Here is a 141,337-nt window from a genome sequence, read left to right as displayed (position 1 = left end):
GTTTATTGGAACAGTTAGCCAAACTTCCTCAATGGGGCTGTCATTCACTTCATCATCACCTACATCAACAAATCGGAAACAGTTCGGATTAAAATGCCAGAATTACTTGGCCCCTCACCGTCCACGATGTTAGTCATGAAATTTTCCGGACAACTTGATATAATTAATCATTGGATACACAATGCATATATACATATATTCTTAAATTAAAATTTAGGAAAATAGTTACAAAAAGACAATAAGCCGTCCATTTCTTGCCATTTTATTAGTGTCTTTCGAGTTTTTTTTTTTAATTTTTTTAATTATTTATTTATGTTTAAATAAAGGTCTGTAACCCTTTCACTTTAGTGTATATCCCAGAAAATTTACGTTTTTGTGGATAAATTTGTTGAGAAAAAAATATACAGAGATCATAAGGGGCACTACTTGGCTAGGTTTACCAACCGATGACATCAATGTCCGATTGAAGCTTGCCGGGCAACTTTGCTTCAGAGACTCCATCGAAGCCATTGAAGCCGCCCACCATCTTTATCGCTTTCTCTCTGGTCTCTTTTCCCCCTCCTTTTTCTCGATCGAAACTTACTTCAAACCCCTCAATGGCTACAAGAAAATGGCACTCTTTATATACAAATTCCTTATTGTTTACTTTGTTAGCTTGTTAGGAGACAGACTGTTGTTCTTCAAAATAAGGAAATGCTAGGTGTTTCGGCCTACTAACCATCTGCTGAAGTCTCTGCAGATTGTTAGTCAATTCACATAAAACCATGTATCTAAATTTGGAAAAAAGTTTTAATCTGACGAAAACCCTCTTAGTGTTAATTACACTAGTTTTTTTTTTTTTTTTTTTTTTTTTTTTAAATTAGAGATATGTTAGGATTACATGTAGATGAGGCTTTGAAAAAAAAAACAACAAAATTTGGTTGTGTGAAATTATATTTCTGCCCCATATATTCTTATTTATGTTATATTTTAATTAGAGGGTTAAACTGGTAATTTCATAAGATTTTGGTTGACAATGAGTGTTTTATTAATTAGTAGAGATTAATACCTCCTTGAGGTTTTTTGAATTTTCACAAAATTTTTTTAGATTTGAAACATTACACCAACATCCCTTCATATTTTAATACACTTTCACAAATACCCATTTGGTCGAAAATTTGTCTATAAAAAGACAAATTTACCCTTATACTTAATTACTCAATAAGTTAAAAACTTTTATAAATAATAAGAAAAAGAAAATCAATTAATGACACACCCCGACCTGGAATGTCCACTAAGACTCTGAATCAAGTTGTGTTGGCTGACAACTGAAGGTGACAAAGCCATAAAGCGTAGTGATGTGGAAAATGTGAATAAATTTAAACCTGAATGTGCCTAAATATAAGAGTGCACTGGTGAGCGGGAATGAACCCATTTCACACGTGACGTCAGAGCATAAGTAAAGTATAGTAGAGTGGATTGAGAATTATACCCTCAGAGATATCCACTTATACTGAGATTTTCCAAGAGTCCTCGTTGATAAGAAAGCTTTGCTACTAAGACCTGGAGGAGCGAAAAACAAGGGTGAGTGGGCCTAAAAATAAAGTTTTATAAAAACCTTTTTGAAAACATCGTAACCCCTCGCCGTAAAACAAGTATAGTTTCTAAAATATACTTACTATGTATAGTATAAAAATACTTACCGTAGCTTGCAAAAACTCAAGAATTCATTATAGCACAATATCTCATAAATAAAAGCGTGACAACCATTATTTGAAATCTCAACAGTAGTATAATAAAATCAGATGCTCATCAATCTATTCTAGCACACAAGTCGGAATCGCCTAATGCAACTTGTACGATTGAACTGATGCTCATCAATCTATGCTAGCATAAGAGTCGGAGTCACCTAATACGACTTGTACGACATGACTGGGTGTAATAATAACATACGCTCTAGTCCTATAATCACATGAAGACTGACGTTATTCGTGGTCACCTGTGAGTCGGAGTTGTCTAATGCAACCTGTACGACAGGACTGGCACCTACTTGGATCCAACGTGAGCATACGGTGCGGATGTGAACATACACGTGAAAGACTGGCCCTGGCCCTGGGTGAGTACTAACACCAGGGTGCAGCAATGATGAGCAGACTACATAAATACAAACATGCCACAGTGATTTGACTATTCTAGTCAATATCATACTATTCATGACCATAAATATAATTAAGGCATCCCCTTATAGTGAGCTTACTTGAGCATCTCGTAGGATTATTTCATCATTTCCCAACAATAAGGCATTTCTTATAAACATAAGTTTAATCATGGCAATCACGTAGAGAATTTATTAATAATTGTATATATGGAAACTAACCAATATATATATATATATATATATAAATGAGGTGTTGTCCACAATGAGGGATTTATTCTTGAGACGGTCGGTCTCCTCACCTGTGCGCCCAATCTGTAAAAATCAGGAGGAATCAGTTATACATATGCTTTTTTTTTTGTCCTGGGGTGGCACCAATATGGTTTGGTGGTCAGCTCAGCCTTCAGATTATTAGTGGTGGAGCTTCTTCCTTTCTCAGCTGGATCCATGGTATGATTAACGTGGGCTTCCACCAACAAGATAGATCGAGGATCCTCTCAGTTATTGCTTTTTCTTGCTGGTACATCTGGAAGGTTAGGTGTAATTATGTCTTTACTGTTATGGCTGTTGTCCTTTCCTAGGTGATGCATGTTATTTCTTTCTTTGTTGCTTCATTTTGGGAGGCAAAGGCTCCACGCTCCCAAATTGCTACATCTATCACTGCTTCTACCAGACCTGTTCCTCGTTGGTGTCCCCCTACCGACCCCTAAATCAAAATCAACGTGGATGCTAACTGGTCCCCGGTGGATGGTAGGGCTTGTTTGGCTGCGGTGTTGCGTGATCATCAGGGCCAATTTGTGGCGGCTTAGAAGCTCGTTATTTTTGGCTCTATCGGTGGCGTTCGCGAAGGCGATGTCGATGCTTAAGGGGTGCGAGTTGGCAGCCAACCTTGGTATTGGTTGGGTTGTTGCGGAATTGAATTCTTTAAAGGTAGTCTTTTCTTTGAATTCAGCTGGGAAATGTTCCCTATATTTCAAAATATCTTAAGAGTGGGGACCTTTCTTCAGGGCTGTCACTGTGGGTTCCAAGACGGGCCAACCAGACAACGGACCTTTTGGCATCGAGGAAGAACATGGAGATCTGCAATAAAACTTAGGTCAGACGACCCCCATCTTCATTGATTCACATTCTCAACAAGGATGACCTTCCTTGCCCTTCGTAAGTGTTGTGTGTTGTGGTGTGTTGGGACGACGCTTGGCCTTTGTGGCAGCGTTTCTTGGCTGTTGTCCCTTACATTGCCCTTCTTCTATTTTGCTTTGCTTGTCCCCCCAGTGGACTTTCCTTGTATTGTTGGCTTTTTCCCTAGTTATGCATATTTCCAGTCTCTCAAAAAAAAAAAAAAAAAAACCCCACTCACAAATCATGTCGTCGAGTCGAACCTACCTCGTAGCGTCGAAAGTCATTGCGATGCATTTTGCCTAGAAACAAAACCATTTAACATAACTATTTATCGTATTAACGTATAACGCATTTTTCGTACAAAGTAAAACTATTAAAGAAACTATTTTAAAACGGTCGAATTTCGAAAAACGAAGGGTGGATTCGGGTTCGGCACGTCGAGGAACCTAAGGAGGGACCTCGGGTTCCTCACAGCACCACTGCATGCGCTGCCTTAAGGTTGGTGTTGGCCGGAAAAATGGCTTGAAAGTGGCCAAATGGTCATGGTTTAAGTTTTCCAGAATTTAAGGTATTTCATCCCAACTTTGAAGGAAAATTTCTAGTTCGCTCCTAACCATTTTTAGTCTTCTACCTATATATTTGAAGCTCGTAATGAGGGGAACAAGATCATACCATCATGAGGTCAAAACACGGTTGGAGCCGGTTGGAAAAGTGCTCCAAAAATGGCTGGTCAGTTACCAAAAAACTGGGGAAAAAACCTCCCGGTGTGTGTTATGCAGCTCTGTATTTACAAAGATGATAGAGATAAGGTGAGTTTGAAAGAGAGGGGGAGTGAAATGATAGATAGAGAAACGGAATGGGATGGCAGAAAAGAGAGAGAGAGAGAGACACACACACAGACAGAGACAGAGTTCAAAAAAAAGAAGGAGACACGGGATAGGTGGAGTGGAGAGTTGAGGTGCGGGACCCATGACCAGAAATATTACTAAAGAAATAAAATATCTCATAAAATTACTAAAATAATATAATAATTATGAGAAATATATAAAATGTAAAATAGTAATTATATGCAAAAGTATTTTTCGACTTTGTAGTTCCGTAAAACATCTGCCGTAGTTCTGATTTCGGTTTGCATGCACTTACGCATTTGTACCGTCGAGTACTTTGAGAATAAGGTAAAATAGAAACTTGTACACATCACGAAATGACGGTCAACAAAAGCCAACTATCTCGCTTCTAGGGCATTTTCGTCCTTTCACTCTTCTAAAATTAATAAAATCATAAAAGTAGGGATGGGTTGTTTCAATTAAAAATAACATTAAACATTAGGAAAAACAATGAAACATTGATAGAATCCATCCATCATCTCTGAATATTTTGTCTTGACATTCAACTCCGTAAACAGATTGTTCGATCTATTTTCAATTGTAAGAATTCTTTTAAGAGAACAATTAAGATATTGTGACACGCTCGACCCTGATATTCTTCAAACACCAAGGTAGGCACGTGCTAGCCAACACCCGAAGGTGACGAAGCCATATTAGGATGCATGAGAACTAAAAACAATTAACCAACATAAATAAAACTTGTAAATTTAATTATAATGAATATGCAATTGTGGAACGTGTTTAGAGTATACAACTAATCCGAGACACTAAAAATGAATAATATAAAATTGAATGAACAAAAGGAAGGGTCTTATACCGAGAGGACTCGAAGATGTCGATGCGGGAGTGCCTTGACATCGGGATTGTACGTCTTGATTCTAAGTCTTGAGGGGGCGCAAAACAAAACATGAGTGGACCAAGTTGATATATAAATAGTACTAACATAGTTAATCTTTAATAACGTACTAACCCCCAAAGTTTATGAAAACTCATATAGCATAATAAGTAATAGGTTATTCGAAAACCCTAGCATGCCATGAAACCTTTTGTAAAACATATATCATATAATGTGCTAAGTAGTGATATTAGTATCACCCAACGGCATATAGAACACTTCATTTAGAACATTTCATTTAGAACACTTCATTCGCCCGTAGGTTCCTACATCAGTCCCTCCCCCCGCGAAGGCATATAAGTATCAATTGCCCGTAGGCTTCTACAACACCCCCTCCCGACGAAGGCATATATAAGTATCAATCGCCCGTAGGCTCTTACAGCACCTACCCGAAGACATATATAAGTATCAAAATTACAATATATAACTATAATAAGGTAATTTAAAATACTTGTACTGAAAACCAAAACGAAAATGAAAGTGGGTCTCGCCCAAGCATACGTAACGTCATGTACTTCGAGAAAATTTTTTGGGTCGAGCCCTAACAATGACTACTCAGTAACATCTATCGTAGACGGGTCTACCTGCCCACTTGCTTAACAAACCCAACGAATAAGTTATCGATACAACAGTCGGCCACTCGCAATATCGACCACACATTTGTTGTCTCGATAAGCAAGCAGTAATTTCCCAAGGGTGCACAATTTTCCATTTTGCCTCGCAACTTCAGAGTGTGCAAAGATCGTTCGATTCTCTCTTCGATCGCGCTTTCGTACTGTTCCATAACGCACCGATCAAATCTACTAGAAGTGTTTCGACATCCACGCACTCATGAACAAAAAGGTCATGTAGTGAAGTAATGGAAAGATGCGTTGAGACAAACACATATCGTTGGAAAAGAACTACTAGAGTACGATATGATGTTTATGAATTGTAGCAAGATAATATGAGATAATTACTCATTTCTGCACGAAGATAGTGATTGGTGATGCAATCCGCTGACCACCTATACTACAACCTTCATCAAACTCTTACTAAGAGACGGCTCAAACCTCACCCCCACTTGGAACTCTTTCTGGTAAGTCTGGTAAACTTGTGAAAAGGATACGCTCCTAACGGTCCTGTTCGAATCGATATAAGCTGGGCACACACTTCAGGCAAAGAGAAAACAAAGAGTCGATGGGCATTCTTTCTTGTTTAAAATTAAGAAAAGAAGTCCCTTAATACTACTATTTAGTGGTATTATTTTTCACTTGTGAGAGGTCTTAGATTCTATTCTCGCTAAAGGTAAATCTGAATCACATTATTATGGTTAGTCCACTGTGAAGCTTAGCTTATTCGTCCACTCCATTAGTGTAGATATCGTTTGTTTAACAATAAATAAATAAATAAATAAGAAAAAAAAAGATACTACTAGAAACCCAAAATCAAATTGGTTTGCACATTTTTGTGGTGCAAAGCATATCTAGTAATCTCAGCAGGCTCACCATTCAGGGCTGCTGATGGTTTCAGCCAATCTATCAGCCTCATATCTTTTGGACACCGTTAAGGTTATGCAAGTGGATGTCTGTTTCTATGATGACTAGTTTTTCCTAGTTTGTATCGACTTCACTGTACTTATAGTTTTTTATTGGAGCCTTTTTGGCTCACCCCTTGACCTTTGTACTTACTTTGCCTGCGTTAAGTTTAACCTTTCAGGGTTTTTTTTTTTTAGTTTTTTATTTTTTTTTGGTGCCAATTGGAATCGAAAATAAATCTCACCCCTATTTTTAACAGACCTTTAGGGCACTTCCACCGGAAGCAAAAAAGGCCGGCACCTAGTGGAAAAAACAGGCTGAGACTCAGCCAATCCACTCCAGTTCATGGAATAGATTGGCACCCAGCCCAAGCCAGTCCACATGCCAGCCTAAAATCGATAAAGGAAGAAGGCGGCTCATCTAATGCCATGCTAACGTCATGGCTACCGTCTCTCTCATCTGGAACCCCATCCCGATCCTTGGAACCCCATCAACCCCCTTCCCCTGATAAATCCATAAATTCAACACCATGTCCCCTTTCCAAATCGTGATCTTCCTGCAACTGGAAATTTTTTTTCCATTTTGTATATTTTGGATGAATTTTTTAATATGTAGGTGTTGATTTTGGGGGGTTTAAAGTGTGCGCAGGTCCAGGATGGTGGGTGTCCATATTCAGAGTAGGGTAGATTCGACAGCGTGGTGTACAAGGAGAAGAAAAAAGTGGGAAAAGTGGGAAGAACAAGAAGAAGATGAAGACGGGAGTCAGAGAGAAGAAGAAGAAGGGAGTCAGAGAGAAGAAGTCAGAAATTAAAAAACAAAATTATTATTTTATAATAAAAATTAATAATATTTTAATAAAATTGACTAGGCTATTTTTTGTTAGGGGTGGAGATACTTTGGCCTATTACTGTTCACTGAGATCTATTATTGTTCACTTGAGTGGATAAATGAGTTGGGTGCTGGCGCAAAGTCTTTAGGGGTGGAATTGCTCTTATAGGACGTTCTATTTTTGAGCTAAATTTGTTGACAGCATTCATCATAGGTGATTAATTCCTAATTTTTTTATTCATCACAATGGTCATCATATAAGTACCCTATAACCACGGGATATTATTAATCTAATTTGGCCTAATCTATTTCTAAATGACACGCGTTTAATTATTCATTCATTGTTCAAGTGGAAGGTTGAATTTAGTAGAAGGGAGATGAACAAGGTGGCACACAAGCTAGCACGTATGAGCTTGAGTTATGGTAACATTGTGACTTGGTTTGAGAAACTCTCTTATGTAATCCTTGATCTTCTCTTTGAGGACAACAATTCCTAATTAATTATGTTGGTGCGGGACACTCTTTTTCCCTTGGATCGGGTTGAAAACCCCGACAAGATTTTGATCGAGGCTATTTGTTTGCACCCTACTCATTTATGTACGTATTTCATTTGTTATTAATGAAGATATCGTACATTTTCTATAAAAATAAATAAATATTGCTTTGTGAATTAAGTAGTATAAGTACAAGACGGTAAAGCATATTCTATGGTAAATTTGGTAAATCTGGTGTTGGCGGGATGAAGAGCCCTCGTGTTGTTTTGGAGTTTTACTGTTTTAAATTCATTGTCTCTACATTGCGTACAATATCCTACAAAAAATTGAACCAAACGCTCACAAAATAGTGTAATTGGCATTGCAAGAGAATATAGCTCAGTTGTTTAGAGTAATCACCCTCCCACCCAAAGTTTCATGTTTGGTTCTCTTCTCCCAAAATCGCTCATATAAAGGAAATGAATAAATATAACCGTGCAAGATTTGGGAGACAAGAAAGCAATTAAAAGGACAAAATAATATGACCCCACGAAAAAAAAAAAGAGGAATCTAAGACTTTGTTTTTGGCAGAACGAGGAAGATTTGTTATGGTCTCTCTTGTCAACACGTAATTATCATAAAAAATGGAAGGTCTCTATAGTAGTTTAGATATGTTGAGTAAGCCAATTAATCAAATCTAACATTTTTTTTTATATGCAGAAAAATGACACAATCAAAAGTCACAGACTCCCACCAACTCCATATTTCAGTGGAGGGTTATCTGGCCAGAACAATTGTAATACTTTATAGTTAGGAGTGGCCAAACAGGTCTTGGACCTGCCGGTCGGGCCGCTTATATCTTTCCAGTTTATTTGTCAAAGTTTCAATCGAACTTTCGGGGGGTTTTTGGAACTTTTTATGTTTTGAAGCCTTTGGGTTGGGAAGTTTTGGAGTGAAGATAATTGAAACCATAAAGAAACCAAAAATATGGGTAAAATTCTACACATGGAAAGACAGTGAACCCTAAACCCTTATTTTCAAGCTCAATATATTTGCTGTTTTTATCATGCGAAACACATCAAAAATCAAAGTTCTCAATCATGTTTACAACAACAAACGCATCACAACTTGCTGTTTTTATGCGAAACACATCCAAAAGTCAATACATTTGCTGGTTTTATTCATGAACCAAGCTCAACACACTTTATGATTGCAAGAAACACAAAAAAAATACAAAAGAAAATGCACACAGCATGCAACCCACCAAAAAATCTTCAAGAAACAACACAATCTCACCTGCGGTGAAACAATAATGGCCTCACGCCAATTGTTGGAAAATATTAGTATTTTGGTTTATTTGAATGTTTGGTTTTCTGGACTTAGCCCGTTAGCATTAGGGTTTCGGTTTCTTATCTTTTAGGATTAGGGTTAGTTTATTATAAATAGCATGTTTGTTATTCAGTTGAGAACAAGTTTGTCACGATGTAGCCTCTTGAGATTTTGTAGTCATTTCGGCATTCTTGTTTGTTTAATAATATTTTTATTATTTTGTAATCTCGTTCGTCGTGCACTCTGATATTTAACTAACCATCAATAACCAATGGGTTTGTGCCTTAAAATTTGTTGATAATAATTGACAAACAATGGGAGCAACAAAAGCTTGTTAATAATAATTAACAAACAATGGCAGCAACCTAACAACAGAACTAACAGCACATTAAGCATCTACAAACCATTAACATTATTTCCCCAAATTAATTTTATTGATAGCAATTTTACAGATGGTCTGCTAAGCATCTGCAAACCATTAACAGTACACCAACTAAAGACATAGCGATTACACATTCCACTGTTATCGTGGTCATACATAGTCAAAGGATGCCACAATTACATAGCCAAATCCAGTCCCGATGTGCACAAAAAAAATGTAACAACAGTCATGAAACCACCGTAAATAAATATACATCAAAAGCCAAAGGGCCAAGTGCTCTGTCCAACGATCCAAGTTTCTGAAAATCTCAAACACAGCAAATCCATTATACTACTACAAAATAGAGCTTTCATGACACTTACTAAATTTTTTAATGACATTTTTTTATTAAAAACGTTATTAAAATAAATTGATGACACAACTAAAAAAACCAACGGGAAGGATTTATAAAAAAGAAGAGCGTCGCGTGAATTCCTCAAAACTTCCTAAGCCCTCACGACTCATTCACTCCACTACCCAACCCACTCCCAGCCAACTCCCAGATAAAGAATGAAATATCAATGCTCTCTTTCTCCTCAAGACGGAAGACTCATTGTCTTTCTATCTCTCCCTCTCTTTCTCTCTCTCTCTGGGACGCCCATAGTCTTCATCACACAGTCTTCATCGAGAGTACTCACTGTCTTTCTATCTCTCCCTCTCTTTCTCTCTCTCTGGGACGCCCACAGTCTTCATCAACCAGATTGATTGTTTTCCCCAAATTTCACTCAAAACCTAATTGTGTATGGTAAGTTTGTTGGAATGGTTATGGGTTTTCTAGAAAATAATTTCTATATTAATCTCTTTTGTGAAGTTGTATTGATTAGTCTGAGCTATGTGGCTGGACAGATTTTAGTTTAACCTTGTCATTTGCTAAACTAGTTGTTGTACAAATTGTAGTTTAGCCTTGTCATTTGCTATGTTGGATAACGAGATTGATCATTGTTTTTTTTTTTTTTTTTTTAACACTTTGTGATCCCCTTAATACCAATTCTGAATTAGATTAACTATTACTTTTATCCTTTTTCTTTTTTTTTTAATCTTTAGATTGTGTGTTCTTGTGGGAGTTGGTGTTTATAGCACACCACATGTTTGATAAAACTCCTCATAAGCTCTGCTTCTGTTTTATGTCTTTAGCCTGCAACAGTTTATATATTGTGCCCTCATGCAATCTCGTTATATGTTTTATTCTAATATCAATCAATATAACTGTTTTAGAATGGATAAATCTTGGATGTCTATGGATAGAAGAACAATCTTGATGGATTGTTTGGATTTGTAGATCCTGGCAGAATCCCTCAAAAGGCTAGCAGAAAGGAACAAAGATCAAATGCACTGGCTCTTAGATTACAGAACTGCAAAAAAGGACAATTAATTTTTGCTCCGTATAACAAAGGGTTATTAGTACAATGTGTTTTGAATTTTTTGTTCCTAACAAATCAGTAGTTGACCATTGTGTAATAAAGAATGCAATTATTTATGTTTTGTAGGTTTCATTGGTTGTTGGCTATTATTGACCCCTATGAGGAATTAGTGTATTATATGGACTCACTTAATTGGATACAGATAGATCCTGGAATGAAGGACATTGTTGAACGGTAAGTATTTGGATATACGTTTGTCCTTATTTCATGCATTTCAAGATATGAATATATTCATGTGTTCTTATCCTCTATGTGCAGATCACTGAAGATGTTTAAAGCTCAAAAGGGAATAAAGGGTCGAAAAAAATATCAATTGGAAAGTAGTAAAGGTAAGGAACATTGTGTTTTGACTTTAAATTAATCTGACTAACTTATATTTTATACTTTGTTATTTGTATATGCAATGCCCTTTGCAAGAAGGAACTGTAGAATGTGGATATTAAGTGATGAAATACATGAAGGAAACCATTGATGATCCGAACTGCTCAATTATTACCAAGGTTAGTACTACTATTACAAAGAGCACTTAAACGGGTGTATTCGCTACTATCTTATTAGTATTAGTTCTTTGTATGTAATTTATAGTTCAGGCAAATTAATTTACAACTAACGGTGGTTTTTACTCAAATCATTGGCAACCCATGAAGGAAATCGGCATAACTATACTAAATTACTTGAATGTTCACATTATTGATGATGAGATGGATTGTTGTTAGCATGATCTGTAGTGTTTAATTAAAATTAATTACAATAGAAATTGGAACTTTTGAATCTTCCAAAAGATGCCCAATTGGATTTTAGCTCATCAAAACCATCATGGGTATTCGTGTATTGAGTTGATTCAAGTCATCAATGGGTTTGTTTTTGTTTTCCTTGTCTGGATTCGGATTCTAATTCTTGATTTATTTTTTGTCTTCAATAAAATTGTAATGCTAGTCTATCTTTAGTTTACGTTTGAATGTGATAAATATATAGGTTCAAATCTGATTTTGTTAAGCCATGTTGTGTTTGAGCTTGGTGTTATTTGCCATCAAGATGAGGCCTTTAAAGTTTAAATCTTTTGCTGGACCGCTTCATGTTTTATTAGCTCTATACCGAGTGAAAAAAAACACATTAGCGAAAAATACGAGTAGAGAACCCTTGTTCTTTCTGGGCTAGTTGATGCTAATTGACCATCTCCTTATTAGTTAAATGATTGAAATTAGTTTTTGTCGTGACATGTTCTCTTTTGGTTGTGATTTGTTGCAGTTCAAAGAAAAAGCTACATACACTCAACAGGAAATTGATGCATTAAGAATAGAGTGGGCTGAGTATGTTGATGACTTCATCCCAATAGATGAAACACTAGATTAGCTAGTTTGTGAAATTTAAATTAAGTGAACTAGTTTTAGTTTAGTAGGAAACTCTACACATTATATTGTCTTTTGTAATACTTTGGTAGTGGATGAATTACAAATTTATGAAGCAATATTGTTTAATTTGGGGTAAATATCTTGCTTCTTGGATGAATTATGTAAGTCTTCTCATATATGCCAACATACATATTTTAGGACATGTATTGAATCATTTATGACACGCTTTGTGTGTCATTGGTAATATTCAATGACGTTGCAGTGCTATAGTACATGACGTTATACATATGTCATGTTTACTATACCATGACGCTCATTCATTTGTTTATGACATATATTCTGCATCTCAAATTGAAATAGATGACACGCTTTTTTAATTCAATGACGCTTGTTATGTGTCTCTAAAAGCTATGCATGACACTGTGCGTGTGTCATGATTAGTATACCATGACGCTCATTCCTATGTTTATGACACTTATTTCGTGTCTTAAATGGTCATAGATGACACAAGTTCTTAATTCAATGACGCTTGTTAGGCGTCCTTAAAAGTAATACATGATACTCTTTCAATGTCATAAAAAATATCTTTAATGACACCCACAAAGATGACACTAAACCCTTGCGTCATTAAACTTTTAACATGACCCATAAAATGTGTCATGTATGTAAAAATTTGTAGTAGTGTAGCACTAACGCACAGAACAGCAACGAAAATAATAGCTCATAAACAGTGTTGAAAATCCATTAGCACTAATCACACACTGCTGGTAGCATAGCTACACCAATTAAATGACAAAGATTAAAAACCACAAACCCAGCCATTTTCTCCTGTTAACTCAGCAACCACAATTTCCTACCAAAAAGAACTTAGCTCAATAGATTTGTTAGGAAACGATTCACAATCATTGCGAACTACAGATTACGCAACCGAAACAGAACCAGACTAAAGAAGAGCACTTTGAGTAAAGAAAACAAAGTGAAATCTGTTTTTCATGCAAAGAATTTCTTCGCTCTCCGCTCAACAGTTTTCTAAAGCGACCTCAATCACTTCTTTTCTGATAAAAAAAAATTATGGCCCCCGCTTAATTTAAAACCACATGCAGAAACCTGCTCTAATTCGTACATCACACACATCATACACATTTTAAAACAAAAAAAAAAACAATCATAAAACAACCAACAGAGTGATAGCATAAAAATCTCAAGCATGTGCCATCATCTGTGAATGAACAAAAATCAGATGCAATGTATTTTAGAGGAATAGATAACTGAGCATTTCATTCACAGGGTTACCACCACAACAACAAAGAATAGGGCCAAGAACAAAAAGGGGCAAAATACATGCAGTGTGATTTTCTGCATAGAGGCTATAACACTGAAAGACCAACACAGAGGAAGAAAAGAGGAAGAATAAGAGAAATGGAGAGCAAGTGGTAGCCAAAAAAGGAAGGTACCTTGTCCCTGTGTTAATGCGACAAGAACGAAGATGGTGGATGCAGAACGCTCATCCTTCTTCCCTTGTAGCTTTGTAGAAAGCAATGGATTCTTTTCCGCTCCCAAACAATTTTAATACTTCGTTAATGTGCAGAAAAAATGACACAATCAAAAGTCACAGATTCCCACCAACTCCATATCAAGTGGACGTTTGTCTGGCCAAAACAATTGTAATACCTTATTGGGTGGACAAACGGGACTTGGTCCTGCACCGTTGACTTCCCATTTCTCTCACAACTCCCACTCTCAGTCTGTCTCTCTCACTCAGACATCGGCTTTCTGTCTCTCGACTCGACTTGGACTCTGGACTATCAGACCCAAATTCGCAGCGCAGAGCTCCGTCCGTCCCTCCAACCACCACCATCATGTTTTCTCAACTGGAGCACTCCTGACCACCATCTGTGTTCCGAATCTTCAGTTTTAAGGTATTCAAGAATTAGGGGCTTTGAGTTCTTGACCTCTGTTCCAAATATTGTTTTTGTTTTCATCTTGGTAGAATTTAGGGGAGAACGAATTTAATGATTAACTTGCTGCTGAGCTTGTGCTCCGAACCACTTGCTGCTGACCCATAAATTTACTGCTCAAACCCGCGCGTAAATTTTCCTATGTATTATTTTCTTTGTTTGATTTTTTCTTTTCACGATTCTATTCACTATTTCTAATGACTCTCTCACTCTAGTTTAATACCCAAAACTCTATTTTTCTATATTGTTTTCTTCCTTTTTTCCTATCCCATTTTTTTTCTCGATTTGGTGTGATTCTTCGGCTCCAAGATTCTGGGGGGTCGTTTATATTTTTTCAGTTCCGTTGTCAAAGTTTCAATCAAGTTTTCGGGGGTTTAAGAAATTTTTTATTTTGTGAAGGAGTGATAATTTTAGATTTGGCGGGATATCCAGTTGGAGAAGCACTTGAGTAGGGGTTGGGAGAGGGAGAGGGAGGTGAACACAAAGATGGAAGAGTGGGAGATTGATTTGGCAAAGTTGGATATAAGACATGATATTGCTCATGGAGCCTATGGCACCGTGTATCGCGGTGCATATAACCGCCAAGATGTTGCAGGTACTTTGATTTCTCTGAAGGCTTCAATTCGTTTTCAATTCTTTTTCGTTGTTGCAATTTTGGTGATGTGCAGGATTTGTTTGCATGCCTGAAGTTTTCCATGTTTGAGACTTTAAAACATAGTTTAGTGGTCAATGGGTTTAGCATGCTGAACTCAGATTTCAAACTTTCGTTGTTATTAGACTTAGGGGTTTATTTCATTGCAGAAAAGAATACATGTGATTGTTTGCCTAAGTATAGATACAAATTTACAACTACATAAATTTTTTTGATTGAATGTAAGAAAGCGGTGTTATTTGATTGAATAATGAACTCCCAACCATAGGTGACCCTGCATTTAATTTTTTTGTCAATTTCTTCTCATGGCCTGTGTATTCTTGATATTATAGTGAATATATTTGATTGGGGGGAGGATGGTGTTGCCACAGCAGCTGAAACTGCTGCTCTTCGGGCATCATTTCAGCAAAAGGTTGCTGTTTGGCATAAGTTTGACCACCCAAATTTTCCCAAGGTAAATTTAGTAATATTGGTTCTTCATCTCAGTTTGCATCCTATAAAGTCACGATAGCTTCAGATAGAAATTTTGATACTGTTTAAATGTCATTTTTCAGGTTTATGTGATGTTCATGTGCTGTTATCTTCTCCTATGGTTGAGATTTATCTATTTAAACTGTAACCATTATATTTGTGACAGTTTTTCGGAGCTTCAATGGGAACTTCTGGCCTAAAAATCCCTGTTAAAAACACATCAAGTGATTGCCATAATTCTCCTACTTCAAGAGCTTGTTGTGTTGTCGCTGAGTTTGTTCCTGCTACTGGGACGCTAAAGAGATTTTTGATCAGGAATAGAAGAAACAAACTTGCCTTTAAGGTTGTGATTCAACTTGCTTTGGATCTCTCCAAAGGGTGAGTTGGGTTCATTTTTGGTGCTTGATTTAATTCTGTTTTTTCGTTGGGTTTCAAACTAAAGGATTTCATCCTTGGTGTTCCATTCTCTCAGTTTGAGCTATCTTCACTCGAAGAAAATTTTACACCGTGAGGTCATGCCGGAAAATATGTTGGTTGATAATCATGGAACATTGAAAATTGTTGATTTTGGCGTTACTCTAATAGAAGCTCGTAAATCAAGGAACATGACTGGGGAGACCGGTACCCTTGGGTACATGGCCCCAGAGGTACCTACTTTTTTGTAAATTATTGCCAAATCTAGTTCTAAACACATTTGAAGCGAGTGACATTCTTTTATTTATAGATTCCCCTTGCTGCAAATTGGATTAGAATTCTAACATCAAGGTTTTTGTAGTTCCTTTATGGCAAGCCATACAACAGGAAATGCGATGTCTATAGTTTTGGTATTTGCTTGTGGGAAATCTATTGCTGCGACATGCCGTATCCTAATCTAAGTTTTGCTGATGTCTCATCTGCAGTAGTGCGACAGGTTGGTTTGTCGTTGCACATACTGCTTTAATTTCTTTACGAGATTTTACTGTAAATTTGTTTTGAAGTAGTGGAACTGATGTAGCAAAACTTGTTTGTCTTTGGCTTTTAAGTAATGTTGATCGCCAAATGTTAGTCCTAATATTTTATGCTTGGATGGCAGAATTTACGACCAGAAATCCCCAGATGTTGTCCAAGCACATTGGCTAGCGTCATGCGAAAATGTTGGGATGCAGACCCGGATAAACGCCCTGAAATGGAAGAGGTAGTGAAAATGTTGTATGCAATAGATACTAGCAAGGGAGGCGGCATGATACCTGAAGACCAGTCTACCGGCTGTTTCTGTTTCTGCACACCTCGTGGTCCGTGACGTTCTTTGTTCGTGTAATATACTTTTATAGATCGTGCAGTGCATATTAAGACCAGTTACCATTTCAGTGTTAGACTGCAGACAGCAGGCAGTCTTTGAATTATCAGATCACATCTCTGAATAATGCACCAACAGCATTTTTGAAAACCCATATTGCTTGTGGCTCCTTCATTCTTATTGTAAATTAGTTTGGAAATCAAGTTTTTACTGCAATTGTGCTTTATTGATTTGTTGCAACCCTAAAGAAAAATGCCTTGTAGTTTTATTATGTTATTTTTACTGTCATGGTTTGGTAATATCTTGATGAGGCAGTTATTCTCTAAACAAGACATTTTTTTCTTTATTAGGTAACAGAATGTCGATCTGATGTAGATAAGATGTCGATCATAATGGTCATTAACATGTATGTTTTATCGTGTAAATATTGGCATTAACACTGTAAAATCAGTCTATTAAGGAAGAATAGACGCCGTGCAAAGGGTAAGTGGAGGGGCAATTCTTTCTAGTTCAAAATTAAGAAAAGAAAGGATATTACTAGAAACCCAAAATCAAATTGGTTTGCACATTTTTGTGGTGCAAAGCGTATCTACCAAATGTTCCTCTAGAAATCCCAAAGGACACCGCCCCCCACTTTTGGGTTTGGTGGGTAGGCGGCACCCGTCCCGCTCTCTAGTGGTAGTGGGTGGAGAGATTTTATTATAGTCAAAATTCAGCACACAAATATATAAATATTAGTTTGGGTTAATCTCTGTTTATTGACTTAAAGTTTCATGGTTTTCAACATTTGGTACATGAAGTTTTTTTTCATTCCATAGTCATACCTTAAGTCTTAAATTTGGAACAGTTTCATACCTCTGTTAGTCAAACTGTTAAGTCTACCGTTAACTGATGACGTGGTGCCCATGTGGACAATGACTGGGCGCCACGTATCATCCATGTGGAAATTTAAAAAAAATAAATAAATAAATAACCCTTATTCCCCAAATCCCACCCTCCCCTCTCTTCCTTTGGCACCCAGTGCTTTCCCTCCCTCTTCGACTCTGCACATCCACCCTCTTCCTCCTCCCTCCTCCGCACCTAGTGCTTCCCCTTCCTCTTTGACTCATGCACTTCCACTCTCTTCTCACCATCACAAAACTATAAAAAATAAAATAAAATAAAAAAAACCACATCCCAAACCATTATAACAACAACTAGTAGGAAAATTGAACCAAACACCCTCACAAAATAGGATAATGTTAGGGAAATCAAATTTTGTAAATCAAATGATGTGAATGTTGATGATTGGATTATTACTTAAATGTTGATTAACGTGTTTTTTTTTATTAGTGATACATCATTTGGTTTGTAAATATAATTTAAAATTTTAGTCTGTCTAACATTATTCCACAAAATTAATATAATCAGTGTTCCAGTAGAATATAGCTTAGTTGTTTACAAATAGTCATCCTTTCATCCGAAGTTTCATGTTTGGTACACATCTCCCGAAATCTCTCATACAAAGGAAGGAAACGAAAAAAAAATATAACCGTGCATGACTTGGGAGATAAGAAAGCAATTAAAAACGATAAAACAATATGACCCCACGAAAATTAAAGATAAAGAAAAAAGAGGAATCTAAGACTGTTTTAGGCAGAAAGAGGAAGATTTGTTACTGTCTTTCATTTCAAGTCAACGCCTAATTATCGAAAATTGAAGAGCTCTAAAGTAGTCTAGATCTGTTGATTTTCCATGTCCTTTCATCTTCATCATCATCTGAAAACTTGAACGCAGTAAGTTCCTCTTGCAACTATATATGCCAAATCCATTATTTATAGATTAATTATTTCATTTTTCTTCAAGTTTGTATACTTAATTATTTCATCAATAATCTGCTATAGATTAATTATTTCATTTTTCTTCAGGTTTGTATACTTAATTATTTCATCAATAACCAGCTATACAATTTGTGCAATTTTCAGCCTGCCTTAATTATTCCATCATTCACTCTGGATTTGTTGATCGTAAGTGCAAACTGATCCATGCAAACAAGTGCCGTCATGACCTGACAGACTTCCTTGCTACAGATCATATCCAATATTCGTGCAAGTTTCGAGTCTTGAAGCGTAGGATTGCAAGAATCCCTACAGTTACGGGTAATCCCAAAACTGACCCATTTATCCGTTCAACATGTTAAAATTTATAAAAAGAATATATACTATTATATGAATTTTGCAATATTGAGTTTTTCTTTGTCCTGGTCTTTCAAATTTATTTGGTGTGTTTTTTGTATTTTGTTATTGAGTAATATATATGATGTTTTTTTGACAAACAATAGTGTTGTCGGTAAAATTGTTAGTTGTTAGGGGGAGGAGATCGGTGGGCATTGAACCCATAATGGAATGCAAAGGCATGGTTGTTTTCCGACATTGCTATATAGAGCGCCATTATATGGTGTGTTTTATTGTGCTTTAGACGTACAGTATCAAGTTGTTAGATTATTTTGTATATAATAAGGAAAATAATATTTCCATAAAACGTAATAGTGACTGTATACATAATGGCGGTACGGTTATCAAATTTATGATGTAGGCAACCTTGATCTGAATCCACCATGTTGCCATCCCAAGTCTCAAATTGGTACCCCTAGATATGCTTACTAGGAGTCCATTGATTGATTATTTCACTTCTACTATAAATTTGTTTATGATTGCGCAGGCATTAATAATCAGTTCTTATAATTTTAATTTGTGCAGTTGTGAATATTTCTGAGTCTCAAGAGATCAAGCTTCCACATTTGCAAGGAACTAGGCTTTGACTGTTACTCTTCCTTTCTTGAGTTCTGCACCTCAATATTGCTCAAGAACGGTTCGCTGTTTCTTTGATTGCTTGGAGGTCTGTTCACGCTTAATATGGCACTGGGAGAGGTTTTTCTTTCGGCGTTTCTACAGATGCTGCTCGACAGGTTGACCCCTCGCGAGATTCTCAACTACTTCGTAAACTTCCGGGGTGTCAGAAAGAAGCTGGAGAAGTGGAGGACCACGTTATCTACAATCGGAGCGGTGCTGAGTGATGCTGAGGAAAGGCAACTGACTGAGGGTGTTGTAAAACTGTGGCTCGATGATCTTAGAGATTTGGCTTATGATATCGAAGACATGTTGGACAAATTTGCGACACAAATATTGAAGCGCATGATAGAGGGACGTGAACAAGCCAACACAAGCAACAAGATATGGAGATCATTTCATAAAGTTAAATTGAGGTTTGATATGAACTTCGAAATGAAGAAGATTACAGAGCGATTGCAAGACATATCTGAACGGAAAGAACAGTTTGGCTTGAAAGATACTGGGACGTCTGCTAAGGAATCACGAAGTTTACAAAGTTCAGGCGTGTTAGATGAAAAGCTTGTTGTTGGAAGAGATGATGACAAAAGGGAGATTATCGAATTGTTGTCAAGAAAATATGAGCATGCAGGTACTGTCAATTTTGGTGTAGTAGCTATAGTTGGCATGCCCGGAGTCGGGAAGACGACACTTGCTCAACTTGTATTCAACCACAAAGATGATGCCATGAAGGAGTTCGAGCCAAAGGTGTGGGTATCTGTGTCTGATGACTTCGATGTTCTGCGAGTGACAAAGGCAATTCTTGAATCAATCACATCCCGACCCGTTGAAGTCGAGGAGTTCAGTAAAATGCAGCATGATTTGAGTGAGCAGTTAAGAGGAAAAAAGTTTTTAATCGTTTTAGATGATATTTGGAACAAAGGTGACTATGATCTATACGATCTCTGGACAAGACTTCAATCCCCTTTTGGCGTCGGAGCTGGAGGAAGTAAGATACTTGTGACAACCCGTGATGTGAATGTTGCAAAGTTTATGGGAGCCGCTGGAGTCCATAATTTGGAGTGCATGGGAGATGATGATTGTTTGGAAATATTTGAGCGACATGCATTCGGGGAACCTAACGATGGAAAACCAGTAAATTATGAGTTAATTCGAAGAAAAATTGTCGAAAAATGTCGTGGATTACCATTAGCTGCAAGGACTCTCGGTGGCCTTTTACGTTGCAAAGAAAAAGATGAGTGGGAAGAAATATTGAACAACAAATTGTGGAATATAGCAGATAAGAGTGGCATTCTCCCCGTACTAAAATTGAGCTATCACTATCTTCCATCAAATTTGAAGAGGTGTTTTGCCTATTGCTCAATACTTCCAAACGACTATGAATTTAGGGAGAAGCAACTCGTCCTTTTGTGGATGGCAGAGGGTTTGATTCAACAAAAGCCTGAAGACAATAAACAAATGGAGGATTTGGGCCGCGACTACTTTCGAGAGCTATTATCAAGGTCGTTGTTTCAAGAATCAAGCAAAAACAATTCACGATTTGTAATGCATGACCTCGTTAATGATTTAGCACAATGGGCAGCAGGAGAAATATGTTCTAGGTTGGAAGATAAGCAAGGTGATAACTTGCAACGCACCTGCTTTCGAAGGGCTCGCCATTCGTCTTTCATTGCTGGTCAATTTGATGGAGTCATGAGATTTGAGGACTTTCGTAAAGTTGAACATCTGCGAACATTCCTGCCACTTTCGCTTTCAGATTCCAGGTGGTGGAGTAAATATTTGTCTCATAAGGTTATTTTTGAGTTACTACCACAGTTGCAATACTTACGAGTGCTCTCTTTGAATGGCTACAAAATAACTGAGCTGCCAAACTCAATCGGTGATTTGAGGTTGTTACAGTATCTTGACCTTTCCTACACAGATATAACCAGTTTGCCTGAATCAACAAGCACTCTTTACAGCTTGCAAACTTTGATATTGGAAGGTTGTTCTAAATTGAAGTCATTGCCTGCGAACATGAGTAATCTAATTAATTTGCGCCATCTAAACAACTCGGATGCATATTCATTGGGAGGAATGCCTCCACAACTGGGTAGATTGGTGAATCTCCAATCATTGTCTAATTTTGTGGTCAGTGGTGGCAGTGATGGATCCAGGATAAGGGAGATAGAGTTCCTATTGCATCTCCGCGGGACATTGTGCATCTCAAGATTGGAGAATGTGATTGATGTCGACGATGCTCGGAGGGCCAACTTAAAATGCAAGGAGAGGCTTGATTCGTTGGTCCTAGAATGGTCTCATTCAAGCGACACAAGAGAAATGGAATCTGTTGTGCTTGACATGTTACAGCCTCATACAAAGCTCAAGGAGCTCACCATCAAGAGTTATGCCGGAAAGGAATTTTCATCGTGGGTTGCAGTTTCTTTGTTCTCTAATATGGTGCTTGTGCGGTTAGAGGAGTGTAACAATTGTTTATCGTTGCCACCTCTCGGACAATTGCCTCATCTCAAAGAACTTTATATTAGAGGAATGAATGCAGTGGAAAGTGTTGGTGCTGAGTTTTATGGAGAGTGCATCTCGCCTTTTCCGCTATTAGAGACTCTTGAGTTTATGGATATGCAGCATTGGAAGGAATGGCTTCCTTTCCAACTAGATCATGGAAGTGGTGTTTTCCCTTGCCTGAAAACGCTCTTCGTAAAAAAATGTTCAAAACTGGAGGGTAAGTTGCCGGAGAACCTCAATTCTTTAGTAAAGCTTGGAATTGTTAAATGTGAACAATTAGTGGTTTCAATTGCCAACTACAAACAACTTCGTCAGTTAAACATTGACTGTTGTAAAGTGTTGGTGCATACAGCTGCTAAGGTTGAGTTTGAGTTGTTAGAGTCCTTGTGCCTTTCAAATATTTCGGAGCTGATGTCTCTGCAAACAAGGGAATTGTTCCAAAAGGGATTAACCAAGGTTAGAGATTTGAAGATTAATGGATGTGAGGAGCTGATGTCTTCATTGAAGAATGAGGGTAGATTTTTGCAGCAGTTGACTTCTCTTAGCCGTTTGGAAATTGAAGACAACTCTCTTCTAGTTGAAGAATTGGGAAAAGAAGCAGAGGAGTTGCTGCAATTGCAAATACTGGAGTGCAAGCTTGAATGTCTGGAGTTAAAGAAGTGCGACAATCTTTTGAAGCTACCAAAAGGGTTAAATCAGTTGTCGTCTCTTCAAGAGCTTTGCATACACAAATGTCCACGTCTAGTTTCTCTTCCGGATGTTAGTCTGCCACCTTCTCTTAAAGACATCAAGATTACAGAGTGCCCTTCATTGATATATTTGGCAAAATTCCAGATTCCCCAAAATCTCAGAAGAATACAGATACGAGACTGTAAAAGTTTGAAATCACTAGTAGATGAGGAGGTTGTTGGTTCTTCTCCGTTGTCTTCTTCTCACATTTGTCTTGAGTACTTGAAAATCCAGGAATGTCAATCTCTGACGTCGTTATCATTGAGCGGCCAGCTTCTTAGGACGCTTAAACACCTTGAGATATACGATTGTTTACAGCTGGAGTTAATCGAAGAGGAAGGGTTATCCCGCTACAACACTAATCACTGTCTTGAATATATAAGGATCTGGAAGTGCCAAAATCTGAAATACTTACCCAATGGCTTATGCCACCTCATCAATCTTCAGACGTTGGATATTTATTACTGTGGAAGTCTTGTTTCTATCCCCAGACTGAGTGGGGGGAGAAGAGCCTCCAACCTGAGAGAGATCAAGATAACTGATTGCGACAAATTGGAGGTGTTACCCGAAGCCATGCACAGTCTCAACTCTCTTGAGGAATTGACCATCGACTACCGTGAAGGTTTGAGTTGCTTCTTTCCCGCCAACCTCACATCACTTACAATTTCGAAGGTCAAGAGCTGTAAGTCATTGTGGGGGTTGGAGTGGGGATTGCACAGACTCACCTCTCTTAGAAAATTGTGGATCTACGGCAATGACCCGGATATGGTATCGTTTCCACCCGACGTGGTCCAGACGGATACGCTTCTCCCCAAATCTCTCACTGAACTATTAATTTGTGGTTTCCCGAATCTGATGAAACTTAGCAAGGGCTTTCAATCCCTAACGTCTCTTCAATCTCTGCATCTCTCCAGTTGTCCACAGCTAGCATCCATTCCAGAAGAGGGTCTTCCTCCTTCACTTACACAACTTCTCATCTCTGGGTGTGTTGTGCTAGAAGAGAGATGCGAACGAGGAAAAGGACGCTACTGGCACAAAATATCCCACATCCCTTACATAGCGTAGAGAGATTTTAAGATGATGTGAAGCTGATGGTCGATTCAATCCCAGTCTCCAGGTCCAGGTATCATCTTCTCAATAGTATAATTAAAGTAATCCACAATATTCCTCAAGTTGGTAAAATGTTTTAAGTTTTTTTTATTTGTGTCCTCAAGATTTTGGGGTTTCAGGACTGACTGTTTGGGAGGCATTCGTTTGGGATTTGGCTGACAAACTACAGTAGGGCTGGTTTTGTGTTTGCATTGAAAGCAATTCTTTGAAGACAACCATGCCTGTTTCTAGGCCAAGGTTTCTTCTCCTGCGCTGCTCGCAACTCTAGTGTATGAGCTCTCCGGATTTGTAATATAACTGTGGTACTCTTTTCTAAGTTGGAGTTTTTCCCACTGGGTATTCTCCGATCAAGATTTTAACGAGGCCACTTAAACCTAAACTTTTGTAATTCCTCCCTATGATGGATGTTTATGGGATCACCGTTTTCCTATCCCAGTTTATTTTATTTTTAGCAATTTGTGACTTGTGAGCGAGTACTGCATTTAATTTAATGGGTCGAGAATTAGGCAATTAACAAGGAAATGGAAAGGTAAGGGGCTTATTGCTCAAGTGGGTAAAAGAGTGTTTTTACTCTTGCACCTCAGGTTTTATTGTCGAATACCCCTTCCGCATTGTTACTTGTATAAGAAATAATAATAGTAAAAAATAGATCATTCTCTTGCTTCCATATCTTTCCCTGATTACCTCCCTGCTAATGACTTGCCGAATTGGGCGAGAATGGATCATATAGTTGTCCTCCTCCTCCAAGATCAGATGCCGACTTTCCAGAGGCAAATGTGAGGCTGTTGCTGAACTGTTGATTAGGAGCCCGTGGGATCTCGTGTCGAGTTGAGTGAGCAGGAGAGTTTTGTTGAATTTGAATATGATTCCTTGGCCTGGGAGGCAGAGGACTGGGAAAATTGGCAATTTGGTGACGTGGATTGAAGTTATCCGGTCTCATTGTATACCATGAAAAAAAAAGTGAGATTCTACCATAAAAGCAATTAGCAGTATGGGAGTAAACCGACTTATAAGCTTAGGCAATGCCTCTCCTCCAATTGATATGGGATTTGTTCTCAACATAGCGCCCGAGGTTAAGCAATACCTTGATGAAGTTTTACTGTTATCATCGCCAGCAAACAAATTCTCAACATAGCGTCCGAAGTTAAGCAATACCTTGATGAAGTTTTACTGTTATCATCGCCAGCCAACAACAATAAAAAGAAAGCAGCTAGAAGGAGACATTCGAGATGATCCCACGTTCTCTTCCTTCACCTAGAGAAATTACCCAGAAGCTTGTTGGCGAAAGTTGAATAAAAAAAGGTGTACGGTCCTCCAGATTAGTTGGCCTTGTCGTCGAAACTCAAAATTAAGGTTAGCTAAATGCCAATTAGCTGATAACAGGTGGGAAACTCATACAAAGTCACATAAAATGGTGCGTTACAATGCATGTGTCAGTTAGCAAATAGCTGATACAAAATACCCATCAAATTCCAAAGTTCAAAATTCTCAAATGGTACGAAGCCACACAAATTAAATTCCAAATTCATTTTCGAACTACGTCAGTTTGATCCCGCTAAGAGTGCGTAGGCAATCTAGAGACTCAATTTAGATGCAATTTCCCTACAAAGTCAAAATCGAATCCCTAGTTCAGCCAAGTTCACTCAAATAAATCCAGAGCATTCAAAAAAACCAAATACCAAATCTTTCTTTTTCAGTGGGTCATTCACTCATTGAAAATCCCGAACCAATTCATCCATTAACTACACCGGTTTGATCTCGCCAATGGTACATAGGTAATCTAGTACCATACTACAGATACAATCACAAAAACAAAATACCAAATCAAATCTATGGTGTATATAAACCAAATTCACTCCAACACATCCAAATTGTTCAAATAAACCAGATACCAAATCTTTTTTTTTCTTCAGTGGATGTTCGCTCACTAAAAATCTCAAATCAAAACATCTGAGGACTACGAGTCACTTAATCTCTCCAAAAAGGGTACATGGACAATCTAGGGCTCAACCTAAGGGTCCACAGCTGGAGTTATAGCGTAGGACAAGTTCTTCCGCGACAATACTAATAACTGTCTTGAATATATTAGGATCTAGAAGTGCCAAATTCTGAAATCCTTACCAGATGGCTTATGCCACCTCATCAATCTTCAAACATTGGATATATATCACTGTGGAAGTTTTGTTTCCATCCCAACACTGAGTGGGGGGAGAAGAGCCTCCAACTTGAGAGAGGTCGAGATCACCGATTGTGACAAATTGAAGGCGTTGCCCAAAAACATGCACAATTTCAACTCTCTTGAGGAATTGATGATTGACTACTGTGAAGGTTTGAGTTGCTCCTTTCCCCCCAAACTCACATCACTTACAATTTGGAAGGTGAAGAGCTGTAAGTCATTCTGGGAGTCGGAGTGGGGATTGCACAAACTCACCTCTCTTAGTTGTGGATCTACGGCAATGATCCGGATACGGTGTCGTTTCCACCCGACATTGTCTAGATGGAGATGCTCCTCCCCAAATCTCTCACTGATCTCCGAATACATGGCTTCCCGAATCTGAAGAAACTGAGCAGCAAGGGCTTCAATTCCTCACTTCCCTTCAATCTCTAAGCCTTTTCAAATGTCCAAAGCTGGCATCCATTCCAGAGGAGTGTCTACATACTTCAGTGAAAATATCCATTCCAGAGGAGTAACTTCACTTAGGCAACTTTGGATCTATGGGTGTCCTGTGCTAAAGAGAGATGCCAAAATATCCCACATCCCTTACATAGACATAGTTGGGAAAAGGATTTGAAGCTGATGGTTTATTCGATCCAATTCTCCAGGTCCAGGTATCATCTTCTCAAGGAATGTTTTATTATTATTAATCATCTTTATTCTCGTAATCAAAGTAATCCACAATATTTCTCAAGTTGTTAAAATGTTTTAAAGATTTTGGGTTTCAGGAGGCCTTCGTTAATTTGGCTGACACAGTGGGGGACAAGGTTTGTTATGTGCTTCTAAGGTTTTGGATTATTTCTCATATTGCCAATTGGTTTTATGGTGGAACCTCAATTTTATCATGGTATCAGAGCAAAGTTGTCTACGTGTAAAACTCAATGGCCACACATGCTCCACGTCACCCAGTTGTTGTCCACGTGTAGGCTTGAAAATCCACCACACGTGCGGGGGTGTGTTGAGAGTTGTCCCACATTGGTGAGAGACAAGATTTGCTATGTGCTTATATGGTCTTGAACTACTCCTCATATTGCCAATTGGTTTTATGGTGAAATCTCAATTTCATCACTTTCTTGCTTTGAGAGCGATTCTTTGAAGACAATCTTTCTAGGCCAAGGTTTACTTCTCCCACTTTTTTCGTAAATCCTGAGAATAATCCAACATACTTTAAACTCATGCAAGGTTCGTCCTCCCATCAATGTGGGATTTATTTTCAATATAGCGTCCGAGGTTTAGCATACCTTGATGAAGCTTTACTGTTATCGTCGTTCATTTAGGACTTGAAAACGACTCGTACTGTAGCTGCGAAGTTGTGATCTTGCCGGAAGTTTCAATCCTTGAGGAATTTGTACCTTTCTTTTCGCTAGGAGATGAAAGGACATCGCTTGTACTAGGCATTATGCCTTACACAGAAATTTTGATTGTTACAAAATGTTTGATGTTGCAATTTGATCAGTTCTGGAATAAACATTTCACCATAACAGTGTGTGATCCGCTGCACTTTGATATTTTTGTGCAAATTGTTGAGTGCATCATCTATTCTAAGTGCCGTGGCACCACCAACATTGCTTTCCTTGACTGAATGTTATGTCTTTTCATGTGAAGCTTTACACTTCTATAGGTCGAGAAAAACATGCATATCCCGGTATCATAGCTATAACTAGAAAAATTGCCCGCGCTTCGCTACGGGTTTTGGAACTATTATCCACAACAGGCATGAATAATTTGCATAGAAAGGTGCACTACAAAGTATTAGTCAGCTCATGCAATACATACAAATTTTCAAGCTATTATCCACAACAGGCATGAATAAAGTGCACAAAAAAATATTAGTCAGCTCATGCATAACATACAAATTTTCAAGCTTTGAATTGCCTTGTTCGCAAGTCAGTATTCTGTTCTGTTTACAACCATTGAACTTATTATGTGAATCCAAAGTGGAAAAGCCAGGAACACATTCACAAACCCAAATCAAACTCACCAAATCTGACATTAAAGAATAAATTATATAAAATGACATATTGAAAGAAACTCAAAAGAGATTAGAAAGAAAAAGAGATTGCACCGGAGGAAGTGGGAAAGCGAGGAGAGACGCAGGTGTAGAGGTCAATGGAGAAAGCCACTGCTAAGAAACCCAAGCTTAAAGAAGCCATCTTTGATGCACGGAACAACATGCTAGGCAATACAGAAAACAAATGGAACAAAACTTTAACCAAACAAAAGGAATAAGCAATTATTAAAATATTAGATACATTAGATGAAACAATTTAATAAAACTCCAGGAATTATTTGTTAAGACACGTGAAATTCCCTATTTAAGATTCTAGATAGAATGGAAAAAACGTAATTGAACTAACGATTAAGAATTGAAGTTACTTTTGTTAACATAATAACATTTATTTGCAAGGGATTGATATCGTTTATATTTTATTGCATCAATGTATATAGGGCTTGTCACTTTATAATGAGTTACACTACAGTCTCCTTCGATTTTACATGTATATATTTTGGTGAGAGATACAAATAAGGATAACTTGGTACGAAAACACAATACGACATCTTTTAACATAAAAAATTAAAAGCGAAAACAAAAATGGCAAAGATAAAAATCAAAATCCAATTAAATAATCAAAGAAAACAATAGAAATATCCATCAAGAATTTCAAAAAAATAAATTAAAAAAGGGGAATTATACCAAATCCTTGGACGAACACACAAATATAGCCCCGAAATCCTAGAAGTAGATGACTCCTTTTACCCCAAAGGCTCAAAAGTGAAGAAAGAAGACGACTTGTTTGCACAACGACAAATTATTTAAGCATTTTTAAGCAAATCCAGAATGACACATCTTTCTCTAACAATAAAACGCAATTGTATTGTCTCTCTTTCTAGAAAATATAAAAAGTTTCAAATTCATGCACACAGAGAGAGTACTTTAAATTTTTTTTTATATAACATGAGACGTGGATAATATTATTTATCCAAAAAAATATGTAAATTTTCTTTGTTAAGTTCTTCGATTTAAAAATCTCAATTTCACAAACATGGCAGAATTTTAATGATCTACAATATACAGAAAAACAGTATTATCCAGCATAGAATAGAGCAGAAGAAACTATAAAAAAAATATCTAGCATTACATCTTCAGTATATTTATGAAACACAGATTTGATGTGTGTGTAAGTAAATCTTTTAGGGTTGTCAATGGGCTAAAAAAATATATTGGAAAATAATCAAAAGAAAACACTTTTAGTTGGCTATAAATATTTACCAAGGTCTGTTCAGCAATAAAACTCAGTTCATGTGGAATTGGGGGAAAGAAAAGGTTCAAAACTCTAATCATCCAAATAGAACCTATTATGTTAAAATGGTTCTTGAATAAGGCCAGCAGTGGTATTTGCAAATAAACAACGATGTTAACTCTCATGTATACGTTCACCGATTAGATTCGATTGAATACCATTTTCTCGGGATGTAGAGCTCGGTGATGATTGACTCCTCGTTTTGCATCTTGTCGATTAAGATAATAACCTAGAAACCAAAATCAAACAAACATAGAAACATATATGAGAAATTACACGAATCAGCAAGGATTTTAAAGATTCGGAATGTAATGAAGAGAGGAAAACATGCTTATATGGCTAATATCATCAAAGAAATTGCAAAAAACAACAAATGGGGAAAATTGCAGAACATGTGCATTTCCTAAAACTCCCATCATCTTTTCCATTCCAAATTTTTTTGGGCATACAAAATGAAGCTTATGGAATAAAGAGTAAGATTATTACCTTTGCCAGACCCAAAGTGGTTGCAAAAGCTTGAAAAACCACATGCCAATCCTACCAAAGTCGAATCGACAACCGAAAGGAAACCCATTAAACCCACATTCCAATTCAACCAAAATTCAAACTTCACCTCAAATTAGATCAACAGAAAGAGAAATAGGGGAAAACCCAAATGCCATAGGATAGAAAAACAGGGGAGAGGGAGAAAGGGAGCGAGGGAGAGAGGGAGAAAAAGGGAGATTAAAATGAGTGAGTGGGCAAAATTTGAAAGCTTCGGTGAACTCGTGGCTCCCTTACAACTCGTTGCATCAATAGGATTAGAAGATTCTGGAAATAAAAAAATTACCGAACGACCATAAATTCAATTAAATAAAATTTTAAGAATTTCGTAAAATCCTGGAACGAATGCTCACAAAAGATGAATAACATATAAATTTAAACAACAAAAAAATTGAAAAATACCTCAACAGAACAGATGGGCAATGGTTATAAACTATTGGCCTGGAAATAGTTGACAAACCACAACCCCATGTCCATGATGTGAACACTATCGATGTCATCACCTGAAAAGGTATGTAATATATGTTTGTTAATTTCTACAACTAAAATAAAAAACCAACATACTTACTCATGTGTTATGTTTTGTGAAAATCCAAATGAAAATGCATTAAAAAAAATAATAATAATTATACAGTAGCAACTCTTCATAGAATTCTTCTTCTATTTCCTCCACTTTTTGACCATGATGTTTGCTTCCATATATTAGGTAAACAACACATGAATACATTTAGGATAGAAAATAAACGTTTATTTTAACCATGCACCAATCAGCTAAATTTCACAGTAAGCACAACATTTTCATTCCCTACTTAACAGTGAATTAACTATCTACCACTGCCAGATAAATAAGCATTGCTCTTAAAATGATACTTATTAAACTTAACCTTCTTCTTAATTAACACGAAACCGCAGATAATCACCCAAACCAAACTGTTATTCAGTATATAAAGCAAATTACAAACACTTGGAACAAACATTTCAAATTATAAGATCTAATTATGCAATTTCAACTCAATTTTACTCCGACACAATCAAATTTCACACAACTAAACATGAAACGCATCGAATTTGAGGGCTTAAGAGCAGCATTACGTGCAAAAACTGAAATTTCAATCACCTCGGTTGATCAGAAGCAGAAGGAAGAATGCTGAGCAATCTGGCACACCTAAAGGAGCTCAGAATCTTCTCGCCGACCTTTGACAAATCCATCGCACCCCCTTAATCGGGGACCAAAAACGAAACCTCAGAGCTCTCACTGCCCTCGCTCAAATCGCCATTGAACACAAACGGATTCGCCAAAACACTGCCGAAAGGAGACAGATTCAGCTGCATTTCAATTCGAACCATGGAAACCGACTAACCCAATTTTCAATCACTTAAAAGTAGATCAAGTGAGAGAGAAAGTATACTGTCCTAATAAAAAAAATCAGGCAATCATGATTTTCTATCAGAGCAACCAGGAAGAGAATAAAATCCCCAAGAGCAGAGAAAGAACTCACCGAAATTTAATCGAATGGAGAGAACGAACCATTGATGAGGAAAGTGGCAAACCAAGGAGAGGGGCGACGTATGAGTGAGTTTTGGGCTGTGGGTTTCGGATCTCTCGTTCAAGGGAAATGGGGAGGATTCTAGGGTTTGGGGAAGCAAAGAGCGGGGAGAAATAAGGAGGAGCCATCCGGATACCCAAAAAACGAAACGATTTCTAGGGTTTGATGGGGTGTTCAGGCTGTCGGACTTGCTGGGGAATGTTTTTTTTTCGAAGCTATGGCTGCAAAATGGAGGCGCGGCTAGGTTTTTTTTTTTTTTTTTTTTTTCTTTCATTCATTTGCAGAAAGGTGAGAGAGAGAGCAAAGAGTTGCAAAGGTTGGAGAAAATGAAACAATGGCACAAACGTAATTAACTCAAACTTGAGGGCCCACATCCCCTCTCCAAATCCCACGCACAGCCGTCGATTCCACGAATGCATCCCGATGTAATGGTCAGCCCAACACATGCATAGCAGGGCACCCAAATCCCACGGACAAATTACCCTCCTATCTTTTCATAATTACCCTCCAACCCAACCCTAAAACAAATGGCTTTCTTGAAAATAAGGTGAAATCGGGGGGGATTTTTTTTACTGTAGCCATGAACAGGCCAATTCCCCTCCAACTTTAGAATGGATAATATCTGCCTCTCATCGTGTGACTCTTTTATGTCTTTGTTTCATGTAAAGTTTTCCTCCGTTCAGAACTTTTAAGCTATAGGCCTTCAAAAGAGTGTATAGCAAACTATGGAAGCATAAAGCATCTCCAAACTTGTCATGCCAAGCAACTTACTATTTTCCAATTTTCAAATTTTATCAGGTCGAGCTTGTTTCAATTTTCAAATTTAAACATATTTTCAATTTTCAAATTTTATTAGCTTCTCCGATTGATTCAATTTACTGATTCCTAACCATAATCCCTCTTTCTCAAATCCTAAATTTTCTTCTAGTTCTTATGCCTCTCTTACGATCCAAAACATTGGAAGCAAAGCATGGTACCGATCAAACTTAAGCGTGCTAATTACCTTTCATGGCGTGCTCTCTTCGTTCTGATTTTCAGGCGTTACAAACTTCTTGGAATCATTGATAGATCCAACTCATGTCATGCACCTCTTCTACTAGATCACTCTCTCAATCCACGTTTGAGGTGTGGTACGAAAAATATCAGAATCTCTTGATATGGTTGAATTCTTCTCTCTCTAAAGAAATTATTCCCTTCATTGTTGGAGCTTCAGTGTCTGATAGTGACTTAATTGCAGCCACTCTTTATGGATTTGAATCCTTTATTGATTTAGTCATGCTTCGTCTCTCGTCTACCTCTCTCGATAAATTGCATTTGCATGGTCTTTTACTCACCAAGGAACTCTTTATGGCTCGTCAAAAGCAAGCAGTCTCTTCATCTGCAACTGAGCATTCTCATGCATTCTTTGTGCAGTCTCAGGCACCATTGCTTCCTATGCCATCTACACTAGTCCTTGCTGCCCAGACTCAGCCTTTTCAGCACTCGTTTCGATATAATAATCGTTTCAACCGAAATAGGATGCGGTTAAAAATTATTTAAAATTAAATATAAACAATATCTAATAAAAATTGATCGTACGATATATGATAATCAGACACGATTAATTGATCATCGGCATCCTACAAAAAGATTCGGAGAGGATCCTTGTCCGTTTCAACCGGCACTAGAGAAGCTCTCGAGGCCTTACAATAAGGCCGGCCCATGGTAATTATGAAAGGCCCATTTGCATCATCTCATGTCCCCCTCTGTCTGCTAAACCCTGAACTCCAAACTCTGCGTACTGTTGCTCACACTAAACCCCCAAAACCCTAAATTTAACAGTCACAGAGAACGAAGGGAGAGGGTGGAGGGAGAAGAGAGAGAGAGAGAGAGAGAGAGAGATTGAAAGTGGCCGGTGAAGGTGAAGGAAGAAACGATGTCGTCCAGTACCGAAGATACGACGTCGAGTTCAGAGTCCGAAGCAGCAGACTCTGCGAAGGCGAACTCCACGCTGGAGTTCATAGAGAAGCTCTCAGATGTGCCAATGGGGCGGCTGCCCCCAAACATCGAATTCCAGAGGACACGTGTCGAGTGCAAGGCTGATGCTCCCATTCATGTAACAAGTTTTTCATCCCTTTTTTGCATTTTTCAATTTTTGTTTTCTGAAATGAGAAATCTGTACGTGCCCATGATTTTGTTTCTGCCCTTTTTTTTTCGTTTTCGGAGTTTTTGCTTTTAGTTTTGAGAAACTTTGACCGTTCTGAGTAGAAATTTGGGTTCTTTTGGATGTTGGTTTTTGTTGATGGTCATGTTTGGTTGCTAAGAAAATGTGGGAAAGTAAATTTCTTTTTTGATTTCGGAGTTTTTCTCTAATTGGGTTACCAGAAAACATAAGCTAGAACCGTGTTTATGCATAGATGTAAATTTTTCGAAGAAGAAAATAAATCTTTTTTACCAAGATTGTTTCTTTGAAAAAATTGTGGAAGTGGCGAGACCGAAGTGAGCAATCTGCCTAAGTGGCATAGACCTGCATATGTAGATATTAGTTATAAGTCTGTTTCATTTTTCTGAATGTGAGAGTGAGGAAATGCATTGATGAGTTTTTAGTGTTCTTATTTCTTACATGTTTTAACTTTTGGTGTTTACAGACTGATACTTTTCAGTATAATGGTGCTTATGCATCAATGGGAGTCGATAATAACTTATTGGATAGCTTCTGTGACAACTTTAAAGTTGAAGTTATTAATCTTACGGAGGATGAGATGGAGTTTGATATGATTGGCATTGATCCAGCACTTGCCAACGCATTCCGGAGAATCCTCATAGCTGAGGTTTGATTATATTCATGAATACTTGAGTATACGTGATTAAATTATGCTTTGTCACTGGTTAATATTGCATGGAGTTCATATATAAGTTCTATATTAAGAATACCATTTTCATGGGCCCAAGTGTCATCTTCTTTGTATTGACATAGTGATTCCTGCTTAAGCATCATGCATTAGCTATCAAGAAAATGAATTTGTATCCGTATACTTCAGCGTTTTGTTTTCAACTTGTTACTTCTATAAGGTTGAATGGTTGCATGGTTAATTTCTCATGTTTACGTAACAAGTTTGTATCATTGTTTCCAAGAACAAAACTTGTGTAAATGAGTTACTTTATAATGTACATCAACGGGAGGGAGAAGTTTTATGCTATTCAATCCCCCCCTCCTAAATATTTTTCCCGCTTTAAAATCTACATAAGATGGAAGTTTGTATGTACTTCTCTTGTTTCCTTGGATTAAGGCTAGGTGTGTTTATGAGAGTTCCTCTTCAGTTGGCAGTATGTATTACCAACGGTGATCTAAACATGTTTTAATATACAAGTGCAGGTTCCCACAATGGCTATTGAAAAAGTTCTTATTGCAGACAATACATCAGTAATCCAAGATGAAGTACTTGCCCACAGGTTGGGTCTCATTCCGATCAAGGTTGACCCCAGATCATTTGAATTTACAGGTACTATGGTTTGGTATTTCCATTCTTTTATATAAACCAAATTCATATTTTGTTTATTTCCTATACATATTTGAGTCACTGAGTTCTTTCCTGTCATGTTTTACTTTGTAGGAAATAATACACCACATGAGAAGAACACCATTGTTTTTAAGCTCCATGTACAATGTAAACGAGGGGGGCAGCGTATTTCAGGTATAGTACTGTGTCTTAGATTATCAGTAAGTTTTATAGATCTATCTTTCTTCAAGGCTATTGGTGGGAATTTTTATATTGGTTATGATGACTTTGCAACCTTTTATGCAGTAAAGTCAAAAGAATTGATTTGGTTGCCAAATGGGAGTGAGTTTCCATTGGAATCACAAGATACCAAGTCAGAGTCGTCATCAAAACAAAAAACATATACATCATTTACTTGCAGTCAGGATTCCTTGCCAGAATTTTCCGACAATCCAATTGCCCCCACGAGTCGAGATATTATAATTGCTAGACTAGGCCCTGGTCAGGTAAACGCGCTATTTGTTTTGTATAGTTATGGTCATTGCTCAGAAATCATAGATTGCATTTTTCACTCTGCAACTTAAGCACATTCCTAAATTTTGTGGAGCAATCGTCTTCAAATAGTGTTTCGTTATGCAGCATTATACCCAACTACCATCTTATCAGTTTCAGTATTTATTCTATCTAGTAGTCAATAATGTTTACTGTTGAATTTACTTTTAAGTGACGTTAGTTTACCACTTTTTAGGTAATTGAACTGGAAGCACATGCTGTTAAGGGCATTGGTAAAACACATGCAAAATGGTCTCCAGTTGCCCCCGTTTGGTATAGGATGCTTCCTGAGGTAAGGGGATGTTGTTTCAGTGATTCGGAAAACACTCTGAAGATTATGTCAAAGTAATCATAAAAAGATTTTGATTGCTTATTAGGTTATAATATCGCAAGATATTGAAGATGAGATGGCTGAGAAACTTGTGGCAACTTGCCCAGTTAAAGTATACGATATTGAAGATATTGGCAACGGTTAGTGATTATCCTTTTATGGCAAAAAAATGAAACAATCATGTGGGTTTGTCCCAATATTTGGATTTTAAAAAATGTTGTTATGTCTGCACTTGCTTAGTTACAGTTTGCCTTGTTTTGTCAATTCTGGAGCGACTTTGATTGATAATTTGACTGGTTAGCAGGCAAGAAAAGGGCAACTGTAGCCAGGCCACGAGTTTGCACACTGTGCAGGGAGTGCATCAGAGAAGGGAAGGGTTGGGAGAATTCTATCTCTCTGCAGCGTAAGAAGGATCATTTCATTTGTAAGTGATTTCTTCTGTGTTTGGAACTATAAATTTCTCTTGCTTTCTCATTGCTGACGGTGTCCTAGAATTGTAGCTTTAGTCCTCATGACACAACTATATAAATTTCAGTCTGAAATATCTGGTAAGCTCAGACTTCGATCATTGTCAGTTACAAGCTTACCAGCTATCTTCAATGTAGATGCTTACGCGTAAGGTTTATATAGGAACAATAAGTTTTAACATAGCAACAAATTCTTTCACTGAATGTTTTTTAGAGTTCTAACGCTCTCTCGCTCTCTGATTTGCACAGTTAAAATTGAATCGACTGGGGTATTGCCTCCCGAAGTCTTATTTACTGAAGCTGTGAAGATTCTGGAAGACAAGTGTGATCGTGTTATTTCTGATCTTTCTTGAAGCTCTGGTTTTTGTGTAGAAAGAAAATGAGGCTAGAAAGAACAGTGAAACATCTAGTTTTGATAGCGTATATGTTTATTGAGCTCATGAATCCACATCCCAATGTGAAGCGAAATTCTTAATTTGCGGTAAGAGCGGCATTTTTCTTCGTGTATGTGTTTTGGTTTGCCCATCAAAGTATTCTACGGCTGCGGGAAATGATTTCTACACTGTTTTTTCCTTATGCGCACTTTTGTTAATATATAGCCCTTGATTCTCCTTTTTTAATTCGATCCGAAGGCTAGAATTCAGTTCTCTATGGCCCTCCCATATGATGATGCGACTTTCCTCATAGCGCAATAAATCAAACTTTTTTACCTAACCTAATTGTAAACCATTTCCTTCCCCAAAACTCACCAATTAGATTAATTCTAAGGGGTTTTTGGTGTACAATTATAGGAGAACACTATTTAGGTTTTTACAAGGATCTACTCCCTAAACTATTGTCCGACACAAAACATCTCGTTGCAAAAGCTGTTTACATATAATGTCAAATTCTACGCGTGTACCGGTCATATATGTCATATCTGATCATATTTGCGGTTAGATGGTCTGTATATCAAGGGCACGTTTGGAAGTGCTTTTGAAATGACTAAAAGTGTTATAGTGAAAATGGCTTTGGAACCAATCCTTAGTAAAAATACAAGTGAATCCTGAAAAACACTTGAAGTGCTTCTTGCAGAAAGCACTTCAAGTCCTTTTGGAACCAAAAAATATTTTCTATAAAAATATTTTCAGTTATTTTAAAAACACTTTCAAACAAATCCTAAATAAATCCACGTACCATAGCCTGAGTCCCAAATTCTGATTTGTCTGAAAATAGTAATGATTCCATGCATACAAGAGATTATGAAAAACTCGATTCATCTTACATATGAAGTTTGGGGGAAGGATGATTGTCGCAATAAGTGGACATGTTTGTGAAAGGATGTGAAAAGAGGTGAAGCATCAAATCTTTTGTGGAAACATAAAACGTTAGATGTTGGGTGTTGGGTATGTTTCGTAAGACATTTCCAGACAGTTTGCTGTTGGAGAGCACGAGAAGCCACTCTTTGTTCCGTCTTCAACTGTTTGCATTAATTACTTGTTTCTTTTCTCCAATCCAGATTCTCTCTAGATCTTGTAGTCATGAGGCGACAAACCGAGTAATCTAGACTACTTATTTCAAATTTTACGGTCTCCATTAGTCAGTAATATAGACTACTTATTTCAAATTTTACGGCTCCCATTAGTCAATTATACTGACCTACCTCACAAAAACCAAAAGCCAGATTTTTTCTCTTTTGAACGGTCTGGATCACGCGGTTAGTCAGCTCCATACTGATTCTCTGTTCTCCTCACTTTTTGTTATATCGAGTACAATTATTGCTGTTTCTTTTGCTTGAAGCTCGCCTTTTTTTATTTTTTTTACAAGACGATATTCTAAGTTAATCTTTGTCTAGAGAATACGGACTTGAACTTGATAGCAAAGCACCAGGCACAACTGATCGAACCCAAACCTCCTTCACTCCCATTCAGAGCATCATCGATGCAAACGAGAGTTTGTACATGCGGGAGGTTAACATTTTTGCGCAAAGCATGCAAGATCCACGAAGAAATATAAGATTGGTGGATTGTACACAGTGATACGCTCAGAATGTACAAAAGTTGGAACCGTATATCGTATAAATGAAGTGATTATCCGTATATTAATGGTATATGATCCAACTTATACACATATTCGCACTACTTCAGAGAATACAACGAAAAAAATGTTGAGCAGAAGGGAGGGGGGAGGGGGCTCAAGCTAATTCCTTTTACCCCTATGTTTTCTAGGTCCAACTACCTCCCATCCATCTTCTGCTTCGGCCGCTTGCTTGGGCTTTGGCTCATTGCCTGATACGCGTACGGGATTTAAGTTTGAATGAGCCTCTGATATGTCTACTATCATGTTCGAGGAATCATCATTTCCCATGCTATGATCTCTATCATCTTTATCTTCATCGCCATCGTCATCGTCATCATCATCATTTGCAACCTGGCATGAGTGACAGAGAATTAAGAGATTTTAGCAAGGCATATCATTCAAAAGTATCATCCTCACTCCGCCACTTATGGCTCTAGAGGAAAACTTTCAAGACAACATCCACTAGTTCTCTTCAATAAATTTGAAAAAAGCATGCTGGACAGGAGAAGTTTATATCAAAAAATTTAAAGGCAGAGGGTTTTAAATGAAGCTTTACCTGTCTAACATGTGGAACAGCAACTTTTCGTTGATTGGCTTCCCTTAGGCTTTCAATCGACTTGAAATTACAATCTCAACATTCTTCATACATAATCATAGCTTTTCAGCTACCTGTGTAAATCCAAAGAAAAAGAAACCACAAACACCATAAAGATAGAAACCATTACTAAAAGTAAAGGTTGCATCCCTACTCCCTAGTACCATCTACTTTATAGAAACAATAATGAACCGTAAATTGTCCGTCTATCTCCAATGGCCGGAGATGCAGCTGATTCTTAGTTGCCAACTTAAATGTAGTTGATGCTAAAAGGTTTCAGTTTTTAAAAGTCAAATAGTCAGCCAAGTGTGGGTGGTCTGGAACACACACATTACAAACCTTTGCAATGGTGGCCCATTCAAAGCAATGCCAACACAATCCATAGAGGAAGCAAAGTACTTTTGAGTTTCCCACCAGAAGCATAACATATTAAATCTTCTCCATTTCATCATACTCCATCAAGATACTATCAAGTGTTCTCCGAAAAGATGAGGTTAAGTATAAAAGGAACACCTCCTCAATGCTGCCATCCTCTGTCACAGTGTTGAGAGAAAGCGTAGCTTCATTCAGCGTATCTTCCAAATCATCTACGTAAAAAGGCTCTGGGGAGAATGAACACGTACTTGTGAGATTTCGTTACAACAACGACTGGCAAAAATATTCACATCATTTGTTAATCATTCTGCTTGGCTAGAACAATAGAAATCTTCATTCAAAAGACACAGAAAAAATTATTAGTTCGGTATACAATTCGGTATGTTGAAAAATTGCTAATTTGACTATAACTACCAATTAGGCTCCACTCAATTACTAGTTTTACTTAACGCACTGTATCATATTCCTACAAATAATTTATAAGACAAAGCAAACCTCACCAAAACTGAACTAAAAACGCAAAATTTGATACGAAAAAAGAATATTTCAGCACAAAATTGAAGTTTTTAGTGATAAAGGTTCTTACTTTCACTACAAATCCCCTATTGAATCCTAAGCCAACCTCATAAGAACAATGCTTCACAAAATATTACGAAAACACAATAATTATATAATAATTCCCTACAAAATAAGCAGCAAATCAAAATTCAAGCTCAATTCTTTACACACAAAAAAAAATTGGAAAATCTGATGAGTCGAGCTAGAGGAGATGAGGGAATCAAAGTACCTGTGGAGTGATTGAACCAGGAGAATATATCGGTGACGAGTTGCTCCGCTTTGCGGCACGAGTCACGCCCGCCCCACTCGTTTTGGACGGCCAATTGGGGCGCCGACCACCGAGACAGAGCCAATCCTATGCCTTCTTGGAGTATGGGCCCCGCCTCCGCCGATAGCTTTCTCTCAGGCTCCATTTTCGGAATCTCCGTCAGGTCAAAACCCTAACCCTAAACCTGAAAAGTGAAGAAGATGAGGTTTATAATGAAGGGGACTGTTTGGTTTGCTGGACTGTTGTACTCTTGACGCGGTTTGAGGAGGTTCTAGCTGGGAAGAATCCCCTCCAGAACTCTTCCACCAAAACCTACCAATCAATTAATTCAGTCTTTTGAAATTTGATCAACGATTAAAATTATTATAACTTTTAAAGAAGTCTCATTTTTGTAGCTGTTAGATCAAATTTCAAGAACCCGAACTAATTAATTGATGAGCTTGGGTGGGAGGGGGATCTCTCCCCGTTCTAGCTCTCTATTTTTTAGGAGATAGGAGTGGGAAAGCTTACAGAAACTTTTGAGAAATGTTAAGGGAGGTATCTTAAAGTGAAATTTTTTATGTAACCTTTGTTTTATTATAGTTTAACGGCAATTTTATGTCGATATTAAAAACATTGTGTTAAAAATATGAATTGTTAGAGAGTTTATAGAAAATCACATTTTTTAGAGAATTTCTTCAACATTTCTCATAACTTTTTTCAGGAATGATACGAATCAAACCTCATTCCTAGGATCACGAACCTAAGACCACCAAACCTCAATATGAAGTGGTTATCAATATTGTAATTAAATATTTTAAAGGGAAATTGGAGAAATGATAATTTGTTGACATTTGGTTGCAAAATATCAGTATGTCATTGTTGTATGATCGTTATGTCATTGTTATGTCGTCGCTATCAACTTCTTTTTTTTTTTTTGCACAAACAATATTATTTACACTAAAGGATAGGAGATGGGCTTACCCTTATAATGGGCTAATAATAATTTGGTTCAAATTTACATTCGGCGAGAATCGAACCTAAGACCTCTCACTTACAAGTGAAGATGAATATCACTATATCGTAGTACAAAATGACTTAACTTATTAAAAATGATCATTTCTACAACCTCCAATATTAATTATTTTTGCTAATTGTCTAAATTAAATATATTGAGAAAATAATTATTTAAACAATTGAAACTTAAAAAATAAATTTTTTGATTAATTATTTTTTGTTGTATATAAAATATAACTTATAAACTAATTTGATAAGAAAATAAGGAGTTTGAGGTACACAATTTGAATTAGACAAGTCAAATATGGTAATAATGCAATCTTACAACATTCTCCAAATATGGTATCGTAAATTTATACATTTACCTTTTCTTTTTTTTTTTTGGTTTTCATTCATTTTTAAAAGTGAGTAACTTTTGTGATGGTTATGAGGTTGAATGAGTTGTTTCAATATAATTTTATTTCAAATAACTCAATATATAAAGATGATAATTCAAATTTAAATACAAAGAGCGAACACACTATAAGAGATCTAACTCAAATTTATTTGTTTTAATATAGTTTAGAGTCCAAATGTTGACCCTTCCTTCATGATCCAACTACTGTTGTTTATATGCATAAAGAAGCACTAATCATAAAATTTGGTCACTTTGATCCCACCTCTCCAAATTTCCAACATGTTAATAATCAATCACACACCTGTATTTCACCCGGCACGTTTTAAGTTCGATTTTTTACTCTTAAGAATCACATGAATGGTGATCTGAATATGCTGAAATATCTCTGTGGATCTTGTCAACTTCTGAACAGTAGAATGTTATGATAAAATCACCAACTTTTTTTGAAAAAATAATAATAATAATAATCAAATCCCTAACCATGCAATTGGATCATGATCCCGTCAACTAGCACTCTCGCGGACCATTTGCCCCAAAAATATTAATCAACGCCCAAATTTACAAAAACATCTTATTTAAAGTGGCATAAAGCAGGGGACACGCCTGGTCAATTGGTCATTTTCCAAGTCCTCAAAACCCTTAAATAATTAGACAAGCTCAAACTCCCAAAGCATGAGGGACAGGGTGGAGCCTTGGTGGGGCCCATAAATTGATTCAGACACTTGTATTTGTGACAAAATACATCGTAATAATTGAATTCCAAAAAGAAGAAAACTTAATAATTAGCAAAAAAGAGAGAATTTATTTTGCTACAACGATGTATGACTCGTTTGTAAATGTTTTAAAATGATTAAAAGCATCTTGGGTAAAATTAATTTTAGATTTCAAAAACTCTTTAAGTAGTTTGTCGAAGAAGCAGCATGTATGTGATTCTTGTAAGAACAAACACTTAAACACTTAAAGTGCTTTTACATGATTTGATTGAATTTTTACTAAGTATTTGCTTTTAAAATATATTTTTAAAACGTTTTTAATTATTTTAAAAACATTTCCAAACGAGTCTATATTATATATTAAAGGGTGAAGAATCTGAACTAAATCAAATAGTTCACATAAAATAACAATTTGGGATCAACCTCGCCTAATTATAAAAGAAAATCAAGCTTATATAAAAAATTAGACTGTAATAATAAAAGACAGAGAAAAACAACTTAATAACAAACAATAAAATACACATTATTGCTAGCCTATTGTGTAACTAAGAAAAACAACTTAATAACAAACAATAAAATACATATTATTGTTGGCCTATTGTGTAACTAAGTCCACACCCTCTCTTATACATAATATCGTTTGTTTAAAAAATAACAAAAAAAAAAAAACAAAACCTAACTTTAGCAGTATTGCTTTGACCCCAATTCTCTCTCTGTCAAAGACTCAATGCCTCAATACATGGATGGTCATGGTAGTAGAGCCCCCCCCCCCCAGACCCAACTCTCTGTGTCTTTCTAATCTGACTCACTACTGAACCTTCTCTCTCTCTCTCTCTCTCTCTCTCCACACATTTCAGGAAAAAGGAGTTCTCACACATTGCTCTCTCTCTCCCTTTATCTCCCCCAACAGTTGTGAGTGCTCTTTTCCCTCTTACTTTCCTTTCCACTCTGTTAAAGCAAAACCAAAGCAAGAAATCCTTTCAAGGTTCTGATTTTTGGTGGAAGGCTCTCTCTCTCCTCTCCATCTCTCTCTCTCTCTCTCTCTCTCTCTCTCTCAAGCCGAGGTATCTATCTTTTTTGGGTTTCCTTTTCTGTTCACTTTTAACTGGTCCTGATTTGTTTGGTGATTTTTGCTTCTCTATTGCACTCTTATCATGTTTTTTTAGCATCTGGGTCTTTTGGATCCAAAGTGTTGGGTCCCTGATTGAGATCTGTATGAATCTCTTTCCTTTGCTTCTTATCTTTTGCTATAGATTATGGGTTTTGTGTGTATTTATAGATAATTGATAGATACACAATTACATACATTCAGTTGAGTTTTTTCCTTAGCTTCCCCATGGCTCGTTGATCCATGGCATTTTTTATGTTGAAAGTTTTGTGCTTTTGGAAAAAGGATTGGCATTTTTGAGGTAGATAACTGTGACTCTTGTACTTTTGATTCAGTTTTGACCGATCACTTGTTGGGGTTTTAGATTGTTTTGTAGCTTGATGCTTCTGGGTTGCATGCAGCTCTGTGCTTTGATGCCCATTTCTTGAGTTCTTTATGAGGGTTTTTACAGTTTCTGCTTACTGTTTATGAAATGTTATATTCTGGTCTGCTGGAACAAAAAGCTAGTCTGAAACTCTTGAACATAGGTCTTGCTTATAGAATTCCAGTTTCTTCGACTTTTTTGTGTGTTATTCATTTGGAATAATTTGAGTGATTGTCTTTTTGGGTTTTGTAGCTTGAGATTAGGTTGTGTTGATGTAGTAATGATTTCGATGTCTTTATTTTCGGGCTGAAATGTTATCACTATAGTTTTATTATTTATAGATAGGATTGGATAGTGTTCCTTGTACTGTATTATATTTATTGTTTCATAGTGGTGAACTCTTTGTTTGTGTGTAGAAATTAACTTGCAATTGATGGACTTGAAGATGAATTTGATCGAGAGTGTCAATGGAGGGAATCAGTTGGTGAGGTTGGGGGATGAGTAATGGATTTGTTCAATTTGATCTTTTATATCAAGTGTAAATTATGTCGATGGCCTCTAAATCCGGTGCCAGAAGTTCTTCCCCAGAGACTCAGAGGAAATTAATTGCTAGTCAAACAACAGAAAGAAATTTTCGCAGACCTTCACCTCTTCCTTCACCTCTTCCGATTACAAAGACAAGCAAATCAGAGCCAGTCACTCCAAAAAAACTTCCTAGGCATGTGCAACAAGATGCGCCAAAGCAAGTTTCTACAGAAACTACTGAAGAGAAGAACTACAAGATTCCTTATCAGAAGGAGTCTGCCAAAACTTTAGCAGATCAGTTAGGTTCAGCTTTATCACTGGGTGATGCAAAGCAGGTGCCAGCTGATGTGGATCCTGTTGCGAGTGAGACTAGGAATTTTCCAGGAGGCGGTGATCAAAAAAAGAAAACATCAGCAAATGGAATCTGCCCAACTTCAGCGAAAGCAAGTGATGATAGGACCAGCAGTATTGCCAAGACAAGTGGAAATGCCAAGATGAGTGGTCGAGCTGATTTTGTTGAGAGTGGGAAGAGCAGTATCTGTAGAGGTAGTACTAGCAGTGACATCAGTGATGAAAGTACTTGTAGCAGCTTTAGTAGCGCTATCAACAAACCTCACAAAGCAAATGACATACATTGGGAAGCTATTCAGGCTGTCCGATCAAGGGACGGTGTATTTGGTTTAGGCCATTTCAGACTTCTGAAGAAGCTGGGCTGTGGGGATATTGGAAGTGTCTATCTTTCAGAGTTGACTGGAACAAAATGTTATTTTGCAATGAAAGTTATGGACAAAGCATCTTTGGCTAACCGTAAAAAACTTCTTCGTGCTCAGACTGAGAGAGAAATACTTCAATGTTTAGACCATCCTTTCCTTCCAACCCTATATACCCATTTTGAGACAGAGAAGTATTCATGTCTGGTAATGGAGTTCTGCCCTGGAGGCGACTTGCACACACTCAGGCAGAGGCAACCCGGAAAGCATTTTACTGAGCAAGCAGTGAAGTAAGTATTCTCCTGTACTCCATTAGTTCAACTGTGGCAAATGATCTTGTTCTCTATTGTCAGTTTGAGCATGTGTGTTTTATATAGTCATTTATTTTTGTTTTGAATTTCCTTTTGCCACCCTGCTTCTTGGTTTATTATTATGTCATCGGCAGGTGCATACCAATACAATTCATACTGTGACATAAAAGGTTTTATATCTCTTGCTATTGAATGATCTGATTTCATTACAATGCTAAATAAAGCTTACACAGACGTTGAACCCCTATCACGTCAGTTTTAGTTGTTGCTGGGATCTACCTACTTGCAGGCTGATCATCGGGTGCTTCCTATTGTTTTGATGTAGACCTTTGCAAACGTAAACCACCAGTTTTTCCCATTTAATGTTGTAGAATGAATACAAGCTGCCAAGCATGTTTCTTTCTCAGTTATATTAGCAAAGAAATACTGTCACTCTATCATGTTGTAATTTGACTTTGACGATTCTTGGTATTATATTTGTCCTCCAATATGCAGGTTCTATGTAGCTGAGGTTCTCCTTGCACTGGAATATCTTCACATGCTTGGGATTGTTTATCGTGACCTTAAGCCAGAAAATGTCCTTGTGAGAGATGATGGGCACATAATGCTTTCCGACTTTGACCTTTCCCTGCGCTGTGCTGTCAGCCCAACCCTCGTGAAATCTTCAGCCCCTGACTCTGAACCTTTTCGAAGGAACTCAGCTTATTGTGTGCAACCTGCCTGCATCGAGCCCTCTTGTATTCAGCCATCTTGTGTGATGCCTACAACATGTTTCTCACCTCGTTTCTTTTCGAGTAAATCTAAGAAAGACCGGAAACCCAAGAATGAAATGGGGAACCAAGTACGCCCATTGCCAGAACTCATGGCTGAGCCAACCAATGCTCGTTCGATGTCATTTGTTGGGACCCATGAGTATTTGGCACCAGAAATTATCAAGGGTGAAGGGCACGGCAGTGCTGTTGACTGGTGGACCTTCGGGATCTTTCTGTATGAGCTGCTGTTTGGTAAAACACCTTTCAAGGGATCAGGAAATCGAGCCACCCTGTTCAACGTGGTAGGTCAGCCATTGAAATTCCCGGAAGCACCAGTGGTTAGCTTTTCAGCAAAGGATCTGATCAGGGGCCTACTTGTGAAAGAACCACAGCATAGGTTGGCATATAAGCGAGGAGCAACCGAGATTAAACAGCATCCGTTCTTTGAAGATGTTAATTGGGCATTGATTCGATGCGCAAGTCCTCCTGATATTCCAAAACCAGTCGAGTTTGAGCGGATTTCAGCCCCCCCAGTGTCAGCCAGTGATAAAGCTACCGCTGCTGCTACTCATCCAGATCAAAACAATTATCTGGAATTCGATTTCTTCTAATTATTTTCGGAACTGAAACGCCATTTTCCTTCTCTTTTTTTTTTTGTTGTGAAAGATGTAGAGTTCTCTGAAATGTTGATTATTATGTGGATTTTAGGGTTTTTTTTTCAGTGTTGGTCATGACCATATGTTTGATGTTATGAAACACAGATTTGTATTCCAGCACAAATGTTGAATGCTGTTTCCAAAATGTGGATCCAGTTTCTTTAATATACGTATAGATTGTGAGATTATGTTTTTATCAAGAATAAAAGAAGTTTGAAATTGTTTTTGCACCGGGGCGGTGGCACCAGCTTGTGTTGCCCTGCCCCGCTGCAACGCTTCTAAAACATTCACACCTTGATTCAGGAGCAAGGAATTGTAAAGTTTTGCTAAAGGATTTGTATGAGGGGGATTCGAACTATACACTAATTCGAACTTGAGTGCAACGGTCTGATCACGTTGTTCGGCCAACTGGTGTAACCTACATCTGTGAAAAGAGCTTCCCCCAACCCTACTATAGTGCTTTGAAGCTGTATTTTGATGGATCTACAATGGGAAGTCAAAATACTTGCTGGGCAACCTTTGGTTGTGATATTTTGGGCTTTCATGAAGTCTCACTTTCAGTTGTCCCAGCTATCTAAATATCAAATAAGAAAATTCAAAAATATTGAAGGTGATTCCAAAGTAGCTATTTCATGAAGAGAATTTTGTATCATATTCTCTTGCTCAATTAGAGCATATACTCATTCAAGTGAGGATTGAGGAAAATCAAATCTTATGTAATTTAAAATTTACATTTGTTGTCACTTAATACTATGGTCGACTAGTATTCCTTTCCACTTATAAGTAAGAGGTTTTAGGTTTAATTATCGTCAAATGCGAATTTGAACCACATTATTGCTATCCCATTGTGAGGCGAAGCCCAGTCCCCTCTCCCTTAGTGTAAGTAATATTGTTTGTTAAAAAAAAAATAAAAATAAAAATCATATTTGTTGTTGGTGAGCCGCAACACATATTTGTATAAAGTTTCCAGTCTTGTAGCGTGGGCTATAACTAAGTTGAACATTAAAGTGAGTAGTTTTATGAAGAGCAAGTCAAGTGGGTGAGATTCGTCACTGCTCTTGACAAAGTAGAAAGCTACATATACGTGCTCATTTGAAGGTGCTTTTAAATAATTGAAAGTTTTTTTTGGTGAAAATGCTTTTAGAATCAATTCTTAGTAAAAATGCAAATGAACACAGAAAGCACTTCAAGTACTTTTGGAATCCAAAAACATTTTCTCTAAAAGCAATTTTAATTATTTTAAAAGAACTTTCAAACGAGATCGTAATGTCACAATTTACTTTTATATTTGTATTCCTTTGATTCAAATCAATAATCACATGAAGAAGATTTATGTCATATTTATGCATATAGTTGTTGTTATTATTATTATTTATTATCATCAAATTGCCATAAATTTATGAAAAATGGTGATATTTCAAAGTCATGGGACCAATTATGATATTAAAAAGAGAAGAAAAAAAAATTAATAAAAAAAATATAAAATTCTTGGGACCCATGAGAATTTGTCCAATAAATCGACCAGTATAAAAATTGGGTGCGGGGACATTGGAACCACATCTCAAACATGTGAAGGCTTCACATGGGAACCCACAAGTAAAAAATAAAAGAAAAAAAAAACTTAGCACAATAATTCAAAAACACTTGGACACATGGGAACATTCTTGCCACATTGAGGCTTGTTCCTTTAAATAATTTAAGGAATGAGAAATGTTAAGAGATTCTCTCAAAATATGATTCTTTATGAATTCTCTATTACCTTAAAATTTAACGTTAATTCTCATGCCAACATTATGAAACGCTATGGAAAAAACAGAAGGCGACAGAGAGTCTATGAAGAGTCTCATTTTAAGAGAGTTTCCTTAACTTTTCTCTTTAAGGGATAGGCTACAAAATTCAGCATCTATTCCATGTTGAATCATGGCTCCCTATCTTGTTTGGTTGAGATTTAACCATTTATTCAATAAAAATTATAATTTAAATGTCAAGCAAAACAAAAATAAAGAGGAAAAGATTTAGCGATATTCTAAAGTTACAGGTTTTGTTCCACTTTTCTCTCTTAATGTTCAATTTGTTTATGAGTCTCTACTCTTTCAATTTGTGCGAATGCCCCTGCCATTAGTTTTGTTAAATATCATCATATTGATGGTTATTTTCGTATATTTTGCACAATAAAAACATTTAAATTTGATGTAGATGTCTTTTCTTTTAAATTTGGATGTTCTGGGTTCGATTCTTGGTGTTGGTGAATCACAAAATGGTGGTTAGGAATGCTGAAATGTCTTTATGAGTCTTCTCGGCTCCTGAAAAGTCACTGATGTGATGACGCCACCAGCTAATCACTTTTGTTGAAAAGAAAAAAAAAACTTTCAAGTATTTAATTTTCTTTTAAGAGAAATGATAAGGAGACTCTCGCAAAAAGTGAGTCTCTCAATACACTCTTTGTCATTTCATGTTTTTTACACAATATTTTATAATATTGACATGAGAATCGATGTTAAGTTATGAGATGGCAGAGAGTCCATAGAGGATCCTAATTTGAGAGAATCTCCTTAACATTTCTCTACTTTTAAAAATAACATATATGTTGATATATATGTTCTTAAAAGTTGGTACGAGCATTGCACATAGCGAAATTAACGCAAAATTGTGACAACAATGATCATTAGAGCAAAAATTGTCTCCAAAGTAAAACACGGTTCAACATTTTGGAGGGCTAATGTTTAAAATGTTGAATCTTACAAATAAATGGATATAGAGGATTTTGGTCACCTTGATAGCAATTTAGTTTATTTTTTAAAATTTAATTTAATTTAAATTTAATAAATATAATATATTTACCAAGCAACCCGCCAGGAGGTCCAAGAGGCAGCCAAACTTGCCTCAGAGTCCTCTTTCATGTCCTCACATGGCTGCTTCGTCAAGGGGCAGTATCCTACCAGCACTCCATGTGTACTCGTGTTGGATTTCAATAATTAGAAAAATAATAATGATTGTGTTGAAACTAAATTCGTGCACATCCGCAGTAGAGGCGAAATTCAGTTGGAATAGTCCATGATCTCCAATGAGGGGAGAATTGGGTTGAGTGGGGATGTGGTTGAACGCGAGAAGAACTGCCACATATTTATAGGAAGATAATCAAATTACAGGTGTAGTTCTAAGAAAATCGCAATAACATTTAGTAATTTACCAAATGACCACTACTTTGGATTTTCATTTCTTAAAGAGGAGAGAGACAACTAAAGAGTCAACGGCTTATATCATACATGTATCTGAAGTTTAAGGGGTCGTAGTTCAATTTGAATAAGAAACGATTTTATAATATCTTTTTGAAATCTTCATAAATGTTAAGTTGACTACATCCCTTAAAAGATGATTTTACATTTTAAAACTGGTAATGTTAACTCGTGTGGAAAATGCTTTTAAAATGATTGAAAGCGTTTTTGGTAAAAATATTTTTAAAAAGTCAATCCTCATTAAAAATCCAAGTGGATCTTGAAAAAACACTTGAAGGTTAGTTTGGGGTTGCCGTGCTGTGAAAAAGGTGATGTCTGCTATTTTGAACCCATGATTTTGACCAAAAAAAACACCTTTTTTTTTTTCATTTACCAGCTACTGTTTGAGCCCTATATTTTTAAAAGAGCTGCTTTTAAAATAATTTCAGCAATGTCAAACCAACCTGAAGTGCTGCCTTCAAGAAGTAACTTCTTTCAAAAACACAATTAAAATCAAATTTTCACCAAAAGTATTTTTAGTTATTTTAAAAGTACTTCTAAACGAGCCTATAAATGCTAGACTTAGATTTCAATAAAAGATTACCTTTACGCAAAATAATAATTTGAGCATGAAAAGATTTTCACAATCTAATTTAGAGAAATACATACAATTCTAAGATTTCTCAAACGGTAGATTACTTTTAAGACAACTCTAGTAGTTAAGGTATTCCTCTTGTATTAGAAAAAGGGAAGAGATTATCTCCAGATCTCTTTCTCCTAATCCACCAAATTAGAGGATTCGAACCATTAAAATTTGATCAAACGGCTACAAACAGGGGCTCGTTTTAAAAGTTATAATAATTTTAGCCGTTACATCAAATTTCAATGGCCCGGATCCCCTGATTTGGTGGATTAGAAGGAATAGATCCGGAGATGATCCATTTCCTTAGAAAAAAAATTGATTTCACACAAAAAGTAATAATTTACTTAAATAATAATAAATTATAAATTGAAGATTCAATTCAAATTGATTTTGTCAAATCTAAGTATTTATTATTATTTTTCGCTTCTTTTGCTATATGTAATATTACGTTTCTGGTTTTACCATTCAAGGGTGAAATTCGTCAACACAAGAAATATATTTACTGCAAGCATGCCAAATTTTAACAATTTGCTAAACGTGCACAAGTTTAATTATAATAAATGCATGTTGTGTCAATAAGGAAATAGGATTAATAAGTCAAATCCACACCACATCAAATTTCAATGATTCGAACCTACATGGCTGTATATATTAAGAGCGTGACTATACGGGAGTTAAAGGACTCAAGTTGCAAGTTTCAATTTGAGGATTTTACAAAGAAAATATCGGATTCAACCTTAAAGTCTCATTTGATAATTATTTTAGTTTTAGTTTAGGAAAAACTAGGTTCCCATCCATCTTTCTTCTATTGCATTGATTAAAACCTTATTTCTTTTTAATTTTTGATCAAGATCCATAACTTTTAATGAATATCATTATTTCAGTTATAAATTATTTATATATCAACAAAATTAAATTTTATTTTTAAAATATATTCAATTAGTGTTAAAACATTACATTTGGTACATTTATATTTATGGTTAAACTTTGTATCAGATATTTCTATTTTTAGTTTGTACCTTTTTTAATTGGCAACCCTTTTTTAATTTGTACCAATTTTCTTTTTAAATTTAATTTGTACCCATATATTAATTTCATTTTGTGCCCATATTTTTTTAAATGTACCTATTTTTCTTTATAAATGTACCACTTTGTTATATGTAAAATGTACCAAGTTTTTTTTTTTTTTGTAAATGTACCATTTTTATGACACACCCCAACCGAGATCGGGGTATGCTGGCCGCCACGTGGAAGTGACGTAGCCATGTGCACAGTGCGGAAGCTAGAAACAGTAATAGAAAAGTACGAATAATTTAAAACTAGCAACTAAAAAGTAGTAGGATATGTGCTAGTGCAATTAAAACACTGAATTCAGAGCCTAAGACATACAGCAGCCCAAATATAAATGTTACGACAATAGTGCGCCCGTAGGCGACCCTACATAGGTGAAGGTCTGTCAGAATGCCGGGACGTCCCTGGGGAAAACCACCGAATCCGCTAAGCTACTAGAACCTGGAGGGGCGCAAAAACAAAAGCGTGAGTGGGCAAAATAAATCTCTTAGAAAACCATTTCATAAAACATATAATAACCCCTCGCCGTAAAACCTGTATACTTCCTAGAAAATAAATATATAACGTAGGTATAAATATGCCAAGTATACTCAAGTGTATGCCAACATGCTCAAATGTATGCCGTCATGCTCAACGCCTCATAATAACATACAAGTGCTCGGGTATGTATATCACATCAATAGCATAGTAATCTGGCAGCCGGAGTCCCCTAAGTGACCTGTACGGCTGAATCTAGAGCTCAGATCACGACTCAATCCCTAAAACCTGCCCACGAGTCGGAACCACCTATGGTGGTCTGTACGACAAGCCTGGGTGCAATACATATAAACGCTCTAGGGCTACGATCACGTGAAGGCTGTGCGAATAATCGCGGGTCACCTACGAGTCGGAACCACCTATAGTGGTCTGTACGACAGGACTGTGCACCTAACTTGGATTCAAGCTGAGCGTGTGGTGCGGGAGGTGAACAACACGTGAAGGACTGTGCCCTACTCTGGGCGGGAGCACTAACACCGGGGGTGCAGGTTGTGAGCTCTCTAATCACTTCGAATCACTATTTAATGCGAATGTAAACAAAACTTACCTGACACTTACCTAAGCCGCCACAGCACCAACATATATGTAAACGACGTAAGAATAAACATATAAATCAACTCGTATGCCACTAATCATGCATAACCATCAATCATATGAAAATTAATAACGTAAAACGAGGCATTTATATTAGTTTCTGGGAAAAGACATGTATATAGGTATATACGGAAAACAAAAGCCCACTCACTGGTATGTAGAAGGGTCGTAGCCCCCCTGCCTCGAATGTGCACGCTCGTCCTCGGGATACGTGTCACCTATATGCGAATTAACTATAAAAACGTTAACTTTAGAGCACATAACCGTCCATTCAAAATTACTTCTCATACATTGCTCAAAATGGACAAATGAATATACCAACGTGACCTACACAACCTCACGATCACAACCATATTTTTAAAAAAAATTTTGGACACGTCACGCGCCCCCACGCGCCTGGAATGGCACGGGTCCACGCGCCCCCCACGCGCGGCCACGTGCCGTTTGACTGACGGAATATTCCGTCTGACTGACGGAATATTCCCTAACTGACGCCGTTAGTCCTGTAGGAATATTCCGTTAAAACTTAACGGAATATTCCCCTGTCCTCTCCGGCGAGCCGCCGGCGCCTGCGCCGCCGCCGGCGCCGGAAAACTGGAAATTTTTCAAACTTCGTTTTCTCACTCGTTTTTCAACCATTTTTCACGTTCTTTATACCAAAATGAAGCTTAGGACTAGTAGAATCACGTTAGACTACTTTTAAGGCCTAAAAATCAAAGAATCTCACCTGCAACAACGATCCAAGTTCGGCCACTTTGAAACTAAGCTTTCCCGACGTCCAAATTCACCCAACGAAGCATTCCCAAGCTCCTTGAGGCCTCACTAACACAACTACAAGCTTAAAAAGTCCAAAAACATCCTAGATTAGGTTTGCATGAATAGTAACCCAAAACGGACCTTGTGAAATGGATGTGAAAACGTCGAGATTCTTACCTGAAAATGGCACCACTAGACTCCTCTCAGCTCCACGAGTTCAATGGTAGCCTTGGATCCCTCGATCTGTGACGTTTTAGGGTGTGTGTGTGTATGTCCGTACGTATAAGGTGGAGAAGGAGGGGGAGAGAGAGACACGGGAGGGAGAGAGAGTGACAGAGACAGAGACAGAGGGTGAGGGTGAGTGAGACAGTGTGTGTGTGTGTGTGTGTGTGGCCCAAGTTTTCCAACACCACACAAACAACCAAACAACATAACAAAGTAACTAGGGGTAAAATGGTAATTTCACGCGTACGGTTCCGATAACTCCGGGACGGGATGTCACAACCTACCCACCTTAATAAAATTTCGTCCCGAAATTCAAAATGACCAATTAATGCCCCTAGTAACCAAAGAACAATCTAGGATACAAATCCCTCATCCGATCTTCTGTCTCCCACGTCGCTTCCTCGACGGAATGGTTCCTCCACAAAACCTTCACTAATTTCACCGTCTTGTTCCGCAGAACCTTCTCTTTCCAATCGATGATCGTCACCGGTTCCTCGTCATACGTCAAGTCTGGGTTAATTTCCAACGGTTGAGGAGGTATCACATGGGATGGATCAGCAACATAATGTCGGAGCATAGACACGTGGAAAACGTTATGCACTCTGGCTAGCTCCGGAGGTAACTCTAACCTGTAAGCTACCTCACCAACTCGCTCCACGACCATGTATGGTCCGATGTACCGTGGACTTAATTTGCCCTTCTTCCCAAATCTCACTACACCTCTCCACGGCGAAAGCTTCAAAAATACCCAATCTCCGACTTCGTACACCCTGTCTGTAGCATGCCGATCCGCTAAACTCTTTTGTCTGTCCTGTGCCGCTTTCAAATTAGTCTTGATTACCTGGACGTTCTGGGTAGTCTCCTCAACAATCTCCGGACCTACTAAGACCCTTTCTCCGACTTCTGACCAACACAACGGTGTGCGACAAGCTCTACCATACAAAGCCTCAAATGGTGCCATGCCAATACTTGAATGAAAACTATTATTATAGGCAAATTCCATCAAATCCAACCGCTGGTGCCAAGCATCACCAAATTGTAACACCGAAGTTCGCAACATATCCTCCAAGGTCTGTATAGTCCTCTCAGACTGCCCGTCTGTCTGCGGATGATACGCCGTACTGTAGAGTAGTCTCGTACCCAAAGCTTCCTGGAAAGCCACCCAAAACTTAGATGTGAACCGTGGGTCACGATCCGAGACAATACTCACCGGAACACCATGGTACTTCACTACCTTCGAGATAAACAATTCCGCTAATCGACTTAAAGAATACCTCTCTCTCACTGGAATAAAATGTGCGGACTTAGTGAGTCGATCCACGATCACCCAAATGCCATCAAAACCGTTATGTGTACGCGGGAGCTTGTACACAAAGTCCATGGTGATATTCTCCCATTTCCACTCGGGAACGGGAAGCGGCTGTAATAATCCAAACGGCTTTTTCCTTTCCGCCTTAACCTGCTGACAAATGGCACACCTACTCACATACTCGGCTATCTCCCTTTTCATACCCGGCCAATAATAAAATGGTCGAATGGTATGGTACATTTTAGTAGCTCCTGGATGCATGGCGTAAGCCGAGATATGCGCTTCATCCAGAATTTCTTTCTTTAAATCCACAACATTCGGCACGAACATTCTTCCTTCTTGCATCAACATGCCATCCGATTCTCGTACTCTGAGGTCTCTCCTCCTACCTTGTTCTCGAGCTTGGATAAATTCTTGAGTTCGCTCATCATCTACTTGAGCCGCGAGCACCCGATCAACTAAGATGGGCCTAACCTGAAAATTAGCAAGTAAAGCCACATCTCGATCTTCCGATTCTAACCTCACTCCTGTAGCACGCAAGTCCGTCAAAAGAGGAATACGGCTTGCATACAACGCATTAATGCGGCCTTGAGACTTTCGACTAAGCGCATCAGCAACTACATTCGCACGACCAGGGTGATAATCAATCGTGCAGTCGTAATCGCTGAGCAACTCCAACCACCTCCGCTGACGAAGATTAAGTTCTTTTTGGGTAAAAAGGTACTGGAGACTCTTATGATCAGTAAAGATCCTACACTTTTCACCATAAAGATAGTGTCTCCACAACTTCAACGCAAAAACGATAGCGGCCAACTCCAAATCATGAGTAGGGTAATTCAACTCATGGGGTTTTAATTGACGTGAAGCATAAGCAATCACCCTACCATGCTGCATCAACACACATCCCAGACCATTCAAGGACGCATCACTATAAACCTCGAAATCACCACTATCGTCCGGGAGTGCCAGAACAGGTGCTTGAGTGAGACAACGCTTCAACTGTTGGAAACTCTGTTCACACCTATCGTCCCACTCGAATTTAACATCTTTCCTCGTAAGTCTCGTCAATGGTAAGGCGATCACCGAGAAATCTTTAACAAATGTCCGATAGTATCCCGCCAAGCCAAGGAAACTTCTCACCTCGGTGACGGTTTGCGGTTGCTCCCAATTCTCCACCGCCGCAACCTTCTGAGGATCAACCAGAACACCTTGAGCAGAGATAACATGCCCCAGAAACGCTACTTGATTTAGCCAAAACTGGCACTTGCTAAACTTAGCATATAATTGATGTTCCCTCAACCTCTTCAACACCAAGGTAAGATGTCGAACATGCTCCGCCTTCGACTTAGAATACACCAGAATATCATCGATAAAAACAATCACGAACCTATCCAAGTAAGGCTGGAAAACCCGGTTCATTAAATCCATAAAAGCTGCCGGTGCATTCGTCAACCCAAACGGCATAACTAGAAACTCGTAATGACCATAACGAGTCCTGAACGCCGTCTTAGGAACGTCATTCCTATTAATCTTCAGTTGATAGTACCCAGACCTCAAGTCAATCTTAGAGAACACACAAGCACCTCTAAGCTGATCGAATAAATCATCGATACGAGGCAACGGATAACGGTTTTTAATCGTCACCCGGTTCAATTGCCTGTAATCGGTACACAGCCTTAAAGTTCCGTCTTTCTTCCTCACAAACAATACTGGAGCGCCCCAAGGTGAAGTACTAGGCTGAATAAAACCCTTATCCACTAATTCCTGCAGCTGCACCTTTAATTCCCTTAATTCCGCAGGTGCCATACGATAAGGAGTCAAAGAAATAGGATTAGTACCTGGAAGCAACTCGATAGTGAACTCCAAATCTCGATCTGGTGGTAACCCAGGCAATTCCTCGGGAAAAACATCTGGAAAGTGTCGGACGACCCTCACGTCCTCAACACCACAAGGAGGAACCTCATCCAACACCACATGGGCTAAATACCCCTGACAACCCTTAGTCAACAACTTTTTCGCTCGTAGCGCCGAAATAACACCATGTCTCACCCCACTCTGCTCACCAACAAAGGTAACCACGGGTAGTCCAGGACGACGAAATGTAACTATCTTCCCGTAACAATCAATATTGGCACGATTGGGGTGCAACCAATCCGCGCCCAAAATCACATCAAAATCCACAATATCTAACGGAATAAGATCAGCGGGCATAACCACGCCCTCCACTATCACTGGACAACCTGGGTACACACGATCCACAATACATCTCTCCCCTCTAGGCATAGCGAACTCTAAATCATACCCTAGGGGTGTGGGGCGAGGTTGCGTCACTTGAGCAAATGTATGAGAAATCACAGAATGTGTAGCTCCACAATCAATTAAGACTCTAGCAAAATAACCAAGAATATTTAACGTACCCATAATCAGATCCGGGTTGTTCTGAGCATCATGCAGAGAAATGTTGTGTATACGCCCCTGGCCCTGCTGCCGTCCACCACGACCTCGGTTCGCCTGAGCACCACGACCCTGCGTACTACGCCCCTGACTGGGCTGACCAGTCTGTCTCGAAGACCCCGCACTACTGGTAGCAATCTCTCCTGTCTGAATCTGTCCTCCCTGATACCATTGAGAACTGCCGGCTGGAGCTGGAGGATACGGCATATAGCCGCCCGAATACTGAGGGTAACTACCCTGGGAGTAGGGGTCCTGCGGATACTGATACTATCCCGAGGCATAGGGTACAGCATCACCCTGGTAGTGGTAGGCACCACCTCGACCTGCCTGACCGTAACCACTAGGACCTTGAATCTGCTGGATAGGGGCAGGTGGGGGCAAGAAAGTCTGCTGCGGTCTCTGCTGCTGACCCTGGGGACATTGCGCCGCTCGATGCCCTATCTGCCCGCACGTGAAACAACCACTGCTACCTCGTCTACACTCGCCCGTGTGCCGATTATTACACCTTCGGCAAAGTGGGGCCCTACCTCGACCACCGTCCCCCTGTCTCTGGCCCCGAAAGCCACCAGTCCATCTACCTCCTCGTCCCTGACCCGTGGCGCTGAAACCACCACTAGAAGAACTAGAGCTGTTACCACCCCTCTTGAAGTTTTGAGTCTGACGAGGCCCGAGCGATGCCTGACCTTTACCTTTGTCGTCCTTCTTCTGATTACCACTCTTTTCATCTTCATCGCTCTCACTCGGCATATTCTCAGAGTCCTCGACTCTCAACAAAACCTCGTAGAACTCCTGGTATGTATCACAATGAGTGGAGGTTGACATCGAACGCCACTTCTTCTTAGTGCCGATGCGAAAACGGCGAAGCATCTCCGCTGGGTTACTAGCAATCTCAGGGTGGTAGCGAGACAAGTCGGTAAACTTCCGGTAATACTCATTCGCAGACATCTTCCGCTGTTTCAATTCAGTGAATTCCTGTTTCTTGCGGTCAATATACTCTGGGGGAATAAACCTCCTCTTGAACAACCTAGTAAAAACATTCCAGTCAGTCTTCTCGGCTGGAGTCAAACTACGAAGCTCCTGCTCCCACCAGGATGCAGACTCCGTACCCAGAAACCATGAAGTAGTCTCGACCCATCTCTCCACAGGGAGATTCCCCTGGTTGTTCAACACTCGGAAGGTCTTCTCAATATGCTCAAACCAACGCTCCGCGGCCTCGTGCCCCTCGTGACCGTGGAATTTATCCAATTTCAGGTTGTACATAGTTTCCAGAGGAGTCCTCTGGGGAGGGCGGATAGCTGCCTGGATAGCAGTAGCAATAGCTTCCCCCAGCTGAGTGATATCGGGGAAACTAGACTCATCTGAACGGCGTGGTTCCCGACGAGGCGGCATAATTCTGACAGAAGGCACCAAAACCATTAGAATACTCACAAAAGACACAGGACTGCCAAACCTAAGCTCTGATACCAAACTGACACACCCCAACCGAGATCGGGGTATGCTGGCCGCCACGTGGAAGTGACGTAGCCATGTGCACAGTGCGGAAGCTAGAAACAGTAATAGAAAAGTACGAATAATTTAAAACTAGCAACTAAAAAGTAGTAGGATATGTGCTAGTGCAATTAAAACACTGAATTCAGAGCCTAAGACATACAGCAGCCCAAATATAAATGTTACGACAATAGTGCGCCCGTAGGCGACCCTACATAGGTGAAGGTCTGTCAGAATGCCGGGACGTCCCTGGGGAAAACCACCGAATCCGCTAAGCTACTAGAACCTGGAGGGGCGCAAAAACAAAAGCGTGAGTGGGCAAAATAAATCTCTTAGAAAACCATTTCATAAAACATATAATAACCCCTCGCCGTAAAACCTGTATACTTCCCAGAAAATAAATATATAACGTAGGTATAAATATGCCAAGTATACTCAAGTGTATGCCAACATGCTCAAATGTATGCCGTCATGCTCAACGCCTCATAATAACATACAAGTGCTCGGGTATGTATATCACATCAATAGCATAATAATCTGGCAGCCGGAGTCCCCTAAGTGACCTGTACGGCTGAATCTAGAGCTCAGATCACGACTCAATCCCTAAAACCTGCCCACGAGTCGGAACCACCTATGGTGGTCTGTACGACAAGCCTGGGTGCAATACATATAAACGCTCTAGGGCTACGATCACGTGAAGGCTGTGCGAATAATCGCGGGTCACCTACGAGTCGGAACCACCTATAGTGGTCTGTACGACAGGACTGTGCACCTAACTTGGATTCAAGCTGAGCGTGTGGTGCGGGAGGTGAACAACACGTGAAGGACTGTGCCCTACTCTGGGCGGGAGCACTAACACCGGGGGTGCAGGTTGTGAGCTCTCTAATCACTTCGAATCACTATTTAATGCGAATGTAAACAAAACTTACCTGACACTTACCTAAGCCGCCACAGCACCAACATATATGTAAACGACGTAAGAATAAACATATAAATCAACTCGTATGCCACTAATCATGCATAACCATCAATCATATGAAAATTAATAACGTAAAACGAGGCATTTATATTAGTTTCTGGGAAAAGACATGTATATAGGTATATACGGAAAACAAAAGCCCACTCACTGGTATGTAGAAGGGTCGTAGCCCCCCTGCCTCGAATGTGCACGCTCGTCCTCGGGATACGTGTCACCTATATGCGAATTAACTATAAAAACGTTAACTTTAGAGCACATAACCGTCCATTCAAAATAACTTCTCATACATTGCTCAAAATGGACAAATGAATATACCAACGTGACCTACACAACCTCACGATCACAACCATATTTTTAAAAAAAATTTTGGACACGTCACGCGCCCCCACGCGCCTGGAATGGCACGGGTCCACGCGCCCCCCACGCGCGGCCACGTGCCGTTTGACTGACGGAATATTCCGTCTGACTGACGGAATATTCCCTAACTGACGCCGTTAGTCCTGTAGGAATATTCCGTTAAAACTTAACGGAATATTCCCCTGTCCTCTCCGGCGAGCCGGCGCCGCCTGCGCCGCCGCCGTCGCCGGAAAACTGGAAATTTTTCAAACTTCGTTTTCTCACTCGTTTTTCAACCATTTTTCACGTTCTTTATACCAAAATGAAGCTTAGGACTAGTAGAATCACGTTAGACTACTTTTAAGGCCTAAAAATCAAAGAATCTCACCTGCAACAACGATCCAAGTTCGGCCACTTTGAAACTAAGCTTTCCCGACGTCCAAATTCACCCAACGAAGCATTCCCAAGCTCCTTGAGGCCTCACTAACACAACTACAAGCTTAAAAAGTCCAAAAACATCCTAGATTAGGTTTGCATGAATAGTAACCCAAAACGGACCTTGTGAAATCGACGTGAAAACGTCGAGATTCTTACCTGAAAATGGCACCACTAGACTCCTCTTAGCTCCACGAGTTCAATGGTAGCCTTGGATCCCTCGATCTGTGACGTTTTAGGGTGTGTGTGTGTATGTCCGTACGTATAAGGTGGAGAAGGAGGGGGAGAGAGAGACACGGGAGGGAGAGAGAGTGACAGAGACAGAGACAGAGGGTGAGGGTGAGTGAGACAGTGTGTGTGTGTGTGTGTGTGTGGCCCAAGTTTTCCAACACCACACAAACAACCAAACAACATAACAAAGTAACTAGGGGTAAAATGGTAATTTCACGCGTACGGTTCCGATAACTCCGGGACGGGATGTCACATTTTATGTAAAATGTACCCATTTTTTAATGTAAAATCTATATATTTTTTGTTAAGAATGTGTACATATTTATCATAAATTGTACCCTTATTCAAATTTTTTGAACATTATGGGTACACTTGTTTGACATTTATTATTTCAAAGGTATGTTCCCTATTTTTATCTGTGACATCCCATATCGTCTAGGGGAGTGATCCTTATATGTATATATTCCCATCTCTACCTAGCACGAGACCTTTTGGAAGCTCACTAGCTTAGGGTTCCATCGGAACTCTGAAGTTAAGCGAGTAGCGCGTGAGAGCATTCCCATGATGGGTGATCCACTGGGAAGTTCTCGTGTGAGTTCCCAGAAACAAAACCGTGAGGGTGTGCTGGGGGCCCAAAGCGGACAATATCGTGCTACGGTGGAGTCGGGGCCGGGAAGTGGTCCCACCCGGGTCGGGATGTGACATTATCTATTTATTCAATCAAAATTTTTGAGTATTTTATTTTTTATTGTAATCGGTTTTAATTTATATGCCACATAATACAAGATTTTAAATCCCATAACATGTCAAGTAATTAATATCAAACATATGAGAATACATATTAATATCAATAATGAGGTGTACAAAGTCAAGGGACTTTGATAAAAAATTGTATACTTTTAAAGGTTTAGTTAAAGAATGTTAGTGGCTAGGGTTCGGATCTAAAGTCTCAATTTCGTTTATTTTTTGTGTTAAAATGAAACGAAAGTATACGATAGAAATGTGGTATGGAGATTCGGAGAAGGTGGAGGGAAGGGGAGGAAGGTTGGAGGAAGGATAGAAAAATTACTAATGTATAAAATAAAACTTGAAAGCGAAACAACTTTAATTCGTTTGGTTTTCAATTTTAAGTTGAAGTCATTCCATACACATTTCTTCTGCATCCCTCCCATTATACTTCTTCGATCATTCTTCATCTCTAGATTTTTGCATGCTTTTCCTTTTATCTCTGACAAAAAGAAAAAAAAAAAGAAAACTAAGAGCTAAACAAAATAGTTACAAAACGGGCATCTAGATTCTTTATTTTTAGTTTTGTTTTCATTCTCTAATTTCTGTTTCTAGATAATTAAATTGATCGACCGTTTAATTCATAAATTGATGGTTGTAAACTTGTTTTTGTAATTTTCGAGTTTATCGTACATATATATTCATAGGCTACAATTAATTTACATTTCAATTTTATAGTTGAACATATATGAAAAAGAAAACTACTTCATCATTATATTTTTTTTTGGGGAAAATTAGGTTCACATCCTTCTTTTTGTTACTCCATTGATTAAAATCCTATTCATTTTGAATTTTTGATCAAGGTCCTTGGGTATTAATAACATCATTAATTATTTGAATAATAAAATATTTTTATTTTTAAATATATTCCTTTAGTGTTAAAAATGTTACAATTAGTATATTTTTATTTATGGATAAATTTTTTATCATATATTTTTATTTTTAGTTTGTACCTATTTTTAATTTGCAAATATTTTTTAATTTGTACCAATTTTCTTTTCATTTTTAAGTTGTGCCCATATATTAGTTTCTTTTTGTGCCCATATTTTTTAAAGTTTTATTTGTGTTTGTACCCATGTGTATAACGTCACGTGACATTGTATATTTAATCAATGATAGAAAAATTACACATGGTATATTTATGTTTTATGCCTAAACTTTGTATCATATATTTATATTTTTAGTTTGTACCCATTTTTAATTTGCAACATTTTTTTTAATTTGTAATATTTTCTTTTTAGTTTTATTTTGTACCCATGTATTAATTTCTTTTGGAGCCTATATTTTTAAAAATTCATTTGTGCTCATAATTCCTCATAATTTTTAATCTTTTATCTGTACCCTAATTTATTTATAATGTACCCATTCTTCTTTATTAATGTACCACTTTGTTATATGTGAAATGTACCAATTTTTTTAAACACTATGGATACATTCTTTTGCCATTTATTATTTCTTATTTTTACATAGTTTTTATCCATTTTATTCAATCAAAATGTTTGAATTTTTTTATGTAACCATTTCTAATAGTATTATAATGAGGGATTTTAAATTTATAGGATTATAAATCTCATAAAATATCAAACAATTAATGTCAAAACTATAAAAATAAAAATATTAATAGTAATATAATGAGGTGTACAAAGTCAAGGGACCTTGATCGAACTTTGAATACTATTAAGGTTTTAATCAAAGAATATTAAGGATTAAGGACCGCATCCAAAGTATCCATTTTTTTGTTAGTCCCTTCAATTGAAAGATAAATTCCTAATTCCATCACCAAGTAATAATCTTGTAAATTCACACATTTAAAATTCAAATAAATCCTACACAATTAGTTGTGGTGCACAAATATTCTTAGACCTTCAGCTAGGAATTCAAATCCTCTAATGTTTACAATTGCATGACTTTGTGAAGGGAAAGAAGATGATCATGCCAAGATGTAAACATTGTGTGTACTCTTTGTTTTGTTAGGATTGTCAAATAGTTAAGTGGTTAGCATGGAGAGATTGATCAATGTGCCGAAACAAAGCTAATGCACTGATTGTAATAATACAATTGCTTTGAAACTTGAAAAATAAAAATTTCAACTACTTGTATAATGACATTTAGTGTATCGAACTGTATTTCTGGCCGCCTGAAAAATTTCTCGGTAGCATGACCTCTTGGCCTATTAGACCTACTACCAGAATCAAGTAGTTGGCACCTTGTTAGATATGCCTTCATTCATGAAATTTATGACTATGAGATGAAGTTGTTGGGGATTTCATTTATTCAAACCCATTTTTGACAAATTTAGAGCTTAAACTTAATGAATTTATAGTTCAATGATGAAAATTTTAATTATATCAACGGTCATTGACAAATGCTCTAATTTTCTTTTTTATTTATAAAATGAATAATACATTACACTAAAGTCGAATCGACCAATCCCATCAAAACTAAAATAATATTAAATTTTGCTATTTAATCCCACTAAAAACTTATTGTAAGAATATGAGTTCCCAAATAACAATGAATTAGAACCTTTGGATCAAATGACAAATTTCATATGGTATCAAAAGAAACAAAAAAGTGTAGAAAAAACAAATGTGTTGAAAAATGAAGATACCAAACAAACAACTGTTGTTGGTTTAGATGCGGCGTCCTTTTCACATTCTTTCCTATTTTTAACCACTCATTTTAATAAAGTTGTGTAAGTATAAAACATTTCAACAAATGTTGCTTCCAAACAAAAAAAAAAAAACCCATTTTAACAAATACTTTAAAATATTTTAGTACGTTAAAAGAACGATTAAATGATAATACAATTAGTTGAAAATTTTATTTTTAAAATTTCTAATCAATTGCGTTACAATTGGCATGACAGAAGGTGATTCTGACGTATTGAAAAATTTCTGAGTGAAGGTACTAAGAAAAGCACTAGACTTGGAAAAAGGACAGGCCACCTCTCTCTCTCAAAGTTTACCGCACCCTTAAGCTTCTCTCTTTCTTTCTCCCTAGATTTTGGTGAATCAGTAGAGGGAGAGAGGGAGAGAGAATCAGAGTGAAAGCCAACCCAGTTTTGTTTTTCACAATCTTGAACTAAATTTGCGGCCTTTTTTCGTTTAGATCACTGTAAAGAGAAAATGGGTGTTGCCAATCAAGAGGCTATCAAGCAGTTTCGGTTGTTAATGGAAGAAGGTGAGCTTTTTAAACCAACTTGCAAATCTGCTTAGTTCTCTCATTTCATCTCATATTTTGCTAATTTTCATATTTTTTTTGCTTTGAAATTACAGTTGACGAGCCACTGAAGAATACATTTGAGGTTGGACAATTTCTTCTTTTAATTTTCCTCGATCTGTTCTGTGTTTGGATACTGGGAAGAAAGTTTGAACAAGAAAATGATTTGGAGTTCTTAAATTTTGTTACTTTAATGATTTGCAGCATTAGAGATCAAAACCCTTTACTCAATTTACTAAATTGTGGTTTTTTTTTTTTTTTTTTTACCACATTTTAGTTATGTAGCTTACTGTTTAGTTCATAAGTCAGTTTTTTGGATGTGATCTGAGCCTCTGATGTCGTGCATTTTAGGGTTTTTGGTGTCTTTTAGGCTTGGTGAATGCATTTGTAAAATTGGGTTTTATTAAAGATGGAATCTTTATGCAAATATAGTGTCAGGTTTATGCTCTGTATTGCTGAACAACAATTTCTGCAGTATTCTGCTGGTGTCGGTACCTTACTGCAAATAATTGGTCATGATGTACTTGTTGCATTTATATTGACATTGCATCATGAAGCCCTTTGTTGTGGAAAGTATTGGTTGAGGAGGAAGGAGGAGGAGGGGAATACAGTGTTTTTACTTTCTGAATTTTTTTCGATTATTTAGCTGAAGAATGTCTTTTGTTGCATCTGAGAGACAGGCAGAGGGATCCAAACAAAAAAAAAGAAAAAAAGAAAAAAAAAAAAAAAAAAAAAAAAAGAAGATGGAGAAAATGAAAGCAGAAGAAAAATAAGAGAGATGGCATTGGCCATGCTAAACTATTTGGCAAAGTTTTGAGGAAATGTAGCATGATTTTGAGGATTATTTTCTTTTGCCTCAAATTCTTGAACTGAGTGGATAATATTGTCCTTTTCTTTTGTGGTTTATGATTTGCATAAATGAAATTTAACTCAAGATTCAATCGGTGCCTCTTGATCTACAGAATGTGCACCAAGGGTATCCAAATGAGACATTAATGCGTTTTCTTAAAGCTCGGGACATGAATGTTGGAAAAGCCCATAAAATGGTTAGATTCATTCAGTTTACTAAATATAGTTATACTGTTTCAGGTTTTATGATATCAAGCTGTTCATCTTTTGCTTATAATGCTTTCCTAATAATGCCTAAACTGTTCCAGTTGCTTGATTGTTTACAATGGAGGATGGACAGCGAAATTGACAATATATTGGCGGTGAGTTTTCTCAACGAGAAATTAATAAATAAACATGATATCTTGTGACCGATCACATGTAATTCTCGATGCTTGTCTGTTTAATATGTTGTGTTAGGCAAAGCAAAATGTTTAGTGAAAGGATGCATATAGAATTTTTTTTAATTCAAATATCTAAAACTAAGTGCTAATAAAACCTTGATTAATTTATTATTTCCTAAAAAGTTCTGAATTTAAACTTGGAAGGTTTTAATGGAAACAACTGAAAAGAGGGATTGCTGAAAACTGTTAGTGTTCCTTTTATAATAGTAGAGATGTCCGCAGCTGACTGCCTTGAAGTACAGGGGAAGAAAATAGTCCCATTTTCATGGTGTTAGATTATTCTAAATTCTGTTCCAACTTCCAATAGCATATATCTATTTTTTCTTTTTCTTTCTATTAACCTCGAAGCATATATCTACTGCAATGTTGGATCTCAACATTTCGATTTGCAAGGTAATAGCTTTTGTGGCAAATCTGATTCATATGCTAATTATTGACATACAAGTGGAAGCATGAAAACGAGGTGTAATAACATTGAAGTATCGTTGAAATTTTTTCTGCTGTCCTGCCATTAACTCCAAAGAGCTCTTATTCCTGACCAATCATTATTTCTCGGCAGAGTGGCACTTCTAGGTTAAGGCGTTCATTACAAAGAATTTTAGCATTTGCTAGTAGGGAAAGTGCACCCCACGTAGACACAAAATTAATGGAGATTTGAAATAGATGTTGAAGTTGTTTTAGTTCCGTTCTCCCTCTTGATATTCATGTTTTTCTGGTTTAATAAGTGGAGATGTTTGATACGTGAACCATGTTGGAAAAGCGGATATAATGAGGTGACAAAGCATTTATTTTCTGTATGCAGAAACCAATCATCCCAACTGATTTGTACAGAGCAGTGCGAGATTCTCAGCTTGTGGGGTTGTCAGGTTACTCAAAAGAGGTAGTCTTGAATCTTTCTTATTTCGACTGCAAAACATGATTAACTTTTGCTTCCTCATGCTCCTTTATTTTTAATTTCAAACTTACCATTAAATCTCATTGCCATATTGATTTCTTTTTCCAGGGTCATCCTGTCATTGCTGTTGGTGTCGGGCAAAGCACATTTGACAAAGCTTCTGTAAGGATGATATTATTTGTTCTGTTTAATCTTCTTCGGCATAGATAACTTTATATTTCTGGTTTTAATATGTAATGATGGAAACCATGAACAAGAAATCATATAAGTTTATGTTCGGCTTTAAGCTGTGGGCCATATCCGAGCTTACTTAGCTTACTTACACATTAGAAATGCATAATACTTCTGAGTCGTCTGATGTGAGAGAGGGCACTAGAATTTATGGGCATAATGCTCTATATTTAGCTGGTACTGAGGTTTCCAATGCTAAGAAAATGAGTCATTTAAGTATACCATGGAGTTTTGAGATGATATAACATTGGTTGTGCATTTAACATGCATATACGGAGATTCATATACTTTCTAAAATACTGAGCTTTATGTACCGATGTGTATTTTCTTAAAACATAGAGTTAGGTGCATGTTTGTACGACATTATACTATATTTTATTCTCGCAGTAATATTTACTGCTTTGATTCACTGTCATTGTAGGTAAATTACTATGTCCAGTCTCACATCCAAATGAATGAGTACAGAGATCGTGTGGTGTTGGTGAGTGCTTGAGAATGTTTAATTTCATCTTTCTAACGGGTAATTCTATTAGGAGCCTTATTTTTCCCGCCTTCTGTTGTAGCCTTCTGCAACAAAGAAGTATGGACAATATATTGGGACGTGTGTGAAGGTTTTGGATATGACTGGTTTAAGGCTCTCAGCACTTAACCAGATAAAGGTATCTCTTGCTATTAGCACGAGCCTCTGTTTGTTTGCCTTTTATTTTTTTATTTTACGTATTTTGAAGAATATCCATATTCGCACATAATTAGCTCGACTTGTTTAGTTCTTTTTCTGAGGACCCATGAGATTGATACTTGGTATGATCTGTTGATGCAGCTATTGACTGTTATCTCTACAATAGATGACTTAAACTATCCAGAGAAGACGGATACATACTATATTGTCAATGTCCCATACATATTTTCGGCATGTTGGAAGGTTTGTGTCATAACAACTCGCACTTTGAAATTATGCATCAGAAAACAGGGGAAAAGTATTTGGTGGGTATTCGATCTTGAGACAGAAGTCCTAATGTGAACTCTTGACAGGTGGTAAAGCCTCTTTTGCAAGAAAGAACAAGGAAGAAAATCCAGGTTCTTCAAGGTTGTGGCAGAGACGAATTACTGAAAGTAAGCATGTTCTTATAACTTATTTTAGTCTTGTTTCCTACGTAATTTTTGCCAAGTTTCGAACTCCCTTCAACTATAGGTCAAAAATTTCGTTCTTTGCCGGCTGCATTTGTTCATCTGTGTTTTGCTCATCTGTGTTATGCAGATCATGGATTATGCATCCCTCCCACATTTTTGTAGAAAAGAGGGATCCGGGTCATCTCGGCATTCTGACAACGGACGCACTAACAATTGTTTCTCCTTGGACCATCCATTCCATCAAGAGCTCTACAATTTCGTCAAGCAACAAGCCGTCTTGAGGGAGTCCATTGCACCAATCAAGCAGGGATCCTTCCATGTTAATTTCCCGGAAGCTGCCCCAGAAGGCGCCGAGATTGCAAGGAAAATAGAATCTGAGTTCCACAAGTTCGGAAATCAAAATCAAAATGGTCTCACCAAGTCACTAAGTGGCCTAAGAGTTCATGGTGCCTGAAAATTTTATAGCAATTTATTAGCATCTGATCCTTCTACATGCCAATGTACCCGACACTCTTCCATTGCCATGATGCAGGAATGAATGTTCTGAAATTAATTTCTATGTATTAGTGTAATCCTTGCATCAGCTCGATGCAGGTTTTTTATTACAAGTTAATAGATTGTATGACGGTTTTTGTAGAACTTTGCAAAGCCGATTAAAACCCGAGTTTTAGTAGTAGATCCTATGACGGGTTACGAAAATGTGTTACAGTATTTTGTTTTTACTATTACACAAGGTGATTTGTTACCTACCTGTTGGGAGCGGGGCATATCCTACTAAGTTGAGAGCTTAGGACGTGCTTAATTTAACCTCAAAATGAGGTGACAATGAAATACTCACCCACTTGATTCATCCATCATATAACCAATTACTTTAACGTATTGCTTAATTACAAGTTTACGCTACAAAATTTGGCGTTATAGTAATGACTAGAATGCTGTAAAAATAGGTTTTACGAATATGCGATTGTTGAATTTGCGCAAGATCGTAACGAACAAATATTTTGCATTAACTAGGAGGCTTATGGTCCGACCAAAATGCACGAAAATACGTTTTGTGATGGTTTTAACATAATTTTGGTAACAATTTAAAAACCGTGACAAATTGTCCATATTTTTTGTGAAAAATGCAATTCTTGAGTTTTCCCAATATAATTTACGTGAGCAGCAAGGGAAATGTTAACGCATATTTTTGTGTCATTAACGTATTCTTTTTGTGAAATGAAGGCCTACATACATTTCGGTTAGGAGATGCGATTACGAGACAGGTTCAGGGCAGAAAGGGTAGAGGCAAACCTAGGAAGACTTGAAAAGACTTGGAGTACTTGAATCTAACGGAACACGTGACACAAAACCAAGTGCAATGACGTTCTAGGATTCATAGAGCCAACCACACTTAGTGGAATAAGACTTTGTTGTTGTTTGTTGTAACGTATTTTTTGTTGAATTCTTAAACTAGAAATTAAAAAACTCAATAATAAGTAGTGAAAATGCTTTGCTTCCAATTAAGATAGATGGGCATCCAAAATATACCGAAAGTGTTGATATATATATGCACAAGTACAAATTATATCCAAACCAAAGATAATTCAAGTATCCTGCCTGCGCGTTCTTATACATATGCACAAACGTATCCAAACCCTTTCGCTTTCTGTAAGCACATCACAGATCATTCGGTAAGGGCATCACGGTTAGAACTGGAAGCGAAAACTAACGTTTCGAAGAAAAGAGGGGTTGACAATAACCTGTAACGTGATCAAACAACACTGATTGGATCCGCGGTTTCAGCTCAACTGTTTGTAGCACTTGTAAGCAACGGCAACTGACACTGCGGCACAAACAACAGCTAAAACTGCAAACGTATCTTCATGCTCCCAGCTCTGAAACCACGTTGGCATTGCACAAACCTTGCGCGTGGATGCCCCTTTGCCACTATTCTTTCGTGAAAGTAGTTTCCTGCTGCTTTTTTTCTTTTCAGCTGTTGCCTTCGCTGCAATCTCATTCAAGTCAGGACTATCTATCATAGCATTCTGACAGCAAGACTTTCCATTTTCCTGGCAAAAGCCCCCGTTCTCAACTTGAGATCTACAGACAATAGCATTCCCCCTATCCTTTGGTTGTGTCAACTCTGTAGTGGTTTTTCCCACATTTCTCTCACCGTTAAGCTGGAGCCTTCGTTCTTGAGATTCCTTCTGCTGTTCTTCCGATAAACCCATCTGACCCCTGAAATCAAACCATAGATTCCATCAGTAATCACAGTTACAGAATGCATGCACACACTAGGAACAATTAATCTCAAACAACTTCTAGAAAATAATCTACTTCTAATTTTGCACGGGTTGAACTTGAACCAACTATTTCGTCTATATTTTCAACTTCCTGCGCCAATCAGAATAAATTTGCATAGCCAACCACTCTGACTGCTGGCAAAAGAGGGCCTTCCTCTAAGACCAATTTACAGCTAAACAGTGTTTCACTGATAGAGCAAGCATAGATATGTGAAAATTGCTTCAAAAGCCAGCCTATGAATTAATTTAAACGGATTACCTCCATAGCCAGTCTACAATTTCTCCTTTCCCAACATGCTGTTCAAGCAATACAGTTACGTCTTCTGGAGCAACATATCCATACCTATCAGAAATACAATCAGATTGCCAATATCATTAACCAAGTAAAAGAATCGGAAAAGAGTGAAAAGATATACCTTGTAGCAATAATAACAGAAAAAAGTGCTAAAACTAATACAAATGAAGAGAATAACAAATCTCCTTACCAGTGGCCAGAGACTTCTCTGTTGCAATTTGATCCATATATGATAACATTTCCAGCATACTTATGCCCCCCAATGTGTGAACATGGACTAACGGACACTTTACCTTGAAGACCATGCAATTCTATCTCTTCTCTGAATCTAGTGACCAATGGAGGGCCACAGACTCCACAACGGCGATCCCGGGACCCATGAGAACATGCAAAAACATATGAACCCTTCAGAGTTTCAGGAGTTCCAGGTTGCCATTCACCATCCTTCACAAGAACTTCTTCAACGAATGTATCAACATCAAAATGTGTCAATCTCCTGCATTTCATCGTTCGGTTTATGTTAGTATCAAATTTTAAGGGGAATCAAGAAAGTATCGAAAGGAAATCCCAATGGAACTTGTAGCTTACCTGTATCGGATCATGTCGGGGAAAATTAATACATCGCCATTTGATGTTTCAGTTCCATCATGCCCTTCACATATTGTTAAGCGGGTCTAGAAGAGGAAAGACACAAAAGAGTTATTACATCCACTTACCAAAAAAGCTAATACATCCAACTGCTAACAATGAACGGTAAACAACCACCCCCCAAGGAAACACCAATATCACATTTCCCTGCCTACGTAACTTATCTGCAAGTGGATACTCATTTCATCCCATTCATTGTGAAAATTGCGTAGAGAATAGTTGTGTAGCAGAAATAGCATGAAAAATAAATAATTTCCACCACACGATTCCCATAATCATCATATGTAAATATGATTGTCATGTTATATGTCAAATCATTCGATACCATAGAACTTTGTTATAGACACAATCTCCAGCTTCTCATATTATGTTGTACAATGCCAAGAGCTTAATCAGTTTAGTTTATTTCTGAAATCATATTGTTCACATTATTCCACGCTCCCAAACTAAATCCTGCACCCACAAGTACACAGCAAATACCCCATCAATCAACCTCAAGTTTAGCCATATCCCAACCCCTTTAACACTACCCAATTTAGAATTCTCTGAATTCTACACCATGGGATTCCGAAATTACTCCAAAAGGACACCAAAAACAAACCCACTGAACAACACTAAAAGCAAAAGTTACCCCTTCCTGTTCAAGCTAGACCCTAAATCACATGCTTCCAAATCAAAACTTAGATTACAAGCAAACCTAACATGCAGCCAAGATCCATTTCCATTTGCCACATTCAAAAGCAACCCGCATTAAACCCGAAAGCGGAAACCTACCAAATCATACAGAAATAAAACACAAGCAATCCACTTGGAGTGATCAGAATTCGTATTCAACCCACTAAAAGCTCGTTTGGATGTGCTTTTAAAATGACTGAAAGTGCTTTTGGTGAAAATATTTTTGGAAACAATCCTTAGTAAAAATGTTAGTAAATCTTGGAAAAGCACTTAAAGTTCTTGCTGCACATAACTAGTGCTTCTTGTAATAAGCAGTTAAAGGTCTTTTGAAACTCAAAAATATTTTCAGTCATTTTAAAAGAAAATCCAAACGGGCAGTAAGTCACACACCTTGAAATCACTACTTAAAGAACAAGAAATCCACAAAGCAACCAAAACCCATTTCAACAAGCGAATTCGAATTCGATAAAAACCGAAATACCACCAATTGTCAATCCAATTCATTCCTAAAAAGACTTAGATTTTTCACCAAATTAAGCACCAACAGCCATCAAATCACAAAGCATACCTCTTTCTTCATATCACCCCTCCTAGCCATGACAGCGGCGTAGAGCAACCGAGGCAGCCTATCAAACTCGGCGGCCTCGATCCTCGGCGGCCAAACCTGCGGGTTCTTGTAGCACAAAAACACATGCCTTTGGTAAAACTCCACCGTCCCGGCGAGTTGGCTCGTCCGGAACTCGGGGCGGTTGAACCCGAACTCGGCGTCGCTGCTGCTCCCGCTGGTGTCGGCGAGCAAGCCATCGTTCTGGAAGCTTCCGGAGGTGCTACCGATATGAGAATTGGGGTCGGAGAGGAAGCTTTCGAGCGAGTCGGAGATAACAATTGGGGAGGAGGAGGTGGATGGGTTGGTGAATGCGAGTGAGTCGTCTCGGTCTCGGGCGCTCCCCATGGGATTGGAGACTGAGTCGAGTCCGAGTGGAAACCGAGTTGGGTCAGATTTGGGTTGAGTTTTGGTTTTCCAGTGCAATGGGAAGTGGAGAGTGGGGGAGTGAAGAGACTTCGGTCTACCGAATGGGCAATTACGACACGTGCATTTTGCTTGGAGTGTCTTCCCTTTGAGGTACGTGTGTGTATATATACATATTTATTAATATATATAAGAAACCTAAAGATTTAGATTTGAATGAATATAAAATGTTTACTTGTTTGGAACGAGGAATCAGAAGAGTGGGGAATGAGTTCAATGAGTGTGAGATCAACTACTCTCTACTCTGCTTAATCAATTTAGTTACTTATTTTACAAAGATTGCATAATGGATTCTCCTGTAAAATTTATGTACTTTTTTTATTTTTTATGGGTTAAACGTAAGAAAAGTCAATCGTGACTTTATAAGTAAGCATACCAAGATAAGACGTAATGTGCACGTAACTTTCAAGTAAAAGCGGGAGAAGTTAAGAATCGAAATGATTTTACTTTTCAGTTCCAAGTAAACTTAGAGAAAGTCAGGAATCAAAGTAATTCTAATACATATTTAAGGCAAGTATACGTGTCATAAGTAGAAGTGTGATGTACATAATTCTGTAGTAAAAGCAAGAGAAGTTCAGAACCAGAGTGATTTCAGTACTTGTGTTGTAAACCCAAATCAAGTCAAGAACCGAAAAATCACACGCAGCAGATAAGTAAACATGTCATAATTAGAGGCAATGTGTGTTGTGCAGTAGCAGTTTTAGGTGGTTGTACATAGTGGACCAAAAGCTGCAGCCAACAAGAATACGATGAAAGCAAAAGGCTATAAATACTAGACACTTCATTTCCACAGAAAATCTTCAACCGATTATCCGAGAATTGTTCGTCTCAATATACAAAATCACACCTTCCCTGGAGTTACATCCAAATCTCATTAATCTCACATCACTCTTTTTTCTCTTTCTGCCCAAACATACTAGGATCATAGACTTTCACAAAATGCTGACGCAACCAAACTTGTTCGTAATTCGACACAGGTGTGGCAAACGCAAACATCAAAGGGGTTTCTCACCAGGGAGATAAGAGGGGGAGCCGCCCTCGACCTGGTTCTTTTTTCTGTTGAACATGCCGCTAAGAGTAGGCAAGAGTGTCTTTTTCGTAATGGATGTATTATCTTTGTTCAACTTCCGGGCCTCAATAGTTTTCGTTTGAGGGTTCTGCTTTTGAATTCTGTAATGCCGTGGGGATGATTCCACTGACGTCTCTGTTTCTGCCAGTATCCGCAGTGCAGCATCAGCTGCTCTCTTCTGCTCCCTTTCTCGCCACCTTCGGAGCTCTCCTTCCACTGCCTTTTTCGCAGCTTCAGCCATTTCTGCCCTCTTTTTGGCCTCCTCAGTTGCAGCCTTCATTTCCTCCAATTCCTTCTGGGTTGCCTCTAACCTCTTCAAGGCCTCGTTTTCACTAGCCTTCACAGCTTCCACCTGAGCCATGGCAGCAGCCACTTTCATTTCTGCTAATGTATCAGACTCCTCAACCTTTCGGCTCAAAGACTCGTACTCATCCTTTGATATGGTGATCTTGGCACCAGACTCGGAAGTTGATGCCCTAGCAGCGTTTGTTCTCTCAGATATAACTCTAATCTGTTCAAGGGCCCTTTCTTCTGCAGCTTTAGCCTCTTCAGCTTCTACCAAGCCAAGTCTCAGCTTCTTTTCTGCTTCTTTTACAGCAAGTTTAGTGGTTTCTGCTTCCTTCTTCAACTCCTCTGCTTTTATCTTCATCTCTTCTGCTTCTCGTCTTGCATTCTCGGTTTCCGAAGATAGCTGGTTTAGTGCGGCTACTATTTCATTGGAAGCACCTCTTGCTTTAGATTCTTCTGCCAGGCATGCTTCAAGCTCAGACTTAGTTTTCCGCAGTTTGACATGTAAATTCCCAGCAAGTGATTCTGTTTCTGCTTCCTTCTCCTTCAGTTCAACATGCTCTTTCCTCACATTCTCAAGCTCCACCTTGAGGGCTTCAACTAAGTTTCTGAGGCTGCTTTCTTCTTCGGCTACTTTATTCAGTGATTCCTTAGCATCATCTATCTCCAAAGTGACACTTCTGAGAGAATCTAAATCCGAAGCCTTTGCTTTCTCCATTTGCTTTTGCAATGCTCCAACTTCATTCAAAGTTTCAGAAAGTTGTGCTTCAAGATTTCTAGAAAGTTCTGGATCAAACTCTTTTTTCAGAGAAAGCAATTTCTTTTCTGACACTTCCAGTGTACCTTTATAGGACTGCCTCAAAACATCCTTTTCAGCAAACATCTTTGCTTGCTCTTGCTGGGCTTCCATAGACGCGAGCTTCACTTCCCCAATTGACTCTTGTACAGCCGAAATTTCCATCGAGATCTCATTAACCCTCTCCGCATTGGCCTTGGCTGCATCTTCAGCATCTGCTACCTGCTTGATGGCAGCAGCTTTTGCTTCCAAGGATGCATCACAGTCTTGACGGATTTTCTGTAACTCTTGCTTTGCAGAATTAAGTTCAGTAATCACACTCGTGTACTGTGCTCTTGCAGATTCCAAGTCTTGTTTCCAAGCACCATCAGTTCCCGCAAGGTTGCCACAGTTTGCTTCTTCAAGTTGCTTTGACTGACTTTTTGCAGCTTCTGTCGCCTTTCTTGCAAACTCCTTACTTTCACTAAGGGCTTTCACCTTGTTTGACAAATCCTCAAGAATTGCCTTGGATTTTTCAAGCTCCACATGTGCTTGGGCTTTAGTAGTTTCAGCATTCTTCAGTTGTTCCTTCAACTTGTACAGCTCTTTTTGGGCCAGATGAAGCTGTGTCTCGTTGGCTAGCACCCTCTGCATCAAAACAACAAAAAATTGTAAACGACATCACCTCAAGATAAATTTGGTTACTAGAAGAGCATGCATTAACCAAGCAGTTGCATTACAATGAGTAGAACTTCTGTATGGTTAATCATCTCACAAGGACAAAGAATTTCAATTAATCTATAGACTGAATGGAGGAAAAGAATGCATGATTTACACATGAGCAAGACTAAACCATTCACATCCATAGCTACAAATATAAAACTTACTTCAAAAGAAGCTTTGTTACTAAAATAAATTCTCATGATAGGTGGACATATTATGAGTTATCAACATCCGAAGAATAACTTCAAGAGTAACCTATGTGAAGTTTTTCAAAAATATACATACAACATAAATGTGGTTCCTAAACGGAAGGGTAAAGGAATTAGAAATACCTCTGCCGAATGAGCTTTTGTCTTCTTAATAGCAGGTTTCTCCCCCGAGAATGCGCCTTCCCCAAATAGTGAAACGGCATCTTTAACAGATTGGAAAGGTGCCCTGGTGTCAATCTCTCCCACCTCCACCTTAGGACTAGGAGAACTTGTAGCACTTTTTGCAACCATACTTGTCTACTATTTTCTTAAACTTCGACTGCTTGCTGAAAATAATAAATAAAATTTTTAACAAATATACTAGAGGAAGGAGAAAAGGAGGATAGCCGAATGCTGCCAACACCACATCTCGCAGCAACTCACATGAAATTCAACCAAATGCTCATTAGATTTCATACAAACAGTACAGGAAAGACAAACAGCCTCACAGGACATGGTTACAAGGATAAAAAACAGTAGAGTAATAAAGAAACGACCTAAAATTCTGACAACATTCGCGCTCTGAAAATTCACCAGCGCCAAGGTATAAGACGGTCCACACCATAGGTGAAACATGTCTTTAAATTCAGAAAAAGACCACAAATTTCCATGGATGCACCAAATTTATCGTTTCATTAACGGCATTGGATTCACACACGATTATACGTAACTGAATGGGGCGATTTCAATTCACCTTTCACATGATGAATCAATTTTCATTAACTAGTTTCAATTTGGCATTTTATACCAGAAAGTTCGATTTCATAATACAGTCTAAAAGGCCTCCACAATGATGCTTCGCCGCAACGAGTTCAAAGACTAACAACAAAATTCATAAACATTCACATAATCATAAGACATCATTACATTATTTTAATTCTTCAAGAAAATGGGACCATGTAATCATCAACACACATCTTTAACACTGAAACAGTCCTTACAAAATTCAAGTCTTAAAAAAAAAAATCAAAACAAATTCAAAAGAAATCTAAGCAATTGAAAATTCCAACATTTCTTTACAATTATTCGGTAAAATATCAAAACATCATGCCATCGGACAAATTGGAAAGAAAAAAAAAAAAGGAGCAAAATTGAAGCTTGAAAATATGTGAGAGTTACTTACCCAGAAACCTAATCAAATCCCCACAAATTTACGCACCATAAACCCTAGAAATCACCGGAGTCCGGAAACCCAAGCGCAACTTGGATCATCCACGCAACGATGAACTCCGACCATCTTCCCCGATCTTCATTTCCTTCCGAAGCCGAAACCCTTTCAAATTATCGAACAAAGAACCAAAACCCACCAAGAAAAATCTCTAAGTTGGGCGAGAATTCCCGAGAAAAATTCAAACTTTCTCGGCAAAGACGGTGTTTTTCCTGGAAAATAAAAACAGAGAAAAAGGGGGAAAAGAACCGATCTTTGGGTTTGAAATATAATCGGGTTTTTGTTTTCTTGGACGTTAGAAACGGATTGAGAGAGAGAGAGAGAGAGAGAGAGAGAGAGAGAGAGGTTTGAAAATTCGAAAGCTGGTTGAAGACAAATATTACATCAGAAGGTCAGTCTGCGAAAGAGGAGAGAGAGAGGGAATAGTATCCCGTGGGATATCTGTCTGGTCCTTGCCTGTCTTTTAACTGCATAACGAATTGTACGCGTCGGACGATTTTACCCTTGTGATTTTAAAATTGAAATGGTCAGCTGGTAGAAGGAACAATGCTCTAAAGCAAATCAGTCAGCAAGAGTGTAGGGGCAAGTGAGTGTGATGACGTGGCACCGTCCAAGGGAGAAAGAGATGGGTTTGGTTAGATTGTGAATTGTGAAAGGAATAGTTTGCCTTTTAGTTGTTTGTTTGCTAAAATGTCAAACCAATGAGGCAATAGTAAAGGATCCTGGATTCTTTTCCTAGGATTTTAGGGATTAAATGATCCGGACTGTCTATCGTATATCTTACGATCGATTTTCGTTAAATACTATTTATATTTAATTTTAAAATTTAAATTTTAAAATAATTTTTGACCACACGATATTTGATGAACGGTCTGGATCATGGAATCTCTAAGACGAGGATCCTTTTCCTCCAATGCAAATGATGATGTGATGTGGGGTTTGGATAATGGATAATGGTGTTTGCTTTACCTCTTTTCAATCCCATTTCATTTTGTTCCATTCCTTATCGTCCACGCCCGTTGACCTAAGTTTCATTCTATCTTATTTCGTCTCGTTCACATACTAAATGTTCTCCTATTAAATATTTTCCAAGCATAAATGGTGTGAATAATAAATGATTCATCATGAATTTTGAATCGGAATTTTACCCAAATAGTAAGGATAGTCAAAATAGACCATGAGATTGACGTAACTCTTTATTTTGGTCTCCGAGATTTAAAATCGATAAGTGGTTCTTAAATTTGTTCATCATCAATCATTTTAATTATTCCATGAAAATTCTTTGTTCAATAAGGTAAAATGACAAAAATATCCCAATTTTTGTCGTATTATTTTGGTTCATTATTTATTAAACTGAAGTTTTTTTGTCATCTTGGCCTTTATTTAACAGAGATTTTACACGGAATGACCAAAGGATTGATGACGGACAAACTTAAAGATCACTTATCATAGACCATTTTGAATAAATTTAAAAAAAAGATTGTTTAATTCTTAGTGGGAAAACTACATATATAGATCAAATTATAATTACATTAACAATGATCTTGTAATTCAAATGATTGAGAGCATAACTTTTAACTTAAATAATTGAGAGCGTTTATTTCCGAACCGAAAGTCCATATGTTCTATTCCCCAATCCGAAACCTAAACTTAGAGATGGGTCATCCTTTTCGCTTTCTTGAAGAGCAATAAACCTACTTTGTTGACCCAAATTTTAATAGGTATGCATTGGCGATGGCCTGTATATCTAACTCATGGGACATGAAGCAACATCAAGCCCATCGGCTTAATCCATACGCCACATTTTGTTTGGTACTCTTGAAACCTAATTAAAGTGACAACGCAGAACAAGGTTGAAGCTCCATTTTTGTATTTTTTTTTCTTTTTAATTTTACTATTATATGTTAAGGGGAGGAGGGAGAGTTCAAAACTATTATATCAATTTAGGGAGGGGGAATTTTCGGACCGGAAAAACATAGGTAAAAACTCAACACCCTATCTACTAAGATATTGGACCACATGCATCATATATCTCCACAATACCATAAAGTTGCTCAAATTGAAAGATGGAACAATAAACGTCATATTGAGGTGAAGCCATAAAGAACATTGGTTATTACTTAACAACTGCCATACATGCTTTTATCCAAGTGATACATTAATCAATCTAGTTTAATAGTAAAGGGCACACTATTGTAACCAACTTCGCTACGAACACTAGTAAGCAAATGAAACCGTTGTGTTGATGCTCGTCTTATTTCTTCACTACCCTTTTCATTCCCCAAATCTTTAGATTTGGCTACAAACACCAAAGTATGATATCCTGCATTTACTGGGCAAATTGATAAGATAGCTCAGAGCATACATGATACACAGCTAAACAGAAACCTTGTGTTCGTGTTCGTTATATGGATCATAGCATACGATGCATGGACATGGACACATATATGATACGAGAATAGGACACAGCACGACATAATGAATTGAGGAGATATCACCGTATCCATGCATCGAAGATCATATCGATCATACAATGCCGTTGAAATTTTCAGGTGAAGGGACCTTCCGGTGACCAGATTCATGATTTTTTCGTGGCAAAGACTACTGAAAAGTTTTGAGTTTTTCGCTCATTGCAAAGGAGTCCATCAGTTTTGCTTCACCAACAAGTCTCCCTATCATGAAACCATAGATTTCGATATACATGTTAGCCATTTTACGTACTACGGTCAACATGCAAAAGATGGTGAGCGATTGATATGCAGAGCACTTCAACCCATTGTTAGAACAGGTACCAAAACTCGGACCAAAACTATGTAATTCACATTCTATCAGCCGAGAAGGTAAGAAGGGCTAAGAGCGAGGAGCGGTCCGCTTGGGTGGACGGAACAACAAAGTTCCCCTGAATCCAAGGCCTTCCCGGCACTAGATTATAGGACTGTGTCCTAGGCTCTTTATAACGTTCATTTGAGCAGCATTGGCTAGAGGCTCAGACCGAACGACAGGTAATCGGTATTTGATCAACTCTATTTACCTTGATGATTGAACTAATATTGATCCGTGCATTTAACAACAACAAAGCTTTATTCCACTAAGTAAGCATCGACTGTATCAATTTTAGATGCCATTGCACTCAGTTTTGCCCCAAGTCTTTCTGTAGCTCCAAGTATTCCTGTCTTTTCTTAAAATCTCTTTCTAAGTCATCCTAGGTATCCTTTTGTCCTGAGTTTGTCTCGTAATTGTATTTTCTAACTGGAGCATCTGTAGATTTTTATTTCACATATCCAAACCACCTTAACCGATTTTTTCTCATCTTATCTTCAATAGCAACCACTTCTACTTTACATCAGATATCCTCATTCTTAATCCTCCATTGTGTGCATAAACAGCTATAATTCTCTAGCACCGTGTAAGCATAGTTTCTTTCTCAATCTTTTCGTAATATAAATTGTTTCTTGCAATCGTTGATGCAGCAAACGAAGCAACGGGTCAGAGGGCGATCCATAAGGCTTTTTTTCGAGTCAGCAGCGCTTGTCGGTGCCAGAGTTCCCCAAGTTTTCCTTCTTCGCTGCCTTTTTGGACAGAAGCTTGGGGTGACCAGAGTCTAACCTTGACACAGCCACAATACTTAATCACAGTAGAAGAATTTTACACTTCAATTCTTACTCCATGCTTATGATTTTGAGCATATGCGTTAAACTGCGATTTGCAAGTAAAGCGGAATGACTCCTCCGGTATTGCTCAAACATTCAAATCTAGCAAGAAATCATTTCCCTTCGTCTTCTTTTTATTGAAATGTAGACTTTATTTACCGAAACTAGATACACATGGAAAAGAAGAAAGTTTTTCGGAATTTGAAATCGGAAACAAAATAATTTCACAAACTAGAGTGGTTTGATAATACAATTCGGGAAGAAGGAAAGAATGTCATAAGCAAAGCTCTAAAGCTTGAAGCAAAGATAAGACGAAGAAACAGATCGGTATATTCTAATACCGATCATCACATCGAACGGGAAATATAGATACAATAAGTAGTTGTCGTTCTTACTTCTCCCATCACCAAGTTTTTTTGTTTTGGTTTTATACGCCACACGGTAAATTCCATCCATCATTGCTATACAGCTCCCTATCTTCTTTGGAAATATATGGTGGAGCCAGTTACAGAACACCGTGCTCCTCCATTGGAGCACTTAGGAGAACAACATTGTCAAGACTCTGCCTGTGGTTGATGAATGCAGCAAAACCATTTTTTCTGTGCACCAGGAAATCAAACCAAACCAAATCAAATCATCCGCAAAGAGTGAGGAATTCAAGCATATTAGATTTTGGCAGCAGAAATAATCACCCTCCAGTTATTTGTTCTATTATTCTACTAATTGGAAATGCAGCAGATACAGAAAACGCATATAGAGAAAACGAAAAGCCGACACAATGATCAATTGACAAGAGCAAATATTTCCAGGGCCATTAGTTCTTTCTATTATTCACAATAAAACAAACAAATTTTCCAATTAGGCTACATCTGTCAAAAAGGAGACAGAACCCTTGTTAAGTTAACGCATGCCAATTCCACTCGAATGGAATAATACAGATAAAACAGCTGAATCATCTTCTATTCTTTTATTTTCCAAGTATCTTGGCCCTAACATTAGATCTGTCTTTTGCCACATTTCGTTAATAGAGTTCTATATAAGTCAGTTGCATTGATTTTCAAATCAAATGGTACGCTGAGTTTGACCGATAAGGCATTGTTACATATAGTTGAATATTGTACTACTGACGTCACTTGAAAAGCAATAACTTGCAACTAAGAGAACAGCAAATAATATATTGCCATTGGCTGACTCATGTATATATCAAATCATTAGAGAAAGAAACGAGACAACCGTTAATGAGAAAAAATCTTACAGATGACGAAGGCCTGCCAGTGCCAGGATCCACTCCTCCTCCATGCCTGATATTAGGATCAACCTTTCCTGGTGACTCTGGTTTTCCACCTGTCTTCTTCTCATCCCTAGCCTTGTTAAAGATCACAGTAAACCCCTCAGCCGAAGCAGGATCATTGACGTCCCATTCACCAAATTTTGGGAGTGGCCTGCCTTTTTCCTGTTAGAATTCAGTAATATATTCTCATTGTTATTCAGCATGGCAAGGCAAAGGGCACCCAAGTAATAAGTTTACAAATCTAATGATTGCGAGGCAATTACATATTCTCTTAACTACAAAAACAAAAGTATAGACAAGCACTCCGTTACATCCCGAACCTATCTAGGTTGTCTTCAAGCTTACAGGTACTGGCCCCATATACCTAAAAACGTATCCCAATATCATACCACTAGTCTTTACATGCCAAACACCAATCTAACAATTCTAACCTGGTCTCAACCTTGGGCCTAGTGCTATATCGTTTCAACTTTCAAAAAAACTTCGGTAAGGATCTGAGTCGGAATATAAGTGCTTACAAACTTTCTATTGGTAGTAAGTTTTTGCGACACTGAGTTGAAGTCCTAACTCTTGTTCAGTGCTGCATCATTTGGATAATCCTAGACATAGAGTAAAATAAAGGAGGGATTTCCTCCCTCATTGTTGTGATAGGAATCACTCAAAGACTATGGGAACCACTCCACTTCATAATAGCATTTCACTGAGTTCAACACTGTAATGGAAAAACGCAAGAATATACAAACATAAGGCAACCAGCACACCATGGAGCTAATGTCCTATGAAAAGGATAGAAAATAGATATCAGACGGGAAGGAAGAAGCTCAGCGAAGGCAACTGAAACACAACAATTTAGACAACATAAATCCATTTTCACGAAGCACTTAGCACAGATGTCGAAAGATACACCAATTGACTGAAATACGAAAAAGGATAAAGAACTCAAACCTTCCCCGACGACATAAGAACCCAGTTAAAAAAATCTATTTAGGCCCCAATGAAATCCTTGTTTTGGGCAAGGTAATAACAACAAAACCTCTTCATCCAACTAGTTTATGCATTCAAAGTCGGGATGAAGATCACACACATACATACAGAACCATACAAACACATAACCATGAAAACTTAGGAATTACGCGATGCCATTAATATACTAAACATTAAAAGTAAATATAGAAACCAGTCATAAACACCATCACGAAGCAATTTGTATAAAGATTATATTCCCCACTCAAACAACGAAAGATAATAAAAAACCAACAATACGTTTTATTCTATTACAATTCGAGCATCCAACCCGAAACCAATTGGCAACGGGTGGAGACGTCCGAGATCATTCAAACTATTTACGTAACAATTCAATTCCCGACATGGTATTCACACTCTCGAAACAATACCTGCTCCAAGAAGCAATATACTCTCAAAAATTTCAACTTGCTAATTTTGTAATAAACACAAAGAAAACTTGTCATTTGCTCACTAACCCTTTTCTGTTCATTTTCATTTTCACCGTATTCCTAATCAAACAAAACCATAAATCAAACTGGAAAACTATAATTTGCTCCTCTGAAGAATCCAAATTTTGCATCAAGTATCTGTATTTACTTTAATAATGATAAAAACATAAAAATTAAAACTAAAAACATGAATTTTGCTAAGAATTAATATAAAACCAATGCATATGAGAGAATTACAATCAAGTCAATACAAATTAATGAATAAATCTAAATGAATTAGAGCTCAATCCAATCAGAAACCCAACAAATAAGCATCGCAAAGATTGAATTTAAACACGAACCAAATAAAGCCATACAAAAGATTAAGAATTTATATTCGGATTGAAGAAAGAGATTACGTACCGATATGAATTCGATCAATGAGGAAAGAACTTTATTATTTTCCAGGAAAATGAAATGACTCGGAGGGAGAGGGAGAGGGAGAGAGAGAGAGAGAGAGAGAGAGAGGTTGGGCCAGAAATGGGCCTAAATTGCATTGTGAAATCTGGGAAAAAATATGAGGTTTTAACAATTTTTGTTTCAGGATGAACGGCGTTATTTTGCTGACGGAAACGGAAAGATGATTCGTATCGCCGTTAAGTCGGCGTCAACCCTGACGTGGTTTGTGCGTTTGGAATAAAATTGAGACTCCAATAAAAAAATGGAAAATTGCACAATCACTATCCTACATTAAATCCATGAATAAAATCGAACCAGCTTATTCAAGTTTTAGTACTGATGTATTACCACGCTAATTTTCCTTAGAACTCAGTTAAAACGCATAATCGTCATCAATTTATCACTTGTTAATTAGATGAATAGTGCATTTTTTGAATAAATGACGAAAGTTTGGTATAAAGATTTGATTGACCAAAATTCTTTGGCACGTATTTTCCACTTTCAAGAAGAATAGTCATAGTAAAGGAAGTCATTTAGTGGTCATCATTCCACATTGGGAAACTAATTCCCACATCAAAAAATAGTCAAGTTAGCATGTCGAAGCTAATGCAACTTTTCGAGAGTCCAATCATCATTTAGATGCTAGAGACAACACAACTTGAGCAACGAGCCCCTTGCATTTCCATTTCTTTGTTGATTGCTTATTCTCGATGCATTAAATAAAAGAGAGTTTTAACAAAAAGTTTATGGTACTGTTCATTTTAACGAAAAACCACATTTTTACACTAAAAAGTCAAACCTCATACTATTCACTTTACCCTTTATTTTGTCCTTATTGTTAAAACTCAAAGTTTTCAAGTCATTTTCATTAGTTTTTCTTAAATAAAATGCATTACTAGCTCATAAGTTAAAATTTGCTAAAATAAATTAAAAGATCCGGTTTAAGTGGCCTGGTTAAAATCTTGCTGGGAGAAAACTGAAAGGGAAAAACTCCAAACTTAGGAGAAAGAGTAGCACATTTATAAAGTTATAATACAAATCAGTTTAAAAGGGACCAAGCAAACATAGCAATCGTTTACCCCAAAAAAAAAAAAAAAAAAGCAAATATAGGAATCCAGGAGAATAAACATCGGCCGAGAAATATTGTGGACTACTTTACTTTACATGAATAAAGATGATTAATAAATAATAATAATAATAATATTAATATTAAAACATTCCTCGAGAAAATGATACCTGGACCATCAGCTTCATATCTCGTTAAAATCTATCCGTATGCGAGGGATGTGGGATACTTTTCCTGGTTGGCATCTCTCTTTTAGCACTGGACACCCAAAGATGTCAAGTCTCTCTAGTGAAGGAGGCAGACCCTCCTCTGGAATGGATGCTAGCTTTGGACAATTGAAGAGCCGCAGAGATTGAAGGGAGGTGAGGAATTGAAAGCCCTTGCCGCTCAGTTTCTTCAGATTCGGGAAGCCAACTATTATGAGTTCAGTGACAGATTTGGGGAGGAGCATCTCCATGCGGACCATGTCGGGTCGAAACGACACCGTATCCGGGTCTTCCCCACTGATCCACAACATTCTAAGAGAGTTGAGTCTCTGCAACCCCCACTCCAGCTTCCACAATGACTTACAACTCTTGACCTTATTAATTGAAAGAAACGTGAGGTTGGGAGGAAAAGGCAAACCTTCACGGTAGTCGATCCTCAATTCCTCAAGAGAGTTGAGATTGTGCATGTCTTCGGGCAACGCCTCCAATTTCTCGCAATCTCTGATACTGATCTCTCTCAGGTTGGAGGGTCTTCTCCCTCCACTCAGTCTCGGGATGGAAACAAGACTTCCACAGTACCTAATAATTAGAGTTTGAAGATTGCTGAGGTGGCATAAGTCATCCGGTAAGGATTTCAGATTTTGGCAATGCCATATCTCAATATATTCAAGGCAATGATTGGTGTTGTCGCCGAAGAACCCGTTCGGTGCTATTAAACCCTCTCGTTCACATTCCTCCTCATCTACCAGTGATTTCAAACTTTTGCACCATCTTATCTCTATTCTTCTGAGATTTTGGGGAATCTGGAATTTTGCAAAATATATCAACGAATGGCACCTTCTAATGTCGATGTGTTTAAGAGAAGGTGGCAGACCAACATCTGGAAAAGAAACTAGAGATGAACATTCGTATATGCGAAGCTCTTGAAGAGACGACAGCTGATTTAACCCTTTTGGTAGCTTCAAAAGATTTTCGCACTTTTTTAACTCCAGACATTCAAGCTTGCATTCCAATATTTCCAATTGCAGCAACTCCTCTGCTTCTTCTCCCAATTCTTCAACTAGGGCAGAGTTGTCTTCAATTTCCAAACGGCCAAGACAAGTCAACCGCTGCAATAATCTACCCTCATTCTTCAATGACGACATCAGCTTCTCACATCCATTAATCTTCAAATCTCTAACCTTGCTTAATCCCTTCCTCAACAATTCCCCTGTTTGCAGAGACATCACCTCCGAAATGTTTGAAAGGCACAAGGACTCTAATAACTCAAACTCAACCTTAGCATCTGTATGCACCAATACTTTACAACCGTCAATGTTTAATTGACGAAGTTGTTTGTAGTTGGCAATCGAAACCACCAATTCCTCACATTCAACAATTTCAAGTTTGGCTAACAAATCGAGGTTCTCTGGCAGCTTACCTTCCAACTTAGAACATTCTTTGATTGAAAGCCTTTTCAGGCAAGGGAAAACACCACTTCCGTGATCCCGTTGGAAGGGAAGCCACACCTTCCAATGCTGCATATCCACAAACTCGAGAATCTCTAACAGAGGAAAAGCCAAGACACACTCGCCATAAAACTCAGCACCAACACTTTCCACTGCATTCATTCCGCTAATATAAAGCTCTTTGAGTTGAGGCAATTGTCCGAGAGGTGGCAACGATAAACAATTGTTACATTCCTCTAAGCGCACAAGCACCATATTAGAGAAGAAAGAACCTCCAACCCATGATGAAAATTCCTTTCCGGCGTAACTCTTGATAGTGAACTCCTTGAGCTTTGTATGAGGATGTAACATGTCGAGCACAGTGGATTCCATTTCTCTTGTGTTGCTTGAATGAGACCATTCTAGAACCAACGAATCAAGCCTCTCCTTGCATTTCAAGTTGGCCCTCCTGGCATCCTCGACATCAATCACATTCTCCAATTTTGAGAGGCACAATGTCCCTCGGAGATGCAATAGGGGCCCTATCTCTCTTATCCCAGATTGATCACTACCTTCGCTCGCCACAAAAAGAGGCAGTGATTGTAGATTTGTCAATCGACCTAGTTGCGAAGGCATTCCTTCCAACGAATATGCACCTGAGTTGTTGAGATGGCGCAACTGAATTAGATTGCTCAAGTCCACAGGCAATGACTTCAATTCATAACAACCTTCCAATATCAACGTATAAGTCAGTTGCATTGATTTTCACATCAAATGGTACGCTGAGTTTCACAGATAAGGCAGTGTTACATATAGTTGAATATTGTACTACTGACGTCACTTGAAAAGCAATAACTTGCACCTAAGAGAACCGCAAATAATACAATGCCATTGGCTGACTCATGTATATATCAAATCATTAGAGAAAGAAACGAGACAACAGTTAAATGAGAAAAAAATCTTACAGACGAAGGCCCGCCAGTGCCAGGATCCACTCCTCCTCCATGCCTGATATTAAGATCAACCTTTCCTGGTGACTCTGGTTTTCCACCTGTCTTCTTCTCATCCCTAGCCTTGTTAAAGATCACAGTAAACCCCTCAGCCGAAGAAGGATCATTGACGTCCCATTCTCCAAATTTTGGGAGTGTGATAGGAGCATATTCATGCGACTTAAATGGCTTGTTCTCGTGCATTTACGTTATGTTTCTTTAGTTATTTTAGTCCTTTATGCTTCTTTTGTGTGTTTTCAGGTTCTAAGGGCAAAGTATGCAAAATGGTGCATTTTGGAGTAGTTTGGGGTGTTAAATGGATTGCATATACTTGAAGCCAAGTAGATGGACGAAATTGAAGACCAAAGGAGGCCCTTTGTACCAGAAATTCACACCAACACATCCCATTTCAGATTGCATTCCAATCATTCCAGCCAAGCCACATGCACTCCCTTTAATTTATTCAACCTAGCTGTCAAAGCACATGCACATTCACCCTAATCATTCACATACACAATTTGCCATCATTCACACATTGATTCCACATGCATTCCCTTCACAAATCAGCCACATGCACTTTGCCTTTCATCATTGCACCATAAATCAGCCACATGCACCCATAATCATTCAACCAACTTTGCACATGCTTTCATCATCATAACCTAGCTGTCATTACCCTTTAATCACATGCATAAATCAGCCACATGCATCTCCCATCACCATTTCAGATTTCCACCAAGTTCCTAGCTGTCATATTCCCTCCTTTTCACCTATAAATAAGCATCCATTGCAGCCACAATTCATTCATTCCCATTCATACACAATACACAACCATTCACGCCAGAAATTCATCCCCTCTCTATAACACATCCATACTTCACCATTCCTCATATTTTCTGCCCAAAAAGAAGCCTTGAGGTCCCCTACATCCATCCCTATCCTAAACACATCATTCTACACCATCCATAACTCCCCATCCCTCCAAACCTATCCTTAGACCTTGTGCTACAACGAAGAGGAAGAGAAGAGGGCCTAAACGTTCATACAATTCAAGTTTGAGTTGTTGGAATGTTTAGGCGTTTCTTTGATTTCAATGTTTAATTTCAATTCTCTTTGTTTTGTACGTATGAGGAACTAAACCCCCCTTGGCTAGGGGGGGATTCGAAATATATGTTTATGCTTGCATTTTGATTTGATTACTTCTAATTGCGTTTCATAAGTTGTGAATTCAATTTGTTTAACTATTTGATTGATAACCTATTTATGTATGCTTATTGAGAGTTCACGTTTAATTTTCATGCATGAATTTGACGCTAGAATATAAGTGAGTTTCACGTAATAGTTATGAACTTATATTCACAAGTAGTGGAGGTTGCTTATAAACAATCGCGTTAAACATATTCTTGGCATAAGTTTCATGCAATCATAGTAACGAATGCCTCGTCAACACTTATAGTTTTCATGTTGCTTAATGATTCTTGCTTGTATCTCTATTATGCAATTCATGTAGGGAACTTGTGAGGAATGCTTTGGGTTGTCGTATGCAATCATCCAATTCATTAACTTAAGGAAAACTTGACGGTTAATTTAAGCGGACCTAATTAACCCGGGGCGTTGAGAATTCATGGTTTATTGAAATGCAATTGGAAATCTTTTTATTATGCAAGTGTAACATGTGTGGAGATGAACCCCTTAGCTAGCAATCCATCACATTCATACTTACAATCTGTTTTAATTAGAATCTGTGCAATTAGTTTAATTTCGTCCAAAACTCAATCCCCCCTTGCTTTAGTGTCCAACTTAGTTAGAAAGTGTCTTAGTTTGTGTTTCTAAGTGTTTTGATTCATTTTATTACCCAATTTCGTCCAAAGTAGTCAAAGTGCTCAAAACTGCCCAGAAAGTGTTTTTAAGGCAGTTTTGAGTGTTTTGGGTGCTGTTTGAGTCTTTTGGTTTGTTTTAGTGTTTTAAATGTTTAGTTTTGCATTCTTTGAGTCTAGTTTAGTGTTTTAAACTTTATTTTACGTTTTTGAGTCAGTTTCCAAGTGATTTTGCAATCCCTCCTAATCCCCGGTTAAGAACGATCCCTACTTATACTTATACTACAATTGATAAAAAGAGGGTTTAATTTGTGTGCGTATAATTCTCGCATCAGAGTGGCCTGCCTTTTTCCTGTTAGAATTCAGTAATATATTCTCATTGTTATTCAGCATAGCAAGGCAAAGGGCACCCAAGTAATAAGTTTACAAATCTAATGATTGCGAAGCAATTACATATTCTCTTAACTACAAAAACAAAAGTATAGACAAGCACTCTGTTATATCCCGAACCTATCTAGGTTGTCTTCAAGCTTACAGGTACTGGCCCCATATACCTAAAAACGTATTCCAATATCATACCACTAGTCTTTACATGCCAAACACCAATCTAACAATTCTAACTTGGTCTCAACCTTGGGCCTAGTGCTATATCGTTTCAACTTTCATAAAAACTTCGGTAAGGATCTGAGTCCGAATATAAGTGCTTACAAACTTTCTATTGGTAGTAAGTTTTTGCGACACTGAGTTGAAGTCCTAACTCTTGTTCAGTGCTGCATCATTTGGATAATCCTAGACATAGAGTAAAATAACAGAGGGATTTCCTCCCTCATTGTTGTGGTAGGAATCACTCAAAGACAATGGGAACCACTCCAATTCATAATAGCATTTCACTGAGTTCAGCACTGTAATGGAAAAACGCAAGAATATACAAACATAAAGCAACCAGAACACCATGGAGCTAATGTCCTATGAAAAGGATAGAAAATAGATATCATACGGGAAGGAAGAAGCTCAGCAAAGGCAACTGAAACACAACTATTTAGACAACATAAATCCATTTTCATGAAGCACTTAGCACAGATGTCGAAAGATACACCAATTGACTGAAATACGAAAAAGGATAAAGAACTCTAACCTACCCCGACGACATAAGAACCCAATTAAAAAAAAATCTATTTAGCCCTAAATGAAATCCTTGTTTTGGGCAAGGTAATAACAACAAAACCTCTTCATCCAGCTAGTTTATGCATTCAAAGTCGGGATGAAGATCACACACATACATACAGAACCATACAAACACATGACCATGAAAACTTAGGAATCACGCGATGCCATTAATATACTAAGCATTAAAAGTAAATACAGAAACCAGTCATAAACACCATCAGGAAGCAATTTGTATAAAGATTATATTCCCCACTCAAACAACGAAAGATAATAAAAAACCAACAATACCTTTTATTCTATTACAATTCGAGCATCCAACCCGAAACCAATTGGCAACGGGTGGAGACGCCCGAGATCTTTCAAACTATTTACGTAACACTTCAATTCCCGACATGGGATTCACACTGTCGAAACAATACCTGCTCCAAGAAGCAATATACTCTCAAAAATTTCAACTTACTAACTTTGTAATAAACACAAAGAAAACTTGTCATTTTCTCACTTACCCTTTTCTGTTCATTTTCATTTTGACCATATTCCTAATCAAACAAAACCATAAATCAAACTGAAAAACTGTAATCTGCTCCTCTGAAGAATCCAAATTTTGCATCAAGTATATGTATTTACTTTAATAATGATAAAAACATAAAAATTAAAACTAAAAACATGAATTTTGCTAAGAAATTAATGAGAATTACACTCAAGTCAATACAAATTAACGAATAAATCTAACTGAATTAGAGCTCAACCCAATCAAAAACCTAGCAAACAAGCATCGCAAAGATTAAATTTAAACAAAAACCAAATAAAGCCATACAAAAGATTAAGAATTTATATTCGGATTGAAGAAAGAGATTACGTACCGACATGAATTCAATCAAAGAAGAAAGAACTTTTTTATTTTCCGGGAAAATGAAATGACTCGGAAAGCACAGAGAGAGAGAGAGAGAGAGACGTTGGGCCAGAAATGGGCCTAAATCGCATTGTGAAATCTGGGAAAGAATACGAGGCTTTAACGGTTTTTGTTTCGGTTTGAACGGCATTATTTTGCTGACGGGAACGGAAAGATGATTTGTATCGCCGTTAAGTCAGCGTCAGGCCTGACGTGGTTTGTGCGTTTGGAATAAAATTGAGACTCCAATAAAAAAATGGAAAATTGCACAATCACTATCCTACATTAAATCCATGAATAAAATCGAACCAGCTTATTCAAGTTTTAGTACTGATGTATTACTACGCTTAATTTTTCTTAGAACTCAGTTAAAATGTATAATTGTTATCAATTTATCACTTGTCAATTAGATAAATAGTGCACTTTTAATAAATGACGAAAGTTTGGTATAAAGATTTGATTGACCAAAATTCTTTGGCACGTATTTTGTACTTTTAGGAAGACAAGTCATAGTAAAGGAAGTCATTTAGTGGTCATCATTCCACATTGAGAAACTAATTCCCACATAAAAAAATAGTCAAGTTAGCATATCGAAAGCTAACGCAACTTTTCGAGAGTCCAATCATCATTTAGATGCTAGAGACAACACAACTTGAGCAACGAGCCCCTTGCATTTCCATTTCTTTGTTGATTGCTTATTCTCGATGCATTAAATAAAAGAGAGTTTTAACGATAAGCTTACGGTACTGTTCATTTTAACGAAAAATCACATTTTTACACTAAAAAGTCAAACTTGATACTATTCATTTTACCCTTTATTTTGTCGTTATTGTTAAAACTCAAAGTTTTCAAATTATTTTCTTTAGTTTTCCTTAAATAAAATGCATTACTAGCTCATAAGTTAAAATTTGCTAAAATAAATTAAAAGATTCGGTTTAAGTGGCCTGGTTAAAATCTTGCTGGGAGAAAACTGAATGGGAAAAACTCCAAACTTAGGAGAAAGAGTAGCACATTTATAAAGTTATAATACAAATCAGTTTAAAAGGGACCAAGCAAACACAGCAATCGATTACCCCCAAAAAAAAATGCAAATATAGGAATCCGGGAGAAGAAACGTCGGCCGAGAAATATTGTGGATTACTTTACTTTACAAGAATAAACATGATTATTAATAATAATAATATTAATATTAAAACATTCCTCGAGAAAATGATACCTGGACCATCAGCTTCAAATCAGCTTCCAATCTATCCTTATGCAAGGGATGTGGGATATTTTGTGCCAGTAGCGTCCTTTTCCTGGTTGGCATCTCTCTTTTAGCACTGGACACCTATGGATGACAAGTTTCTCTAGTGAAGGAGGCAGACCCTCCTCTGGAATGGATGCTAGCTTTGGACAATCCCAGAGTTGCAGAGATTGAAGGGAGGTGAGGAATTGAAAGCCCTTGCTGCTCAGTTTCTTCAGATTCGGAAAGCCTTCTATTGAGAGGTTAGTGAGAGATTTGGGGAAAAGCGTCTCCGTCCGTACCATGTCGGGTGGAAACGACACCGTATCCGGGTCTTCACCATTGATTTCCAAGTATGCAAGAGAGGTGAGTCTGTGCAACCCCCACTCCAACTCCCACAATGACTTACAGCTCTTGACCTTCCAAATTACAAGCAACGTGAGGTTGGGAGGAAAAGTCAAACCTTCACGGTAGTGGATCCTCAATTCCTCAAGAGAGTTGAGATTGTGCATACCTTCGGGCAACGCCTCCAATTTCTCGCATTCATAGATCTCCATCTCTCTCAGGTTGGAGGGTCTTCTCCCCCCACTCAGTCTCGGGATGGAAACAAGACTTCCACAGTTCCTAATAATTAGAGTTTGAAGATTGCTGAGGTGGCATAAGCCATCCGGTAAGGATTTCAGATTTTGGCAATTCCAGATCATAATACGTTCAAGGCAGTGATTGGTGTTGTCGCTGAAGAACCCGTTCGGTGCTATTAAACCCAGTCGTTCACATTCCTCCTCATCTACTAGTGATTTCAAACTTTTGCAATTTCCTATAATTATTCTTCTGAGATTTTGGGGAATCTGGAATTTTGCAAAATATATCAATGAATGACACTCTCTAATGTCGATGTCTTTAAGAGAAGGTGGCAGACCAACATCTGGAAAAGAAACTAAACGTGAACATTCGTGTATGCGAAGCTCTTGAAGAGACGACAGCTGATTTAACCCTTTTGGTAGCTTCAAAAGATTTTCGCACTTTTTAAACTCCAGACATTCAAGCTTGCATTCCAATATTTCCAATTGCAGCAACTCCTCTGCTTCTTCTCCCAATTCTTCAACTAGGGCAGAGTTGTCTTCAATTTCCAAACGGCCAAGACAAGTCAACAGCTGCAATAATCTACCCTCATTCTTCAATGACGACATCAGCTTCTCACATCCATTAATCTTCAAATCTCTAACCTTGCTTAATCCCTTCCTCAACAATTCCCCTGTTTGCAGAGACATCACCTCCGAAATGTTTGAAAGGCACAAGGACTCTAATAACTCAAACTCAACCTTAGCATCTGTATGCACGAATACTTTACAACCCTTAATATTTAATTGACGAAGTTGTTTGTAGTTGGCAATCGAAACCGCCAATTCCTCACATTCAACAATTTCAAGTTCGGCTAACAAATCGAGGTTCTCTGGCAGCTTACCTTCCAAATGGGAACATTTTTCGATTGAAAGCCTTTTCAGGCAAGGGAAAACACCACTTCCGTGATCCAGTTGGAAAGGAAGCCACACCTTCCAATGCTGCATATCCACAAACTCGAGAATCTCTAACAGCGGAAAAGCCAAGACACACTCGCCATAAAACTCATGACCAACACTTTCCACTGCATTCATTCCTCTAATATAAAGCTCTTTGAGATGAGGCAATTGTCCGAGAGGTGGCAACGATAAACAATTGTTACATTCCTCTAAGCGCACAAGCACCATATTAGAGAAGAAAGAACCTCCAACCCATGATGAAAATTCCTTGCCGGCGTACCTCTTGATGGTGAGCTCCTTGATCTTTGTATGAGGCTGCAACATGTCAAGCACAGCGGATTCTGTTTCTCTCGTGCCCCTTGAACGAGACCATTCTAGGACCAACGAATCAAGCCTCTCCTTGCATTTCAAGTTGGCCGTCCTGGCATCCTCGACATCAGTCACATTCTCCAATCTTGAGAGGCACAATGTCCCTCGGAGATGCAATAGGGGCCCTATCTCTCTTATCCCTGACTGATCACTACCTTCGCTCGCCACAAAAAGAGGCAGTGATTGTAGATTCGTCAATTGACCTAGTTGCAAAGGCATTCCTTCCAACGAATATGCACCTGAGTTGTTGAGATGGCGCAACTTAATTAGATTGCTCAAGTCCGCATGCAATGAGTTCAATTCATGACAACCTTCCAAAATCAATGTTTGCAAGTAGTAAAGAGTGCTTATTGATTTGGGCAAACTGGTTATCAATGTGTAGGATAGGTCAAGATACTGTAACAACCTCAAATCACCGATTGACTTCGGCAGCTCAGTTATTTTGTAGCCATTGAAAGAGAGCACCCGCAAGTACTGCAATTTTGGCAATAAATCAAAGGTAACCTGACGAGACAAATTACGGCCCCAACTGGAATCTGAGAGTGAAAGTGGCAGGAATGTTCGCAAACGTTCAGCTTTTGGAAAGTCCTCAAATCTCATAACTCCATCAAATTGACCAGCAATGAAAGACGAATGGCGAGCCCTTCGAAAGCCAGTGCTTTGCAAGTTATCACCTTGCTTATCTTCCAATCTAAAACATATTTCACCTGCTGCCCATCGTGCTAAATCATTAACGAGGTCATGCATTACATATCGTGAATTGTTTTTGCTTGATTCTTGAAACAGCGACCTTGCTAATAGCTCTCGAAAGTAGTCGCGGCCCAAATCCTCCATTTGTTTATTGTCGTCATGTTTTTGTTGAATCAAATCCTCTGCCATCCACAAAAGGACGAGCTGCTTCTCCCCAAATTCATAGTCATTTGGAAGTATTGAGCAATAGGCAAAACACCTCTTCAAATGTGATGGAAGATAGTGATAGCTCAACTTTAGTACAGGAAGAAGGCCACTCTTATCTGCTAGATTCCATAATTTGTTGTCCAATATTTCTCCCCACTCTTCTTTTTCTTGGCGACGTAAAAGACCACCGAGAGTTCTTGCAGCTAATGGTAATCCACAACATTTTCCAACAATTTTCGTCCGAATTACCTCATAATTTACTGGTTTTCCGTTATTAATTTCCCCGAACGCGTGTCGCTCAAATATTTCCATACAATCATCATCTGCCATACACTCCAAATTATGAACTCCAGCGGCTCCCGTAATCTTTGCAACATTCCTGTCACGGGTTGTCACAATTATCTTACTTCCTCCTGCTCCGACGCCAAAAGGGGATTGAAGTCTTGTCCAGAGATCGTATAGATCATAGTCATCTTTGTCCCAGATATCATCTAAAACAATTAAAAACTTTTTTCCTCTTAATTGCTCACTCAAATCATGCTGCATTTTACTAAACTCCTCCACTTGAACGGGTCGGGATGTGATTGATTCAAGAATTGCCTTTGTCACTCGCACCACATCGAAGTCATCGGACACAGATACCCAGACCTTGAGCTCAAAATCCTTCATGGCATCATCTTTGTTGTTGAATACAAGTTGAGCAAGTGTCGTCTTCCCAACTCCGGCCATGCCAACTATAGCAACTACACCAAAATTGACAGCACCTGCATGCTCGTATTTTCTTGACAACAATTCAATAATCTTCCCTTTGTCACCATCTCTTCCAACAAGAAGCTTTTCATCTAACACGTCTGAACTTGGTAGACTTCGCGATTCCTTAGCAGACGTCCCAGTATCTTTCAAGCCAAACTTGTCTTTCCGTTCAGATATGTCTTGCAACCGCTTCGTAATCTTCTTCATTTCGGAGTTCATATCAAAACTCAATTTAACTTTATAAAATGATCTCCGTATCTTCCTGCTTGGGCTGGCTTGATCACGTCCCTCTATCATGCGCTTCAACATTTGAGTGGCAAATTTGTCCAACATGTCTTCGATATCATAAGCCAGGTCTCTGAGATCATCCAGCCACAGTTTCACACCACCTTCAGTCAGTTGCCTTTCCTCAGCGTCGCTCAGCACCGCTCCAATTGTAGACAACGTGGTCCTCCACTTCTCCAGCTTCTGTCCGACGCCCCGGAAATTGCCCAAGTACTCAAGAATCTCGCGAGGGGTCAACCTGTCGAGCAGCAACTGTAGAAACGCCGCAAGAAAAACCTCTCCGAGTGCCATGTTAAGAGCGAGGATTACTCCGAGCAATCAACGAAAGACCGAACCGCTTTTGAGCAATATTGAGGTGCAGAACTGTACAAATTAAGTGAACAAACAAATGAATAAAAAGTGGTTCAAATAAAATGAAAAACAACTAATGTATTATTCAAATAAATAATAAGAACTTACATGGAAGTTCAAATCTAACTTTGCTTGTGATCAACAAATACAGACTCAACGAAGGGAAGATCAACGGTCAAAGACTTGTTCCTTGGAAATTTGGAAGCTTGACCCGTTGAGACTCAGAAATACTCACAACTGCACAAATTAAAATGATGAGAACTAATTATTGATGCCTGTGCAATTATATACAAATTTATAGTAAAAGTGAAATAATCAATTAATGGACTCCTAGTAAGCATTTCTAGAGGTGACAATTAATGGACTCCAATAAAAAATAAAATAAAAAACTTGATATTGCATGTATAAAGCACAATAAAACACACCACATAATATTACTTACTAGGAAAATGTTAGGAAGATCACGTATTTTTGTTCATATTTATGTACCATCTGATGTGGCAAGTAAGATATACATGTCACGTCAATTTATTATATAAATATGTGATTTTTCTAGCACTACCCTTTAAATAATAAAGCACAATAAAACATACTATATACGATTGCAAAAATCATATATTAGTATACATTGTTTTTCTTAAATTTTAACATGTTGAACAAATAAACGGGCAGTTAGTTCTAAAGGGTTTAGGGTTTAGGGTTTAGAGAGTTGAGGAGTTTGGGCTTAAGGCCCGGCCCAAGTATTGGGCCAAGGGCCCGTGTGACTTGGCCCGAAGGCCTGTGTAGTTACAAGGGTTGGGTGTAGGTTGTAGCGGGCCAAAGGCCCGAAGTTGGGACACGGCCCGCAGGGCCTGGGTTTGTTTCTCGCCGGGAAAAGGAGGCCGGAGCTTCCTAGCTCCGGACGACGCCACCCTAGTCTACGATTTAAGTGCCAAAACGAAGGTAGAGGTGAGAGGAAGAGATTGGTACCTGTTTCACGACGAGTGGTGGCCGGGAAGTGGCCGGATTTTCGCTGGAGAGTCACGGGGTTTCGCCGGAGATCTCCTGGGTTTCTGGGCTTCACCGAGCTTCACTGAGACGGGGAAGAGGGAGGGGAGATCCTCGCGAGCGTGAGGGTGGTGGTGGTGTTGCCGGGGTGCCACTTTGGGTGTGCGTGGGTGTGTGCGGGTTCGATCGGGGAGAGAGTCCGAGAGAGAGAGAGAGAGAGAGAGAATCTGAAAAGTGATGGTTGAGGATTTAAGGGAAAATCTGAAAAGTGATCCGGATGGGGCAAATGGATGGGGACTAAAATGTAAACTTCACGAACTTTTTAGGGAAACAAAAGAAATTACGATAATTTGGGGGTGGGGTTTTACAAAAAGTGCACAAATTATGTAGCTGGTTATTGCTGCGATAATTAGATGTTGAAAGACCATAACGAAGTCTCCTTCTTTCTGCCCAAAAGGAAAGTTAGATTCCTCTTTACCTCTCTCTTTAATTTTCGTGGGGTCATATTGTTTTAGGAATATGTTATTCACACACCTTATTTTCCTTCTTATACAATCTTTGATAATTTTTGTTTGTTGATCTTCTTCAATTCATCCGATCCGACGACCGAAAAATTAAAAAAATGTGTGAGAAGTAAAATAAGGTGTGTGAATATCGCATCCCTTGTTTTATCATTTTGATTGCTTTCTTATCTCCTACGTCTTACACGGTTATATTTTTTTTTTTCATTTGGAGAAAATTGTGGTAATAGTTTCTCAACTTTAACCAAATTATAATAATGATCTTTTAATTAAAAATTCATAATTATTTGTCTCTTAACTCATTGAAATATGCAGCTATAATCTTTATTTTTTCATGGGGTCATGTTGTTTTATCTTTTTAATTGCGTTCTTATCTCCTTTGTCCCACACGGTTATACTTTTTCTTTTCCTTTATACGAACGATTTTGGGAGATGAGGAACCAAACACGCAACTCAGTGTGGAGGAGTGATTGCTCGTAGACAACTAAGTTGCATTTCCTTGCAACACCGATTATTTTATTTTGAAAGGGTGATTGGTTCAATTTTATAGGCCATTGTAGATAATCTTGAGACTCAAACACCCTGAGCCACACAACACAAAGAAGAAGAAAATGATCCTGCAAAAAGTTACCATGGATTATTGTTTACCATCTTGTAGTTATACTACTTAATTAGTCACAGAGCCATATTTAGATCAATTGAAGATGAAGAGCAAGTTTTATTAGCATATAATTAATGGACATCTGGCTATTAAAGAAAGGAAACAAGTCAAACAACATTGAGCAAGTAATTTTAGATTTATGTCCTGCCGTGTGAATTTGCTTTTTACTAGTAAGTTGCCCAGCAACTTGACTTTTTCACTACCCAAAAGCTGAAAATGCATGAACCCGAATATGCTAGGAAAGTACAAAAACTAAATTAACACGATGCACATGGAGAGAAACTTAAACACAAATTGTATTGTTAACCCATGGTGTTATGATGACACCCCTACATATGTCTAGTCATTCCCTAAATATGGTCATTACCTGCCGAGAACTCTACCGGATGATTTACAAAAGATACCATATTCGTCGTTGATATATTTGAAGGAGTTATACAATTTAGGATTTAGTAAAGGGGTGTGATATTTATACATTCATTTTCACTTCTCATATACTTTTTTAATTTTTGGCCGTCATATTAGATAAATTGAAGTAGATCAAATGACAGAATTTAATAAGTAGTATGTGAGAAGTAAAAAAAAAGTGTAAGAACTAAAAATAGATGTGTAAATGGTAAGTCCCTTTAGTAAAATAGGTAGTTTACATGGAATTAGGTGTTGACTTGAAGGACTGCAACAAGTCTTCCTCTTTCGACGACAACTACTTTAGAGCTCTTCAATTTGCCATGACGATTACGTGTTGAAAGACTATAACAAGCCTTATCTTTCTGCCCATAAAGAAAGAAAGATTCCTCTTTTTTTTCTCCCTCTTTTTATTTTTAGTGGGGTCATATTGTTTTCTTTTTTATTGCTTTCTTATTGACAATATCCTACACGGTTATATTTTAAGAAAACTAATAAAAATAATTTAAAATGGTTGAATTTTAACGATAAAGATAAAATAAAAAGCAAAATAAATAGTACTAGATTTGACTTTTTAGTGTAAAAATATGATTTTTCGTTAAAATGAACAGTACCACGGGTTTTTCGTTAAAACTCCCTTATACTTATTCATTTCCTTTATATGAACAATTTTGGGGGGAACTGAAACTTCGGCTGGAAGAGTGACTGCTGGTAAACTTATAACTTTTAAAGTAGATCCGTGTTTTTAGCCGTTGGATCAAATTTTAAGGATACGTATTATTTGATAAGGAGGATTAAGTGGAATGGATCCGGAGAGAACCCCTTCCTTTTTGTGAGGGTGTTTGGTTCAATGTTTTTGTAGGCCATTGAAGATAATATAGAGAATCAATTTAAAACAGTAAAAGATTTTGAAACAACCTGAGCCACATAACACAAAGAAGAAGAACATGATCCTGCCAACACCAGATTTACAAAAGTTATCATGGATTATGCTTTACCATTTTGGAGTTATACTACTTAATTAGTCACAGATCTATATTAATTTATGATCCATTTGAAGATGAACAGCAAGTATTATTAGCATATAATTAACGAACAACTCGATGACTAGGAAGGGAAACAAATCAAACAACATTGAGCAAGATTTTCATGAAGTGAAATTACTAGCTTATTATGACAATTTTGTAGGTTAAGAGAGACCAATTAAGCTTGGTAAATTGAATTAGTGACAATGAATTTTAAACTTACGTCTTCGCCGTGTCAATCTGCTACCAACTTGACATTTTCACTATCCAAAAATTGAAAATGCACGAACCAGAACATGCTAGGAAAATAGAAAAACAAAGTGAACGCGATGTATGTGGAGAGAAACTTAAACGCGAAATTTTATTGTTCACCCATGAAGTCATGATGGCGCCCCAACATGCGTCTAGTCATTCCTCAAATGAATGGTTTACAGAAGATAACAAAAAAGGAATTTGAGTTCTTGTAGTCTCTAGGTCATATTGAACCATTCTCCATTGGGAATGATTGGAATTTCTAGTCTACATTACCCATCAAAATCATGGTTATTTATCATAATGCAAAAATAGTAATGCTTCTCCCTTGGCTCATGTATGCGTTTATAACGCAGTACAAGGAGGTTAGTCGAAACCTCGTTATTAAGATTGATTGTAAGGGTTAGGTGGTTGCGAACAGTTGGCTGGTCGGAAAACGCGGCAATTATATAATTATTTTGAATTATAATAGTATTTATAAAATTATTTTAGTTGATTTTTTCATTGGTACCTAAACTGAAAATTATGTTACTTAAACTAATCGTTGTATTGAAATTGGTATTTATAAGATCCCAATTCCCAAACACTTAAACAGCCTGAGCCACACAACTTGTTCTGATACCTAAACTGAAAATTATGTTACTTAAACTAATAGTTTTTGGAAGATGAGGAACCAAACACGCAATTTAGGGTGGAAGGGTGATTGGTCGTAAACAACTGAGTTGCCTTTCTTGCAATACCGATTATATTATTTTGAGAAGGTGATTGGCTCAAATTTTTAGGCCATTGTAGATAATGTTGAGACTCTCAAACAGCCTGAGCCACACAATTTGTTCTGATACCATAAAAAAGATTGAAGTTTCACCATAAAAATAATTGACAATAGGGAAAGTACCTCAACTACTTATTATAAGAACATACAAAGTCTCTCATTTCATTAAATATGAGATTTATTCTTAACAAAAAAATGACTGCTTGCGCCACTTAGTACTACGATCTAGCGATATTTCTCTTCACTTAGAAGTAGAGATCTTAGGTTCGAATCTCGTGGATGACGAATTTGATATCAAATTAAACTACTCATTGTGTGGCTCAGCCAAACTTATTTTATTCCTTAATATAAAAAATATTGATGTACTAAAAAAATTAAAAAATATCGATATACTAAAAAAATAAAAAATATCTGCTTGTAAACAACTAAACCTACAATCCCCTGCAACACCGATCATATTACTTTGGGAGGGTGATTGTTTCAATTGTTTGTAGGCCGTAGCAGATAATGTAGAGACAATCAATTTAAAATTGTAAAAGACTCTGAAAAAACCTGAGCCACACAACACAAAGAAGAAGAAAATGATCCTACCGACACTTGGTTTACCAAAGTTACCGTGGATTATGCTTTGCCATCTTGTAGACTTGTAGTCATGCTACTTAATTAGTAACAGAGCTGTATTGGATTATGAACCATTTGAAGATGAAGAGCAAGTTTTATTAGCATATAATTAATGAGCATCCAAATGTTTAAGAAAGAAAACAAGTCAAACAACATTGAGCAATATTTTCATGAGGTGAAATTACTAGCTTATTGTGTTAATTTTGAAGATTAAGATAGACGACTTAAGCTTGGTGACTGAATTAGTGACAAGTAATTTTAGACTTATGTATTCGTCATGTGATTTTCTTTTTCACTAATAAGTCAATATTCAAAAGCTAAAAATGCACGAAAAAGAACATGCTAGAAAGGTAGAAAAAACTAAGTTAACGTGATGTATGTGCAGAGAAACTTAAATCTGAAATTGTATTCTTAGCCACGATGTCATGATTGACCCATTCTCCCTTGGGAATGATTGGAAATTCTAGTCTGCAATATTCATAAAAAATCATGGTTATTTATCAGAATGCAAATAGTAATGCTCCTCCCTTTGGCTCATGTATGCGAACACAATGGAGTACAAGGAGGTTAGTGGAAATCTGGTTATTAAGATTGATTGTACGGGTAAGGTCGTTGGGAATACAGTTGCCCGGTCGAAAAAAAATGGCAATCGTATAATTATTTTGAATTCTATATAGTAATATTTGTAGATTTATTTTGGTTAACTTTTTCATTAGTATGTAAACTAAAAATCTTGTTACTTACACTGAAAGTTTTATTGGAATTGGTATTTAAAAGACCTCAAAACCTTCGTTTTTTTTAGTACTCTTTAATAAAAGGGGAAATAATAGTTTATTGCCATATCGATCATAAAAAGAAAAAAAAAAAAAGACGAAGCAATAGGTTAATATAGATTATTTTATCGTTCGTAAAAAAAATAAATAAATAAATTAGTTTGCCATTATTTTAACGAGGATAATGCTAGGGAGACCAAGTTATTCAAGTATTAATTAAAGTACTTGTTTTCTATTAGTGACATATCATTTTATTTACAAAATTTAGTTTAAAAATTTGTTCTCCTTGCTCTTACAAATAAAGTGGGTTGAAACTCAAGGGTTGCAGAGGAAAATAACCAAAAAAATTCTTTGAGAAAAAATAAAATAAAAAGGTATTGTTTTCGCTGCCTTCAATTGCACAAAATTTATGGTAATAGATAGTCTCTACTGAAATATTATTATTTTGATAGACCATGGGAGGAAAACTTATTGTAAAAGTTTCGTAACAAGAGAGATATAAATCTTATTAGAGCTATAAAACGGAGATATGCAATTTTCTTCTCAACCTATGGAGATGTGAGAATACTGAGAAGAAAGCACAATAAGAGATGAAAGGTTTGCAATTAAGCAAAGCAACGTTGATAGTTGGAGGGCAACTAGAAATTAAGGCTAGAACAAATAGATGATGCACTCAACATGTGGCACGAAAATATCAACGACATTTTCATAGAAACTCATTAAGTTAACTGTACATATCCATGAACCTTAGCAACATGTTGCGATAAGCAACTTTTTCTAGGACGGTAAATTAGTAGACAAACTGAAGGAAAAATGTTTACTCTTTATTTTTTCGTGGGGTCATGTTTTATTTTTTTTTAATTGCTTTCTTATCTTCCATGTCCTACACGGTTATACTTTTTATTTTCCTTTATATGAACGATTTTGGGAGATGAGGAACCGAACACGTAATTTAGGGTGGAAGGATGATTGCTCGTAAACAACTTAGTTGCATTTCTTGCAATACCGATTATGTTATAGGGGTATGATATCTACATTTTTTTTTCACTTCTCACACACTCTTATAAATTTCGGCCGTCGGATCGGATGGATTGAAGAATATCAAATGATATAAATTAACAAGAGATGTGTAAGAAGTAAAAATAGGTGTATGAATAGGGTTTAGCACACCCTATATTATAATGAGAGGGTGATTCGTTCAAATTTTTAGGCCATTGTAGATAATGTTGAGACAACAAATTTAAAATAGTAAAAGACTCAAACAGCCTGAGTGACACAACACAAAGAAGAAGAACTTGATCCTACAAAAAGTTACCATGGATTATTGTTTACCATCTTGTAGTTATGCTACTTAATTAGTCAGAGCTATATTAGATCAATTGAAGATGAAGAGCAAGTTTTATTAACATATAATTAATGAACATCTAGCTGTTAAAGAAAGGAAACAAGTCAAACAACAATGAGCAAGATTTTCATGAAGTGAAATTACTAGTTTATTATGTTAAGTTTGAAGATTAAGAGAGACAAACTAAACTCGGTAGAATTGAATTAGTGACAAGTAATTTTAGACTTATGTATTGCCGTGTGAATCTGCTTTTTTGCTAATAAGTCTCCCAGCAACTTGATCCTTCTACTATCCAAAAGCTGAAAATGCACGAACCCGAACATGCTAGGAAAGTAGAAAAACTAAGGTAACGCGATATATGTGAAGAGAAATTTAAACTCAAATTGCATTGTTAACCCATGATGTCACGATAACGTCCTAACATGTGTCTAGTCATTTCTTAAATATGATCATTGCTTGTTGAGAGCTCTACCGGATGATTTACAGAAGATACCATATTCGCCCTTGATATATTTGAAGGAGTTATACAATTTAGGATTTAGTAAAGGGGTGTGATATTCACACACTTCTTTTACTTCTCACACATCCTTTTAATTTTCGACCGTCGGATCGGATAAATTGAAATATATCAAGGGATAAAAGTTAACAAAGAATGTATGAGAAGTAAAAATCTGAAATTGTATTCTTAGCCACGATGTCATGATTGACCCATTCTCCCTTGAGAATGATTGGAAATTCTAGTCTGCAATATTCATAAAAAATCATGGTTATTTATCAGAATGCAAATAGTAATGCTCCTCCCTTTGGCTCATGTATGCGCACACAATGGAGTACAAGGAGGTTAGTGGAAATCTGGTTATTAAGATTGACTGTACGGGTAAGGTCGTTGGGAATACAGTTGCCCGGTCGAAAAAAAATGGCAATCGTATAATTATTTTGAATTCTATATAGTAATCTTTGTAGATTTATTTTGGTTAACTTTTTCTTTAGTATGCAAACTAAAAATCTTGTTACTTACACTGAAAGTTTTATTGGAATTGGTATTTAAAAGACCTCAAAAACTTCGTTTACTCTTTAATAAATGGCAAAATAATAGTTTATTGCCCTATCGATCATAAAAAGAAAAAAAAAAGACAAAACAACAGGTTAATATAGATTATTTTATCATTCGTAAAAAATAAAAAAAAACAAAAAAAATTAGTTTGCCATTATTTTAAGGAGGATAATGCTAGGGAGACCAAGTTATTCAAGTATTAATTAAAGTACTTGTTTTCTATTGATGGCATATCATTTTATTTACAAAATTTAGTTTAAAAATTTGTTCTCCTTACTCTTACAAATAAAGTGGGTTGAAACTCAAGGGTTGCAGAGGAAAATAACCAAAAAAAATCTTTGAGAAAAAATAAAATAAAAAGGTATTGTTTTCGCTGCCTTCAATTGCACAAAATTTATGGTAATAGATAGTCTCTACTGAAATATTATTATTTTGATAGACCATGGGAGGAAAACTTATTGTAAAAGTTTCGTAACAAGAGAGATATAAATTTTATTAGAGCTATAAAACCGAGATATGCAATTTTCTTCTCAACCTATGGAGATGTGAGAAGAAAGCGCAATAAGAGATGAAAGGTTTGCAATTAAGCAAAGCAACGTTGATAGTTGGAGGGCAACTAGAAATTAAGGCTAGAACAAATAGATGATGCACTCAACATGTGGCACGAAAATATCAACAGCATTTTCATAGAAACTCATTAAGTTAACTGTACATATCCATGAACATTGGCAACATGTTGCGATAAGCAACTTTTTCTAGTACGGTAAATTAGTAGACAAACTGAAGGAAAAATGTTTACTCTTTATTTTTTTGTGGGGTCATGTTGTTTTATCTTTTTTTAATTGCTTTCTTATCTTCCATGTCCTACACGGTTATACTTTTTATTTTCCTTTATACAACGATTTTGGGAGATGAGGAACCGAACACGTAATTTAGGGTGGAAGGATGATTCCTCGTAAACAACTGAGTTGCTTTTTTTTTTTTGCAATACCGATTATATTATAGGGGTATGATATCTACATATTTTTTTTTACTTCTCACACACCTTTATAAATTTCGACCGTCGGATCAGATGGATTGAAGAAGATCAAATGATATAAATTAACAAGAGATGTGTAAGAAGTAAAAATGGGTGTATGGATAGCACACCCTATATTATATTGAGAGGGTGATTGGTTCAAATTTTTAGGCCATTGTAGATAATGTTGAGACAACAAATTTAAAATAGTAAAAGACTCAAACAGCCTGAGCCACACAACACAAAGAAGAACTTGATCCTACAAAAAGTTACCATGGATTATTGTTTACCATCTTGTAGCTATACTTAATTAGTCACAGAGCTATATTAGATCAATTGAAGATGAAGAGCAAGTTTTATTAACATATAATTAATGAACATCTAGCTGTTAAAGAAAAGAAACAAGTCAAACAACATTGAGCAAGTGATTTTAGATTTATGTCCTGCCGTGTGAATTTGCTTTTTACTAATAAGTCTCCCAGCAACTTGACTTTTCCACTACCCAAAAGCTGAAAATGCACGAACCCGAAAATGCTAGGAAAGTACAAAAACTAAGTTAACACGATGTACGTGGAGAGAAACTTAAACATAAATTGTATTGTTAATCATGATGACACCCCTATATGTGTCTAGTCATTCCCTAAATATGGTCATTGTCTGCTGAGAGCTCTCTCGGATGGTTTATAGAATATACCATATTCGCCGTTGATATATTTGAAGGAGTTATACAATTTAGGATTTAGTAAAAGGGTGTGATATCCACACATCTCTTTTTACTTCTCACACACTTTTTTAATTTTCGACCGTTGGATCACATGAAATGAAGTAGATCAAATGACAAAAGTTAATAAGAGGTGTGTGAGAAGTAAAAATAGATGTATGGATAGCACATCCCTTTAATAAAACAGGTAGTTTAAATGGAATTTGAGTTTTTGCAGACTACTTTACAGATCAATTTGCTATGATAATTAGGTGTTGACTTGAAAGACTATAACAAGTCTTCCTCTTTCGACGACAACTACTTCACAACTCTTCAATTTGCTATGACGATTACGTGTTGAATATAACAAGCCTTCATCTTTCTGCCCATAAAGAAAGTTAGAATCCTCTTTTTTTTCTCTATCCTTAATTTTTGCGGGGTAATATTGTTCTCCTTTTTATCGCTTTCTTATCGCCAATGTCCTACACGGTTATACGAACGATTTTGGGGGAACCAAACGTGAAACTTCGGGTGGAAAGGTGACTGCTGGTAAACAACTGAGCTATATTCCCTTTCAACACCAATGATATTATTTTGTGAGGGTGTTTGGTTCAGTTTTTTGTAGGCCATTGTAGATAATATCGAGAATCAATTTAAAACAGTAAAAGACACTGAAACAACCTGAGCCAAACAACACCAAGAAGAAGAACATGATCCTGCCGACACCAGATTTACCAAAGTTATCATGGATTATGCTTTACCATTTTGGAGTTATACTACTTAATTAGTCACAGAGCTATATTAATTTATGCTCTGAAACTCTTATTTTACTGCCAAACCAGCATGTAAGGATTGCAGAGGAAGAGGATAAAAAATTCTTTGGGAAAAAAGAAAAGAAAAACGTACACATTGTTCTTGCTGCTTTCAGTTGAACACAAAATTTACAGTAATAAACTACTAGTCTCTACTAAAATATTATTATTTTGATAGACTTTAGGAGCAAAAATTATTGTAAAAGTCTCGTGACGAGAGAGACATAAATCTTATGAGCTAAAAAACTGAGATATGAAATTTTCTTCTCGTCCTATTTGGCATGAAAATATCACAAACAATTTCAAAGAAACTCAATAAAATAACTGTATATATCCATGAACATTGGCAACATGTTGTGATAAGCAACTTCTTCTTGGACTGTAAGTTAGCAGACAAACCGAAGGAAAAATGTTCATCTCTAGCCAGCATCCAGCAATGTCAGAATATCACAAGGCATCCCGGAGAAATCCCGAGTACACGCGACGTTTTTTTCTAGTCGAGGCTCGAAGTACAAGTACTAGCATTTCACTGAGTTCAACATTGTAATGAAAAACACGAGAATATACAAACATAGAGCAACCAGCACACCATGTCACCATGGAGCTAACATCCTATGAAAAAGGATAGAAAATAGATATCAGACAGGGAGGAAGAAGCTCAGAAAAGGCAATTGAAACACAACTATTTAGACAACATAAATCCATTTTTCACAAAGCACTTGGCCGACCACATAAGAACTCTAACCCAGTTAAAAGAAATCTATTTAGCCCTCAATGAAATCCTTGTTTTGGGCAAGGCAATAACAACAAAACCTCTCCATCCAGCTAGTTTATGCATTCAAAGTCGGGATGAAGATCGCACACATACATACAGAACCATACAAACACATGACCATGAAATCTTAGGAAGTACGCGATGCCATTAATATACTAAGCATTAAAAGTAAATACAGAAACCAGTCATAAACACCATCAAGAAGCAATTTGTATAAAGATTATATTCCCCACTCAAACAACGAACGACAAGAAAAAAACAACAATACCTTTTATTCTATTACAATTCGAGCATCCAACCCGAAACCAATTGGCAACGGATGGAGACGCCCGAAAAAAAAAGAATCTTGCTGGGAAAAAACTGAATGGGAAAAACTCTATACCTAGGAGAAAAGGTAGCACATTTATAAAGTTATAATACAAATCAGTGAAAAGGGACCAAGCAAACATACCAATTGTTTACCCAAAAATAAAAAATAAAAAAAAGCAAATATAGGAATCCATGAGAATAAACGTTGGCCGAGAAATATCCAAGTTGTCGCCTATTGAAGGCCTCCCAAAGCAGCCACTCCTCAACCCCCAAAACCTTGACCCAAACCAAATATTGTGGATTACTTTACTTTACAAGAATAAACATGATTATTAATAATAATAATATTAATATTAAAACATTCCTCGAGAAAATGATACCCGGACCATCATCTTCATATCTCGTTTCAATCTATCCATATGCAAGGGATGTGGGATATTTTGTGCCAGTAGCGTCCTTTTCCTGGTTGGCATCTCTCTTTTAGCACTGGACACCCATCGATCCAGAGTCTCTCTAGTGAAGGAGGCAGACCCTCCTCTGGAATGGATGCTAGCTTTGGACAATTGAAGAGCCGCAGAAATTGAAGGGAGGTGAGGAATTGAAAGCCCTTGCTGCTCAGTTTCTTCAGATTCGGGAAGCCTTCTATTGAGAGGCTAGTGAGAGATTTGGGGAAGAGCGTCTCCATCCGTACCATGTCGGGTGGAAACGACACCGTATCCGGGTCTTCACCACTTATCCACAAATTTCTAAGAGAGGTGAGTCTGTGCAACCCCCACTCCAACTCCCACAATGACTTACAGCTCTTGACCTTGCAAATTGAAAGCCACGTGAGGTTGGGAGGAAAAGTCAAACCTTCACGGTAGTCGATGGTCAATTCCTCAAGAGAGTTGAGATTGTGCATGTCTTCGGGCAACGCCTCCAATTTCTCGCAATCTCTGATAATGATCTCTCTCAGGTTGGAGGGTCTTCTCCCCCCACTCAGTCTCGGGATGGAAACAAGACTTCCACAGTACTCAATAATTAGAGTTTGAAGATTGCTGAGGTGGCATAAGCCATCCGGTAAGGATTTCAGATTTTCACACATACAGATCTCAATATATTCAAGGCAGTGATTGGTGTTGTCCCTGAAGAACCCGTTCGGTGCTATTAAACCCAGTCGTTCACATTCCTCCTCATCTACTAGTGATTTCAAACTTTTGCAATCACTTATAAATATTCTTCTGAGATTTTGGGGAATCTGGAATTTTGCAAAATATATCAACGAATGGCACTCTCTAATGTCGATGTCTTTAAGAGAAGGTGGCAGACCAACATCTGGAAAAGAAACTAGAGATGAACATTCATATATGCGAAGCTCTTGAAGAGACGACAGCTGATTTAACCCTTTTGGTAGCTTCAAAAGATTTTCGCACTTTTTTAACTCCAGACATTCAAGCTTGCACTCCAATATTTCCAATTGCAGCAACTCCTCTGCTTCTTCTCCCAATTCTTCAACTAGACGAGAGTTATCTTCAATTTCCAAACGGCCAAGACTAGTCAACCGCTGCAATAATCTACCCTCATTCTTCCATGAAGATGTCAGCTTCTCACATCCATTAATCTTCAAATCTCTAACCTTCTTTAATCCCTTCCTGAACAATTCCCCTGCTTCCAGAGACATCACCTCCGAAATGTTTGAAAGCCACAAGGACTCTAATAACTCAAACTCAACCTTAGCATCTGTATGTTTCAACACTTTACAACCGTCAATGTTTATTTGACGAAGTTGTTTGTAGTTGGCAATCGAAACCACCAATTCCTCACATTCAACAATTTCAAGTTTGGCTAACAAATCGAGCTTCTCTGGCAGCTTGCCTTCCAACTTATAACATTTTTTGATTGAAAGCCTTTTCAGGCAAGGGAAAACACCACTTCCGTGATCCAGTTGGAAAGGAAGCCACACCTTCCAATGCTGCATACGCACAAACTCGAGAATCTCTAACAGCGGAAAAGCCAAGACACACTCGCCATAAAACTCAGCACCAACACTTTCCACTGCATTCATTCCTCTAATATAAAGCTCTTTGAGTTGAGGCAATTGTCCGAGAGGTGGCAACGATAAACAATTGTTACATTCCTCTAAGCACACAAGCACCATATTAGAGAAGAAGGAACCTCCAACCCATGATGAAAATTCCTTGCCGGCATAACTCTTGATGGTGAGCTCCTTGATCTTTGTATGAGGCTGCAACATGTCAAGCATAGCGGATTCAGTTTCTCCTGTGTCGCTTGAATGAGACCATTCTAGGACCAACGAATCAAGCCTCTCCTTGCATTTCAAGTTGGCCCTCCTGGCATCCTCGACATCGGTCACATTCTCCAATCTTGAGAGGCGCAATGTCCCTCGGAGCTGTGATAGGCGCCCTATCTCTCTTATCCCAGATTGATCACTACCTTCGCTCGCCACAAAAAGAGGCAGTGATTGTAGATTCGTCAATCGACCTAGTTGCGAAGGCATTCCTTCCAACGAAGATGCACCTGAGTTGTTGAGATGGCGCAACTTAATTAGATTGCTCAAGTCCACAGGCAATGACTTCAATTTATAACAACCTTCCAATATCAACGTTTGCAAGTTGTAAAGAGTGCTTGTTGATTTAGGCAAACTGGATATCAATGTGTAGGATAGGTCAAGATACTGTAACAACCTCAAATCACCGATTGACTTTGGCAGCTCAGTTATTTCGTAGCCATTGAAAGAGAGCACTCGTAAGTATTGCAACTGTGGTAATAACTCAAAAGTAACCTTACGAGACAAATATTTGTACCATCCCCAGGAATCTGAAAGTGAAAGTGGCAGGAATGTTCGCAAACGTTCAGCTTTTGGAAAGTCCTCAAATCTCATAACTCCATCAAATAGACCAGCAATGAAAGACGAATGGCGAGCCCTTCGAAAGCAAGTGCTTTGCAAGTTATCACCTTGCTTATCTTCCAATCTAAAACATATTTCACCTGCTGCCCATCGTGCTAAATCATTAACGAGGTCATGCATTACATATCGTGAATTGTTTTTGCTTGATTCTTGAAACAGCGACCTTGCTAATAGCTCTCGAAAGTAGTCGCGGCCCAAATCCTCCATTTGTTTATTGTCGTCATGTTTTTGTTGAATCAAACCCTCTGCCATCCACAAAAGGACGAGCTGCTTCTCCCCAAATTCATAGTCATTTGGAAGTATTGAGCAATAGGCAAAACACCTCTTCAAATGTGATGGAAGATAGTGATAGCTCAACTTTAGTACAGGAAGAAGGCCACTCTTATCTGCTAGATTCCATAATTTGTTGTCCAATATTTCTCCCCACTCTTCTTTTTCTTGGCGACGTAAAAGACCACCGAGAGTTCTTGCAGCTAATGGTAATCCACAACATTTTCCAACAATTTTCGTCCGAATTACCTCATAATTTACTGGTTTTCCGTTATTAATTTCCCCGAACGCGTGTCGCTCAAATATTTCCATACAATCATCATCTGCCATACACTCCAAATTATGAACTCCAGCGGCTCCCGTAATCTTTGCAACATTCCTGTCACGGGTTGTCACAATTATCTTGCTTCCTCCTGCTCCGACGCCAAAAGGGGATTTAAGTCTTGTCCAGAGATCGTATAGATCATAGTCATCTTTGTCCCAGATATCATCTAAAACAATTAAAAACTTTTTTCCTCTTAATTGCCCACTCAAATCATGCTGCATTTTACTAAACTCCTCCACTTTAACGGGTCGGGATGTGATTGATTCAAGAATTGCCTTTGTCACTCGCACCACATCAAAGTCATCGGACACAGATACCCAGATCTTGAGCTCAAAATCCTTCATGCCATCACCTTTGTTGTTGAATACAAGTTGAGCAACTGTCGTCTTCCCAACTCCAGCCATGCCAACTATAGCAACTACACCAAAATTGACAGCACCTGCATGCTCGTATTTGCTTGACAACAATTCAATAATTTTCCCTTTGTCACCATCTCTTCCAACAAGAAGCTTTTCATCTAACACGTCTGAACTTGGTAGACTTCGCGATTCCTTAGCAGATGTCCCAGTATCTTTCAAACCAAACTCAACTTTCCGTGCAGATATGTCTTGCAACCGCTCCGTAATCTTCTTCATTTCGGAGTTCATATCCCAATTGAATTTAATTTTGAAAAGTGAGTTCCGCACCTTGTTGCTCGCGCTGACATGTCCCTCTATCATACGCTTCAACATTTGAGTGGCAAATTTGTCCAACATGTCTTCGACATCATAAGCCAGGTCTCTGAGATCATCGAGCCACAGTTTTACAAGATGGTCAGTCAGTTGTCTTTCCTCGGCGTCACTCAGCACCGCTGCGATTGTAGATAACGTGGCCCTCCACTTGTCCAGCTTCTTTCCAACGCCCCGGAAGTTTCCAAAATAGTTGAGAACCTCGCGACGAGTCAACCTGTCGAGCAGCAACTGTAGAAACGCCGCAAGAAAAACCTCTCCGAGTGCCATGTTAAGAGCGAAGAGAACTCCAAGCAGTCGAAGAAATAGTGAACGAACCGTCCTTGAGCAATATTGAGGTGCACAACTGCACAAATTAAGTGAAGAAACAAATGAATAAAAAGTAGTTCAAGTAAAATGAAAAAACAACTAATGTATTATTCAGTTGACCATTAAGAAATTACATTGGAAGTTAAATCTGACTCCGTTCGGGAAGAGTAACAGTCAAAAACTAGTTTCTTGGAAAGTTGGAAGCTTGATCTGTTGGGGCTCAGAAATAGTCACAACTGCACAAATTAAAATGATGACAACCTGGTAAGCATTTCTAGAGGTGACAACCTGGGACTAGAGATGGCAACAGGATGGATTCAGATCAAGGTTGTCTACATCATAACCATCTCGCCAGGTATACAGTCCCTAATATAGTACTACCAAGTACTCTAATAACTTGATATTGTATGTTCCAATAAAAAATAAATATGAGATGACATATATGGTATGTTTCATTTTGCTTTATTACTTAAAGAGTAATGCTAGAAAAACCACATGTTTATACTATATTCGTGTATAAATATGAAATGATAAACTAATATAGTATAAATATGTGGTTTTTCTAGCATTACTCTTTTAAGTAAAAAACCACAATAAAACATACCATATATGATTGCAAAAATCATATATTAGTATACATTATTTTTCTTAAATTTTAACATGTTGAACAAATAAATGGGCAGTTTTGGGATTACCTTGCAATCCTACGTTTCAAGACTTGAACTTGCACGAATATTGGACATGATCTGTAGCAAGAAGCTGTTTCATGGGAGTCAATCAGGTCATGAGGGCACTTGTTTGCACTTATGAACAACAAATCCAGACTGAACGATGGAATAATTAAGCCTGAAAAGTGCACAAATTATATAGCTGGTTATTGATGAAATAATTAATTAAAAAACATACAAACTTGAAGAAAAATGAAATAAATAAATAATGGATTTGGCATATATAGTTGCAACAGGAACTTACTGCGTTGGAGTTTTCAGATGATGATGAAGATGAAGGGACTTGTTTCCATAGATCATTAAAATCCACAGATCTGGACTGCTTTGGATCTCTTCAATTTGCTGCAATAATTAGGTGTTGAAAGACCATAACGAAGTCGTCTTCTTTCTGCCCAAAAGGAAAGTTAGATTCCTCTTTTTCCTCTCTTTATTTTTCGTGGGGTCATATTATTTTATCATTTTGATTGCTTTCTTATCTCCTATGTCCTACACAGGTGTATTTTTTTTTTCAGTTTGAGAAAATTATGGCAATTGTTTTTTATCTTTAACCTAATTAGATTAATAATCCTTCAATTTAAAATTTATGATTATTGATCTCTTAACTCATCAGAATATGCAACTATGGTTCTTTTCGTCAACATCGCTAAAATTTTCGTCAAAATAAGTCACGTGTAGACCCCAAACGGTCGTCGTGCCAGCACTGGGCCTAGGCCGGCCCTATTTCTCATAGATGGGTTGAATATTATGAAGGTGTTAGCCCAAGTGAGTGTATCATCTGCAACTGTAAGGAACACCAGCCCAATACAAATGCCAACCACACGAGTTAATTCGTTCATCTTGGGAACAATTGGAAATTCTAGCTTGCAGTACAAATCAAAAGCATGGTTGTCAAAATGCAGATAGTAATGCTCATCCCTTGGCTCGTCTTTGCGAACATTGCGACATTTCCGGAAAGAATAGCTCTAGGAACACAGTGGAGTAGGAGGAGGTGAGTGCCAAACTGGTTATTAGGATCAATTGTACGGCTGAGGTGGGGTGGACGTGGAAGTGTAGAGGTGAAAACGAGAATGCAACAACGCTTCCATTTTCTTCATGAAGAATCCAATTTCTTGTGGAAGAGCATTTAGAAGTACTTATCGAAGAACCTTGTCCCAAAAGTACTGAAAAAATGTTTTTATAATCCTAACGTCATTGTACGTTGCCTAAAGCATCCAAAAGCAATATCGAACGAGCCCTTCCTTTCTTATCCCTTCTTTACTCTATATTTCAAAGCAAATGTCAATGGAAAATCAAGCATTTTTGCTCCATTCGTGAAACCTAATAAATTTTCAAGTGTGGAGCTTTTTTAAGTATAATTTTCTAGAACATTCAAAGAAAAATTACAGAAAATCATGGCAAAAAGCCTTATGGATGGTGTCGTGCATACGTCAGTCAGGCAAATTGGCCAAAATATTCCTCCTTGCATACTGCATTGTCGAAAAATGGTTACGAACCCGGAAAATCACAAGGACTTTCAAGAACGAGTACGTAACTGTTACAGTATCCTAAGCTAATCACGCATTGCCATTAGCGAATGTCAAAACACGGTTTGGCTTAGGATACTGCCCAAGCCAGACGAGTTTCTCTCGCAAGAACCACGAACTAGAGGGCATGTCAGCATGTCCGAGTGCACAAATAAAATTGAAGAGCTAAATTGGAATCACCTTCTCGCCTTTAAATAAATTGAAACCCAAAAGAAACCATCTGGAATTACTTATACATATATATGTTCCTAGGCTTATTACCAAACATTCAGGTAGGAGAAAGTGAAAACTGACTAATCTAAAACAGATATCTAATATGAACACCAAAACAGATTTTCTATCCACATCCATCTGTACCGAATCCCCAATTTTCCGACATGTAAAGAATCCGCTAAAGAATTTCTAAGATTCCAATCCATTGTCACCGAGGAGCTTGCCGGCCTCCCGTCAATAGATAACGCTTTCGGAATTCTTTACAAAATCCACCATCGGTTTCCTCAGAAGTTGCTGTAATTCTGGAAGACAAAATTCAGAACCGGTTCTTTCACCTGCGCAAAGAATGGTGGAGAATAAGAGAGAAACAAACGAATTACAATTTAAGTTGATTTCAGAAAAGATTAACCAAGGTTTTCGAAATAAGGAAGGACAAAAGATGTCGAACTGACATGTACATGCTAACTATACGACCGATGACTGGAATGCTGGGGAAATATCTGCTGAGATTCTTTCTGTCAACCAAAGCCAAATCCTTCACTAGCTTCATGAATAGCAAGTATCAATCGTTCGTGAAGCTGTTCTTTGGTGGTGTACTCAGGAAGGTCAAGCTGGTTAAAGCTGAAAAAGACATAGAACTGCATTAGAAACATCGAGCTTGACGAGAATGTGAAGGGGACAAAGAAACTAACATTTTTGGAAAGACAGGGCCAAAGCAAATTATGTTTACACTAACCATGTATGAGCAGAAGGTAGTCTGTCAGGAGCTCCATAAGCCTTGTGGATCTGAAATTTCTGAGGACCAGAGATACCTTGCAAAGCCCTGAAACCTTCCAATGGAACCTGAAAGTCACAAATATGTTAGTTTTACCGAGTACCAAAATTTGCCCCCACATACGCATCATGTTGCAAGCATACATTTAAATCATTAGCTACGCATGCCATCTCCAATCATTATACAATGGCAAAGTTCAATGAGACAACATGCGCATTGTCAAAAACCATGTTCACAGGAAATGAAATTGACAAATGATATCAAGGTAAATCAACGCAAGTCACACTTCCAACGGACCCTGTGAAAAAACAAAAATGAAATTGACAAATGATATCAAGGTAAAATCAACGTAGGTCACACTTCCAACGGACCCTGTGAAAAAAGTTATGAACATTGTAAAGGGAGGGGTTGGGTTGTTGGGAAAAAGGGATGGAACAAGGGAAAAGAGGGGTCGCATACACTCAGAAAGTACAAAAGCACATACAAAATCCCTTTTAGTCGTGAACCAGCGGATATGGAGAAGTATATATACTATTTTCATATTTCTTTTGTAGTACAAACAGTTACCTTTGATGTTCCAGTCACAAATTGCAGTAGTCTTGCCATGTCCTCCTTGTCGAAACTTTCAACCACGTCCCAGAACCATTTAACAACATCAGATGATGATGTGTAGCCAGTGTACTCGGTATTGGCCTTCAAATCAGCCACTGTAAGGACAATGCCACCATTCAGATATCACAAGAGAAACAAAAGACCATATCAACTATGTAATAAGCTCATTTTAAATGCAACTCACAATCTATCTCTGGAAGACCACTGATAAGTAGCTCAAGCTCCTTGTCATTGAAAATAGAGATAAGCTCTCGCGGGACCAATTCCTCAAACCCCTTCAGGAAGGAAGTAATTTGAGGTCGGATAGCATTTGTCAAGATATGTTCAGCTACAAGGTCAACATACTCGTGCTTCGTCTCTTCTGTAACCCGAATATTTCTTCCTCCAGGTTTCAGCTCATAATCAGTAACCTTTTCAAGAAGGTAGAAAGAAAGGAAAACACAACAAACAAGTACAAAATTAGGCAAACCCATGAGCTCAATTTAATGTTATAACATTGAATGAAAATCAGATTGGCATTTAAGTAAGACTTTACAATAACACTACGTGAAAACCCAAAAGCTTAATAAAGAACAGAACTAAAAAGTTACATATAAATTCAAATACCTCGTTTTTCTCATAAAGGATATGCTTTTCTTCATCCGCATCCATGCTAAACGTCAGGTCAGGAATATCACTCACATCATTCTGGACACGAGAAAAAAAATCAAATTAAAGAAACATACGCAATAGAGGAACCGAGTCTTAATCCTGCAGAAACAGAATTTCAGAAAAACGAATATGACACATTTTAGATCAGTTAAAAAGATATAAAAACCTACAACGAAACCCATTCCAATCCAACCTTGAACTCTTAAAAATCAGAGTGTGATCAAAAGCACGCTAACCTCTAACATCCACTTTAAATTCTTGTAGTAATCAGGATCCACAGCCTCTATATCATGGTAAGTCACCTTTACACCGAGTATATGCTTATAGAAGGATCGAGTGAAATAAACATCCAAAAGTTGCCCATCAAAAAGTGCCTTTGCAACCTGAATAAATTATCATAGCAGCAAAAGTTAAAGAAAAATCTAACACAGACGGAAGAAGCTTATAAGGCCAGTTTCAAAAAGTCAATAATAGTCCAGAAGAATTACCACACGGCCCACAAATTTAAAATAAGACAGATGTTCTGTCTGGTAGACAGAATTAGGGTTAGGCTGGAAAGTTGCATTGTTTCCTACGGTGGTGAAAAGCAATGCCCCCTTGTCAAATATGACCCTTGACAGTAATTGATACCACTCTCGTGTCAGACCTCCAGCATCAATACCCTCTTCCCCTTGGAATTGGACATTTAATCGTCCCTTCATGTCCAGAGTAGGCCGCATGCGCAACTGATTATAAGAATCCTCCAAAACATAAGCCCGCCGAACACTTATTCTCAGAGGACCAGAGAGATGTTGCTCATGCTGCTGCCTAATTCTTGACCGGAAATACGCTCTTTTGTTATCAAAATCAATTAGCCTTGGTGCCTTCAGCATCATAGTAAGGGATTTCTCCAACAAACCTGGATTCTGTCTGATAAAAGCATTTAAAAGCCGGCGATGCTTCTCAGCGAACTTTGTAAATGTAATAGCACCATCAAGCTTTCTCTGAGAATCCCCACAACTGTGGCACTTGGTAGTTGAAGGATCTGAGTTTCCAGAGGACTCTTTGACTTCTCTTGCAGTCACATTCGCCTGGTCTTGCAGCATAGTAGAGAGGTTCTCTTGTAGCTTTTCACACAGAACAAAAAAGGCCTCCATAAAAGGCAGGAGTCTCTGGGTTCCAGGAGGGAGAGGAGACGAAGAAGAACCCTGTGCATGGTCCCCAGTATTTACTATAGACATGGTTCGACAAAAAGAACTCTGACCCAGTGCTGTTTCAGTCGCACTTATACAGTTGCTTAATTCTAGCCACAGTGGCTCAAGTGCAGCATTTAGCTTCCACATGATGGCATGCTCCTCCTGCTCCGCATCATTCTCCAATCCTGAATTCTCACCAGCCCTAGGTGAAGTGAGAGAGCAAAGTGCTTGTAATACACGTAAGATTGCTAACCCAGCCATTGATCCAGCACTCAAACCCAGCATATGTGTGTTCCGGAGAGTGACAAGCTCACCAACAGCTGAGGCACTCAAACGATGAGCCAGTTCTGACAGCGCTGAGACAAATAGTTTTCGATGGGGTGCTGCAACTGAGGCCAACTTCTTCAAGACCTCACCAGCAAGCATATAAAGTTTATCTGAAAGCCTAATCAAGTAAATGGACTCAGATTAGACACTCATAAAAACACAGTTCATATAGTAGCACAAAGAAGAGAGTAGTTAATCTGACAAATACTGCATCTACGTTCAAAGAATGAACATATAAGAATTAGTGAGCTAATAATACCCCTCACGACCAAGAAGGCTGCAAAGATTGTGTAGATCAGATCCTGGTAGCTTCAAGAAAACATTATATGTATCCGTACTCCTCTTTACATCTGAAGTTGATGATTCACCACTAACAGGCTTCTCTCCCTGATTAGATTCTGATTCCAAAGGAGGAACCTTTTGACCATCTCCTGAAGCTTCACCAACTGGCTTATCTGCCCTCTCAGATTGAGACTGGCCCTCTAATTTTGAAGCTGAAGTATACACAACAACCTGAAGCAGGCCCATCACCTGTAGCACACAAAAAAAAAAAAAACATAAAAACATGAGATGGTGCTGAATTATAAATTTTTTGAAAGGATCATGCTGTAGGACATGCTTCAGCAATAAAATAATCAAGATTATGACTCCATATGTACAACTAGGAGATACGGCAAGCAGTACGCACGTTCTCTACCATATGCTTAGTTTTTTTCTTAATTTTTAAGGAGAGAAATAAAATTATGGACCAGGTACTAGCCTTTGTCCAGAATGGTTAACAAGTCAGACATTACAAACAATGAATTACTCCAATCTTAAATTCATATAAGCTCTCACGTATAGTCGAAGTACTGAATATGTGGATACCTAACAACTACCAAGGGATTTTACACACTACACTTTTAAATGAATAGACAAACAGCAACTAATCTCTTCGACTGAATATGTGGATACCTAACAACTACCAAGGGATTTTACACACTACACTTTTAAATGAATAGACAAACAGCAACTAATCTCTCCACGAGGTCATTTTAAACTGGTTAACCATAGAGTAGGTAGTACCTGCTCAAGATCAGCAGTGCCATAATGAGGTCGGTCCAGGAGCTTCAGGAACAATATCAGGGGAATGTCCGCATCCTGGGTGTTTCCAGACTGTTTTGATGAAGATCCTCCTTCTCCAATTTTCTCCTTGCCTTTGTCCTTCTTGGTTTCCATACGGATAGGGCTTAATGACTCAGGAACACCAGAGAAATCAAAGAAAAATAACATATTTGCCACAGCAGAATGATTTGTGGCCAAATAAGTCAAGATCTCAAGAATTCGACGTAGCACCAAGGGAGGAAGACCTATCGAAAATGAATATAAAGCAAACAAATTGTTAGTCCATAAATAGAAGAAACAAATGTATTGCAGATAACTGTTGGAGCGTCAGATGACTTACCATCTAACAACTGTGATCGCCCATAAACAACATTTGAATTGCAACCGTAAAGCCTTTGGGCATTAATAGCTGCTACTCCACCGACTGAGCCCTCAGCCTCAGGTTTGATCATATCAAGCAGATGACGAACTAAGATTGCTCGTGTAACACTATGGGTACATAAGTTCAACAAGAGCCTCTGCAAGAGTCCTTTGCCAAGTGGCTAACCACACACAAAAAAATAAATGGATCATGTTAGCAGAAGATAGTCATTTAATGAATGATTTTATGTGACAGTAAGTAGTACATGTATGTGTACATGCGATATTCAAATAATGTGTTATTTTGAGGTCTTTTAAAGCACAAATTGAGAAAATATAACCCACTTGGTTTTCTACTCTTCAGCCAACCGAAAATTCTTCATATGACGTTTTTTACACATTATTATTTCCATCAACAGGAGCTTTAACACTTGAATAGTACACATAAATTTGTTCAAACCTCCAAACTTTCTAACCATATATGGATTTTTTTAAAAGAAAACCTAAAATTCATATTTTAACGAAACATAAAACTTTCATAACCAGTTATAAACAGTCCAAATACCATTAATTGGAATATGAATTTACCTGCGCTAATCGTAACAGCCTAATTAAAGCTTTCAATTCATCGGCATCCAGAAGTGGCTCTCCTTCGATTTCCTTAACCTTTAAGCTGTCTGCAAGAGCAGAAACTGCCCTCCGGCCAATTGTGACTCCAACACCTCTGTCCATTACCATCTGCCGATCAAAACCCAATCCATTTCTCCGGTTATTTAGCCTCTGGCTGGTTCCAAAAAGGCTGCGAGCCTGATAATGACTCATTGCTCGGTCTCTTAGCCTTTGGGCTTCAGCGAGCAATGGAGAAGGCAATCCAGACAGAACTGCTTCTGAAGAAGTTAAAAGTACCTGGACCAAGAGAAAAATTACATATGCAAGACAAATAATCATTACAATCAAGGTCATGAAAGATGCAGTTCCAGATGAAAACCTCTTCACGTAAATCAGCAGGAAAAGTAGCAATTATTGAAGCGTTGTCCATGTCAACTGGTTGTCCCTCAGCCTGATGTGCAACCCTTTGTGCTCTTTGTTGAGCCAAAACTTCATCTTGGATATCTGGAGGAAGGGCTGCTAAAAACTCAGGATCAATGTCGTCTGCAGAAGGTGGCGCAGAAGATGGAGGTTGAACTGGCTGAGCTTGTTGCGAAGCAAGAACTTCGGCCCTCAAATATTCAGGTAAAGCCTCCAAGAAGGTCGGATCAATTGCATTAGCACCAGCGGCCTCATTATTCAAATCTTGTTCAGCCTGATTAGCTTCTGGAGCAACAGTTGTGTTTTCCCTTGATGGTTCATCTGTACGATTTTCAAAAGTAGGCATGGGATGGCCAATTTCATTTATTTCACCAATGCAATTCATATCAATGTCAATATTTGTTGGCACCAAAGAAGTATGAGAATCACCTGGATTAGGCACATTGAAACCCAAACTTGCCGACACATTACCAACCTGACCCTCTGCTCTTGAGGATCTATCATAACCCACAGCCTCCACAGTAACATCATGGGGATTAGAAGGCACAGAACCCCGTTCACATTGTAAACCAGCACTTATTTCTGCAGACGAGTTGACAGAACCTGCCACCGACCCTACTTGCTCACCAGCAGCACCATTTCCATCACCAATGTCCATGCTATCGCTTGGTGTACTGTTAGTTGAAGGTGGCATAATTGACATTGGTTCAGGTACCTGTAAGAACTCCCCTGCACCTTCGACTATAGATTCTGGATTGACTTGTTCTTGACAGGGAGCAGTGTTAGAACTTGAGTTAACTTGATGTGTTGTTTCATCAACCCCATCTTGACGCTGATCTTCGTTTCTTTCATGGCTGTCATTGCGCTCCCCTGCTACTTGACTATCACTTAAAGGAGGGAGATCTGGCTGTTTCTCCTGCACTCCTGAGTTCTGGGACTGTCGTTCAGCAGGGATATCAGCTGGAGCAAGACTGCGTAATTGCGATATAAAGTGTTCCTCCACTGCTTGTGCAATAGCAGCAGCTTGAGGACCTGCTTGAGGCTGGCCATCATCAGTCCATCGACCATCACCTGGCCCTCTTCGCCCCGATAACTGCAATGAGTCCATACCTACTGAATAATCAGTCAATGGTGGGGGTGCTGCACCACTCAACCGGTCACCAAAAAGATTGCTTGGTACGTGATCATAAGGTAGAACAGGAGCATCAAACATGTAGAAATGAGCAACATCAAAGCTCCCTGATGACAGAGCTTCTAAATCCCTGGATGAATTTCCACCTGCTGACCACATTGAGACCAAATCCCCAGACTGGGATGGTCTTAAAAGGAGAGGATGTTGAAATCCATTTGCTTCTGCAACAGATCGCTCAAAGGAAGACCTACTTGTCTGACGGCGGCGATCAAAACCTATCGGCCTTCTCAGACCAAACAAGTCATCCACATTAACACCTTCAAAAGGTTCAGCAGCAACATCAATGAGACCAGTTCCAGCTCCAGGTTGTCCAAGTACCTGCAAATGATCAAGCCCATCAAGGGCTTCTCTCCATCTCACTTCTATGACACGATTCTCATGAAAATCATCATCATCTTCATCAATCATCCCATCATTGTAACCATCTCCCAAGCCGGTATCATCATGGTCTTCCACATCAGTATCAGCAAGTGACATCATGCCACCACCGTCCTCTGCTATATCCTCATCCTCATCCTCTCCCTCATCATCATCCTCATCATCCTCACCATCATCACCCATGTCATTTTCTAAATCAGCCATGTCCTCTCCCTCGTCGTCATCCTCACCATCATCACCCATGTCGTTTTCTAAATCAGCCATGTCATCATCTGCCCTATTCTCAACACGAAAAGACATCTCAATTTGATCAGTGTTGTGTAGTACATTACCTTCATCCATCTCCTCACGCATGAAATCCATCCCAAGCTCCATCGGTGGATTAGAAGCTATTGGTCCTTCAACTTCTATCCTCATATCTAGTTCCACCAACTGGTTCGGATTTGCATCAGGATTACCTTCACTTTCAGAAGTTCCTTGATCCCCTTGAACAACCTGTATGACGTCTCTCACACCCTGTTCACTGCTTGCATTCTGATTATCCCCCACAGTAGTATCAGCTGATGGGGCAGTTACCTGATCATCAGATCTTCCATTCAACCCTGTGGATTTTTTCTTGCCCGTCTCATCAGATTTAAAGTATTGCTCACTAGCATTAGCAGCCCTTGTTAGGCTTTCTAACGTCTTGAGTATCAAATTCACAGTTTTGGGAGCATCAGGATGGTCTAAGTCAATCACCCGGAAGATACCAGTCAGACACTGAATCATTCCCCCATCTATCATGCTTTTTGCTATGTCTGGTGAAAACCCAGAACCAGATAAGTTGCTGGATGATGAATTTTTAGACAAAATTGAATACACCAAATCAACAAAAGCATAAACGCTTTTATCCGGTAATAAGATGCTCTTGGTGGAAGTACATCCCAAATTCGAAAACGAGGATAAAGCCTTTACAAGTTCACTAATTACTCGTCTGCGCCCTTCACTGGAACGACCACACAGAACTACCAGGAACCAAGAAGCTTTTTCGGACAGTTTGTCTCTCCATTCATCAGGTCCAGCAGACTTATCAATGGTGAGTGGAAGCAATCGATGAATTACATGGTGAAGTATACCACCATGTCCAAGACCATCTGTTTGATTAGATCCCCGCAACTGAGTCATTTCTAAATCCCGTTTAAGTATAACCCCAACTGCATGTACATACATAAGAAGGATATCACTCAGTAATTTGAGAACAAAGGTAACTTTAGCCAACCCTGCAGATCTTTCAGATTCTGACTCCACTTTCCTTGTCTCGTCAACCTTTGATTTACCCTTCACCTTCATAGTGGGTTCATCTACTTCCATAGCGGATGGGTTATTCGAATAGTCTTCCAGGCTATTTGGGAAATGGTATTTGAAGACTATTTCAAGAAGCTGATCTATCACTTGAGTGAGATTGGCAGGGATCTTCTTGTGACTTTTTGCACATTTACCAGATCCATCATGTATCTTATTTTCAGAAATCCGTACACACTCATTGGAAGATAATCCAGCCCCATCACCTACTGCTTTAGATTTTTCCTTTTCCTTCTCTTTTTCCTTCAATAACAGAACAAAGGTTCTACCTCCTGATGTCTCCAACTGACAAACTGCAGAAGCAGCTTTCATAAAAACTACTGGATCTCTAGAGATTACAGGTGCCATTGATGTCAAGAATGTTCGTGCAGAAGTGCGCCCACCATGCCTGTTTCCACTCAGGGCTTGGCGAATCTCCAATTCCATTGCTGTTTGCAGTGTCTGTGGATCTTCAAGGAGATGGCGAACAATAGCAGATGCAACAGTATCATATCCCGGGAAAAAACAACTTCTTGGAAGGCCAAATAGAGCTGCCAAGCCTCCTTTTCAAGGAATTGTAAAGCTAGAGCATGAGTTTTTGTCAAGCGAGCACATAATTGTAAAACAGCCTGCATGATCATTGCTGGGACATGCTGCTTTATCAAGTCACAAGCAACTGCTAGCACTTTATGACTCTCTTCCATAGTCAAATAACCGGTAGATTTCCCCAATATTTTTTCAAATGCTGTGGCAGAATCCTTTTCATAGGCATCCATAAGCTGTTTTTTCTCTGTATCTGATGCAGGGATTGACATACGCTCTCCAGATAATTCAGGTAAAGGCCCTGTCTGAGTATCTTCAACCTTTTCAGAAATTCTGGACCTTGATTGCAACATGTTATCCAAAATAAGCAGCAGAGCACTGATACATTTTGGGACAAGAAGCTCATTGCCTGACTCATCTTTGCCCTTAAAGTTCATCAAGATATCTGTTGCAGTAGTCACAATACCATACCGTGCAGCGACTTCCCTTGTGCTTCCATCCTCAGAAAGAAGTAATGCAATAACATGCGACACCATACTCAACGCACTGGTATCATTAGAAAAATCCAATGGACAATTCTTTAGCTGCTGAGTAAGATAAGATACAACTCTTGGACAGTCTTCCCCTTTGTTCTGGTTGCTAAGTGTCACAAGCAAATCTGTCAAAGGGAATGCCATGGTATCATTACTTTGAAGTAATTTAACCGACGCTGCAAGGACATCATCAACAGGAGGAGCTTTCACACAACCCTCTTCTGCCAGCACATCAACAGACTTTTCAACACTCTCAGCTTTAGATGCATCTGATGAATTTCCCAGTGAAAGAGCAAGTGCTCGAGCCAGTTCATCATCATCCTGCACAGGATCCTCAGGATGACTAAAGAGCCACTCCATGGCCATTTCAACGCTATTTGTTTCCACCCGCCTAAGAGCTTCCTCTGCCCTAGCCCTTGGAAAACCCATCTCAACAATGGTGGTAATAGTATTTTCATCAAGTGGTGGGGTCAATCGCTGGTTTGTACTTCCAGCAATGCCACTGCGATTCTGCTTCACATCTCCAACACCAGAATATACATGCATGACAAGCGAGACAATAGAAGCAATGAAATCTGGACTACAATTTGGAAACATAGGGTGGTTCCAGACAGGAAGTATCACATCAAGAACTTGAGACTGCAGCATACGAATAAAAACTTCTGGTTCCCTTGGCACAGGGAAAAGCCCAATTGACAAACCAACTGCAACTGGCTGCTGAACAAGCAACTGTGCTTGAGAAGCAGAGGTTGTGGATAAGAGTAAAGAAGAATTAACAAAATACTCGAGCACACGGCAATAGCTCTGTAAAGTATCAAGCAGCCACGAACTGTGGGACAGTTTACTTCCTTCACCTGTCCTTTCAGGATCAATACCTGACGTTGACACGGAGTATGGTAGTGTCCACAACAACTGACTAGTAGCTTCAAATGTTGTAAGCAGCTCCTTAAAAGTACCATGGACATAGAAATTATTGACTGTTGCAGTATAACAAGTACGTCGCCTGCTGTCAAATGTAAGCGATACCATATCATCGACAACTTTGCCAAGATATCGACACTTGACTGACAGTGATGTATCGAGCCCAGTTGATGTAGAATGCCCAGAGAAGCTAAGAGACTCGAGAAATATTTTAGCTAGGGCAGTTCCAAGAGTCTTGGAAACCAAACTCAACAACCCAGAGTCAACTCTACGCCGATTTGGTGATGTGAATCCCTTGACAAGAGCTGTGAAGAAGGAACGCAGTGTGGAAGCCAGCTTGTTGAGGATTTCTATCACAAGAACATCAGGACTTTTCTTTTTCAAATCTTGGGAAGTATATGTCTCTGATACTGTTGAGGAAGATTCAGAATCAACATTTAAAGCCTCCAAATGCCGGCCTGTCCTTCCACCCCTTATGCGTGTAAAACCATGACGACTACGACGGTGCAAACCTTCACCAGAGCGAACAACTGATAGAAACTCGCGTTCTCCACCCCACAAGGGCTGATTCCTGATAGAAACTGGGTTCATATATCTCACCATTGGAATATTAGCATCATCATCACTCTCCCTTCCAGAAGCATTAGTCGGAGCTGCCTCAGCACTCTCTGGTTCTTGTTCAGCATTGGTCTTCTCATCTGACTTGACATCATTGCACAGAGAGATTTGCCAAATTATTTCCCGGTAGGTGTTCCCGAGATCTTTCAATACATCAGCATCTGCTGCACCCAGTTCAGACACCACAGTAGTCGTCCCTTTCAACAGAACATTAGACAGAGACAGAATAGCTTCAAGACTGGAAAGATGTCTCAAAACTTGAGTTTGCTTCGCAGATTCCACCAAAGCAAGTTGAGTCCCTCCAACTGAAACAAAAAGTTCATTTGTTGATTTCAGATGCTCTCTCAAGAATAAACATACTGCCCGAGCCAAAGAAGCAGAATGTTGTGGTGAGAAGTTCTTAAATGCGACAGAAATACTCTGGCCAACTGAAACAGAAGGAGGCATCAAGGGCAAGGTAAATAACTGCAGGACAGCTTCAACCCCCTTCTTCTCCACAAATATACGACATGTGTCACCATTCTGAAGTATTGTGTCAAGAAGACGAGCAACATTGCTCACACAGTCAGGAAGAAATATTTCAACATTCCCCACTGAAGAATCAGAAGGTGGCTCCACAGTCTGCTCTGAACTTTCCGTTTTGGATGATTCCCCGTTATCAGACACGACCAAATTCCTCTCTTCTCCATCTGTTTCCATGGGAACAGGAGTAGAAGAGCCCAAAGGATCAATTGACATGTATGAAGCATCAACCCCATGTCCAATTTTTGAAATGGCATTTAAGATCTCAATCAGCATATCCACTCCAGGCCCACGCAATGATGAAGCATGGCGCATTAACTCATCCAATCCACTAGATAACGAACCTGGTGTGTCACTGGTCAGGGCCTTCAGATAAGTTCTTGAAGTAAATATCTTCACAAAGCACCTCAAAGCATTGCGATCTTTCACAACCTGAAGACCATTAGTAGTATTTAAACATAGGGCATCTAGACACTGTGGTATGCATGTAATGGCTTCTGCAGAGCAAAGAACACCATCCATTATAGCATCCAAGAAGGCAGAAGGAAGGCCTGCTGCATCTAAAACTGGAAAACAGGTAGGATCTTTGTGTATTAGATCACTCATGACAGTTGCCGCAAGTGAGAATACCCCACCACCAAAATCCTTTGCCCTTTTAAATATTATGCATAAGCATTGTGGCAATAGACTCTCCTCTGAGCCATAAACACGAGCAGTACTTCCAGGGGCATAAGTCCCCAGGGATATAGCACGCAATAGAGCTTTCATAAGCAATCGTCTGTGATATGAAACCAGTGGTTCTGAATACAAAGGCTGCATGCTGTCTAGCTCTGTAGAAGTTCCTACAGCTACTTGTGCACTACTCCCAATGATGTCAGAATCATCATCTTCATGCTTTGAGCCATTTTCTACATGAGACACTTCCACCTGTAGGCGAGAGATTGTATCGTCTAAACCACCCAAATCCCGAAACAATGCAGCAGCAGGATTACTGTAATCCATAAAAGCTTCTAAAATGTGCACAGATGTGCTGACCAAATGAAGGTGTTGCGGGTTTGTATCTTTAAGCAAAGGCAGAAGGGTGGGAATAAAACCAGCTTCACGCATGGCTGAACAACCTGATGATGATGACACCAAAACTGTGACAAGAGATAATAGAGCCTCAGCAAAAACAACAGACCACTTTGACGTATCTTTGGTGACAAAATCAATGGCCTTCTGCATGAGACTGGACAGGATACCACGATGCCCACCAGATGTGACAGCAGTCAAAACAGTAGGCTGCCGGGATCGATCTTGACAAAGAGCAACCAGTGAAAGAAGACAGAGAATTCGAATTTTCTCAGGAACCACATCCTCAAAGCTCAACAACGACACTAATTCATTGATAAACTCAGGTTCAGTGTTGAAGAAAGAAACAAGGTCGTCAGCATCACTATTTGCTTGAACAAGAACTATGAAGGCATACAAGCGGATGCATGCATACTGCTGCCGAGTAGCTACAGAGCCAAAAGCCCTTGCAAACCGCAATCTTGTCAATAAAGAAAATCTTAAGCTAGAGGGTACTTTGTACTCGGCAATTAACTTACACAAAAGCTCAAGATCCGTCTCTGGATGAGTATTGATGTTAGGTAAGTGAATGATTTGTAAACCTTGGTTGGCAGGGATGTCGCCTGTTGAATCATTTGATGCATAGAACTCAAGATGAAGGGTGCAGCCTAACTTGTAAGCAACAGGGTCACAATCATTCTGTATTACACTAGCAATTAATCCAAGACCCTCTTCTTTCCCCCCCAACCTTGTGCAAGAGCGAATAACTTTGAATTTAGTGCAGCATCTCTAATGGAATACTTTCCAACTGTTTTCTTTAAAAATGCAGCCAATGTCTGCAGGCAACCCTCAGCCACATCCGCATCAGTGCAAGCAAGCAGAGATGAAAGATGCTGCTGCAATAACATGTGAAACAAAGACATAAAACTAATGAATGGGAAAAGGAGGAATTGAAAATAAATGATATTGACTGATGTAAAGAAAAAAAACTAACACAATCAAATGCACAATAATCAGAGTTGTTAATTATCACAACCCAGCTAAAAATAAGCCTTCATCCCATATACAATACCCCAAAAAGCAATAATGGTATAATTGTATATCTAGAAGGAATAAAAACTAACTAATAATAAACAACTGAAAATTACGCACCAACGACGGAGAGGTGAATGATGGAAATTTTACCTCATAAGAACTGTAGAAGTGCTTATTTGTGCAATTCTCCAAAATTATCCTTATTACACGGAGAACTTGAAGAACAGCTTCTCTTGGAAACGGAGGATCAGTCTCTAGAAAATTATCATCAACCTGCAAATCCTTCCTGGATTTTATGTGCTTCTCAAAAAATGAATCAAAATGGTTAAAAGATCAACCCAATGATGGAAATCTCCCTGCACCAGAAATAAAAGCATATAAATCATATTGCATGTAAATAACTGTATTAATGTAACAGTTAAAGGTAATAAAATCACCTTATCGAACTCCCAGATGAAACCTTTCAGAGGTTCCTCTATATTCTCAGAGGGAACAGCAGTGACCCTATTGATGAAGGATCTAATTTTTGGGGGCTGAAACAAAACAAGACCATACAAAAAGTACAAATAGTTGTTAGTACTTTGCAGACTCGCCAAATTGCTTTTATATAAAATTAGTACCCATGTACCACAGAGACAACAAATAAACAAGAAATAGATGACTTATTTGTAAACAATAAGTTCTTCAAGTGCAATAAGGGATGTACAAGGTGTGCAAACAATGAGAAGGGTACACACAACATAGTGCAAACAAGACCATATCCTAGAGATAATTTGTTTTAACACACATTACCCCCTATCACTTTGTTAGAAGTCACCATGCTACCAACAGGAAATAAACAACATTGAAACTAATGTCAAAAAGTTTCAAGAAGCACACAAGTTAAAATGTTGTTAATAGTGCCACACTTGTCTGGTACCTTTAAAGAAAGGATTGAGGTGGCTTGGATTGACCTTAATGAGCCTTAACATAATATGATTACGTTCACTTAATAAAATTTAATTACTGAAAATCTTAAGAGTGACGTCTTCAAAGAGATGCATATAAGGAACTAAGATCATTCACGCACTCACCATTTCATCTCACACTTTTAGCTAAGCACAGTATCTGTTTGAGCAAAATTTTAATCTGTGTGATGTGAATGTACTAAATTTATAACTTGAAAACAATTCATGCATCTAAGTCCCACATATTATGCATAGCAAAAGTCTTAAAGAAAACAACGAACTCCTAACTTCACACATATTTTAATGCATAGCGAAAGTCTTAAAGAAAACGACGAACTCCGAACCTCACCTTGCTGTAACAATTATCCAGTTTCCACACATTTTCTACGAAACATTAAAGCATAAATGTCGAAACCAATTAATCTTGTTCCATTTAGATATTGCCTCCTTATAAAAAGATTAAAACTTCTTTTTCGACAAAATAATCTGTCATGCATGACATTTGCTCCATGAACGTTAACACACTGATAAACAGACTGACGGACCGACCAAACCCCCTGCCACCTCCTCTTCTTCTCTCTCTCAATATTAGCAATTTCAACAAAAACATATAAAGTCATATAGACATTCGATGGAGAAAATAACTCTTTGAACTAAGAAACAATAATGAAACTATTCTAGTCAACTGGTTTGGTCATGAAACATGTACAATCATATCTCTAAGATCTTCCTAGTATTGGTTGCAATCCTCATGCAAAAATCTCACTTCATAAGCTGAATATGTTTGCATTTTCGTACTCCGAATTATATAAACAATTCAATAAAAAGGTAAAAAAATTTAAACTTTCTTATCTTGTATCAGTCCCTAGTTAAACAACCAAAGAAAACATCAAATTGATAGACGCCCAAAACGAATTATATAAGCAATTGCATACAAAAGTGCCACTCACTGGGAAATGAGAAAATGGAGAAAAAGAACATATCCCAAAACCATCAACTTCTCGAAATCAAAACATAGGGAAAACCCAGTACTTTAATCATGTACACACATACATACATATATATATATATATATATATATTATGCGCATGTATGCATAAAAGAATCTAATCGATTCCACAGGTGAAATATACTGACCACTTCAACCGCCCTCCTTCTCTTTAACTTCATATTGGAACTGAAAGCATTGCACGATTGAGAACCGCCTTGAATTGGTACCCGATCAATCACTAAAAAACCAAGAATTGATCGAAGAGCAGAGACTGAATTGGGGAAATTAAAATTCTGCGGCAACTAAAATTGAAGTGAGGAACGTTTTGTAGGGGCGGTTTGACGGCGATCGGATCGTCAAACTTCGATTTTTCGAGAGTGATCAGAGGAAATTTGAGCTTCTTCGCGATCAAGATTAGGGTTTTGATGAGGATCGCACAGAGACAGAAAGGGAAGCAGAGAATTGGAGAAGAAATGAATAACTGAGAAAGAAGCTAGAGTGTGGCATATATAGAGGGGGCAGGAAATTACAGGAAAATTCGGAAAATAAAAAAGAAACAGAGATAGATAAAGGGAGGAGATAAAAATAAAAAATAAAAAAATTGCATAAAAAATAAAATAAGATAATTAAATATATATTGTGCTCTCATTCTCTTTATTGAGACCATACCATTAGTACGAAATCACGGTGATAATGTAATTGTGTCGTAAAAGTCTTTTTTCTATTAAGAGTAAGATAATTTGAATTGGATATGACAATAATTTAGATAATTGGTCTAACGTACATCAAGTTCACTAAACGAGTAAGATAATTGAATTGGATGTGGCAAATAAGCACATTTACTTAACTCACATCTCCATCATGAAAATCTTCATACTACGAATAAGATAATTTAAATTTAATATGACAAAAAAACACAATACTCTAGATTATTGTGTTAACATCCCTATTATTAACTTGTTTGATGTCCAAAAAGTATAATTGTAATTATGTCCAGCTTGTTAAGTAGCTTAATTTTTTTTCTAAATTATGTTTTTTATTATTATCCAGAAAAATAAATAAATTGTATTACAATATTAATTCTTTTTCTCACTAAGCAATGTTTGAATCAAAATTTGCTACAATATCCTTCTAAGTAAATATTTGCTAAATTCAGACCAAAAATGGTGTTTGATCTTTTGTTCTTTGTTTTGATCTTTTACTTTTGTTGGTTTCTGATTTTTTACTAACATCACCCATATAATTTCTCCAATAAACCTCTTTGTGCCTAATTTATACTTGTTTTATCATGTTTATCACACAAAAGCGCCACCAAATAAATTCATAAAAATTTGATTTATTGTAAGAAACTGTACATATTTTGATTGTCAATCAAGTTTGCATTTGTGAAAATGGTATATAACTTACGGAGAATTTTTCTAGTATGTCGGGAACACGACTTAATTGATTGAAATTTTTTTTTTCAAATTTCAAATTATTATATTATGATATTTAATTTTTTTGAGACACTGAAAAATCTCTTTTCGTATAGGGGAAGAGAAAAGAAAAGGAAAGAAAAAAAAAAAAGCAATGATGTGTGTTTCCTTGGTAAAATCGAAAATGGCTAGTGGTGACTAGCAGTGTGTGTACATGTTTCGGCTCTCTACTTTTGGGACTTTCTTAATTGCGAAGGAACAGAGTTTCCGGAGGTTGACAACTTTATTCCAATACCAACCAAAGCATTGAACCCAAATATGCTTTTTTTTTTTTCTTTTTGGTGAAAGAAAACAAGTAAAATTGGAAACATGGACAAAATTTGGACGTCCTAAATGGTGACATTTGGAGGGTCATCATGTGGGGCTTTGTTGAATGATGACCAATTGTAGGAATAAAAGGATGAAGTTGAGTGCATATAGAGTATGAACATATAAGATTGTAAATAATGTTGCTATTAGTATCATTTAGTACTTGAGATTAGTAGTATTCATCTTCATTTGTAAGTAAGAGGTCTTAAATTCGATTATCGCCAAAGGCAAAGTTGAACCACATTGTTATGGCAAATCCATTGTAAAAGTCTACTCTCCCACCCTTTAATGTAGATACTATTGTCTGTTAAAAAAATTAATATTAGTATTAGTAATGATTTACTATTGTAAGTAGTGGATTATTTTGTGGTTAGGGTTTTCATCTTCTAACTTTATTGTGTTTCTTTTATTAAAAGGGACCAGTTGGTTGCTTCGTTGTGACAGTCCACTCTTTGAAAGTCTAAAAGACTCTCAAAGGCATTTTAGCCTCCCTGGGGCACCACTCGTGTGATTCATCAGCTTCAAAAATAGAATACAGGACGTGTCGTGTGAAATACGAGTCTGTAATTTGTCCCCAACCACTAGACCACCCCATGATGGTTAATTTACTGTATTTCAAATTTAGAATTTTCCTCCTTTTTAGTGTAAATTAGAGAATAATATAGTTTGTATTAATAAATAGTGAATTACGACTTATCTCTTAAGAGGCGAGGAAACTAAACACAAGAATAGGTGTCTTACCACTTGAGTTTTAAGTCTATTTCATAATAAATTAGAGAATGGCAGAGAGATTGAAGATTTCAAAACTAAAAATCAGTTAAAAAAACATCAAGTTACCAACTGATAAGTTTTTTTTCTCCAACTCCCTCTAAGTGTTTCATATAAAATTTATACTTTGACAATCTATCTTTATAATTCATTTCATGGAAGAAAGTTACATAAAAGTTTGGCAAAATAGTTGGACTTAAGAGAAATTTTAAATTATAAATACTCCAACCCTGCATACACTTTTGTGTTGTCCATGTTGCACTTACATATTCAGGAATCATGCCATATATTGTCTAGTCCTAGTCGTCACTTAAGAGAAATGTTTCGATGTGTCCAAAACACGATTGGTGCATCAGGTATCAATACAATTGGTCGCAACTTTTTTTTTTTTTTAATTTATATCCAATTGTATTATTACACTTAGTGTATCAAGCCATTTCTTAACATACTGAAAGATCATTCGTCAATAAGATGTGCCTAACACAAAAAAGATTTAACAATAAATATGTATAGCTCTCTACAACCAAACCACAAGTTTCTTGTTACTTTACATATTCCCAAAACATCTTTTCCCCTTCATCACAATGAAAAAAGCAAGCACAAAAAGTGTATGCCATTAACGTAAGTTATTCCTTTCTTGTAAATTAACCTCAAAACCTTCAATATGGACGTGCTCTAGCAATGGCTTGTTCTTGGTCCTTACTTTTTTCCCTCACTGAATAATGAGAATGTTATTTAGACATACAAAATTGATACACTTGCTGACACAATTTTTAATATGATAACAAGTGAGTCTTATATACAATAATAGAGCTGCCTCTATTAGATCGTGCATCATCATCAAGTGTGTTAATTTTTTGGGGGAGTCCCCTTTATTAGTCGTCTCTATTTCTCCAACCCCTTAGCAAAGCGTCCCCTCGATGGGGCATTAGCTGCTCGTTTAATTGGAGCTTTATGAATGTAAGTAAATTAAAACTGTAGCTTCATTGTAGCAATAAATTCTAAGCACAAAAGTATGCGTTTGCTAATTCGTAATCAGAATCAAAATAAGAAGTAGCTGAATCATACAATAACGGCAATGTACATATTTTGGATGAAGGTGTGAAGAGAGAAAATGATGCGTAAAAATCATTTATCCAGACAGAAAACAAAACTTACAGCTCCCTTTGTTGGCTGGGCCCTTCTATATAGCTTTCAAGTTGGGCTTACCCAACCCGATTCCCCAAGGAAAGATTATCGAAAATTGGAGAAACGACGTCGTAGGCGGTATCATTTCATCTTCTACCTTGGGTCTAAAACTCTCTGCACGCCGAGGGCCGAAAGCTCTGGCAAATGCTCAGAAAATGAACACTCACCGCCCGGCGAGGGCGCTGTCACGTGCGATATCATGTGCCCTATCCCACTCCTCTTCCTCTTCGTCGTCCGTACAACAACAATCCTCCACCTTCCCTCTAAAAAACGTGACCAAATCCAACTTCGAGCCGGCCCTCGCCGACCTGCGCCGCCATGTCGCCGCCGCCGACTTCGTGGCCATCGATCTCGAGATGACCGGAATCACCAGCGCTCCGTGGCGTGACTCCCTGGAGTTCGACCGCGCCGACGTCTGCTACCTCAAGGTCAAGGACTCGGCCGAGAAGTTCGCCGTGCTTCAGTTCGGAGTTTGCCCCTTCTGCTGGGACTCCTCCAAGCGCTCCTTCATTGCTCATCCGTATGTGCCTTTTGCTTTTCCTTTCTTGTTTTTCGTTTGTGCTCTGTTTGGCTGCCGAGAAAATGAGGAAGAAAGTAAAAAAAAAAATTAGGGATTTTGCTTGATTTTATTGTTATTGAAACATTGGCAATTGCTTCTCTCTCTGTTGCAATTACCTGTTAGTTTGCTGAGAAAATTTAAAGTTTGAGTCTTTTGCTTTGATCATGATATTTGGATTGAAAAGCTAAATGTGACTGGATTTTCTGGTCAATGTAGGTAATTGAACTTTAAAAGGAGAAAAATACTGAAAATTTGAATTTTTTTTTTTTACGTAAAATGGGTTGCTTTGCCGGGTTTGTAAATTATATTATACATTTGTTTGCTGTCTAGGATAGTTTGAAGCAAATGCGAACGCACACAATCTCCGAGATGAATAAGTTTGTGCAACGATGGTATTTTGGTTTTGAACTTTTTATGTGGTTTTTATTGTGTAACAATATGGGTGTGCTGACAGGCACAATTTTTACATTTTTCCGCGTCAAGAGCTTCCAGTTGCAGGCCCCACTTATGAGTTTCTCTGCCAGACAACATCGATTGATTTCTTAGCTAAATACCAGTTCGATTTTAATGTCTGCATACATGAAGGTAGTGAAATTGTTTGATTTCTTTTTGAAGTAATGGTTAAGGTTTTGTAACTGGTGTGAAAGTTCCTTCCCTGGCTTTTCTTTTATGATGGTTTCAGTTTGTAAAGTTAATTGGTTGTACAATCTCAGGAATATCTTATTTATCCAGAGGGCAGGAAAGTGAGGCACTGAGACGTTTGAGCTTGACATATAATGATGAGTTGTTGACTAGATATTCAAACTTGAAAGAACCTGTTCACATGCCAATGGTGAAGATCGCTGATACTCTCTTTGCTGAACGGATGAAGAACACATTCACTGAATGGCGTGATGGTTTGTTGAACTTGAGAAGTAGTAATGGAGGATTCCAATTTCAGCAAAACTCAAATGATTCCCAACAGTTACAGACCATTTTCTTCAAGATGCGTCCAGCTCTTAGTCTGAAGGGATTCACTTCTCATCAGCTTAGGTTGATTCAAATGGTTGGTTTGGTTTCTACATTTTGATCATCTATCATAAGATTCTCACTTGTAACAAGTTAATCTTGGACGTCTGATCCATGACATGATCCTAGGTATTCTTTAGTAATTGCCTCAAATAAATCAAAAACTTACTCTATTCGCCTTTTCCCTGGTTTTTCAAGGAAAATTAACTTGAAACTGGGTTTTGAATTTTTGTTATAGTATTGTTTTACTTTTTACAATAATGCCGAGATGGACTCTATATGCATAACAAACATTTTTTCTTCTTCTTAGTCATGGTTTTGTTAAGCTGAATATTAAAATTAACGTTTGCAGGTCATTAGAAAGCATTTCCAAGATCTTTCATATGTTCAGGTAAATGGTGAAAAGTCGTGTCAACAGCAACTAGTTGTGCGGACAGATTCCAAGGATGACAGGGATTTGCTTCTGGTAAGTAATCTGTGTCCTCCAGTTTATATGATGTGAAATTTTCAAATGCTCTTCAACTGTTAAAGACTACTTAGGATGTTTACTTTGTGAAATAGTTTTCAGACTTTCGGTTATTAGAATTTTGATAGTTTTCTTATTGAAAATGATTTACTTTCTAAAGGTCTTCATGGTCCGAAGTTTGGGCCTGGAGTTGTTTTTACTTTTTCGTATTCCAATAAGTCAATCAACAAGTTTTCTCTGGATTTCTTTCATAGCCATTGAAACAAACATTAGAGATATTGAAACTCTTCTTTCTCTTCTCTTCTAAGTCTTAACTACAATGTCTGAACACTGTTAATCACTCGTTAATAAACAAACGGCAGTGTGTATGATAATTACTATCAGGGCATAAATTTTGCATATGCTGTAGGTGCATTAGGGAGAACAGAAATTATCACCAAAGGAAGGTCAGTGTATTTGTTATTATGTAATGATCATCTACAGGAGGAATTAAAGTTTTCTGTATGCAATCTTTTGCAGAAAGAGGTTAAGGACAAACATCGTAGGGAAGCAGAGGTGAAAGTTCAAGCTGCAGTTGGGTTTCGTCATGTTATTGACCTTCTTTCCTCAGAACAAAAGTTGATTGTTGGTCACAATTGCTTTCTTGGTACGAGTATTGATGTTACTTTCATAAAAAGGTCAATTTGATTTTATATATTACTAAGATGTCTTCTTGTTGTCATACAGATCTTGCCCATATATACAACAAATTCTTGGGACCTCTACCTTCGACTGCTGAAGAATTTGTCTCTGCTGTTAACAAGTATTTTCCACACATCATTGACACCAAAGTACTGTTGAATACAGATAATGTGCTCCAACAACGGATGAAGAAGTCTAGAACATCACTTTCGTCAGCATTTGCTTTGTTATGTCCAGAAATTGCTCTTGGGAAAAAAAGCACTGATCCAGAAGTCCAATTGTGTGTCAAAGTTGAAGTTCAGGTGGATGATTTGAGGTTTGCTTTTTCCATTCTCTGTCCATAATGATATCTCGGTCATGCTCAATTCATTTAGTTGGTCTCAATGGTTTCCATTGTCACAGTTTGAATGGAAAAAGATATAGAGTTGAAACCGACAGATGAAGGAGAACATTTTTATTAACTTTCAATAATGGCGTAAGGCGCTTAGAGATCTGTCTGAAAACGACTAGGCTGGCATGATATTTTTTTGACCGGGGTTAATTACACATTACATTCTTTAGATGCAACCAACTTTGGAAATCTGTCAGATAACAAGTTCGTATAAGTTTGTCAATTTGTTTCTATTTCTACTTCCTTTACGAGATGTATATACTTGTGCATGCCACGTGGCTCTCTCTCATAGAATAACCATTACATATTGGTTAAAAGAATAACCATTACATATGGAGAAAGATAGTTTTAGTAATGTAACTAAGAATGCCTGTTTAATATACAAATGAAAGGAAAAGCAAAGGAATAAGTCTTTCATATCACGATTATCTATTTGCAGGTCCTCCAACTGGAATTCTGGAGCCAAACATGAAGCAGGATATGATGCTTTTATGACAGGCTGTGTCTTTGCTCAGACATGCAGTCATCTCGGGATTGATTTTCAGGCTTGTTTGTCATCTGAAAAGTTTCCCCACATTGAGAAGCTCCAGAAGCAGATCAACCTTTTATACCTCAGTTGGAGTAATGGAGACATTATTGATTTAACCACCGGTAAGAAGAAAGCAATGTCTTCGGGGTATAATAATCACAAAAAGAGGTACGCGCAGATTATGTTTGAGAACATTGCTTTAATCTGGGGATTCCCATCAAAACTCAAGGCACGAGATATAAGGGAGTGCATCACAAAAGTCTTTGGCCCAACCTCTGTCACGTCTGTCTACCACTTGGATGAAACTGCAGTATTCATTCAGTTTAGCAAGGAAAAATTTGTCTCTGAATTTCTGGCGTTGAAGGAAACATTAGAGAGAAGTGATGGTCCAGTCTCGGTTTTGCATCCCCTCACGGGACTTTTGGAAGGTGGAAGCACCCGAGCTGCTAATTATGAAACTTACAAAGAAATCTGCAGTTCAGCTAGCGCAAAAGTCTTGTTTGCAGATCAGGCGGAGGCAGTTGGTATTAAATGGAAAACTAAATTGGTTGAATCTACGGAAGCATCAGAGACCCTAAAACGAGAGATCTTCGATGAGAAAAGTGATGTGAATCCTGCTTCGAAGTCCGAAAAACTGAGAAGTAACACAGATAATGCGCAAGATGATCCGTTGCGTGGGCGACTCTCACATTATAAGATCATAGACACTTTAATTACTTCTGAAGGCGATCGAATCAGAACTAATTAGTACCCGGATTGGAGGTTTTGCTGACTTAGTGATTCAAACTAATTCATACAGTTTCTACTTATTGTGACATTGGCCTGAAGCAATCTGTAGGTTCTGTACTTCACTGAGATTTTGTTATACTGTTAGGAACGTGAGATTAGGAAGAAAAGAAATGTAATTATCTGTACTAAAATGGCTTTTTTTTTTTTTTTTTTGCCGATACTTGTATGAATTATTGATCTGATTTATTGCCAGTTATTTCCAAATCTCATTTACCTTGAATCCATTGTATCAAGGCTTTGGCAAGTTAGTAGTATTTAGTTTTTTTTTTGTAAATTTTTTCCTCAGGCTGTGCATCAATGGAGATACTTTTTTTGCCACCAATTAATCAATCAACCACGTATAATAAAAAAAAAAAAATATATATATATATATATTAAGATATATTTTCAAAAATAGAGGATAATTGATGGTAAATTATGATTATTCATTTTTTTTATTAATAAGAATAAGGTTAATTAGAAATTATACACTGCTCAAGATTATGATCAAGCTGATTCACAG

At 37.9% G+C, this 141,337-nt stretch overlaps 13 protein-coding genes, 3 long non-coding RNA genes and 1 pseudogene across 26 annotated transcripts in view; 7 read left to right on the top strand and 10 right to left on the bottom strand.

Annotated features, from left to right (window-relative positions):
• LOC103956956 (oligopeptide transporter 1-like) overlaps positions 1 to 526 on the bottom strand; it is a 3,688-nt gene extending 3,162 nt beyond the window's left edge. The window contains exons 1-2 of the mRNA XM_009369015.3: positions 445 to 526; positions 1 to 59 (exon numbers count right to left, since the gene is read on the bottom strand). The exon at positions 1 to 59 is cut by the window's left edge and continues 387 nt beyond it. Of these exons, the coding sequence (XP_009367290.2) occupies positions 1 to 59; positions 445 to 526 (141 nt within the window). The remainder of the gene's footprint in view (positions 60 to 444) is intronic.
• Positions 527 to 9,899: 9,373 nt separating this feature from the next.
• Positions 9,900 to 12,502, top strand: LOC125470667. 3 transcript variants are annotated; one of them, XR_007252976.1, is made up of 3 exons: positions 9,900 to 10,348; positions 10,883 to 11,524; positions 12,273 to 12,502. It is a non-coding gene; the product is annotated as an uncharacterized LOC125470667 (long non-coding RNA). The 3 variants fall into 3 exon arrangements; XR_007252975.1 differs by having other exon boundaries at positions 10,819 to 11,524; XR_007252974.1 differs by lacking the exon at positions 9,900 to 10,348 and having other exon boundaries at positions 10,356 to 11,198; positions 11,283 to 11,524.
• Positions 12,503 to 14,157: 1,655 nt separating this feature from the next.
• LOC103967891 (serine/threonine-protein kinase STY13-like) lies at positions 14,158 to 17,004 on the top strand. Of its 2 annotated transcripts, XM_009381221.3 has the most exons (7): positions 14,158 to 14,295; positions 14,734 to 14,929; positions 15,319 to 15,440; positions 15,624 to 15,835; positions 15,930 to 16,104; positions 16,233 to 16,367; positions 16,530 to 17,004. In XM_009381221.3, exons 2-7 carry the CDS (start codon positions 14,821 to 14,823, stop codon positions 16,734 to 16,736), a joined length of 960 nt encoding a protein of 319 aa, XP_009379496.3. In that variant the 5' UTR covers positions 14,158 to 14,295; positions 14,734 to 14,820; the 3' UTR covers positions 16,737 to 17,004. The 2 variants fall into 2 exon arrangements, with proteins under 2 accessions (XP_009379496.3, XP_048425944.1); XM_048569987.1 differs by lacking the exons at positions 14,158 to 14,295; positions 15,319 to 15,440 and having other exon boundaries at positions 14,738 to 14,929.
• A 1,329-nt stretch (positions 17,005 to 18,333) lies between these two features.
• Positions 18,334 to 24,332, top strand: LOC103956903 (putative disease resistance RPP13-like protein 1). 5 transcript variants are annotated; one of them, XM_048570129.1, is made up of 5 exons: positions 18,334 to 18,508; positions 18,698 to 18,871; positions 19,075 to 19,169; positions 19,472 to 23,915; positions 24,007 to 24,332. In XM_048570129.1, exon 4 carries the CDS (start codon positions 19,628 to 19,630, stop codon positions 23,855 to 23,857), a length of 4,230 nt encoding a protein of 1,409 aa, XP_048426086.1. In that variant the 5' UTR covers positions 18,334 to 18,508; positions 18,698 to 18,871; positions 19,075 to 19,169; positions 19,472 to 19,627; the 3' UTR covers positions 23,858 to 23,915; positions 24,007 to 24,332. The 5 variants fall into 5 exon arrangements, with proteins under 5 accessions (XP_048426086.1, XP_048426089.1, XP_048426088.1 ...); XM_048570132.1 differs by lacking the exon at positions 19,075 to 19,169 and having other exon boundaries at positions 18,803 to 18,871; XM_048570131.1 differs by lacking the exon at positions 19,075 to 19,169 and having other exon boundaries at positions 24,022 to 24,332.
• Positions 24,333 to 33,286: 8,954 nt separating this feature from the next.
• Positions 33,287 to 36,909, top strand: LOC103967872 (DNA-directed RNA polymerases I and III subunit rpac1-like). Of its 2 annotated transcripts, none has more exons than XM_009381202.3 (9): positions 33,287 to 33,604; positions 34,137 to 34,319; positions 34,865 to 34,991; positions 35,103 to 35,183; positions 35,295 to 35,494; positions 35,737 to 35,832; positions 35,918 to 36,011; positions 36,173 to 36,295; positions 36,588 to 36,909. In XM_009381202.3, exons 1-9 carry the CDS (start codon positions 33,425 to 33,427, stop codon positions 36,689 to 36,691), a joined length of 1,188 nt encoding a protein of 395 aa, XP_009379477.2. In that variant the 5' UTR covers positions 33,287 to 33,424; the 3' UTR covers positions 36,692 to 36,909. The 2 variants fall into 2 exon arrangements, with proteins under 2 accessions (XP_009379477.2, XP_009379479.2); XM_009381204.3 differs by having other exon boundaries at positions 33,288 to 33,604; positions 36,176 to 36,295.
• Positions 36,910 to 38,390: 1,481 nt separating this feature from the next.
• Positions 38,391 to 40,440, bottom strand: LOC103967871 (annotated as a pseudogene).
• A 2,645-nt stretch (positions 40,441 to 43,085) lies between these two features.
• On the top strand, positions 43,086 to 46,909 carry LOC103967869 (serine/threonine-protein kinase D6PK-like). 2 transcript variants are annotated; one of them, NM_001302298.1, is given in 3 exon segments: positions 43,086 to 43,362; positions 44,187 to 45,295; positions 45,812 to 46,842. In NM_001302298.1, coding segments are annotated over 2 exon segments (1,848 nt in total). In that variant the 5' UTR covers positions 43,086 to 43,362; positions 44,187 to 44,315; the 3' UTR covers positions 46,680 to 46,842.
• A 10,886-nt stretch (positions 46,910 to 57,795) lies between these two features.
• Positions 57,796 to 59,056, bottom strand: LOC125470661. Its single transcript, XM_048569970.1, has 3 exons — positions 59,006 to 59,056; positions 58,660 to 58,857; positions 57,796 to 58,605 (listed from the first exon to the last, which is right to left on the bottom strand). Exons 1-3 carry the CDS (start codon positions 59,054 to 59,056, stop codon positions 57,796 to 57,798), a joined length of 1,059 nt encoding a protein of 352 aa, XP_048425927.1.
• A 5,614-nt stretch (positions 59,057 to 64,670) lies between these two features.
• On the top strand, positions 64,671 to 69,253 carry LOC103967870 (phosphatidylinositol/phosphatidylcholine transfer protein SFH1-like). Its single transcript, XM_009381201.3, has 11 exons — positions 64,671 to 64,966; positions 65,062 to 65,090; positions 65,968 to 66,051; positions 66,163 to 66,216; positions 67,100 to 67,177; positions 67,301 to 67,354; positions 67,845 to 67,904; positions 67,987 to 68,082; positions 68,244 to 68,345; positions 68,456 to 68,536; positions 68,682 to 69,253. Exons 1-11 carry the CDS (start codon positions 64,912 to 64,914, stop codon positions 69,006 to 69,008), a joined length of 1,020 nt encoding a protein of 339 aa, XP_009379476.1. The 5' UTR covers positions 64,671 to 64,911; the 3' UTR covers positions 69,009 to 69,253.
• Positions 69,254 to 70,033: 780 nt separating this feature from the next.
• LOC103956898 lies at positions 70,034 to 73,758 on the bottom strand. Its single transcript, XM_009368950.3, has 5 exons — positions 73,026 to 73,758; positions 71,723 to 71,808; positions 71,325 to 71,630; positions 71,099 to 71,182; positions 70,034 to 70,774 (listed from the first exon to the last, which is right to left on the bottom strand). The coding sequence occupies exons 1-5, from the start codon at positions 73,407 to 73,409 to the stop codon at positions 70,336 to 70,338; spliced, it is 1,299 nt and encodes a 432-aa protein (XP_009367225.2). The 5' UTR covers positions 73,410 to 73,758; the 3' UTR covers positions 70,034 to 70,335.
• Positions 73,759 to 74,237: 479 nt separating this feature from the next.
• LOC103956897 (WEB family protein At5g55860-like) lies at positions 74,238 to 78,197 on the bottom strand. Its single transcript, XM_009368949.3, has 3 exons — positions 77,714 to 78,197; positions 76,675 to 76,877; positions 74,238 to 76,267 (listed from the first exon to the last, which is right to left on the bottom strand). Exons 2-3 carry the CDS (start codon positions 76,840 to 76,842, stop codon positions 74,483 to 74,485), a joined length of 1,953 nt encoding a protein of 650 aa, XP_009367224.2. The 5' UTR covers positions 76,843 to 76,877; positions 77,714 to 78,197; the 3' UTR covers positions 74,238 to 74,482.
• A 3,314-nt stretch (positions 78,198 to 81,511) lies between these two features.
• On the bottom strand, positions 81,512 to 88,286 carry LOC125470690. Its single transcript, XR_007253016.1, has 2 exons — positions 88,256 to 88,286; positions 81,512 to 82,007 (listed from the first exon to the last, which is right to left on the bottom strand). It is a non-coding gene; the product is annotated as an uncharacterized LOC125470690 (long non-coding RNA).
• LOC103956954 (putative disease resistance protein At3g14460) lies at positions 82,664 to 88,064 on the bottom strand. Of its 2 annotated transcripts, none has more exons than XR_007253013.1 (2): positions 84,556 to 84,694; positions 82,664 to 82,861 (listed from the first exon to the last, which is right to left on the bottom strand). XR_007253013.1 is itself a non-coding variant. In XM_048570066.1 (2 exons), exon 1 carries the CDS (start codon positions 88,047 to 88,049, stop codon positions 85,842 to 85,844), a length of 2,208 nt encoding a protein of 735 aa, XP_048426023.1. In that variant the 5' UTR covers positions 88,050 to 88,064; the 3' UTR covers positions 82,664 to 82,861; positions 85,828 to 85,841. The 2 variants fall into 2 exon arrangements, 1 of the variants encoding a protein (XP_048426023.1); XM_048570066.1 differs by lacking the exon at positions 84,556 to 84,694 and adding an exon at positions 85,828 to 88,064.
• A 4,861-nt stretch (positions 88,287 to 93,147) lies between the features above and the next one.
• On the bottom strand, positions 93,148 to 115,302 carry LOC103967860 (putative disease resistance protein RGA3). The gene is made up of 5 exons (XM_048570065.1): positions 115,098 to 115,302; positions 114,821 to 114,971; positions 114,260 to 114,361; positions 112,422 to 114,162; positions 93,148 to 95,824 (listed from the first exon to the last, which is right to left on the bottom strand). Exons 4-5 carry the CDS (start codon positions 114,084 to 114,086, stop codon positions 93,386 to 93,388), a joined length of 4,104 nt encoding a protein of 1,367 aa, XP_048426022.1. The 5' UTR covers positions 114,087 to 114,162; positions 114,260 to 114,361; positions 114,821 to 114,971; positions 115,098 to 115,302; the 3' UTR covers positions 93,148 to 93,385.
• On the bottom strand, positions 97,366 to 98,799 carry LOC125468239. The gene is made up of 3 exons (XR_007253015.1): positions 98,525 to 98,799; positions 97,664 to 97,792; positions 97,366 to 97,567 (listed from the first exon to the last, which is right to left on the bottom strand). It is a non-coding gene; the product is annotated as an uncharacterized LOC125468239 (long non-coding RNA).
• Positions 115,303 to 116,546: 1,244 nt separating the features above from the next.
• On the bottom strand, positions 116,547 to 133,184 carry LOC103967861 (E3 ubiquitin-protein ligase UPL1). Its single transcript, XM_048570054.1, is given in 20 exon segments — positions 116,547 to 116,924; positions 117,042 to 117,210; positions 117,326 to 117,432; positions 117,932 to 118,071; positions 118,161 to 118,386; positions 118,583 to 118,663; positions 118,864 to 119,010; positions 119,116 to 120,247; positions 120,389 to 120,660; positions 121,195 to 121,478; positions 121,574 to 121,775; positions 122,182 to 122,499; positions 122,582 to 122,943; positions 123,052 to 126,078; positions 126,081 to 130,436; positions 130,439 to 130,595; positions 130,885 to 131,066; positions 131,069 to 131,090; positions 131,172 to 131,267; positions 132,819 to 133,184. Coding segments are annotated over 19 exon segments (11,247 nt in total). The 5' UTR covers positions 132,852 to 133,184; the 3' UTR covers positions 116,547 to 116,924; positions 117,042 to 117,107.
• Positions 133,185 to 136,323: 3,139 nt separating this feature from the next.
• On the top strand, positions 136,324 to 141,055 carry LOC103967862 (poly(A)-specific ribonuclease PARN). The gene is given in 8 exon segments (XM_009381184.3): positions 136,324 to 136,464; positions 136,466 to 136,932; positions 137,426 to 137,556; positions 137,685 to 138,016; positions 138,332 to 138,445; positions 138,965 to 139,091; positions 139,172 to 139,442; positions 139,957 to 141,055. Coding segments are annotated over 8 exon segments (2,406 nt in total). The 5' UTR covers positions 136,324 to 136,338; the 3' UTR covers positions 140,795 to 141,055.
• The last annotated feature ends 282 nt before the right edge of the window (positions 141,056 to 141,337 follow it).

Source organism: the organism of the source record quoted next, unplaced genomic scaffold, assembly GCF_019419815.1.
Source record: "Pyrus x bretschneideri cultivar Hongxiangsu unplaced genomic scaffold, Pyrus_bretschneideri_v1 Contig51, whole genome shotgun sequence".
In the NCBI taxonomy this organism is placed as follows: Eukaryota; Viridiplantae; Streptophyta; class Magnoliopsida; order Rosales; family Rosaceae; genus Pyrus; species Pyrus x bretschneideri.
The sequence above is the reverse complement of the archived record's forward strand: the minus strand, read 5'-3'. Positions and strand labels throughout refer to the sequence as shown.

What these genes read in the sequence shown, in the direction of transcription:
- LOC103967870 (XM_009381201.3), top strand. Translation starts at nt 64,912, where the DNA reads ATGGGTGTTGCCAATCAAGAGGCTATCAAGCAGTTTCGGTTGTTAATG. An exon ending in AAATTGACAATATATTGGCG is followed by an intron (nt 66,217 to 67,099) that starts GTGAGTTTTCTC and finishes TTCTGTATGCAG; the next exon opens with AAACCAATCATCCCAACTGA. An exon ending in TATTTTCGGCATGTTGGAAG is followed by an intron (nt 68,346 to 68,455) that starts GTTTGTGTCATA and finishes AACTCTTGACAG; the next exon opens with GTGGTAAAGCCTCTTTTGCA.
- LOC103967891 (XM_009381221.3), top strand. Translation starts at nt 14,821, where the DNA reads ATGGAAGAGTGGGAGATTGATTTGGCAAAGTTGGATATAAGACATGAT. An exon ending in GCTTTGGATCTCTCCAAAGG is followed by an intron (nt 15,836 to 15,929) that starts GTGAGTTGGGTT and finishes CCATTCTCTCAG; the next exon opens with TTTGAGCTATCTTCACTCGA. An exon ending in TTGGGTACATGGCCCCAGAG is followed by an intron (nt 16,105 to 16,232) that starts GTACCTACTTTT and finishes AGGTTTTTGTAG; the next exon opens with TTCCTTTATGGCAAGCCATA.
- LOC103956897 (XM_009368949.3), bottom strand. Translation starts at nt 76,842, where the DNA reads ATGGTTGCAAAAAGTGCTACAAGTTCTCCTAGTCCTAAGGTGGAGGTG. An exon ending in CAAAAGCTCATTCGGCAGAG is followed by an intron (nt 76,268 to 76,674) that starts GTATTTCTAATT and finishes GTTTTGATGCAG; the next exon opens with AGGGTGCTAGCCAACGAGAC.
- LOC103967860 (XM_048570065.1), bottom strand. Translation starts at nt 114,086, where the DNA reads ATGGCACTCGGAGAGGTTTTTCTTGCGGCGTTTCTACAGTTGCTGCTC. An exon ending in CTGAACGTTTGCGAACATTC is followed by an intron (nt 95,825 to 112,421) that starts CTGCCACTTTCA and finishes TTGCGAACATTC; the next exon opens with CTGCCACTTTCACTCTCAGA.
- LOC103956954 (XM_048570066.1), bottom strand. Translation starts at nt 88,049, where the DNA reads ATGCAACTGACTTATACGTTGATATTGGAAGGTTGTTATGAATTGAAG.
- LOC103967872 (XM_009381202.3), top strand. Translation starts at nt 33,425, where the DNA reads ATGTCGTCCAGTACCGAAGATACGACGTCGAGTTCAGAGTCCGAAGCA. An exon ending in CTAGACTAGGCCCTGGTCAG is followed by an intron (nt 35,495 to 35,736) that starts GTAAACGCGCTA and finishes ACCACTTTTTAG; the next exon opens with GTAATTGAACTGGAAGCACA. An exon ending in TATTGAAGATATTGGCAACG is followed by an intron (nt 36,012 to 36,172) that starts GTTAGTGATTAT and finishes TTGACTGGTTAG; the next exon opens with CAGGCAAGAAAAGGGCAACT.
- LOC103956903 (XM_048570132.1), top strand. Translation starts at nt 19,628, where the DNA reads ATGGCACTGGGAGAGGTTTTTCTTTCGGCGTTTCTACAGATGCTGCTC.
- LOC103967869 (XM_009381200.3), top strand. Translation starts at nt 44,316, where the DNA reads ATGTCGATGGCCTCTAAATCCGGTGCCAGAAGTTCTTCCCCAGAGACT. An exon ending in TTTACTGAGCAAGCAGTGAA is followed by an intron (nt 45,296 to 45,811) that starts GTAAGTATTCTC and finishes TCCAATATGCAG; the next exon opens with GTTCTATGTAGCTGAGGTTC.
- LOC103956898 (XM_009368950.3), bottom strand. Translation starts at nt 73,409, where the DNA reads ATGGGGAGCGCCCGAGACCGAGACGACTCACTCGCATTCACCAACCCA. An exon ending in CCCGACATGATCCGATACAG is followed by an intron (nt 71,631 to 71,722) that starts GTAAGCTACAAG and finishes GATGAAATGCAG; the next exon opens with GAGATTGACACATTTTGATG. An exon ending in ATTGTAGACTGGCTATGGAG is followed by an intron (nt 70,775 to 71,098) that starts GTAATCCGTTTA and finishes GTTTGATTTCAG; the next exon opens with GGGTCAGATGGGTTTATCGG.
- LOC125470661 (XM_048569970.1), bottom strand. Translation starts at nt 59,056, where the DNA reads ATGGCTACGTCACTTCCACGTGGCGGCCAGCATACCCCGATCTCGGTT. An exon ending in ATACCCCGATCTCGGTTGGG is followed by an intron (nt 58,858 to 59,005) that starts GTGTGTCAGTTT and finishes GATATCACTCAG; the next exon opens with CTGGGGGAAGCTATTGCTAC. An exon ending in ATCTCCCTGTGGAGAGATGG is followed by an intron (nt 58,606 to 58,659) that starts GTCGAGACTACT and finishes TGGTGGGAGCAG; the next exon opens with GAGCTTCGTAGTTTGACTCC.